The sequence below is a fragment of the Aquarana catesbeiana genome, linkage group LG02, assembly GCF_042186555.1.
Source record: "Aquarana catesbeiana isolate 2022-GZ linkage group LG02, ASM4218655v1, whole genome shotgun sequence".
In the NCBI taxonomy this organism is placed as follows: Eukaryota; Metazoa; Chordata; class Amphibia; order Anura; family Ranidae; genus Aquarana; species Aquarana catesbeiana.
Window position 1 is genome coordinate 474,946,408 of NC_133325.1, and position 144,179 is coordinate 475,090,586.

A 144,179-nucleotide genomic window follows, 5' to 3' on the forward strand; every position below is an offset into this window, starting at 1 on the left:
CGATGTGGAAAAAAGTGGTGATGCGGGGTCCTTTGCCGATTCCTTCAACGATTCCCAGAGTGGTCTTCCTGGTTGGTGGATCGGCTGCGCTTGTATGGAGGTTTGGTCGGGCTTCGGGGGTGTTTAGGGGGTCCATATGCATGCTGTGAGGATGACGATGGAGATCCCTCTGTCGCGGCGCTGTGTTCCATTTCGGAGCTTCTGTTGGTTAGGTAGGTTTCCGCCTCTTCAGGTGTATGAAAGGTGAGTTGCTCCCCTTCAGATGTTTGAACGCGGAGGACAGCTGGATAGGCTAGGGAGAATCGGGTTTGAGTGCGGTGCAGAGTGGAACATACCGAGGAGAATGCCTTACGTTGTTTCATTACCTCTATGGAATAGTCCGCGAAAAGCAACAGTTTCGCGCCATCTACCACCAGTGAGCGCGTGCGACGAAATTTTTGCATTATGGCGTTTTTGTCGGCGTAGTTTAAGTATTTTACTATCACATGCCGAGGTTTAGCGCGCGTGTCAGAATATTGACCCATACGGTGCGCTCGTTCAACAGTGCATGGTATGCGGAGGCCAAGTTGCTCTGGGATGGTTTTCGCACAGATGTTTGTGAGGTGGGAAGCTGGGATCGACTCTGGCAAGCCAATGATGCGCAGGTTGTTCCTTCTTGAGCGATTTTCCAAATCGTCCAGCTTATCCCATATGTCCCTATATGAAGCATTGATACGTGCAAGTGCTGCAGATGAGGCTGTGCAGTCATCTTCAATTATAGAAATCCTTTCCTCCACCTGGGTGATGCGCTGGGCCTGAGCCTGGAGTTCTATGTGTAGCTGTTCCAGCCCTCTGTGTACCGCTGCGTCCACAGTGGCTGTTAGTGTTGGCCCCAGTAGTTGAACTACAGCCTGGGCAATGTTGGCAGGGGATGCGGGGTCAGTTTCTGCCATAGCAGGGGCAGGGGGAGGTTGTGGCTGCTGCTGAGGCCGCTCTGGTGTGTCCGGAGCGGCCGCCATCTTGGCTGTGTCAGCCGCTATGTCTCCCGCCGGCGGAGCTGTGGAGGGGGGCGAGGACAGCGCCCGAGCATAGGATCGCTCCACGAAGCGATCCATGTCTGCCTGAGATGGAGCAGAGGCAGTAGGGGTTTCCCCCGGTGCTGTGGCTGGCTTAAATGCCGGGTATGTGAGGAGCTGTGCGGGAGCTGGAGCTGCTCACCTCCTCCTCATGTGGCGCCGGAACCAGAAGTAAGATAACTATCTTTAAATGTATGTTTATTATTTTTTTCTTTGTTTTTTTTTTTTTTTTTTTCTCTTAAACTACGGTCAATATCCTAAAATTAGAATATAGACCATTGCATATATAGTGTAGAAAATTTAAAATACTTTAACCACTTGACCACTGGGCACTTAAACCCCCTTCCTAACCAGACCAATTTTCAGCTTGTGGTGCTCTCACATTTTGAATGACAATTACTCAGTCATGCAACACTGTATCTATATGAAATTTTTGTCCTTTTTTTCACACAAATGGAGCTTTCTTTTGGTGGTATTTAATCACCGCTGGGTTCTTTATTTTTTGTGCCGTAAAAGAAAAAAGACCGAAAAATCTGTAAAAAAATACATTTTTCTTTATTTCTGTTATAATATTTTGCAAATTAGTAATTTTTCTTCATATATTTTGGCCAAAATTTATACCGCTACATATCTTTGGTAAAATTAACCCAAATCGGTGAATATTATTTGGTCTTTGTGAAAGTTATAGAGTCCAAAAGCAATGGTGCGAATATCTGAAAATTGATCACACCTGAAGTACTGACGGCCTATCTAATTTCTTGAGACCCTAACATGCCAGAAAAGTACAAATACCCCCCAAATGACCCCTTTTTGGAAAGAAGACATTCCAAGGTATTTAGAAAGATGCATGGTGAGTTTTTTGAAGTTGTCATTTTTTCCCACAATTCTTTGCAAAATCAAGGTTTTTTTTTTACTTTTTTTTTCCCACAAAATTGTCATATTAGCAGGTTATTTCTCACACACCGCATATGCATAGCACAAATTACACCCCAAAACACATTTTGCTATTACTCCTGAGTACGGCAATACCACATGTGTGAGACTTTTACACAGCGTGGCCACATACAGAGGCCCAACATGCAGGGGAGCACCATCAGACGTTCTGGAGCACCCAGGCCAATTCTGACATTTCTCTCCTACATGTAAAAATCATCATTTATTAGCTAGAAAATTACATAGAACCCCAAAACATTATATATTTTTTTTTAGCAAAGACCCTAGAGAATACAATGGCGGTCGTTGCAACTTTTTATCTCGCACGGTATTTGCGCAGCAATTTTTTAAACGCTTTTTTTTGGCAAAAAAACTGTTTTGTGCTTTACAAAAACCAAAACAGTAAAGTTAGCCTAATGTTTTTGCATAATGTGAAAGATGAAGTTACGCCGAGTAAATAGATACCCAACATGTCACCTTTCAAAATTGCACGCGCTTGTGGAATGGCGCCAAACTTTGCTACTCAAAAATCCCCATAGGCGACGCTTTAAAATTTTTTACTGGTTACATGTTTTGAGTTACAGAGGAGGTCTAGGGCCAAAATTATTGCTCTTGCTCTACCGATCGCAGCGATACCTCACATGTGTGGTTTGAACACCGTTTTCATATGTGGGCAGGACTTACGTATGCGTTCGCTTATGCATGCGAGCACACAGGGACAGGGGCGCTTTAAAAATTTTTTTTTTTTTTTATTGTTCATTTTACTTTATTTATTTTAGTTTGATGCTTTTTTCCAAAAAAAAAAAATTTTGACCACTTTTATTCCTATTACAAGGAATATAAACATCCTTGTAATAGGAATATGGCATGACAGGTCCTCTTTACAGTGAGATATGGGGTCAATAAGACCCCACATCTCACCTCTAGGCTGGGAAGCCTGAAATAAAAAAAAAAAAAAAACGATCCTGGCTTCGATCGTAGCGGTGAGTCGGTAGAAGCGTGGGAGGGGGGGACATCCCCTCTCGCCTCCCGTAAGAATGATCAAGCAGTGGAACAGCTGCTATGATCATTCCTATGGTGTAGGGAATCGCCGGCTGAAAAAGCTGATATCTGAATGATGCCTGTAGCTGCACCCATCATTCAGATATCCCTGCACAAAGTCAAGGACATTGTATGACGGCCGGCGGGCGTGAAGTGGTTAAAACGCTTTTTTTTTTTTAACACAAAGTTGTCCATTTATACAATATTTCTACCACATAACATGTACATACCAAAAATGACACCCCAAAATAGACTCTCCTACTCCTCCTGAGTACGGCGATACCACATGTGTGAAACTTCCACAGCCTGGCCACATACAGAGGGCGAGTACAGCTGAGCATGGCTCAGCATGGCAGGGTATGGCGGGGTATTGCAGAGTATGGTGGGGTATTGTGGGGTATGGCGGAGTATGGCGGGGTATGGCGGGGTATGGCGGAGTATGGCGGAGTATGGCGGAGTATGGCGGGGTATGGCGGAGTATGGCGGGGTATGGCGGAGTATGGCGGGGTATGGCGGGGTATGGCGGAGTATGGCGGAGTATGGCGGGGTATTGCAGAGTATGGCGGGGCATGGCAGAGTATGGCGGGGCATGGCAGAGTATGGCGGGGGCATGGCAGAGTATGGCGGGGGCATGGCAGAGTTTGGCGGGGGCATGGCAGAGTTTGGCGGGGGCATTGCAGAGTATTGCACAGCATTGGAGAGTATTGTGGGGGTATTGCAGAGTATTGCACAGCATTGCAGAGTATTGCACAGCATTGCAGAGTATTGTGGGGGCATTGCAGAGTATTGCACAGCATTGCAGAGTATTGTGGGGGCATTGCAGAGTATTGCACAGCATTGCAGAGTATTGTGGGGGCATTGCAGAGTATTGCACAGCATTGCAGAGTATTGTGGGGGTATTGCAGAGTATTGCACAGCATTGCAGAGTATTGTGGGGGTATTGCAGAGTATTGCACAGCATTGCAGAGTATTGTGGGGGTATTGCAGAGTATTGCACAGCATTGCAGAGTAGTGAGAGATGGCTGAGCATGGATGGATGGATGGCTGGATGTCTCTGTACAGCGCTGTGAGCACTACACATCCAGCCCACAGCGCTGCAGACATCCATCCATCCCCCTCCCCGCTCACTGTGTACCGATCGGTACACAGGAGGGGAGGAGAGGAACCGGCGTCATCAGGGGGCGCGCGAGAGGGGAATTCCGGGAGGTTATCCAACCGCCCTGCAGCCGTCATTCGGCTATGGGCCGGTTGGTAAGTGGTTAATCCTCCTCAAAAGATACTTACAGATGGTCTAAAAGGTATTTCTAATTTTAAGTATGACCACAAGATTTAATTGATTTACTTATTATAGTTCTCAATCTTTAGTTGATTTTTAGTTTAATATTAGGAATTCTAATATGCTGTTAATATCATAGGAGTTTTCACTCCAAACCCTTCAGGTCGACCTATTGTTTTACCCTTATTACTAGTTTAGGGACCCATTAATCCTATTCTTTCCTCCAGTTCCCTTCTTCATTATTACAGCCTGATACACACTTTACCATGGGATCTTGAAAATGCTTAGTAACATTCTCAAATTTCCCACTTCCCTGGTTTTCCCCTCGTTAATTTTGTTGGATCCCGTTTCCAAAATGTATCCTAGATTGTGTGGTGTATTGTTAGGAACAGCTTGGTCATGTTCTCATTGGAAGGCTCTTCTCCCAGGTACGGGAGATCCGTGTGCCCTATTCTGCCTCCCTCATTCTTCCACTTATAATATGTGGAAGTCTGACGGTTGCACTTTTTTCCCTGAGGGGGATCTCTATCCCTTCTCACGGGAAGTCTCTGTACATTTCTTTATAATATCTTATATAAGATATTCTTTAACCGCTTCTGTTTTCTTTCTCTTTCTCACCTCAGCATTTATTTATATTTTCCTCCTCTTCTCACTCTTCAAGTCCACATGGATTGACCCATTTAACCGGAACAACACGCTATTTGGTAAGTCTCACTTCTCCATTCGGTTACCATGGCACCACAAAACATTCTATCCCTGAATGTTCAGGGAATAAATTTACCCCAGAAACGAACCAAGGCTTTTCGTACATTTCATGCCCAAAAGGCTCACATAGTTTGTTTACAAGAAACACGCTTCACAAAAAATTCTACTCCTAAATTTATGTCCCATTTTTATCCACAAATTTTTACAGCCTCGGCTACCTCTAAACAAAGAGGTACCCTCATAGCCTTTCATCGTTCTACTCCATTTATTCTCCAATCTCAAATTATTGACCCAGAAGGATGCTACATAATTCTTACAGGACAATTAATGGATAAACCAGTTACTGTCATCTCATACTATGCGCCTAACAAAAAAACAAACCCGTTCTTATCACACTTACTACAAGTTGTAAATGATCATAAAATAGGAACAGTTATTTTGTGTGGAGACTCCAATCAGGTCCTCCTTCCATTTCTGGATGAATCCCCTTACACTCCATCCAATAAAACATTCAAAATGTCTTTTTCCCAATTGTTATCCAAATATAACTTAGTAGACACATGGAGCGAGTGTAATCCCACAAAACGTAAATACACATATTACTCTCATCCCCATCAAACTTCAACATGGATTGATTATATATTCCTAACAATTGGCATGATTCCAGAAATACTTACAGCCAACATAATTCCTATCCCATGGTCTGACCATAACGCAGTACTCACTTCAATTAATTCTACTATACCCAAAGGCCATGACCCCACGTGGTATCTCCCAGATATTATGCTCAAACACTCAAACCACCGTCAAATCATCGAACAAACCCTAAAAGAATATATACCATTTAATACCAGCCTAGAAATAACTACATTAACATCGCCCATCACAAAATCTCAATTAGATAAAACCCGTACTGCATTTGACTTATTTTTAACTGAGTCAGTCGAAAAATCTTTTAAACGCTCTAAATACAACTATTTTATGAAATCCAATAAACCGGGTACTTACTTAGCACGTACACTTAACTCAATAAACAAACCCTTTGAACCAATTCGCTTAAAATTAGCGAAAGACATATACACAAGTAACCCTATCAAAATTGTCCAGAAATTCCACTCCCACTTAACCTCATTATATTCATCTTCTAACAATTTTGACTCAAACTCAGCAGATGCTTTCTTTTCTAGCATAAAATTACCAGAGCTTTCCCTAAATCAAAAGAATCTACTAGAAGAAAGCATCTCTCCAGAAGATGACTCTAATACCATTAAAGAACTAAAGATAAATAAGAGACCTTGTCCGGATGGTTACTCTGCCTTATATTATAGAACTTTTATAGATACCCTATCACCTATGTTAGCTGATGCTTTTAATGCGTTACTAGAGGGAAAATCTTTTAGACAAGAATCACTAACTGCCATAGTTTGCATGATCCGCAAACCTCTCACTGATGACACCTCTTGCACAAATTACCGTCCAATATCCCTTTTGAATCTTGATATCAAAATTCTAGCAAAAATTTTAGCAAAAAGACTAAACAAGATCATAGGCAATCTAATCCACAGGGACCAAGTAGGCTTCATGCTAACACGCCAAGCTGGCGACAATGTACGTCGAGCAGTTTTATTAGCGCAAATAGCTAAAGCACGCCATATTCCTTCTTGTTTCATTTCACTCGATATAAAAAAGGCCTTTGATTCTGTATCATGGCCTTATCTACGCTACACATTACAAAAATGGGGTTTTAGACCCCACTTTTTGACATGGATTGAAGCACTTTACAACAAACCCAAAGCATATATCAAATATGCGGGTTACAAATCTAATTCTTTTAATATAGAGAGGGGAACACGCCAAGGATGTCCACTTTCCCCTCTCTTATTTGCCCTCCTAATAGAACCTTTAGCTCAACAAATTCGATCAGACCCGACTATCACTGGTATAGAAACTGCTGGATACCAACACAAATTATGTTTATTTGCAGATGACATTTTACTATTTCTGTCATCTCCACAAATTTCTGGACCCAATCTCCTGCCCATTCTCAATAATTTTGCGATGATTTCAGGTCTCTCAATAAATCCTAAAAAATCCATAACCCTGGATATATCTCTCTCCAAAGTGGAATTGGACTCGGTAAAACATGCACTTCCATTTATTTGGGCTGAAAGGTCAATTCCCTATCTAGGAATTCACTTAACAGCCTCTCACCATGACTTCTTCTCAGCAAACTACCCCCCAATCCTGAAACAGATTACAAAACTCCTACAGCAATGGACACATCTTCCATTATCATGGATAGGCAAAATTAACGCAGTAAGAATGACAATTCTGCCAAAACTGCTTTACTTATTTAGAGTTTTGCCAATCTCAATCCTTCCTCACTATTTAAGAATAATACAAAAAAGATCAACAACTTTTATTTGAGGCTCTATCAAACCCCGCATATCTTTACACACATTACACCTACCAAAACTCAAGGGAGGCCTTGGCTTTCCGGACTTTGCAAACTATTACACAGCAGCACACATTGCCAGCCTCTCTAAATACCATTCAACACAAGAAATACCCTTATGGGTAATAATAGAAGCTTCAGAATGCGACCCACTCTCTATTTCAAATCTATTATGGCTCCACTTCAAAGATCGGAAGAATCTTCGTAATCCTATCACCAAATACTTTCTATCCTTATGGGATAAGCTCAAATTTAAACACCAATTACAATCTCCTCATAACCCTCTTTTATCCTTCCTCAAAAACCCTGCTTTTTATCCAGCATGGGTCTCCCCTAAATCATTCAAAGCCTGGACCTCTTTAGACATTACTCGGCTAAATAAACTGATTTCTTCCACATCCTTCCTCACCTTTCCTACCCTCTGCGATACCTATAAGCTACCACACTCCGAACTATTTAGATACCTTCAAATTAAAAATTTCTATTCACCTTTGGTAAGCACAAATACCATGTCCCAAATCACTAATTTTGAATCAGCATGCCTAAAAGACCCCCACTCAAGAGGTATGATTTCTTCCATATATTCACAAATTTCAACGAATCCTGGCCTCGAAAAACCACCTTATACCCGGAAATGGGAGGAGGACTTGGAAAAATCGTTGGATATGGCTGATTGGTCTAAAATCTGGACTGCAACTAAATCTTCTTCACCAAACATTCTGGCAATAGAAACTAACTATAAGGTTCTAACTCGTTTGTACCTTGTACCCTCCAGGTTGGCCAAATTTGAGCCAACCCAAGCAGCTCAATGCTTTCGGGGCTGTTCAGATCCAGGCACTCATATGCATATATGGTGGTCTTGTCCGACGGTACAAACATTTTGGGTAAAAATATTTGAAATTGCCTCCAGAATGTTTGAACTAAAATTGCAACCAGATCCTGTCATAACCTTACTCAATTTAAAACCAGATTGTCTCACACATAATTAATTTAACCACTTGACGACCGCCTCACGCCGATGTACGTCGGCAAGGTGGCACGGACAGGCAAAATCACGTACATGTACGTGATTTGCCTTCCGCGGGTGGGGGGTCCGATCGGACCCCCCCCGGTGCCCGAGGCGGTCGTCTTTTGTCCCACGGCGATCGGAGGTGAGGGGGAGGCCATCCGTTCGTGCCCCCCCCCTCGCAATCGCCGCCGGCCAATCGAATCATTCCTTTGCTGCTGTATGCTAAACAGCAGCAAAGGAAATGATGTCATCTCTCCTCGGCTCGGTAATTTCCGTTCCGGCCCGAGGAGAGAAGACAGGTATGTGAGTGCACAACACTACACACACACAGTAGAACATGCCAGGCACACAAAACACCCCGATCCCCCCCCGATCACCCCCCGATCCCCCCCAATCACCCCCCCGTCACAAACTGACACCAGCAGTTTTTTTTTTCTGATTACTGCATTGGTGTCAGTTTGTGACAGTTACAGTGTTGGGACAGTTAGTATTAGCCCCCTGTAGGTCTAGGATACCCCCCAAACCCCCCCTTATAAAGTTTTAACCCCTTGATCACCCCCTGTCACCAGTGTCGCTAAGCGATCATTTTTCTGATCGCTGTATTAGTGTCACTGGTGACGTTAGTTAGGGACCTAAATATTTAGGTTCGCCGTCAGCGTTTTATAGCGACAGGGACCCCCATATACTACCGAATAAATGTTTTAACCCCTTGATGGCCCCCTAGTTAACCCTTTCACCACTGATCACCGTATAACTGTTGCGGGTGACGCTGGATAGTTTGTTTATTTTTTATAGTGTCAGGGCACCCGCCGTTTATTACCGAATAAAGGTTTAGCCCCCTGATCGCCCGGCGGTGATATGCGTCGCCCCAGGCAGCATCAGATTAGCGCCAGTACCGCTAACACCCACGCACGCAGCATACGCCTCCCTTAGTGGTATAGTATCTGATCGGATCAATATTTGATCCGATCAGATCTATACTAGCGTCCCCAGCAGTTTAGGGTTCCCAGATACCTGCTAGCACCTGCGTTTTGCCCCTCCGCCCAGCCCACCCAAGTGCAGTATCGATCGATCACTGTCACTTACAAAACACTAAACGCATAACTGCAGCATTCGCAGAGTCAGGCCTGATCCCTGCGATCGCTAACAGTTTTTTTGGTAGCATTTTGGTGAACTGGCAAGCACCAGCACCAGGGAGCGTCAGGTTAGCGCCAGTAGCGCTAACACCCACGCACGCACCGTCCAGCTCCCTTAGTGGTATAGTATCTGAATGGATCAATATCTGATCCGATCAGATCTATACTAGCGTCCCCAGCAGTTTAGGATTCCCAAAAACGCAGTGTTAGCGGGATCAGCCCAGATACCTGCTAGCACCTGCGTTTTGCCGCTCTGCCCGGCCCAGCCCAGCCCACCCAAGTGCAGTATCGATCGATCACTGACACTTACAAAACACTAAATGCATAACTGCAGCATTCGCAGAGTCAGGCCTGATCCCTGCGATCGCTAACAGTTTTTTTGGTAGTATTGTGGTGAACTGGCAAGCACCAGCCCCAAGCAGCGTCAGATTAGCGCCAGTACCGCTAACACCCACACACGCAGCATACGCCTCCCTTAGTGGTATAGGGGGTCATTTACTATAGCGCTATGGCTACGGCAATTTAGCGCGAATTAGCGCTAATAACGCTAATTCGCGCTAAAACGGTATTCACTATAGCGCTGGTGAGAAAATACTCCCAAAATCGAATTTACTATAGCTCCCTGAAACTAAATAGAGCCCAAACCCTTACTCTGCTAAAACCTAGAGAATTGCACATGGAAATAATGTTTAGAGCATAATATAATTGCCTAAATGGTACTGAAATATGCGGTATATTATTTAAAGATTATCTGCTTTTAAACTGTGTGAAAAAGTGATTTCTACACTGAAATATCTTTAAAAGTCTGAAAAGTTAAAAATTCCCCGTTTTGGACAACTAGGTGCCAACACAACTGAGCATGGTCAGACCTGAAAATAACTCTCATTTTAACTCAAGTGTCTTTTTTACCTGGAGGTATAGTAAATACCAAAATGAGAGCTAATTAGAGAGCATTTTTTGGGAGTTAAAATCTGCTCTAATTTAGTCCAAATGAAGTTTCAGTCATTGATTCTAATGGAACAATTCTAACTTTCACAAAAAAACCTTTTAATGTTGAGATGAAATGTATCTTTCTGTGAAATAAATTTTCCTTTGCAACATTGTTGCTTCTACTTAAAATATTTTGATTTTAAGAATGCTACAATGTGGAATGTTTTGATGTTTTGGTAAAATATATTTTTCTCTGTCACTTTCACTTGTTATTCTTCATCTGACAACAATCTTTACCCCAAACTCACACAGGTGTCTTTACAATCCACAAACAATACCATTGCTGATGAAAATTTAAAATGAATCACAATTTTTTGTGCTTTTTATTATTTCCAAATATTCATAATTTGAGCCCAAAAAATGTGATATGTGTACCAACATCAGAAATCAAAATGTCATTCCCAAAAATTTGAGGGTAATATTCTACTCCCACCCACAAAAAAACACCAAATATCACAGAATAAATCAAGAAGAATAACTCTTGAGTAATGTAATTCCATCACCTGTATGTCCATAGAAATGCAGTATTTATGTGTTTTTATGTGTGTTTATGTGTGTTATGAGATGTTGGTTCAATTCCCCAACATGCTAATACTTATGTTGAAGTTTATATGTTCTCCCTATGTGGGTTTCTCACCACAATCTAAAGACATGCTGGCATCTTATTTGTCTCCTGTCGAAATAGGTTCTAATGTAAGAACATTAATTTTGGACTTTATATTGGAAGCTCATTGCAGCCAGGGACTGATGTTAATGTTTATTAGCACTAATCATGCCCAGGGACTTGGACATTTCAAATTTTAGGGTTTACACTGCACAGGTACATATGCTTAGAAAACTGTTGCTTTGTTTATGTGGATGCAAATGGACTTTGGTCTTTGTCCTGTAGTTGGAGATTTGATGCACATAGCCAAGGGCTAACAGAGTTGCGAACACTATTATGTGTTCCTGCCCATCAGGTGCAATCACTTTAGACATACATGAAGAGACAGATTGAAAGATACTGGTGGGCGTGTACTTCTATTGGGTGTGTCAGTGTGCTAACGATACAACCTCTCTTATATAAAGGCCTGCAGTAGGGGGTTTGTTTGGCCTGAGAAGGTCAGGTTTTTTTTGCTGTGATTTGTAGGGGAGAAGGAATGATATTGGGAGATTTGATGAAATTCTTGTGCATTTTTTCAATCAAAAGTGGGTTTATGTGGCCATGCTGTCAATGTTGTGTGTGTATTGTTCCTGTCTGATCATGCAAACATCGTTCGGAAGCATCTGCTGACCTACTTTTTTTTTTTTTTTTATCTTGTTTAATTGTGTACACCGAAATGCAGCTTCCAGCAGAACATGGTCACCAATGTATGCATGTGTGGATTGTGGGCTGGTGGTGGGTGTTTTGAATAAGTCTTTTGTAATATTATGTGGGAATGCTTTGTAAGAATGACTGATAAGTATGTTTCTATAATCTTGCAGATAACAATGTAATGTGTTGCCCATTATACACAGAAATTAAAGCTGTGTCCACTCTAAGGTTTTGTCTAATTTTAGATTGTAAGCTCCTATGAGCAGGGCCCTTAAAATCCCATTGCTAAATGTAGCACCATATATCCTGTCCAAAATTTTTTGAAGCTAGTAAATGAATGTAATTTTTTGTTTTTCTGTTGGTATAATAAAAGTACATTACTGAGCCTTGTTGTGGAGTTTTGGTTTTTTTTTTTTTTTTCTTCTCTTTAGTTTGTGGGTGGTGGTTTTGGGAAAGTGCAATCTCTTATTTTATTTCAATATGTATTTGTGCACCAAACAACTAATCTCTTTGCCCTGGTTCACATTGATGCTACTTTGAAATCGCGCTACTTCACTTGAAGTAGCACGATTTCAAAGTAGCAAGGTCAGCGTGATTTTAGGTGCTACTTGATAGACATCCGTGTGGCTTCATACACAAATGTCTATGGAAGTCGCACCAGAAATCGGCAAAAGTAGTGCAGGAACTACTTTAGCAAATTGGTGCGGTGCCACAAAAAAAAGTTGCATCGATTGGAACAGTGCCATTGCTGCCAATAGTCATGCGATTTGATCTCTCAAATTGCATGACAAATTGCTCCAATGTAAACCTAGGCTTCTGCACACCTGCAAGTAAATGATAAAGGTAGAATCTTTATATATAACAGCTGTGGAGAATTGCAGGTAATGAATTCAGCTGGTGGATAGGCAGTGTTTGTGTCAGCTTTAGTTCACATTGGTGCGATTTGACATGTCAAAGCGGTGACAATTGCACTGTTTTAATTGGTGTGACTTTGGGGTGCAATTTGTATTGATATCAGTGCAGAAACCTGCACAGATGTCTCTGAAATTGCCCCTGCAGTCGGGACTGACATGCGGGAATGAAAGTGTGTGATTTCAGCTGAACGATTTCCTCCTGCTGCTAACCCAGGGACACCATTTCTTATCGAACGCCTTTAAATATCATAAGTAGAAATACAAATTTGCATATCTGCAAATAAACAAAAATAATAAAATTCGAATAGTGGTTGCGATCAAATATTTGCAGCAGCGATCAAAAGAGTGTAGTTTCGCCTTCTGACCCAGAAATAAGTCATTGTAATCACCCAAAAGTCCCTGTGCTGGTCAAGATCTCCATTTAGGTGGACATGGCGAGGTCCCTCTTTAGCAAAGAGGAGGTGCGGCTCATTTTCCGGATAAGGGTAAGATATGTACTTGTGCTTAATCAATGCGGGGTGGATTTGGTAGTTAGATTTGGTGTGGGTGGGGTTCATTGATTTGTTTGGCATCCCCACACATTTGCTTCTGGCCCATGTGCACACATCACTTCCTGCATTTGTTCTGCTGATGTAAATGCAAGTATAAATGAGAGCTCCTTTCTATTAAAATATATATGACTTGTTTCACAGTTGGGCGACTTTGGACTTCCGAGTTGCTTGACAAGTTGTACCCCCATGATTCTTAATGAGAACTAGGGATGGGCCGAACATCCCCCCTGTTCGGTTCACAGCAGAACATGTGAACAGACAAATAAATTAAATTTGTGCGAACACCATTAAAACGGCTTCCCGCCCGCCGTACGCCAAATGATGTCCTCGGCTTTGAGTGGGGATATCTGAGTGATGCCTGTAGCTACAGACATCATCCAGATATCGTCTTTTAGAGCCTGCGAATCTGCACACCATAAGAATGATCATAGTGGCTGTTCCACTGCTTGATCATTCTAACAGGAGGCGAGAGGGGACGTCCCCCCCCTCCTGCCACCCTCCGGTGCTTGTACCGACTTACCGCTACGATCGGTGAGTCGGTCACAGGATCTGCTAGCCCCGGATGTTTAGCATAGAGATTTCTGGTGGACCAGATGGTCGCCGGAATCTCTATGATCGTTCGGAGGCCGGGCGTGATGTTATGACGTCACGCCCGGCCTCTGTATTGAAAAAAAAACGGCGCCGCTTCGGCTGGGAAGCAGAGATCGTTTTTTGTTTTTTTTTTATTTCAGGCTTCTAAGCCTAGAGGTGAGATGTGGGGTCTTATTTACCCCACATCTCACTGTAAAGAGCACCTGTCATGCTTATTCCTATTACAAGGGATGTTTACATTCCTTGTAATAGAAACAAAAGTGATCAAAAAAATTTTTTTTGGAAAAAAAGTGTCAAGCTAAAATAAAAAATGTAAAATTAACAATAAAAAAAAACTTTTAAAGTGCCCCTGTCCCTGTGAGCTCGCATGCAGAAGCGAACGCATACATAAGTCCCGCCCACGTATGAAAATGTTGTTCAAACCACATATGTGAGGTGTCGCCGCGAACGTTAGAGCGAGAGCAATAATTTTGGTCCTGGACCTCCTCTGTAACTCAACATGTAACCAGTAAAAATTTTTAAAGCGTCGCCTAAGGGGATTTTCAAATAGCGAAGTTTGGCGCCATTTCACGAGCGTGTGCAATTTTAAAGAGTGACATGTTGTGTATCTATTTACTTGGCGTAACTTCATCTTTCACATTATGCAAAAACATTGGGCTAACTTTCTTGTTTTTTTTTTAAAGCCCAAAACAGTTTTTTTCCCCAAAAAAACGCATTCGAAAAATTGCTGCGCAAATACCGTGCTAGATAAAAAGTTGCAATGACCGCCATTGTATTCTCTAGGGTCTCTGCTAAATTTGGGGGTTCTATGTAATTTTCTAGCCAAAAAATTATGATTTTTACATGTAAGAGAGAAATGTCAGAATTGGCCTGGTAGGCAAGTGGTTAAAGTCTATGGGACACGAACATGAATAATCAAAAGTGCTAATTTTAAAGGCTTATATGCATGGTATTGTCATAAAAAGTGTTTGGGGACCTGGGTCCTGCCCCAGAGAACATGTATCAATGCAAAAAAGTTTTAAAAATGGCTGTTTTTTCAGGAGCAGTGATTTTAATAATGCTTAAAGTGAAACAATAAAAGTGTAATATTCCTTTAAATTTCATACCTGGGGGGTGTCTATAGTATGCCTGTAAAGGGGCGCATGTTTCCCGTGTTTAGTACAGTCTGACAGCAAAATGACATTTCAAAGGAAAAAAGTCATTTAAAACTATTCGCGGCTATACTGAATCGCCGGTGTCTTGCCGAGAAAGTTCCCTCGGCGGATAAGGTCCCCCCTGTACTGCGCAAGTGCTGCGCTTGTGCAGTACCAACGACTAGCAGCCGCCGAAAATAGCCAAAGATGAAAATCTTCAATCATCTGTACACGGCGCCTGCGCCCTGGGTCCAGGCTGAAGCCCCACCATCCAAGTGGACCTAGAGGGGGAATAAAAAAGTGCCGAGCGAAGCGAGCCCGCGGGGACCCTCTTACAGGCGCCGTGTACAGCTGATTTCTTCTCTATTTCACTTCGGCTATTTCCGCCGGCTCCTACTGTGCAGGCGCTGCGCCTGCGCAGTAGAGGGGGGTCCTTATTCGCCGAGAGGAACTTTCTCGGCAGAACACCGGCCCGACAATACACATAAAAGTTCATTGATAAAAACGGCATGGGAATTCCCCACAGGGGAACCCCGAACCAAAATTTAAAAAAAAATGACGTGGGGGTCCCCCTAAATTCCATACCAGGCCCTTCAGGTCTGGTATGGATATTAAGGGGAACCCTGGCCAAAATTTAAAAAAAAAATTGGCGTGGGGTCCCCCTCAAAATCTATACCAGACCCTTCAGGTCTGGTATGGATTTTAAGGGGAACCCCGCGCCAAAATTAAAAAAAAAAATGGCGTGGGGTACCCCCAAAAATCCATACCAGACCCTTATCCGAGCACGCAACCTGGCAGGCCGCAGGAAAAGAGGGGGGGACGAGAGAGCGCCCCCCCCTCCTGAACCTTACCAGGCCACATGCCCTCAACAATGGGAGGGTGCTTTGGGGGTAGCCCCCCAAAGCACCTTGTCCCCATGTTGATGAGGACAAGGGCCTCATCCCCACAACCCTGGCCCGGTGGTTGTGGGGGTCTGCGGGCGGGGGGCTTATCGGAATCTGGAAGCCCCCTTTAACAAGGGGACCCCCAGATCCCTGCTCTCCCCCCATGTGTGAAATGGTAAGGGGATACAAAAGTACCCCTACCATTTCACCAAAAAAATGTCAAAAATGTTAAAAATGACAAGAGACAGTTTTTGACAATTCCTTTATTTAAATGCTTCTTCTTTCTTCTATTTTCTTTCTTCTATCTTCCTTCGGTTTCTTCCTCCATCTTCTTGTTCTTCTTGTTCTTCTGGTTCTTCTTGTTCTTCTGGTTCTTCATCCAGTCTTCTCGTCCGGCATCTTCCTCAGCGGCGCCGTCTTCACTTCATCTTCTTTCCTCGGGCCGCTCCGCATCCACGATTGGATGGGAGGCTCCCACTGTGTGACGCTTCTCCTCTTCTGACAGTTCTTAAATAACAGAGGGCGGGTGACCTTGCCCCCCTCTGACGCAGGGCGGGTGACCCCGCCCCCCTCTGACGCACGGGGACTTCCCTGTGGCATTCCCCGTGACATCAGAGGGGGGCGGGGTCACCCGCCCTGCATCAGAGGGGGCGGGGTCACCCGCCCTCCGTTATTTAAGAACTGTCAGAAGAGGAGAAGCGTCACACAGCGGGAGCCTCCCATCCAATCGTGGATGCGGAGCGGCCCGAGGAAAGAAGATGAAGTGAAGACGGCGCCGCTGAGGAAGATGCCGGACGAGAAGACCGGATGAAGAACCAGAAGAACAAGAAGAACCAGAAGAACAAGAAGAACCAGAAGAAGAAGAAAATGGAGGAAGAAACCGAAGGAAGATAGATGAAAGAAGATAGAAAATAGAAGAAAGAAGAAGCATTTAAATAAAGGAATTGTCAAAAACTGTCTCTTGTCATTTTTAACATTTTTGACATTTTTTTGGTGAAATGGTAGGGGTACTTTTGTATCCCCTTACCATTTCACACAGGGGGGAGGGCCGGGATCTGGGGGTCCCCTTGTTAAAGGGGGCTTCCAGATTCCGATAAGCCCCCCGCCCGCAGACCCCCACAACCACCGGGCCAGGGTTGTGGGGATGAGGCCCTTGTCCTCATCAACATGGGGACAAGGCGCTTTGGGGGGCTACCCCCAAAGCACCCTCCCAATGTTGAGGGCATGTGGCCTGGTACGGTTCAGGAGGGGGGGCGCTCTCTCGTCCCCCCCTCTTTTCCTGCGGCCTGCCAGGTTGCGTGCTCGGATAAGGGTCTGGTATCGATTTTTGGGGATACCCCACGCCATTTTTTTTTTAAATTTTGGCGCGGGGTTCCCCTTAATATCCATACCAGACCTGAAGGGCCTGGTATGGAATTTAGGGGGACCCCCACGTCATTTTTTTTTAAATTTTGGTTCGGGGTTCCCCTTTGGGGAATTCCCATGCAGTTTTTATCAATGAACTTTTATGTGTATTGTGGAGCCGGCAATTCAGTATAGCCGCGAGTAGTTTTAAATAACTTTTTTTCCTTTCAAATGTCATTTTGCTGTCAGATTGTTCTAAACACGGGAAACATGCGCCCCTTTACAGGCATACTATAGACACCCCCCAGGTACGAAATTTAAAGGAATATTACACTTTTATTGTTTCACTCAAAGCATTATTAAAATCACTGCTCCCGAAAAAACGGCCGTTTTTAAAAAAAATTTTGGCATTGATCCATGTCCCCTGGGGCAGAACCCGGGTCTCCAAACACTTTTTATGGCAAAGAACTTGCATATAAGCCTTCAGTGAGAACTTTGGATTTTGCAGGTTCGAGCCCCACTGACTTCCACTATTCCAGCATATGTGATCTGACAGGCATTATTGCCGCAATAGCGCTGCTTTCCATTTGCATTAGTGCTGACTTTCTGAGAGTTGAAGTCTTCCTGGCCTTTTTTGAGAGTTATTTTTTGGTACTGCAGGAGAATTTTTTGGCGCTATAGTAAATGACCCCCCTAGAATCTGAACGGATCAATATCTGATCCGATCAGATCTATACTGGCGTCCCCAGCAGTTTAGGGTTCCCAAAAACGCAGTGTTAGCGGGATCAGCCCAGATACCTGCTAGCACCTGCATTTTGCCCCTCCGCCCGGCCCAGCCCACCCAAGTGCAGTATCGATCGATCACTGTCACTTACAAAACACTTAACACATAACTGCAGCGTTCGCAGAGTCAGGCCTGATCCCTGCGATTGCTAACAGTTTTTTTGGTAGCTTTTTATTGAACTGGCAAGCGACAGCGGCCTAGTACACCCCAGTCGTAGTCAAACCAGCACTGCAGTAACACTTGGTGACGTGGCGAGTCCCATAAGTGCAGTTCAAGCTGGTGAGGTGGCAAGCACAAGTAGTGTTGCGCTGCCACCAAGAAGACAAACACAGGCCCGTCGTGCCCATAATGCCCTTCCTGCTGCATTCGCCAATCCTAATTGGGAACCCACCGCTTCTGCAGCGCCCATACTTCTCCCATTCACATCCCCAACCAAATGCAGTCGGCTGCATGAGAGGCATTTTCTTTATGTCCTCCCGAGTACCCCTACCCAACGAACCCCCCCAAAAAAGATGTTGTGTCTGCAGCAAGTGCGGATATAGGCGTGACACCCGCTATTATTGTCCCTCCTGTCCTGACAATCCTGGCCTTTGCATTGGTGAATGTTTTGAACGCTACCATTCACTAGTTGAGTATTAGCGTAGGGTACAGCATTGCACAGACTAGGCACACTTTCACAGGGTCTCCCAAGATGCCATCGCATTTTGAGAGACCCGAACCTGGAACCGGTTACCGTTATAAAAGTTAGTTACAAAAAAAGTGTAAAAAAAAAAATATATATATAATAAAAAAAAATAGTTATCGTTTCTTTTTCCAAATAACATTTTATTGTTATATTTGTATTACAAGATTACATAGTATATACCATCGTTCAAAACCGTACACGTTATTAAAACATTCAATACAAAAAAAAAAAGAAAGAGGGGGGAGAAGGGAAGAAGGGTAAAGAAGGGGGGAGGGGGGAGGTGGTTATTACATTGATTTGTTTACTTGTTCAAGGTGGGTCCTCCCGACAGTGCCACAGCTCCCATACTTTATTATGTGCTTCCAGCCTGTCCTGTATTCTGGCCGTCATCTTTTCCATCAACTCCACATCTTTAATCCTAGCGTATAGGGCTTCAGGAGTGGGGGGGGAGGTTTTTTTCCAATTTAGGGCGATAAGGCAGCGTGCCGCTGTGAGAATATGACGCATTAATTTTTTGTATGTCTTAGGGATTTTTAGTTGTAGGAGTCCTAGAAGAAAGAACTTGGGAGTCATGGGAACCTGAACCTCCAAAAGATCGGTCAGCAATTGGTGGACCTCAGTCCAATAGGGGGTAATCAATGGACAGCTCCAGTATATGTGAAGGAGTGTTCCCCTTTCTTTCTGACATCGCCAGCAGCGGTCGGAACTGGAGGGGTATATGGCGTGGAGGGTGTCTGGAGTCATATACCAGTATAGGAGGATTTTATAAGTATTCTCCTTGTATAGGGTACAAAGGGAGCTTTTTGCCGCCTGGGTCCATATCGTCCGCCACTGCTCCATGGGAAGTTCCTCCTCGAGGACCCTTTCCCACCTGATCATGTAAGCATGCTTACCTTTAGTTTCTAATGGGTAGGCATTTATTATTTTGTAAATATCAGAGATTAGGCCCTTCTGGGCTGTGCCTCCCATAATCAGGTTTTCGAAAGGCGTTGGAGGAGAGAACTGTAGGTCAGACGCTATGGACAGGGCATAATGGCGTATTTGCAGGTAGCTGTAGAAGGCCTGACGTGGAAGGTCATATTTGGTTTGAAGATCAGAGTAGGGCAATAGTCTGCGGGTTCTAGGGTCTACTATGTGTCCGTAGTGGAAAAGGTTCCGCGACGACCACGGGTGAGACATCTGGCGAGTAAGGCTGTCTGGAATTTTGGGGTTATAGATGAAGGATGTTAGGACCGATTTTTCTGAGGACAATTCATGTACATTTGATAATTTGTACCACAGTCGGCGAAGATGGGACACGGCTCCCAGTAAGCGCTCGGGGGGGACTTCCGCCCTTGCGTTCCATAGTAGGTTATTAGGGTGGGTCGGGGCTAACCATATTTTTTCAATCTCTGTCCACCTATTATAGGACCGTTGAGTAAACCAGGAGGCTATAGCTCGTAGTTGGGTGGCTTGATAGTATTTAATGAGGTTGGGGAACGCGAGACCTCCATCTGAGCGTGCCGCCATCATTACCGACCGAGGAACCCGATGTCTTTTGTAGTTCCAGGTAAATTTAAAAAGGTCAGATTGTAGTTTAGTCAGGTGGCTGTGGGGGACAGGGATGGGTAGAGTTTGGAAAAGGTAGAGCAGTTTCGGGAGGATTGTCATCTTAATCGACGCGATCCGACCTAGTAGGGAGATGTGATGTTTTTTCCATGATGTTAGCAGGGCTCTGATGGAGCGGTATATGGGGGGAAAGTTTTCCTGATATAAAGTGTTAAATTTTGTAGTGATGTGTACCCCTAGGTATTTCAAGGAAGTGATTTTCCAGTGATATGTGAAGTTTGCTTTCAGGTGTGTTGTTTCCGTGTCCGAGATGTTGATTGGAAGGGCCTCTGATTTAGAGGTATTAATTTTATAGCCCGACAGGGCTCCATATTTGTCCAGTTCTGCGTGTAAATTTGGCAGGGAGACTCTGGGTTGGGTCAGGGTAAGGATCACGTCGTCTGCGAACAACGAGATCTTGAACTCCCGCCCCCTAACAGAGATCCCCCGAATATCCTGATTACCTCGGATAGAGGCCGCCAAGGGTTCGACACATAATGCAAATAGCAGGGGTGACAATGGGCATCCCTGTCGGGTGCCGTTTGTTATCGAAAAAGCTGGAGAGATGGCAAAGGGAGTTCTGACCTGTGAAGAGGGATTCGTATAGAGATGTTTAATGGCTCTCAGGAATGGTCCCCGAAATCCCACGTGTTGTAGTGTGGCGAACAGGAAGGGCCACCCAAGTCGGTCAAAGGCCTTTTCGGCATCTAGGCTGAGTAGCAGAGCTGCCGTTTTCTCCCTATTCGCCACATCCACCAAATCAATCACCTTCCTGGTGTTGTCTCCTGCCTGCCTAAGGGGGACAAAGCCCACTTGGTCCTTGTGAATTAGGGATGGGAGGATCATGTTCAACCGGATTGATAGTAGTTTAGTGAAAATTTTTAGGTCTGAGTTCAGCAGGGCAATAGGTCTATAGTTGGCACATAGGGTAGGGTCTTTTTCTGGTTTAGGGATCAGAGTGATAAATGAGCGCTGCATGTCTGACGGGATGGGGGAATCTCGGTAGAATGCATTAAAGAGTTTGCACATATGTGGTAAGAGGATGGGGAGAACTGCTTTGTAGTATTCGTAGGGTAGTCCGTCTGGTCCGGGGGCCTTGCGTGACGGGAGAGTCTTTATAGTCTGTTCTATTTCCTCTTCAGTGATTGGCATGTTTAAAGTTGTCAGGTCAGAATTTTGGAGCTGTGGGACTCCACTCTCCGCCAAATAGCGCTGCATTCGGTGGAGAAGGTCTGGAGGGGCGGGATTACTAGGGATATTAGGATTATTGTAAAGGTCCTGATAGTAGTTCGCAAAGGTATCAGCGATGTCCTTGGGGTGGGATAGTAGGGAGCCTGATTTAGTCTTAATTTGGTGTGGTGTGGATATGTGAGAGTTATCGCGTAGTTTTTTCGCTAGTAAGGAGTGTGCTTTGTTGCCTTTATCATAGTATAACTGTCTTAGTCTGAGGATGGCTTTTTCTACCCGCCCCATTGCCAAATCGCTCAATGTTGTTCGCAGTTTTACAACTTTTTTAAGAAGGGTTAGAGTTGGTGACCGTTGTAGTTGGTTTTCTAAAGCCCTAAGTTCTTTTTCGGTTTGAAGTTTTGTGGCCATGGCATCTTTTTTCATAGCAGAGGACAGTGCCATGCATCTGCCTCGGATCACGGCCTTGTGGGCTTCCCATAGTGTAGATGTAGATATGTCAGGGGTGTTGTTCTCTGCAAAATAGTGGGTGAGAGTGGATATTAATTCTGTTTTCGATGGGATATGCTGGAGGAGGAATGTATTTAGTTTCCAATTGTATGGCCTATAGGCGGTGGAACCTAGTTCTAATTTAAGTGATATAGGTGCATGATCAGACCATGAGATCGGTAGTATCTTTGCTTCTTTTGTGTGTCTAAGCGCAGTATTATTTAAGAAGAAGTAGTCGATGCGTGAGTGTATTTGGTGGGGGGCTGAGTAGAACGTGTATTGCCGGTCGCCAGGGTGGAGAGCCCTCCAGGCATCGAAGAGAGCATAGCGTCTAGAGAGTCTGCGGAAGAGCTTCGAGTCCCGTAGGGCACGAGCCGGTATTGCCCTGGGGCCCACCACCTGACGATCCGCAGTTGTTGAGTGAGTTAGATTAAAATCGCCCCCCACTACTAGTATCTCATGTTCAGATTTAAAGAGTCGGGTAAATACTTTAGTCAGGAAGTTATATTGTTTAATATTGGGGGTATAGAGGGTGCAGAGAGTAAGTGCCTGTTTTTGCCACTGTCCTTGAAGGATGACAAAGTGGCCATGTGGATCGCTATATTGCGCCGTACATTTAAAGGGGGATCCATTTTTAATGAGGATGGCGACCCCTGCCCGTTTATGTGGACCTGAAGAGTGATATATTTGGGAGAAATGCTTGGAAGCGAATGAAAATGAGCCCCCTTTATCAAAGTGTGTTTCTTGGACAAAAACAATATCTGCTCCAGATTGTTTAAATTCCCTCATCGCCAGATGTCTCTTTTTATCAGAATTTAGGCCGTGTACATTTAAAGATAGGATCTTAGCCATAGTGTTAGTCTGGGGTGGGTAGTTGTCTTACCTGATGTGGAGAGGATGTTCAGAAGGCGGTGGGTTGGCTGTGCACATGCCCCGAGGGAGGAGCCAGGTGGATTCCACGGGTTATCCGTTGAGTCATACAATGGTGGATAAGTGGGATGGGGGAAGACGGGTAGAGAGGGGGGGGGAAAGGGAGAGAGAAGAAGAAAGAAAAACATGTGATTAGTACAAATCATACGAGGATAAATTCGGTCCATTATCAAACGACCTCGAGAGGCAGAAAGGCCTAGGTCAATACGGGATTCCAAGGATCCTCCCAGCTGCGGCCCAGAGGGACCCGTCGGGTGGATGCAAGGAAGCCCTAATTTGGTCATAGAAAACACGAATTGTAAAATAACTGCAACTGCTATCAGCTAACCAAAAAGGGGGGTGGTCAAAAGTGATATCTCCTACTCTCTCGAATCTCCGCGGAGATGTGCCCATAATGTGAACTAAAATGTAAACTGAGGGCGCAACAGGGGGGGGACTAAGTAAACTATAATGTCCAGGGCAAATTCACCAGTATTGTCTGGCGATCAATAAAGGCCATTGGAAGGCATCCTGAAGATGCTGTCGGTACATCTGAAGTCAGCCATTTCCGTGCTTGGTACTCTTGCGTGAGGCATCTTTGTTTCGGGATCTGTTGGATGAGGAAACTTTCTGCCAAGTTGCGGGTGGTGCGGGTAGGTTGGTGATCAGGTCCCATTCTGGGAGACGGGGGACGGATATTCCCACTGTGTTGCAGAAGGCTTGTAGGTCCTCAGGATAACGTAGAACCGCAGATTTGCCTTGGTTTTTGGCTGTAAGGCTGAAGGGGAAACCCCAGCGATAAGGGATATTTTCTTCTTGTAAAATGCGTAGTAGTGGTTGAAGGAGTCTTCGCTTCTGTAATGTGATCAGTTGTCGTTTCATTGTTCTCTCTCTCTCTATTCTCTCTCTCTATTGTTCTGCTCTTTTTTACTGTATTCTATTCTGCAATGTTTTATTGTTATTATGTTTTATCATGTTTGCTTTTCAGGTATGCAATTTTTCCTTGTCAAAAGAAGTTTATTGAGTATACAATGTTATAAAGATACATAAAGTAAGTTTACAAGGATCTATAAAGTAAGCTCATTGTTTTACAGTAGGGTTTATATAGGTAAATATCATTAAATTTCAAATATTAAACATTGGGTTCACGTAAACCTAAATTAAAGATATATATAATTTCCTTAGTTACTTTTGTAGGTATTTAAATGATTTATACCTACTATACATATTGTTTACAAGTAGAGTGTATATAGGTCAAATAAATTCTGATAATGAGCTTTAATCGTAAGGTGGAGAAAAGGAAAGAGAAAGAAGAAAAAGGGTTGAAAGGTAGAGGTATGGTCCACAAGGTTGTCCCGCTCGTCAGTTTATTATTCTTTTTAGTTCTCTTTGAAGCCTTAGAATGGGTGTCTCTGTAAGTCATTTAATCTGTTACCATGGCAACAGGACAGAGTCATTGAAGTTTGACAGGAACTGTTGTTTTATCCAAGGATGCCAAAGTTTTTCAAATTTTGGAATTTGATTTTGATCGATGGCTACCATCTTAGCATGGGACATTGTATTATTCATTCTGTGAATTGTTTCTGCTAGTACCAATGTAGGAGATTTCCATGCCTTGGCCACTGTTTGTTTTGCAGCCGTTATTAGTTGGATCATTAGTTTGAATTGAGAGAGTGTTAACCATTCCGGTTTTAGATTAAGTAAAGTTAAATATGGATCTGGTTGTATTATTTTTTTAAATATTTTAGATGCAATCACGAAGACTTCCTTCCAGAAGGTTTGGATTACTGGGCACGTCCACCATATGTGTAAATATGTGCCTATTTCTGGGCATCCTCGAAAACAAAGAGCTGAGGTATTAGGTGAATATTTTGCCACTCTAGCGGGTACAAGGTACCAGCGAGTTAGGACTTTATAATTTGTCTCCAGTGCTAAGATGTTGGGTGAAGAGGACTTAGATGTGAGCCATATGTTAGACCAGTCCGTGTCTTCTAAAGTTCGTCCCAGGTCCTCCTCCCACCTCTGAACGTAAGAGGGTCTATTAAGATTTGCTACTCCATATAATTGATTATAAAGTGATGAAATTGTACCTTTAGCAAATGGATCTTTTGTACAGATTGATTCAAAAATGGATAATTGGGATAATGGTGTATCCCCCTTTAGGAATGGTGTATAGAAATTTTTGATTTGGAGATATCTAAATATCTCAGAGTTTGGTAGATCATATTTTTCTCTAAGCGATGGGAATGAAAGGAATGATTTAGATGCTATGAAGTCATTTAGTGTCTGAATGCCTGATGTTGTCCAAGCTTTAAAAGAATTTGGGTAGATCCATGCCGGATAAAAGGCCGGATTTCTGATAAAAGAAAGGAGAGGATTGTGTGGAGATTGTAACTGATATTTGGTTTTTAGTTTATCCCAGAGAGATAAGAAGTGTTTAGTTATGGGATTATGAATTTTAAAGCGGTCTTTAGGATCAAGCCATAATAAGTTTGATATTAATAGAGGGTCATTTTCTGAAGCCTCTATAAATACCCATAATGGGATTTCCTGTTTTGCATGGTATTTGGACAGACTGGCCAAATGTGCTGCTCTGTAGTAGTTAGTAAAATTAGGGTATCCCAGGCCTCCTTTATTTTTGGGAAGATGTAGTGTGTGTATAGGTATACGTGGTTTAGAAGAGCCCCATATAAACGAAGTTGCTCTTTTTTGTACTATTCTCAAAAAATAGGAAGGAATTGGAATAGGGAGGACTCTGAATAGATAAAGCAATTTGGGTAGAATAGTCATTTTGATTGCATTAATCTTCCCCATCCAGGATAAAGGAAGTTGCGACCATTGTTTTATTAGATTTGTGATCTGTCTTAATACAGGAGGATAATTGGTTGAGAATAAGTCAGAATGAGATGCTGTTAAATGAATTCCAAGATATGGGATTGATTTTTCTGCCCATGTAAATGGGAGTGCAGTCCTAGCCGGGATCAATTCCATGTTTGTGAGTGAAATATTAAGCACTAGGCATTTCTTAGGATTAATCATAAGGCCGGATAGGGCTGCAAATCCATCAAGAGCTGGTATTAAGTTAGGACCAGAGACCTGTGGTGATGATAGAAAAAGTAATATATCGTCTGCAAATATACATAATTTGTGTGTAATACCTCCTACTTCAATGCCAGTTATAGTTTGGTTTGTTCTGATGTATTGGGCCATGGGTTCGAGTATAAGGGCAAATAATAAGGGAGATAATGGGCAACCCTGTCGGGTACCTCTTTCGATATTAAAGGCTTCAGATTTGTATCCAGCATATTTTATATAGGCTTTGGGTTTATTATATAATGCTTTGATCCATGTTAAAAAGTGGGGTCCAAAACCCCATTTTTGTAATGAATATTGCATATATTGCCAGGATACTGTGTCAAATGCCCTCTTAATATCGAGAGATAGAAAACATAAAGGGATTTTCCGTTTTTTAGCAATATGTGCCAATAACACTGCCCTGCGTATATTATCGCCTGCCTGTCTATTTGGCATGAAGCCTACTTGATCTCTATGTATTAATTTTCCTATAATGCTATTGAGGCGTTTTGCTATTATTTTTGCTAATAATTTAATATCGAGGTTTAACAGAGAGATAGGCCGATAATTCACACAGGAAGTATCATCAGAAAGGGGTTTTGGGATCATACAAACAATTGCCATTAGTGTTTCTTGCCGAAAAGAATGTCCATCTAGAAGTTTGTTAAAAGTTTTAGTGAGAATGGGAGAGAGTATTTCTGAGAATGTTTTATAGTATAAAGCCGAGTAGCCGTCTGGGCCTGGTCTTTTGTTAAGTTTTAGGTCTTTTATGGCGTTAGCAACTTCATCTATAGTTATAGGCTCATCCAAACTGCTTTTTTGATTCTGAGATAACTCAGGTAAGGTTATTTTTGAGAAGAAGGATTCAGCCTCTGTAGGATTAAATTCATTGTTTGTCTTGTATAAAGTTGCGAGATGTGAGTGAAATTTATGGACTATTTTAACTGGATTACAAGTGTAAACATTTTTTGATAATTTCAAACGTATTGGTTTGAAAGATTTGTTAGTTGAATTTAATGCCCGAGCCAAATATGTACCTGGTTTGTTTGTATTCATGTAGAAATTGTGTTTGGAGCGTTTGAGGGATTTATCAACTGACTCAGTGAGAAATAGATCGTATTCCAATCTAGATTTTTCCAGATGAGATTTTGTACTCTGAGATGGATTATCTTGAAATGATATGTAGGCTGCATTAAAATTGAGTTCTAGTTTTTTTGCTAGATTTTTGCGTTCCCGTTTAAATAGTGCCATTTGTCTTTGTATTGTACCACGCAAGACAGGCTTATGAGCTTCCCACAGTGTTATTGGGGAGATGTCTGTTGTATTATTAATTGATATGTATTCCTTTAAAGCTTGTTCAATGGCCATCTGATGTAGTGGGTGTTTGAGCATTATGTCCGGTAAGTACCACGTTGGGTCATGCGCTTTTGGTATGGCTGAGGCTATAGTAGTGTATACTGCATTATGGTCAGACCAAGGAATCGGAATTATATCTGATGCAATAATTTCTGGTATCATTCCTATTGTTAGAAAAATATGATCTATTCTGGTGAAGGTTTGATGAGGGTGCGAGAAATAAGTGAATTTCTTTTTCATTGGGTTACTTTCTCTCCATTAATCTACCAGATTGTATTTGGAAAGAAGTTGAGAAAAAGGTAATCTAGAGGTTATTTTGGATGGTGTAAAAGGTGATTTATCTAGAAATGGGAGGAGGACCTGGTTCGAATCCCCACACATTATCACTGTTCCTATTTTGTGTGTATTAATCACTTGTAATATATGTGAGAGGAATGGTGTAGGTTGTTTGTTAGGAGCGTAGTAGGAAATCACCGTGATTGCTGTATCCATTATATAACCCATGAGTATCAGGTATCTACCTTCTGGGTCTTTAATTTCTGATGATAAGGTGAATGGTGTGGATCGGTGAAATGCAATTAGAGTTCCCCTTTGCTTGGTACAGGCAGAAGCCATGTAAATTTGTTGATAAAAAGGAGAAATATATTTTGGAGTAGAATCTTTGGTGAAGTGTGTTTCTTGGAGGCATACTATGTGAGCCTTCTTGTTATGGAAAGTACGGAAGGCTTTGGTCCTTTTTTGAGGGACATTTATTCCCTGAACATTCAGGGAAAGTATATTCAGTGGTGCCATGGCAATAGATCAAATAGTTTTGACTTACTTTTTGTTATGCAGAGCTGACTGTGCAGATCAACCTGTGTGGACTGAAGAGATGAATAGATAGAAAAGAAACCAGTGAATTCTGGAGTAAAGAGTAAACAAAAAACATATGAGATTAGTTGATACATTGTATAAATTATTTTTTGCAAGTAATCACAATTTACCCGTGAAAGAGAATAAATATCTCTCTCAGGGGAATAAGTGCCTTCGTCACACTCCCACATAATATGGTTGGGAGAATGAGGAGGGCTAATGGGGGTATACGGATCTTCCGCTTACAGGAGAGAAGTGCTATGTCAAAAGACATCAAAATGATGTTTCATTAATTGGAGTGCAGAATATAGTTTTTGTTGAAATTATTTATTCCAGGGTGGTTGTATATGGTTAGTCTTGCCCTAGGCTAAATAATTCAGTTAGAAAGGTACTGTTAATAACTTTGGTATTGATGAAGATAGTTTGAATTATTTTGGGATTTTAACCCTTTTAGAGTAAATAATTACATATTTTATTCATATGTAACTGTTTAGATATGTTAACTCATAAAATTGAGGTTGTATTGCTTCAGATTAGAATAAACAAAAACATAATTCTAGGAACTAGTTAGGTAATAATATATTTGTTTTAAGAAAAGAAAGAAAAAGCTTCCATTACTTCTGGATTATTGAACATATTTGTCCTAAAAAGTAATAAATCTATTATTATTACCTGATAATATATAACTGAACAAGAATTTCCTTATTTCACTTATATATTCAAAGGCTATATGAATCAGAAGTAATAAGAAATATAACTGGAATGTAACATGATCCCACACAGTGTGTGACTATCAGAATGCAGTTACATTCAGTTATAAATACAGGTTTTTTATAGAGAACCATCTCTTAGTATAATAAATGAAGAGATATCAGGAATTAGGATGTCAGTCCATTGAATCTTCTTGGTCCATGGATGATGTGGCATAACGGCCTCTTTTGTGAGAATGATGATTCCCATTTTGTTCTGAAATTTTCTGAGTGCTGCCTGAAGGTGAAGATGATGCCATTTTTCTGCGTGTGGGAGTGTTGCTGCTTGTGGGTTCTGTCAGATTTAATTTTAAAAGGGTTTGTTGTAGTTCATCTGCTGATCTGCTTCTGTAAATTGTACCTTGGTAGTTAAATCTGACTGAAAAGGGGAAGCCCCATTGATACATAATGTTGTGGCGTTGCAGTTCCATTAGTTGGGGTTTCATGGATCGTCTTTTAGTAATAGTAAGTTGGGATAGGTCAGCAAAAATTTGATAATTGTGTCCATGAAAATTAAGTTCCTTTTTTTCTCTTGCAGCAATTAGTATTTGTTCTTTCGTTCTGTAATAATGACATTTTGTGATTATATCACGTGGGGGTCCATCTTTCTTTTTGGCTGTGAGGGCTCTGTGTACTCTGTCCAGTTCTAAACGTTCAATAGGGATATCTGGCTTTAGTTCTTGTAATAGAGCAGTAATAGTAGATTGCAGGTCTGTCACAGTTTCAGGTATTCCCCTTATGCGCAAGTTTGAACGTCTGGCTCTATTTTCGTAATCTTCGAGCTTAGTTTGAAGTATTAAATTCTCTTCTTTTAATTGTTCCAATTCTGTTATATTTTCTTGGGTTGTAATTTCAATTTCATCCATTTTTATTTCTAAGGCTGCGGTGCGGTTTCCCAGCTCTCTTATTTCTTTGGTTAGGCTTTTTGTTATTTGGTCTGAGGTTTGTTTTAAAGCCTTATGAAGCATCTTTTCAAATTGTAATAATATTACTGGGGATACTGAGGAGGCTTGTGGAGAAGTTTGTGAGAGGATTTGTTCTGTATCTGACTCAAATGGAGAGTCTTGCTGTGACATTTTCTGTCTGTGAGAGCGCCCTGATGCTGTATCTTGTGAGGTGACTGGAGCTGCTTCAGCTGCAGTGAGTGCCTGTGAGCTCTTTGTGAGGTGATTTTTATTTCTGCCACGGTTTCCTCCCAGTACCATATTTCCTGCCCAAACTTTCACAGTTTGTTCCCAGGGGCAAAAAGGTTCAAATGGATACCTTTTGAGTCTGCAGGCTCCGCTTTGTCCTTCTCTTCTCTCCTCAGCGGTGTGGAGCTCTAACAATGCATGTCTGCTCCGCTAGGCTCCGCCTCCTGCCCCCCCAGGTATGCAATTTTTTATACTTTACCGTTTACTGTGCTTTGTTTTTAACCATTTTTTTGTCTTCAGGTACGCCATTCACGACTTTGAATGGTTATACCAGAATGATGCCTGCAGGTTTAGGTATCATCTTGGTATCATTCTTTTCAGCCAGTGGTCGGCTTTCATGTAAAAGCAATCCTAGCGGCTAATTAGCCTCTAGACTGCTTTTACAAGCCGTGGGAGGGAATGCCCCCCCCCACCGTCTTCCGTGTTTTTCTCTGGCTCTCCTGTCTCAACAGGGAACCTGAGAATGCAGCCGGTGATTCAGCCAGCTGACCATAGAGCTGATCAGAGACCAGAGTGGCTCCAAACATCTCTATGGCCTAAGAAACCGGAAGCTACGAGCATTTTATGACTTAGATTTCGCCGGATGTAAATAGCGCCATTGGGAAATTGGGGAAGCATTTTATCACACCGATCTTGGTGTCGTCAGATGCTTTGAGGGCAGAGGAGAGATCTAGGGTCTAATAGACCTCAATTTTTTCAAAAAAGAGTACCTGTCACTACCTATTGCTATCATAGGGGATATTTACATTCCCCGAGATAACAATAAAAATGATTAAAAAAAAAATGAAAGGAACAGTTTAAAAATAAGATAAAAAAGCAAAAAAATAATAAAGAAAAAAAAAAAAAAAAGCACCCCTGTCGCCCCCTGCTCTCGCGCTAAGGCGAACGCAAGCGGCGGTCTGTCGTCAAACGTAAACAGCAATTGCACCATGCATGTGAGGTATCGCCACGAAGGTCAGATCGAGGGCAGTAATTTTTGCAGTAGACCTCCTCTGTAAATCTAAAGTGGTAACCTGTAAAGGCTTTTAAAGGCTTTTAAAAATGTATTTATTTTGTTGCCACTGCACAATTGTGCGCAATTTTAAAGCATGTCATGTTTGGTATCCATGTACTCGGCCTAAGATCATCTTTTTTATTTCATCAAACATTTGGGCAATATAGTGTGTTTTAGTGCATTAAAATTTAAAAAAGTGTGTTTTTTCCCAAAAAAATGCGTTTGAAAAATCGCTGCACAAATACTGTGTGAAAAAAAAAAATGAAACACCCACCATTTTAATCTGTAGGGCATTTGCTTTAAAAAAATATATAATGTTTGGGGGTTCAAAGTAATTTTTTTGCAAAAAAAAAAAATAACTTTTTCATGTAAACAATGAGTGTCAGAAAGGGCTTTGTCTTCAAGTGGTTAGAAGAGTGAGTGATGTGTGACATAAGCTTCTAAATGTTGTGCATAAAATGCCAGGACAGTTCAAATCCCCCCCAAATGACCCCATTTTGGAAAGTAGACACCCCAAGCTATTTGCTGAGAGGCATGTCGAGTCCATGGAATATTTTATATTGCGACACAAGTTGCGGGAAAGAGACAAATTGTTTTTTTTTTTTTTTTGCACAAAGTTGTCACTAAATGATATATTGCTCAAACATTCAAACATGCCATGGGAATATGTGAAATTACACCCCAAAATACATTCTGCTGCTTCTCCTGAGTACGGGTATACCACATGTGTGAGACTTTTTGGGAGCCTAGCCGCGGGACCCCGAAAACCAAGCACCGCCTTCAGGCTTTCTAAGGGCGTGAATTTTTGATTTCACTCTTCACTGCCTATCACAGTTTCGGAGGCCATGGAAAGCCCAGGTGGCACAAAACCCCCCCAAATGACCCCATTTTGGAAAGTAGACACCCAAAGCTATTTGCTGAGAGGTGTAGTGAGTATTTTGCAGACCTCACTTTTTGTCACAAAGTTTTGAAAATTGAAAAAAGAAAAAAAAAAATGTTTTTTCTTGTCTTTCTTCATTTTCAAAAACAAATGAGAGCTGCAAAGTACTCACCATGCCTCTCAGCAAATAGCTTGGGGTGTCTACTTTCCAAAATGGGGTCATTTGGGGGGGTTTTGTGCCACCTGGGCATTCCATGGCCTCCGAAACTGTGATAGGCAGTGAAGAGTGAAATCAAAAATTTTCACCCTTAGAAATCCTGAAGGCGGTGATTGGATTTCGGGGCCCCCGTACGCGGCTAGGCTCCCAAAAAGTCCCACACATGTGGTATCCCCATACTCAGGAGAAGCAGCTAAATGTATTTTGGCGTGCAATTCCACATATGCCCATGGCCAGTGTGAGCAATATATCCTTTAGTGACAACTTTGTGCAAAAAAAAAAAAAAAAAAGTGTCACTTTCCCGCAACTTGTGTCAAAATATAAAATATTCCATGGACTCAATATGCCTCTCAGCAAATAGCTTGGGGTGTCTACTTTCCAAAATGGGGTCATTTGGGGGGGGGTTTGTGCCACCTGGGCATTCCATGGCCTCCGAAACTGTGATAGGCAGTGAAGAGTGAAATCAAAAATTTACACCCTTAGAAATCCTGAAGGCGGTGCTTGGTTTTCGGGGCCCCGTACGCGGCTAAGCTCCCAAAAAGTCCCACACATGTGGTATCCCCATACTCAGGAGAAGCAGCTGAATGTATTTTGGGGTGCAATTCCACATAAACCCATGGCCTGTGTGAGCAATATATCATTTAGTGACAACTTTTTGTAAATATTTTTTTTTTTTTTTTTGTCATTATTCAATCACTTGGGACAAAAAAAACAAATATTCAATGGGTTCAACATGCCTCTCAGCAATTTCCTTGGGGTGTCTACTTTCCAAAATGGGGTCATTTGGGGGGTTTTGTACTGCCCTGCCATTTTAGCACCTCAAGAAATGACATAGGCAGTCATAAACTAAAAGCTGTGTAAATTACAGAAAATGTACCCTAGTTTGTAGACGCTATAACTTTTGCGCAAACCAATAAATATACGCTTATTGACATTTTTTTTACCAAAGACATGTGGCCGAATACATTTTGGCCTAAATGTATGACTAAAATTTAGTTTATTGGATTTTTTTTATAACAAAAAGTAGAAAATATCTTTTTTTTTCAAAATTTTCGGTCTTTTTCCGTTTATAGCGCAAAAAATAAAAACTGCAGAGGTGATCAAATACCATCCAACGAAAGCTCTATTTGTGGGAAGAAAAGGACGCAAATTTCATTTGGGTACAGCATTGCATGACCGCGCAATTAGCAGTTAAAGCAACGCAGTGCCAAATTGGAAAAAGACCTCTGGTCCTTAGGCAGCATAATGGTCCGGGGCTCAAGTGGTTAAACTCTTTACTCAACTCCTCACTGCTGCAAAACAGACGATTGCAAAGGCATGGAGGTCTGCCAACTTGGAAATACCCGAGACCAAACACAGATTAAACACTTTCATGTCACATGCCAAAATGCTGGCAATAGAAAGAGACCAAATTCCTATATTTGAAAAAACTTGGAACCCTTGGATTAAGTATCATTTATCGCCAATATTTGATAATTCAATTCTTAAACCGTGGTAGCTAAGGAAACTCTTCACCCCATTATTATAATAATATAGCGTTCTTAATATCAACAAAATCATGCCATGTTACCTGGATCAATCCTGTGGACTCTTTCTCTTCTATTTCTATCTTTCCTACTATTCTTTCCTTTCCTCTTTCTTACATCTTAAACTCATTTTTACTATATTTTACCCATGTAATGATTTAATAAAACAATATCTCCTAAGCTCTGGTCCAACAAATAAGACAATTTATTTTAACATAAAATCTCCTTCATTTCCTTGGTCAGACAGTAACCAATTGTTAACTGGAAGATATTGTATTGATTACCTGGTTGTAATGAATTAATAAGCCAATGAGTTGTACCATTTATCATTTCTGTCATATTATATTATTAGTACTTATTAGTACTTATACAATTGTAATTGTATTAAACTTTTATGCTCAACTATTAAAAACTGACAAGGAAAAAAAAAGAAAAAAAGAAAAAATCAAGAATAGGAACACAGGACAACTACTTACTTTTTTGCAGCACTCTCCTGATCCTTCTGTACTGCTCATTAGGGATGAGCCGAACACCCCCCCCCCCCTGTTCGGTTAGCACCAGAACATGCGAACAGGAAAAAAGTTTGTTCGAACACGCGAACACCTTTAAAGGCTATGGGACATGAACATGAATAATCAAAAGTGCTAATTTTAAAGGCTTATATGCAAGTTATTGTCATAAAAAGTGTTTGGGGACCTGGGTCCTGCCTCAGAGGACATGGATCAATGCAAAAAAAAAGTTTTAAAAACGGCCATTTTTTCAGGAGCAGTGATTTTAATAATGCTTAAAGTCAAACAATAAAAGTGTTTCGTAGCTGGGGGGTGTCTATAGTATGCCTGTAAAGGGGCGCATGTTTCCCGTGTTTAGAACAGTCTGACAGCAAAATAACATTTCAAAGGAAAAAAGTCATTTAAAACTACTCGCGGCTATTGCATTGCCGGTCCAACAATACACATAAAAGTTCATTGATAAAAACGGCATGGGAATTCCCCACAGGGGAGCCCCGGCCAAAATTAAAAAAAAAAAAATGACGTGGGGGTCCCCCTAAATTCCATACCAGACCCTTCAGGTCTGGTATGAATTTTAAGGGGAACCCCACACCAAAATAAAAAAAAAAAAAACGGCGTGGAGTCCCCCCAAAAATCCATACCAGACCCTTATCCGTGCACGCAACCTGGCAGGCCGCAGGAAAAGAGGGGGGACGAGAGAGCGGCCCCCCCTTCTGAACCGTACCAGGCCTGACTTGACGGGACTTCCCTGTGATGTCATGGGGAATGCCACAGGGAAGTCCCGTCACGTCCCGTGCGTCAGAGGGGGGCGGGGTCACCGGGTAGACGCGTCATACAGCGGGAGCCTCCCACCATGCCAGCATGGATGCGGAGTGGCCCGGAGAAGAAGATGAAGAAGAGAAGAAGAGAAGAAGATGAAGAAGAGAAGAAGAGAAGAAGAGAAGAAGATGAAGAAGAGAAGAAGATGAAGAGAAGAGCAGGAGCCTCCCCCCATGCCATGGGTGCGGAGCGGCCCGAGGAGAAGAAGATAGAAGACGCCGCGGAGGAGATGCTGGACGAGGACACCGGAGGAAGAACCAGAAGAGCCAGAAGAACCAGAAGAAGAAGATGAAGGAAGATAGAAGAAAGAAGAAAGAAGAAGCATTTAAATAAAGGAATTGTCAAAAACTGTCATTTTTAACATTTTTGACAGTTTTTGTCCCCTTGTTAAAGGGGGCTTCCAGATTCCGATAAGCCCCCTGCCTGCAGACCCCCACAACCACTGGCCAGGGTTGTGGGGATGAGGCCCTTGTCCTCATCAACATGGGGACAAGGTGATTTGGGGGGCTACCCCAAAGCACCCTCCCAATGTTGAGGGCATGTGGCCTGGTATGGTTCAGGAGGGGGGCTGCTCTCTCGTCCCCCCCTCTTTTCCTGCGGCCTGCCAGGTTGCGTGATCGGATAAGGGTCTGGTATGGATTTTTGGGGGGACCCCATGCCGTTTTTTTTTTTTAATTTTGGCGCGGGGTTCCCCTTAAAATCCATACCAGACCTGAAGGGCCTGGTATGGAATTTAGGGGGACCCCCACGTCATTTTTTTAAAAATTTTGGTTCGGGGTTCCCCTGTGGGGAATTCCCATGCCGTTTTTATCAATGAACTTCTATGTGTATTGTCGGACCAGCAATGCAATAGCCGCAAGTTGTTTTAGATGACTTTTTTCCTTTGAAATGTCATTTTGCTGTCAGACTGTTCTAAACACGGGAAACATGCGCCCCTTTACAGGAATATTATAGACACCCCCCAGCTACGAAATTTAAAGGGATATTACACTTTTATTGGTTGACTTTAAGCATTATTAAAATCACTGCTCCTGAAAAAACGGCCGTTTTTAAAACTTTTTTTTGCATTGATCCATGTCCCCTGGGGCAGGACCCAGGTTCCCAAACACTTTTTATGACAATAACTTGCATATAAGCCTTTAAAATTAGCACTTTTGATTTCTCCCATAGACTTTTAAAGGGTGTTCCGCGGCATTCGAATTTGCCGCGAACACCCCAAATTGTTCTCTGTTCGGCGAACTTGCGAACAGCCAATGTTCGAGTTGAACATGAGTTTGACTCGAACTCGAAGCTCATCCCTACTGCTCATGCTCCCTTAATTTGAGGTCCGACCACCACTTCCTGAGTTGATCCTTGAATCATCGTACCCCAAAATTTCTGTGCAGACTCTTGACTACTTTCGCCATGATCTTGGCCTTTCTGACATTGGGGTTGGGGTAAGGTCCATACTTCCCACCATAGTCGGCCCTCTTCAGTATGTCGACCATCTCCAACATTTCCCCAAAGGACATATTTGAGGCCTTAAATCGTCTCCTCCAGGATCGGGAAGTTTCTGGCACCGGGCTTTCCTCCTCGTCCTCGTTGCTGTAATTAGCATGCACCTGCTGTGTCTCTGCCATGTGCTCTTCCCCCACTGCGCCAAACGAGAAAGGGCGGGGAATAGACTAGAAAGAACGTCAGGGGCGGGCGGAGTTTCATGCATGCGCAGTGTGTATAAAGCGTAACACGCGTGCGTCTTACGTACGATCTGTGAGCAGAGGAAGGAATATCTGAAGCGCCGATCATGATAACGAAGGTAACATTTAAACTTGGGCCTATACTGCTTAAAAAATTGAGGCCTATATTGGGAGAAGATTAGGAGACTTTAGCCTGACCTTAGGGTTTATCTTGTGTTGTGTCTTGCAGATAAAATGGATGGCTTCAATGACCACAATTTCCTCCCCTGTTAATAGACAAATACAGGGAGCTGCCCTGTCTGTGGCAGGTGAAACACCCCCAGTACGACAATAAACAAAAGAGGCAGGCAGTGCTGGAGAAACTGCTGGAGTTGGTGAAGCCAGTGGTCCCCATTGCAACCATTCCCTATTTAAAAGCCAAAATTGGTGGCCTGAGGAGCACTTATCTTAGGGAGCGCAAGAAGGTCATGTATTCCCAGAGATCAGGAGCTGCAACAGATGATGTTTATGTCCCCAGGCTGTGGTACTATGAGAGACTGCGATTTCTGTCAGACCAGACTGAAGTCAGGGAATCCCTCTTGACTCTTCCTTCCACTCTTCCTTCCACCCTATCTTCCACCCCAGCTGAGGCTTCCGATGTCCAACTTGGGACTTCCAGCCAGGAAGAAGTGGAGGAGCCCAGCTGGAGCCAGGTATAGCATTCTTCTACAGATTTCTGGTCAATAAATAAATTAGATTTCCTAGATGTTATTATTGATTACTAATTGCTGATTTAATAAAGTGTTTTACATATCAATAGATATGGGCTCAGAATGATAGTATGTTATATTTGTTAACATTCAATTTGCAACAGTCATGAGATGAAAATTAATAAAACTATGTCTCTTTTTCATATACAGGAAGACCTCAGCCAGGAGGAGGCTGTGGAATGTGGCACACAGGAGGAGGCTGTGGAATGTGGCAGCCAGGAGGAGGCGGGGTTAGTGGCAGCCAAGAGGAGGCGGGGCTAAGTGGCAGCCAGGAGAAGGCCGGGCCCAGTAGGAGCCTGACAGAATCGCAGGTCCCTCTCCTCCACCTTCCAAACAAAAGACCCAGGAAGGGGAGTAACGTGCAGGATTCAGCACTCAGGCTGTTTCAGGAGGCTTCTGCGTCCCTCAGAGCCTTCCCCACTCCTGAAGAGGCCTTTGCCTGCATGGCTGCCACAAAACTGCAGGGCATGCAAGAGGGTCAACGCCTCATGTGTGAGGACATTCTTTATAAAGCCTTAACTAAGGGGGTGAGGGGCGAAATCACACCCAATACCCACCTGTGTGAGTTGGACCATCCTCCTCCTCCTGCCACAACTCCACCACCAGAGCCACAGCGTGGAAGGAAGCATGGAAGGAAGACCAGAGAGTGATGACCTGGGTTCAGTCTGGTCTGACAAAAGATGCAGGCTCTTATATGACCACAACCTGGGGACATGTATGTCATCTGCTGCTGTTCATGATTCTCTTGGACTTCTGGACCAGACTGCACTCCCTTATATATGGACTCCTCAGGCCACCAATTTTGGCAGGAAATAATTTATGTGTGCCCTGGGGGCCAAAGGCTTCACCAATTTCGGATGTTTCTCCAGCGTTGCCTCCCTCTTTGTTTGGTTCGGATCCCTTAATAAAGGTTTTATGGTTTCAATTATACTCGCCTATGTGTGTTTTCCTTCAAAGAGGACAGTTTGTTTGTAAGGAGGTAGGTACATTTCAAAAATACAATGTGAAATTAACAAGGGACACCAACACCAAGTAATCTCCTTGAGATTAAATAATACAAGATAATAATGGTGTTGTGGTAACTTGACACACAAAATACACCCAAAAATAATCGGGAGTAAAAACAAAAACATAAAAAAAAATCAGGCTTGAAAAAAAATACAAAACAAAAAAAATAACATATATATCTTTTTTGTCAGATGTGACAAATCAAAATATATTGTTGAAATCATGCTAAATAATAAAGAAAGAAGTTTGTGATAACTCTGTGTGAATATGAGCAGCAAAACTATTTCATTCTTCTCGCATTATAAAGAAAAACAGAGTGCGCTGCATTAAACTATTTAAAACATTGCAGCCTGACGAAAGCGATATATCCATTCCGAACGCTAAGTTTACCAGACCGAGCAGTTCTGTCTCGGAATTTCTTCTGAGCATGCGTGGCACTTTGTGCGTCGGAATTGTCCACACACGGTCGTAATTGACGCGATCAGATTTTGTTGTCGGAAAATCTGATGGAAAAAGTCCGATGGAGCCCACACGCGGTCGGAATTTCCGACAACAAGCTCCGATTGCACATTTTCCGTCGGAAAATCCGACCGTGTGTACAGGGCATAAGGATAGTGACGTCCCATCACTGCCATCTTGCTACACCCCACACTCGTCCACACTAAGGATACATTAAGAAGGGAGAAAGCGGACATGTAACACCCACCGAAGTTTTGAATTTTACGCGTATTTATAACAGTAAAGTCAGTTTATATAGTGAAATACAGTACTTAGAACTTCGTCTGACTGCTTAGATGTTGAATTTTAAAAGCAGCGAACTTCTGTCAGATTAGCAAACCTGTGAGATGAGCAGGGCTGATGCTGCTTTTAAAATTCAAGATCTAAGTAATCAGACGGAGTTGTAAGTCCTGTATTTCACTATATAAACTGACCTTACTGTTATAAATACATGTAAAATGCAAAACTCGGGTGGTGCTTTCCCCCTTATTAGTGTATCCTTAGTGTGGATGAGTGTGGGGTGTAGCAAGATGGCAGTGATGGGACGTCACTTCCGTAGCAAACTGCGATGGGCCGCAAAATATGTCGTTACACCGGCCAGAGGGGTGATGACGTCAGCGCGCAGCTCACCGTCGCTGCCAGGTGTACCAAGGTGGCCGCCGCTCCGGAGCTAGGCCGAAGCCGCGGCCTGTCCTAAGGCCGAGTCAGCGGAGCGCTCCGCGGATCACGCGGTGTGCCGATCCGAACAGGTTGACCCGTTCAGATCATGGATCATTGACGATCCGTTGCACCACTACTTACAAGTTAAAATCCATATTTTTTGCTTGAAAATTATTTAGAAACCCCCAAACATTATATTTATATTTTTTTTAGCAGAGACCCTAGAGAATAAAATGGTGATTGTTGCAATATTTTTTGTCACACGGTATTTGCACAGCGGCCTTTTAAACACTTTTTTTTTTTGGGACACTATCATGAATTAAAAAAAAACAAACAGTAAACTCTAACCTGGTAACTGTTACATTTTTTTAAAGCGTCGCCTATAGAGATTTTTTTGGTACAAAGCGTGATATGTTACATATCTATTTACTCAGCGTTACATCATCTTTACATCATCTTTCACGTTATATAAAAAAATTGGGCTATCTGTGTTTTTTTCGTTCATGAAACAAAAAAATTTGTTTGAAAAATTGCTGCGCAAATACCATGTAACATAAAAAGTTGCAATGACCACCATTTTATTTCCTAGGGTGTCTGCTAAAACAATATATATAATGTTTTGGGGTTCAGAGTAATTTTCTAGCAAAAAAAGTGTCAGAACTGGCCTGGGTGGCAAGGGATTAACCGCTTGCCGACCAGCTGCCACAGTTGTACTGCGGCAACATGGCTCGGCTGCACGAATCGCTGTCATGTTACGTCGGTAACATAGATGGCCACTAGGGGGCTTGTGCATGCCGCCTGAGGCACGCGCGCCCCCTGCTCAACCACGGAGCAAATGCTAGTGCCCGGCGGTCACGATCACCGCCTGGCTCCCGCAATCGCTCGGGACACACGGAGAGCCAGGATCTGTGCCAGGATCTCTGAGGGGAGAACAGACAGATTGTTCATACAGAGTATGAACAGCAATCTGTCATCTCCCCTGCACAGTCCCATCCCCCCCTTCAGTTAGAACACACACTATGACACACTTAACCCCTTCACTGCCCCCTAGTGGTTAACCCCTTCACTGCCAGTGACATTTTTACAGTAATCAATGCAATTTTATTGCATTGATCGCTGTAAAAATGCCAATGGTTCCAAAAATGTGTCAAAATTGTCCGACGTGTCCACCATAATGTCGCAGTCCCGATAAAAATCGCAGATCGCCGCCATTACTAGTAAAAAATAATAAAAAATAATTTAAAAAATAATAAAAAAGCCATAAAACTATCCCCTATTTTGTAGATGCTATAACTTTTGCGTAAACCAATCAATATACGCTTATTGTGATTTTTTTTTACCAAAAATATGTAGAAGAATATATATCAGCTTAAACTGAGGAAAAAAATGTTTTTTTATATATTTTTGGGGGATATTTATTATAGCAGAAAGTAAAAAATATTGCGTTTTTTTCAAAATTGTCACTCTTTTTTGTTTATAGCGCAAAAAATAAAAACCGCAGAGGCGATCAAGTACCACCAAGATAAAGCTCTATTTGTGGGAAAAAAAGGACGTCAATTTTGTTTGGGTGCAACGTCACACGACCGCGCAATTTCTCAGTTAAAGCAACGCTGTGCCGAATTGCAAAAAGTGCTCTGGTCAGGAAGGGGCTAAATCCTTCCGGGGCTTAAGTGGTTAATTACCATAAGTAATATAAAAATAATTATTATATATTGTTTTTAAGCTAATTTACTATATTTTCAAAGACTGTACTCAAGCAGGTGGCTTAATGGACAAATTACTGAAGTTTGAAGTTAACTTATAACTAACATATAACTTATAACTTATATAAGTTATAAACCAGTAATTTCACAGTAAATAGATAAATAGATAAATAATAAATTATTATGTTATAACATATAGCAGCTTTTTAATTGGACAGCTGGTGCTAATGGTACTTTACCATTGGTCCAAGACTCCAAGCTGTTCATTAAGCTCAGTGCTTTTGACAATAAGTGAGGAGAGGCACTGTGAGCGCATCCTCTTAGTCTGCTGCAAACAGAGTGTGCCAGCTTGTATTTAAACTGGCCGCTCTTTATGTAGCTTCTGACAGGCTGCGCAAGCAGCCCCATATCTCCGGAAACATAAGTCGTAGGAGCCCCAAATTTTGACTCTGTGACCTCAGGTCGTCAAGCTACGACCCTTGAAGCTCGATTCTTTTTTTAATGTTCATGGCAGGTAAGGCTCTGCCTCACCTGCCTCCGCTGACTGCATGTCCCTGCAGTACACATGCTAAAAATCTTTATGATTGGGTAGAGATGAATCCTTTTATCCTCACTGTGCAAATTCTGGTTTGCAGAAGCAGCAATGAACTCAGCAAATAATCCTCTAAACATAACTCTGAACCTCGGTGAAGTATATAGGAATGGAATCTCTTTTTTATGGCCTATTTCAAGGTCAATATGCAAGCTTTTGTAAAAAAAAAAAAAAAAAAGCATGGGTATTTTTATTTACAGTATTATTATATTATATTATAATATATATTATATTATTATATTATTATATGGGTATTATATTTTGGCACTGCCATGTATCAATACAAAAAACATTTTTTAAATATTGTATATACCATAAATACCAGAGAAAGTCTTCTAATGTGAGTCAAAGGGTAGAAGTAAAATACACATATTCTTTACCTACATCCCCCTGAAGATTTTTGTTTTTAATTTTTCACACACATTTTAAATTTTTTCTACAAAACTACTTAAAAACCAGAGAACATATATTTTTTGAACACAGAGGCCCTGTGAAATTAAAAGATACTAGTTACAATTTTTAATATCTCAAAATATTTTCACAGCTCTTTATCCAATCTAGATTTTCATGAAAAATACTTTAATATTATTTTTAGTGCACACAAATACAATTTAATTCCCCCACTCTTTCTTTTGTATAAAATAATGTCAAGGCATAAAACTGCATGTGCCCGCAAAATGGCAAAACATTATGGCATCCAAAATAATCAATATGTGACACTTTACATACCTTTACAGCTCATAAATTTAGAGTTAACCATAAATGGAGGGACCTAGAATTATTTCTTCTACTCCATCATGCACAGCAATACCTAATGTGTGATACACAATATTTATGTACATATGCAAGCCCTACATTTGCATTAGTACCGTATGTGTGTGGGTAACAGGGGTGCTTTTAATTTTTGTTTGTGATTTTATTTGCTTTATTTTATATATATGTATATATATATATATATATATATATATATATATATATATATATATATTACATTTTATAAAGTTTTTTAAAAATTTTACTTAAAAGAGAAGTGTGGGGTTCTAAAAAAATTAAACATCTGTGCCCATCTTTATGATGCCATCATCAGTCCGATGCTGCAGCTGCCCCTCGCTGACGCTAAGCCTGAGAAATGAGTGACCACAAAACCACTGATAGCTCGGTTCTTGATCTTTTCTGAGCAGAGAGAGGTGACTCTGCTCTGTGCCCCCAGTGCCCACTGGAGCACAGGGCTGTGGAGGTGGCTGGCTCATGCTACAGCATGCTAAGCGGCTGAGCCAGCTGCTGGTCAGGCATCTGGGTGGCCCCCTACATTGTCAGGATCCTTCCAGAGTCTGGAGTGGGTCCCTAAAAGCTGTTGTTGGATGATTTCTGATCACAGTGCAAAAGTAAGTGCACTCCTGTGACCCAGAAGAGAAGCATAACCGAAAAAGCATTGGCCATACTTCTTTAACTTTATTGATATCACAAGGAGGCCAACAAGCCCTTCATGTGATAACATTGGGCAGGGGACAGGTACTCTTTGTCAAGGCATCAGGGTTTGTTGGACCTCGAATAGCTCCCCCACTCACTGTGCTAAATCTGCTGTTTATCTACCTTCAGGTGGGATTTTTACAGCTGAGAACTTGGAAATGCTTAGAAATTAGCTTTTTCAGGTTCACACTTACTCAGAGGAGATTGGGGAATGGATTGTGCTCATTATCCTAACACTGTTGTGGCCCTGGGCTCCCATGAGAAGTGGGAGAGCCCAGAAACCAGTGGGGGGGTCAAGCAGAGGGTGACACCCATGAGTCACGAAAACATTTTGGGCAATTATACAGCTTCCCAGATCACTTTTACAGAAGAGCATTGAGCCTGGCTGCTCTTTAGACTCTGGATGGGGAGGGTAAAGGTTCACTTTAATGTACCTTCTCCATATCTGCTAACCAAGCCTGCTCAGGGGAAGAAATGAATGAACAAGATGAAATATCCCAGCTGTTCACTATTGTTTTCAAACATGAAGGGCCAACACTTGCAATGTTCCAGTTCCCCATTTTTTTAAGCACAAACATGCAAATTTACTAAAGGTATGTTTTTACAAGGATCATTTACAAGAATGATCACTTGCTAACCACTTCATGCTTGTCCAGCCTCCATCAAATGTCACTAGCACCCTTTAATTGGTTAGAAGACATAATCACATGTGTACAACAATTCTTGTTATAGAAAGAGGAATGAGTCAAGTGTCCGTAGTCATCACTGACTATGAATGACACAAAGCACAATTAAATCAGAAGTTACATTTTAGCATTTGCAGAATAATTGATCGTTTTGGCTTCTGCAACATGATAAGTTCATCAAATTAAGCAAATTAACTTCATATGGAGGCAAACAAATCACTACACAGCCTTTCCATATGCTGTTGTTATTAAGGACCTCATCACCAAACGCTGCTACTATTTAGAGAGTTGCAATATTGAGCTCCATATTATCCTTGGTGCAAAACAATTCATCATGTATCATATAGTAAAATATTCTACTGTGCCTTACATTTCCTGTCATTATTGAATTATGAGTGTTGAATTTATATATTTTTAATAAACCACTTCCTTTTTAAACGGTATCACGCTATGTCAGCCCCCTTTTTCTATTACATGATACCCTTCCTGTGACAAAAGGTTCCATGCTCCCGAGACTCCTGGAGCCTCCAGCTAACATCTCATGACCGTCTAAGGCTGATCAACTGACGGAGTTCCAGGATCTGCTGTCCCCCATTGGGTGGTTTGAATCCAACAAGCCTTGTTGACTTGGTTGGTATATGCCCCGCCAAGTCAATATTATATGGTAAGCCTCCTCCCTCTTTCACGGTGGTGGTGTTTCCTTCCATTTTTTCACTCCAAGGTTCCCAGGAATGCCAGGAACTTCTCACATGTGTATTGGATCACAAACCTAATTGGACTGTATTTCATCATTTCGTTCAACTTGGACATTTGTGTGTAGTGCAGTCACTATATTAGCACATTGCTTAATATCCATTCACATCTATTATGTTAGAGTTTGTGTCATTTTGTCACATATATGTTTGAATCACATACAAATTTTCCCTTTTTTTTGCAATCATAGTGCTGCACTTATTTATTTTCTACGATTGCACACAATGATCTCGCACTTGTGAAATGAGTTTCTTCTTCCACAACATCCACATCACCTAAAATAAAAAAAACACACCATGTATTATAAATATGCAGGCATACATCTATTACCTGAAGCAGTGGTCTCAGACACTCACCTATTGTGGTCACTATTTCAGCCACGTCATGAACCTCTCCTCCCTCCACATCCTCAGGTTCTGGTGTGGTGACTTCCCCTTCTTTAGTAGGTTGGGGGTCCCTGGTGTCCTCTGATGTCCCAAGTCTTTTCTCCCCTATGCGAATAAAAAAAAGTATACTTTGCACACAGATATTTGAGGCAAGAAATAGGAATATGAAACATTACTAGAAGTGTCGTACAATTGTCTGTTTTGGCAGAGTTCCAAGCTGAAGACATGCTTTTTTCCCTTTATTCTAGCTGGAATACTTACCTTTTTTGGTAGTTTCCCAAATGGAGACACCCCCAGTATCCACTGGAGCACCTGTGTGGGACACCCTAAAAAGGGTTTTCTTGTGTCCCACACTAGTGCTCCTGCGTCCAGATGTGTAAACAGCTGCTGAGTGTCCTCTCCTCCACTGAATCAAGTTTGCATTGTAGTTTTATTGTAGATTTCATTGTAGTTACAAACCCGTCTAGACAACAAACTTCTTTTAAGACAAATAGGCCTGAACAAATGTAGTTAACCTGCACCTTCAAAATACATCGTATTAGTGAGGGAACAAATGATGTTTACTATGAACATTTACTGTGCCCACGAACCTGAAACTTGCAATTTTAAACGCCATTTTAAACTGTACAACAGTAAAGAAAAGCACATGGAGCAGCATGAAAGTAATAATAATAATAATAATAATAGGAACACACGACAAAATACTTACTCTTTTGCAGCACTCTCTTGATTCTTCTGTACTGATCCTGCTCCCTCAATTTGAGGACTGACCATCGTTTCCTCAATTGATCCTTGGATCGTCGTACCCCAAAAATCTTCTGCAGATCTTTCACAACCTTAGTCATGATTTTGGCCTTTCTCACATTTGGGTTGCTGTACGGTCCATATTTTCCATCATAGTCGGCTCTCTTCAAGATGTCCACCATCTCTACCATCTCACCAAAGGACTTTTTTGACGCTTTAAATCTCCTGGATCGTGACGTTTGTGGCTCCGGGCTTTCGTCGTTGCTGCTCTCCTCTGCATGCACCTGCTCTGTCTCCGCCATGTGCTCTCTCACTGCGCTGAAAGAGAAGGGGCAGGGAATATACTAGAAAGAAAGTCAGGGGCGGGCGGAGTTTCACGCATGCGCAGTCTATATAAAGCGTAACACACGTGCATCGTACGTATGATCTGTGAGTGGAGGACGGAGTAGCGTAAGCGCCGACTGTGCTAACGAAGGTACCATTTTAACTTGGGGCATCAGTGGCCTATACTGCTTAAAGATTGAGGCCTATATGGGGACAAGATTGGGAGAGTTTAGCCTGACATTAGGGTTTGTCTTGTGTTGTGTCTTGCAGAGAAAATGGATAGATTCAACGATCATGACTTCCTCCCTAGCTTCATTGATAAATACAGGGAGCTGCCCTATCTGTGGCAGGTGAAACACCCTTTTTAAAATAATAAAATAAAGAGGAAGGCAGCACTGGATTAATTGCTGGAATTGGTGAAGCTGGTGATTCCAACGGCAACCATCCCCTATTTGAAGTGCAAAATTGGTGGCCTGAGGAGCACATATAATAGGAAGCACAAGAAGGTCCAGGATTCCATGAGATCAGGAGCGGAAAATTTGAGATCCAGCTCTCAAATATCTGTTGTCGGAAATTCCGACTGGAAATGTCCGATGGAGCCTACACACTGTTGGAACTTCCAACAACAAGCTCACGTCGAACATTTGTTGTCGGAAATTCTGATCGTGTGTACGCGGCATAACACTTTAGTACTGGCCTCAGGTCAAAATATAGAAAAAGCAATCATTGGGTTTGATCTGCTATGGAAACAATTAAGCCAACTGTACCTTTGTTCACTTCAAACACTCATATCACTTGCAGAGGAGATGTTAAATCCATGTTTGATTATGCAAGCATAGATTTAGTGGTGTCATTAAAAACAGAACATACAGAATTAATATTCTTTAAATTCAGCTATACAATACCTGTTTTCCTAGCTTTTACCAGCAATGTAAACATTATGAATAGGGATGAGCTCGATGTTCGGGTCAAACATAAGTTTGACTCCAACATCGTGTGTTCGCCCTTTTGAAAATTAGAGTGCCGCGGAACTCCCCATGATGTACTGTGAGATTGCAGTGGATTGCTATATCATGATTGGCCAAAGCATGCACCTGACCTGCATGCTTTGGCTAATCACAGTGTGCTCTGCAGAGAGAGCCATAATTGGCCAAAAGAAGGGTGCCTATGGCCAATCATGGCTCAGGGGGACTAAGTCCACGCGCCACACTATATAAGGCTGCTTACAGAGCGGCCGTGTGTAGTGTTGGCGTGGACAGAGAGCTAGCTTGAGTTAAGCAGGCAGGTTATTCAGTTAGTGGCAGTGTATTTGATATAGATATATATACTCTGCATTCAGTGTAGCCTAAATCTACAAATCTACAGTGCATTCGGCATTGTATTGTTTCTAATACACTTAAGACAGTGTATTAATATACAGTATCTCACAAAATTGAGTACTCCGTCACATTTTTGTAAATATTTTATTCCATCTTTTTTTTTTTTAACAATAAGTTTATTGAAGTTTTCACAGGGTATCAGTACAGAAAGTTGCGATAATTAGCAAACTACATTGCTTAGTGAGTAATATAACAGACAATGCAAGCTGCAACAGATGTAGTAACGAATACATAACCATTTAGAGTTAAAGTTCGATGAGTAATGGTGCTACCTCCAATCCCTGGCACCCCAAACTGGGCACTCACTGTGCCATGGGACTAGAGGCGACACCATCAATCACCAACCTGTCAAGATTCAAATATGTTGTAAAATCTGTAACATCCTAGATCTGCAAAACTTAAAATTGAGGAGCAAAGGTAACCTGTAAACCTACTTGTTATAAGCACATTATGCATTTATGAGTCCCGTTCTGAGGAGCACCTGGTTGAGGTACACCTATGCGGAGGAGTGGTTTAGTATGAGGGCCCCTATATTATGCGCGTGTTAGATGGGGGTTGTAGCAACCTGTGGGGATAAAGATTAGTAATACCAGAGAGTTCCCATATTATGAAGAGGAAATAATAAATGTAGTGTCGTACTCCTTGGGTCAATGATCCATGGTTCCCAGTTGAGGCGAAAGGTTGCGGTAGACAGGTTGGCCTTGGCGAAGGAGGCTTCCATTTGGAAGTGATTTTTCAGCAGAGCGATGAGATCCAATCCGGAGGGCGTTTGTGACGCTTTCCATTTTCTTGCTAGAGCTAAACGAGCTGCAATTAGGATGTGAGTTGCCAATACTCTGACATTTTTGGGCCAATTGGGGATGTTAAGACCCAGAAGAAGGTCCAGCGGGGATATCGGCAAAGGGATTTTGCATAGCTTTGAGATGAGGGCAGAGACTTCTTTCCAGTAATTGTGGATGTTAGGGCAGTCCCACCATATGTGCCGCAGGGTGCCTTTTCTCGTACAGTTTCTCCAGCATTGAGAGGAGGTAGTTGGGTAGATATTTGCCAATCTGGCTGGGGTGAAGTACCACTTATGGAACAGTTTTTGTGTTGATTCCCAATGAGAGATACATCACGAAGCTCGAAGAGGAAGGGTCAAGGCTTTGTGCCATAATGGGGGCTTTGGTGGAGAGTCTGTGAAGGTGGACCAGAAGTTGATGGACGAAGAGGTGTGATCTTCGGAGGATGTTGTCAACAATTTATATACCCATGCAATGCCTTTAACTGCTGGATTAGGGGTGTTGTAAAATTTCAAAATGGCATCTAGTAGGAAGTCACATTCTGTGATAGTCAGTGTGGAGAGGAGAGATCGGAGCCGCATATATAAAAAAGAAGTGTTGGCAGGCAGGTCAAATGTTTGTTGTAGTTGAGAGAATGGGTGGGGTCCTGAAGTGGAGAGGAGTTGTCCCAGGTTGGTGACTCCATTTTGTATCCATGTCTTGAGGGGTAAGTTAGGAGAGATCAGTTCCAGTGCTTGGATGTGAAGTTTGGAGAGAATAGATTTGGGTATGCCATTGAATTTCTGTGCAATGGCCGACCACACTCGTAACGCTGCAGTTACAGAATGTAGGAAGTTACGATGTGGTTTCAAGGTGAGTAGCACAGCCGTTAGGGTGTGTTTCTGACTTGCAGTAAGAGCTACGGTTTCAATTTGTGCCCATGTCTTGGTTGAGGTGGGCGACCGCCATTCACGTAATTGATCCAGTATAACTGCTTTGTAGTATGCTTGGACATTGGGGGATCCCATCCCTCCATTTTGTACAGGCGATAAAAGAATGTCTTTTTTGAGCCTGGGTTGTTTATGTTGCCAAATGTGTGCATTGATCATTCCTTGTAACTGCACCAATTATGTGGGTAGCAAAGGTAAAGGGAGTGTGTGAAAAATATACAAAATATGTGGCATTAGATACATTTTAGCTTGAGCTAGTCTACCAGCCCAAGAAACAGTATAATTACACATATCTTTGGAGATGCGCAGAAGCTTTTCTTGTATAGTTTAGTAGTTTAGTTGAAGTAGTGACTTACTTGGGAAGGTTAGTTAGATTCCTAAGTATGGGAGCGATGAGTTCTTGGACCAAGCAAAAGGTGTGTTTGTCGAGATGTGGCGTGAAGTTTGAGGGTCTATCCCTAGGTCCAGCATGGTGGATTTGCTGTGGTTTATTTTATAAAGAGAGACTGAGCTAAACTGTTCCAGTGTTTTTTGGACACTGGGAAGGGAGGATTGGGGATTTGTGAGGGTGATAATAACATCATCTGCGTAGAGACGCAGTGTTCAACATCTCCTACTTTGATGCCCGAAATTGCTGGTGTGAATCTGATGATTTGTGCAAGTGGTTCCATCACCATGGCAAAAATCAAGGGGGAAAGTGGGCACCCTTGCCTTGTGCCATTAGTGATGAAGAAGGGGTCTGATGTTATTCCTGATGTCCAGACTCTGGCGCTGGGGGAGGAGTAAAGGTTGAGTATAGCCTTGAGGATGTTCCCTGTCAGTCCAAACTTGTACATGACTTTTTCCATGTTGTTCCAATGCACCCTGTCAAACTCCTTCTCTGCATCCAGTGAAAGGAAGAGAGAAGGCGTTTGACTGTGTTCTACACATTGAATCAAATCGATGAGGCATCTAGTGCCATTGGAGGCCTTTCTGCCGGGTACAGATCCGACTTGGTCAGGATCTATTATGAGGGGGATCATTTTGGATAAGCGTTGAGCCAGTAGTTTGGCATAGTTTGGTGTCAGTGTTCAAGAGTGAGATTGGGCGGTAATTGGCTGTATTATCAGGGGGTTTGCCTGGTTTTGGTATGGTGACAATTAGAGCTTCTAATGCTTCCATTGGGATTCTGCCTGTAAGGGTATACTGGTTAAATGTGGTGCATAGGTGTGGGGTGATCAAGTCAGAGAAGTGTTTATAGTATTCGTTTGGGAATCCATCGGGGCCTGGGGCCTTGTGGAGGGGTAATTGTTTGATGGCTGTTGGAATTTCCTCGGGGGAGAAGGGCATAGAAATGGAGTCTAGTTGCTCGGTGGATATTGAGGGAAGGTGAATAGAGGAGAGAGACGCATCTATATCTTCTATTTTAGGCTTGATTTCTTGGTCAAAGTCATTAAGATTGTAGAGTTTGGCATAAAATGCACTGAACTCATTCGCTATATCTAGAGGATTATGAACTTTTTTACCTTGGGAGTTGGATAGAAATTGTATCTTGTTGGCTCGGTGTTTTTGTAATCGTCTGGCTAGGAACGCACCTGATTTGTTAGCTGAGGAGTAATATTGAAGCCTAAGGCGTTTTATATAATAATCAAATTTCTTGTGTAGGTGCTTACTGAGTACATATCTTAGATTTTTGAGGTCTAGGGAAAGTTTGGTCGATGGTGTTTGTTTATTGGCATGTTCTAATGCTCTGATCTGTTGTAGCAATTTTTCCGTGGTGGCCGCATGTTGCTTTTTGGCTTGTGATCCGTATTTAATAAGGAGGCCCCGTGAGAACGTTTTATGCGCATGCCAAACAATAGATTGGTCAGCAAGAGAATGCACATTGTTATCAAAGTAGGTCTCAATCTCGGATCGAAGCTCAGCCTCAAAGGATGCGTTGGTAAGGAGGGATGTGTTTAGTCACCAAATGTTATGATGTGTAGTCCTTTTGCATTTGAATAATGTGATGGATATGGGCGCGTGGTCAGACCACGTGATTGTACCTATGCGAGCTTCAGTGATAGATTGGAGGAGAAGTTTATCTGTGAGGAACATATCGATCCGAGAGTAAGACTGCTGGGGGCTGGAGAAGAAGGTGTAATCTCGCTCCATATCATGGGTACATCTCCATGGGTCATAAAGATCTTCCTTGTGTAGATGAGAGGACAAGGTGGAGGGCCTACGTTTAGTTGGGTTAGATGTGTCTAGGGAAATGTCAACAATTTTGTTGAAGTCTCCACACAATATCACTGGGTTGGATCTATACGGGGCCAATTTGGAGATCAGTGTGTTGTAAAATTTCTTTTGGCCAGTGTTAGGGGGATAGAGATTTACTAGGGTGAGACGTTGGTTCTCAATAGTTGCAGAGAAAATCAGGTACCTACCGTCTTCATCAGTCTACAAGTGATGTGGCTGAAAGGAGATAGAGAAGCTAATCGCTATCATTACTCCCCTTTTTTTGGTGGGGGCACTGGCAAAAAAGCAGTGTGGGTAACGCTTGTGCGAGGATTTTGGGGAACTATCTTTGTCGAAATGCGTTTCTTGTACGCAAAATACGTCAGCGTGATGGGACAGTGCCTCTTTCCAGAGGAAGTTGCGCTTGAAGGGGGAGTTTAGGCCTTTAACATTTAAGGAGGTGATTTTGACAGCCATGATAGTGGGGAGTGACCTGGGATGACGATGAAAGGGGCGAGATTCCACACACCCTATGTCCACCCCAACTACATATGAGGTAAATAATAGAGTATGTAAGTATACAGAGTATGTTTGCTATATACAAATCTATACTGGAGAAACCTGTTGAAGCTACATGGGACTGTCAGAGGTATTACAGTGCGATAGTAGGCAATTCAATCGATAAGTAGAACAGATATTCGGTCAGAACAAGTAAATAATAAGAGAAAAAAATATAGTTAAGAACAGAAAATCAACAACTATAACAACTATATCAGTGTACATGGCACACTATAACCTGAGGGAGTGGATTTGTCTCTATGACTGCGCCCGTCTGGGATCCCGACAGGCCCGAAGGCCTTCTTGTTGTTAAAGGCATTGCCTGGATCATGTATCCGGTTCCGGGATGGCGGAGGACGCGAGTGGGAACCCCTGATTTTGGTTTAGTTGGCAGCTATGGGAAGAAATTCCCAATTGGTCAATTTTTTATATCCATCTTTGGGAGTGAGAATGGGAATTATCTGTTGCTGGTACGTTACCAGTAGCTTGGTAGGGAAACCCCACTTATATGCGATTTTCTTTTCCTGTAACACGGAGGTTACGGGGGTGAATGCTCTTCTCATCTCCATTGTGGCTTTGGAGAGGTCACTAAACATGAGGACATTCGTGTACGGTGCTGGAAGCAGTTTAGTGATTTTGGCCATTTGTAGTATCTGTTCCTTAACATGAAAGTAGTGCACTCTAGCTAGTATGTCCCTGGGAACGTCAGGGGGAAGGTGTGCTGACTTAGTGATTCTGTGCACTCTATCGATCGTGATGTCTTGTGCGTTTAACCGAGGCAGTAGGCTTGAGAACATCTGTTGAAGGTAGGGAGTGATTTCATTCGGTTTAACAGATTCGGGAACACCTCTGAATTTTATATTTTTCCTTCTGGAACGGTCTTCGAAATCTGCTAATTTCAGCTTTATGTGGTGTATTTCAGACGCATGATGGTCATGTGTGTCTAGCAGATCGTTATGGGCCCTGGCGTGATCATGCATGCTCTCCTCTAGTACCTTCGTTCTCCCCTCAAGGTGGTCTACCCTGTCGTGTATCTGAGAGACAGAAATTTGCAGCTCTCTGTGCAGGTCTCTTTGCAGGGTAGGAGCATGACTTTAAGCATAGACTCTGTCACAGGGTTGTCTGATGCAGGGATGGCCGCTAGAGCTGGGGTATGTGCTGTGTCAAGGTCCCTGTCAGCCCACTGAAGCTTTTTATATTGTGGCTCCTTGCTGGGGGAGATGGCTGGGGAAAATGCCAGTCTCTTACCTCTGTCTGCGCTGTGCTGAGAGGATGAGATGTCAGGCGATGGCAGAGTATCCATTTCCTCCCTGTGAGTGTTTTCAGGTGGCTGGAACATAAGATCGTCCTGAAGGGGAGCTGCCAGCTGTGCCTCAGAGTGTACAGAGCGGGACGTTCCTGAGGTATTGGGCTGCCATCTTGGGCCTCGTTCATGGCTGCAGGGGGATAGTAATCCGTGAGGTGGCGAGGTGCTGGCGGCTTATTCCGCCTTCTAGACATGCCCAGGATGGTCCAGATATCATTCCCCCTCCGTGTGGCCAGAATGGGGGTTGGATCGTTGCATGTGGTCGCTTCAGAGCCTGTCAGCGGCGTGGAGCTCAGACTTCAAGCCTCCATCATGGTCCGCAGCAGGCCATGCCCCCAATTTTATTCTATCTTTTCATGTGACAACACTGAAGAAATTACACTTTGCTACAATGTAAAGTAGTGAGTGTACAGCTTGTATAACAGTGTAAATTTGCTGTCCCCTCAAAATAACTCAACACACAGCCATTAATGTCTAAACCGCTGGCAACAAAAGTGAGTACACCCCTAAGTGAAAATGTCCAAATTGGGCCCAATTAGCCATTTTCCTTCCCCAATGTCATGTGACTCATTAGTGTTACAAGGTCTCAGGTGTGAATGGGGAGCAGGTATGTTAAATTTGGTGTTATCGCTCTCACTCTCTCATACTGGTCACTGGAAGTACAACATCGCACCTCATGGCAAAGAACTCTCTGACAATCTGAAAAAAAAGAATTGTTGCTCTACATAAAGATGGCCTAGACTATAAGAAGATTGCCAAGGCCCTGAAACTGAGCTGCAGCACGGTGGCCAAGACTATATAGCGATTTAACAGGACAGGTTCCACTCAGAACAGGCCTCGCCATGGTCGACCAAAGAAGTTGAGTGCACGTACTTAGCATCATATCCAGAGGTTGTGTTTGGGAAATAGACGTATGAATGCTGCCAGCATTGCTGCAGAGGTTAAATTGGTCTGCATGGCTGTCGTCCCAGAAGGAAGCCTCTTCTAAAGATGATGCACAAGAGAGCCCACAAACAGTTTGCTGAAGACAAGCAAACTAAGGACATGGATTTCTGGAACCATGTCCTGTGGTCTGATGAGACCAAAATAAACTTATTTAGTTCAGATGGTGTCAAGCGTGTGTGACAGCAACAGGTGATGAGTACAAAGACAAGTGTGTCTTGCCTACAGTCAAGCATGGTGGTGGGAGTGTCATGGTCTGGGGCTGCATGAGTGCTGCCGGCACTGAGGCGCTACAGTTCATTGAGGGAACCATGAATGCCAACATGTACTGTGACATACTGAAGCCAAGCATGATCCCCTCCTTTCGGAGACTGGGCCGCAGGGCAGTATTCCAACATGATAATGACCCCAAACACACCTCCAAGACGACCACTGCCTTGCTAAAGAAGCTGAGGTGAAGGTGAAGGACTGGCCAAGCATGTCTTCAGACCTAAACCCTATTGAGCATCTGTGGGGCATCCTCAAACGGAAGGTGGAGGAACGCAAGGTCTCTAACATCCACCAGCTACGTGATGTCTTCCTGGAGGAGTAGAAGAGGACTCCAGTTGCAACCTGTGAAGCTCTGGTGAACTCCATGCCCAAAAGGGTTAGGACAGTGCCGGAAAATAATGGTGGCCACAGAAAATATTGACACTTTGGGCCCAATTTGGACATTTTCACTGTACTCACTTTTGTTGCCAGCGGTTTAGACATTATTGGCTGTATGTTGAGTTATTTTGAGGGGACAGCAAATTTACACTGTTATACAAGCTGTACACTCACTACTTTACATTGTAGCAAAGTGTAATTTCTTTAGTGTTGTCACATGAAAAGATAGAATAAAATATTTACAAAAATGTGAGGGGTGTACTCACTTTTGTGAGATACAGTATATATACCCTGGTATATATTCCCTGGTTTACTGTTTGAAACACACCTCAGGCGGTGCATTCCATGGTGTACTGTTTCTTTTATTGTGTACTGTTTCTTATACACTTCAGGCAGCGTATTAATATATATATATATATATATATATACTCTGCATCTAGTAGTGTAGCCTATATCTACAGTACATTTGGTCCTATTTGGTCCCTATGAAAAACCTAATTTGCGCATAGGTGTGCCTAGCCTACATATGAAAGCACAGTTTGCCCATAACCATCAGGCTGAACTGAGAAAATTTAAGAGATTTCTCTTTACACTATTTCAATCTGGAAGGGGTAATCACATTGTATATTGTGTCCAGTCATGCCGTTCAGCTTTCCCCCACCAGAATACACACCAGATAGTTAGTTACAGCAGGGCTTAACGATACAGTCCTCAACAATTCACAGGGCATAGGTTGCAGGCTTGCAATCACAAGGGCAACGTTTAACCGGACAGAGGTTCACACGCTAGCGCAACCACAAGGGGCAACAGTTCAAATCGAGATCAATTGTAGCGCTAGAAAACACATATGCAAATGAACACTGTGCACATAAAAGTAATGTCCCAATCGTGACGTGTTGTTGTGAAAAAAAGGAAACAGTCCGCAGTGGGTATATGTGATCCATATGGCAGTGGGCTCAACTTTTCAACGGTCAGTACAGATGTCATCAAGATAAACGGAAAGATGGAATACGCTTACCGGACAAGTTGGATTCTACTGCCAGGAGCATAGAATCAATAGGGCTTTATGCCACCAAGGGCAAAGGTGTGGAGTGGTGGAGGCAAGGGTAGAGCCTCTGCTGGGCCAGGGTATCCCTCTTGGTCCACTGGAACAGGATCCGAATGGTTCCCAAACAAACGAGTAATGTCTCAATTCATCGGAACATGTGAAGAAAAGAGGGATGCTTCCACATGGTGTAATTCAGGGGGTTTTTATTGAAAAACCACAATAAATGGAACATAAATGTGATCACGGGTAAAAAGCAGTGTATGGGGTAATAAAAACGCCCTATGCGTTTCGATCCAAAAGATCTTCAACAGGGGCATATGGGACCCTCATAACACTGCCTATATTTATAAAATAATGTATGCAATCAAACAAAATACAAGACCAATGGGCTATCAACAATTAAACAAGAATGAATCCTATTGGACTAGGGAGAGGGTCATCTGATGGAGTGTGACCCACCTTCTCCTAACAACCAATCCAACTATCTGTAGCAAAATATGTGTATAACACTCTGCCACTTGAGACAGGCATTCCCACCTAAATCCATTGTGATTGGTAGGGCTCTCCATAGGAGTCAACATGCTAGGAACCCGGAACTGGAACAGGACTCCCGCATGTGACGCCGAAACCCGGAAGTGTACGGAGCGCACGTGGAGGTTGCCAAGCAACCATGAGAGCTGCGTCCGGAAAGCCCGCGAACACAAACCACGTGTTCGCGCGGCTGTCACGTGACGCCCAATTACCTTCCCCTATGACGCACAACGTTTACATGTGGGCGGTATGTATGGGTCACCAAGCAACCCTAACGCAGTGACAGAGAGGACCACAACACAGTGGGCGTGTCCGCACTGCAATCACCTGACTCTCTATGAGTATCTTACATGACTGTGGACGCAAATGGAGCACATCCACGTAGTGAGAGAGATAATTTACCTACGGGAAACAAACTTAAAAGCAAAAATACAATCCGGTTTACAAATAAGGGGAACAAAAGGCTCATAATAATAACGGCCAATTCTATATATCAATATATCTAAAAAATATATAAAGTGTGTAATGAAATGGGAAGGGTTACAGTCTGGCATGTAATAATCCATCCTGGCTGGAATTATAAATAAAGGTGAATGGATGTAAAATATGATAGTGTACCTGAAAAATGAATAATGGTGGAAAACAAAAACAAAAATGTGTCTCACATAATTAAGAGATATTAATGGGATCAAGACCTAATAGCAAGGGTGCAAACAAGGGCAAGGATGGAATAAATGTATCGAAATATTAGGAAAGGTTGATGAATGAGTTTGAATCCCACTCTACGTTGAGGCCGAACGGGAAATATGATCTGAGCTCATGTATCCAGTAAGTTTCTAGCCTGGATACCCCACGTAGGCGAGACTCCCCCCGCCAATGAGGGACAAACTTGTCAATCACTTGAAATATACTTCCCGTGGGGTCCCTATTGTGATGGAATAAGTAGTGTCGGGGTACTGTATGCTTGTCTTTGCCACCTTTGATACCCGCAATATGTTCATTGACACGTGTGGTGAATGTTCTGATGGTCCTACCCACATATTGTTTCTTGCAGGGGCAAGTAATCAAATATACCACATATTGGGTGGCACAGGTGGCAAATTCTTTCATGTGGTAGATGCGCGAGGTAATGGTAGAACTAAAGGTGTCAATTTTACGTCCTGTTAGGGTGTTATGTGCACATACGTTACATCTGCGACATTGATAAAAACCTTGGCATTGTTGGAAAAAAGAAACTTTCTTTGGAGGGTCTATAATGTTGGGGGCAATTTGTCCTTGTATGGAGCGAGCATCTCTGAAAATAATTCCCGCATTCTCAGGTAGCTCAGGGCCCAAAAGTCGGTCGCTCTTAAGAACTTTCCAATGTTTTCTAAAGATGGCTTTGATTTCTTTAAACTGAGTAGAGTATGTGGTGAAAAAGGACCATTTGGCTCTGGAATCAGAAGTATTGGTAGGGCATTCTACCAAGGTAGAGTTCCTATCTATCTGTGAAACTCTATTAATCTCTGCGTCTAGATCTTCTGCCCTATAACCTTTAGCCACAAATCTCTCTTTTAGTGTATGGGATTGAGCGTAATAGTCAGATATTTTTGAGCAATTAGGACGCAGTCGCAAAAATTGACTGCGCGGAACAGATCGTAGCCACTGGGCATGGTGGCAACTGTCGGACGGGATGTAACCGTTTCAATCTGTGGGTTTAAAGTAGGTCTTAAACTCCAGATGTTGATCCACCACCACGATTTCTAAATCCAAAAAATGGATGGAGCTCAAACTAGCTTCATAGCTGAGGGAAATCCCATGATCATTAGCGTTCAAAGTTCCCATAAATTCATCCAAAGTGTCACGGTTTCCTTGCCATAGGAGGAGGATGTCGTCAATATACCTGACCCAAAGAACTAGTTCTGGTCTCTGGTGGGCATAGACGACATCCTCCTCCCATTGGGCCATGAAAAGGTTGGCCAGACTGGGGGCAAATTTAGCCCCCATGGCCACACCCTTTTGTTGTACATAGAACTGGTTCTGAAACCAGAAATAGTTGTGGCCCATGGCAAAACGCAGAAGCTGCATGATGAAATTGCGCTGCAATACTGGCAGAGTGTTGTTCGCGGACAAATATTTTTCAACTGCATTAAACCCTAGATGGTGTGGTATGCATGTATATAAGGCAGCTACATCTGCTGTAACCAAAAAAGTGCCTTCTTCAAGCCTTACTTGTTCTAAACGTTGAATAACATCCCTAGTATCTTTGAGGTGAGATGGAGTCATTCGAACCAATGGTTGGAGAAAAAAATCGACATATCTCCCTATCCTGGAGGTGACCGAGTCGATCCCGCTGACAATAGGTCTGCCAGGGGGATCGACTGGGTCCTTGTGGACTTTAGGGAGATAATAAATTGCGGGAATCCACAGAACAAGGGGCACTAAGTAGTTTTTCTCCTTTTTATCGAGAATCCCCAGAGAATACCCCTCATTAACTAATTCGACCAGTTGGCGTTTAAATTTGTGGGTGGGGTTAAAATTTATGGGGTATAGGTATCTCGATCTTGGAGAATCCTAGGGCATTTCTCTGATGTAGTCTTCCTTGTTGAGGACTACAATACCCCCACCCTTATCCGAGGGTCTTATGACAAGATCTTTCCTATCACAGAGCTCTTGAAGTCCTGCTTTAATTAAGGGGTCCATATGGGTCTTCCTTTTATGTTTGGGAAGTTTGTCTAAATCTTGTAAGACTAGACTCTTGAACACTTGGAGAGACGGGGCCAAATTCCCCGGAGGATTGAATAGGGAGGGATTGGTTAAACCGGAATGTATATAATCATTATTAGTGGAGCTATGATTGGTTGTGGAAGGAATAGAGGGTTGATTCAAAAAATGTCTGTGTATATTTAATTTCCTAGTAAATTTTAGTACATCGATGAATGTACCAAATTTATTTAAGGATCTTGGGGGGACAAACTTGAGTCCCTTGTCTAGAACCGATTTCTCGGCATCTGTCAAGTGGACAGTGCTGAGATTAAAAATCCCCACCCCTCTCAGACTCTTTTCCTTTTTGCTTCTAGCCTTCCACCCCCCTCTGGTCCCTCGTTTCCTTCTTGGTACCCAGAGTGGTTTTCTATGGGCCTCTGAAAACCCAATGCTTGTTCGAAATTTAAGCCTCTTTGGTTGTAATTGTATGGAGACCTATTGTATACATCTACTTCCCTGTCATATTGAGGGTAAGCCTCATGGTGCTCCTGTAAGGGAAAATAGCGATTTTGAGTGGGTATCTGGGCCTCATAGGGATAATCACGACTTTGTGATCTGGATCTTTGGTTATCCTCCCAGTTACGCCAATTATATGGTGAGGACCCGGGAGCTCCACGATAAGGTGGATCACCGGGGTGTCCCCGTGAGTGGCCTCTACCTCGATTCCTTGGTCCTCCGCCTCTATGATTGGAAGGCGGATAGAAGGGGAGTAGTGGACGTGGGGGGGCTTTTCTGGGACCAGGATTCTTAGAGGTATTGTATTTAGGGTCCAGGGGACGTCTCGGGGTTTGATGAGGTTGCCCCGAGGTTCCTCCTGTGTTTGGTGGTGGCTCATACACCAATCTCCTATCTAGATTGGTTTTTATTGGATGTTGGGTCTCCACAGGAAGAGACTGGTTTTCCGAAGGGGCGGAAGAGGCCATTTTTTTTGCCAATTAAAAACCATGTGTGTACTGTAGTCAGAAAAATCCCTATTGTATTTCTTTTGTTTTTTATTTCTCTGATCTTTCTCCTCCTTCTCCAAGTGGTTTTTTTAGAGTGGAGGAAAGAGAAATGTATTCATCCGTGGTCTTGTGTACGGAGAGTTTATCTTTGAGATCTTTAATTTCTTGATCAATCAGAGATAACTTCGTCCATTTTCTTTTAATTAAAAAATCTAAAAGTTGGATCCCTACACATGTGAACGATGTTGTGCGTCATAGGAGAAGGTAATTGGGCGTCACGTGACGGCCGCACGAACACGTGGTTTGTGTTCGCGGGCTTTCCGGACGCAGCGCGCATGGTTGCTTGGCAACCTCCACGTGCGCTCCGTACACATCTGGGTTTCAGCGTCACATGCGGGAGTCCCGTTCCACTTCCGGGCTCCTAGCATGTTGACTCCTATGGAGAGCCCTACCAATCACAATGGCTTTAGGTGGGAATGCCTGTCTCAAGTGGCAGAGTGTTATACACATATTTTGCTACAGATAGTTGGATTGGTCGTTAGGAGAAGATGGGTCACACTCCATCAGATGGCCCTCTCCCTAGTCCAATAGGATTCATTCTTGTTTAATTGTTGATAGCCCATTGGTCTTGTATTTTGTTTGATTGCATACATTATTTTATAAATATAGGCAGTGTTATGAGGGTCCCATATGCCCCTGTTGAAGATCTTTTGGATCGAAACGCGTAGGGCGTTTTTATTACCCCATACACTGCTTTTTACCCGTGATCACATTTTATGTTCCATTTATTGTGGTTTTTCAATAAAAACCCCCTGAATTACACCATGTGGAAGCATCCCTCTTTTCTTCACATGTTCCGATGAATTGAGACATTAGTCGTTTGTTTGGGAACCATTCGGATCCTGTTCCAGCGGACCAAGAGGGATACCCTGGCCCAGCAGAGGCTCTACCCTTGCCTCCACCACTCCACACCTTTGCCCTTGGTGGCATAAAGCCCTACTGATTCTATGCTCCTGGCAGTAGAATCCAACTTGTCCGGTAAGCGTATTCCATCTTTCCGTTTATCTTGATGACATCTGTACTGACCGTTGAAAAGTTGAACCCCTACGGATCACATATACCCACTGCGGACTGTTTCCTTTTTTTCACAACAACACGTCACGATTGGGACATTACTTTTATGTGCACAGTGTTCATTTGCATATGTGTTTTCTAGCGCTACAATTGATCTCGATTCTAGCTTTACATTTTTGTCACATGGTTTGTAGCAGCTCATATATATATGTTTTTTAGGGTAGCACATTAATCATCCCCCTTTTGGTGCAACAGTTCAAAGGCTGGCAGGCCCATAGGCAACAGTTCATAGGGCAGTCATCATTTCCAGGGCTTGAGTAACATGGCAGCAGGGTAGATTACTCACACTGGTGACTTCAGACAATTACAGATGGTCATGAAACAGGCGGAGGATCAGAGAAGGCACTGGTGTCCCCAGGGTCAGAGGAGGCAAATGGGATAGGTCCTGGGCATCTGGATGCAGCTCAGCAGTGACCAACTAATCTATCTTGCATAGAATCAGGTTTCCAGCTGTTTGCTTCTTTGTGCTATGTTGGTAACATATTCTTATCCTTGAGTTGTCAGTCTCTCCATCAAGAGGAAGTATCATGCTGTTGAGGTTAGTTTCCCCAAACATCTTTAATCATTGTCTCTTAATCCTAGACCATCATACAAAAATGGTTAAACTAGCAGGAGCTGCTATTTGTAGTACAGTATATACAAAGACAACAACACATGAGCAGTAGCGCCACGTCAAGGATTCAAACCTTGCTACTGTCCATTCACACAACATTTTTTCATGCAATCATGCACACTCTAGTCTACACAACACTCATCATTGTATTTTCCAAAAATTGGTGATCGAAGGAATAAAGGAAAAATTTGGATTGCTTAAAACAACATAATTCAAAGTGCATTGCAAGCCCTGATTGGCTGAAGCAGTGAAAGCTTCAGCCAATCAGGGCACATAACACTGTCAGAGTCATGATTGGACACTGTCAACATGACTTTATCCAATCATGGCTCATTCCCGCCCCACAGTATAAAAGTATTCTTTCAATGGCAGCCATTTTCAGTGTGATTTTGGTGTGGAGAGAGATAGAACAGGGCTCTGTTCAGTGCTATCAGTTAGTGTGCTATACTGTGCTATCTTGCTTCATTTGTCAGTGTAGAATATTAGTTTAGTGCCAGTCTAGGGATAGTGTGAGTTTAGTGAGGAGGACCATCATTCAGCTTTGCATAGTGTGCAGCTAGAGTAGGGACAGCTCAGATAGCTTCACTGTAGTGTAGTGAGACCATGTCATTCATACATACATTAGTGTGGAGTAGGGACAGCTCATATAGTTTCAGTGTAGTGTAGTGAGACCATTAGGGATGAGCTTCGTGTTCGAGTCGAACCCATGTTCGACTCGAACATCGGCTGTTCGATCGTTCGCCGAATTGCGAACGTTATGGGCCGTTCGCGCTAAATTCGTGTGGCGCATCACGGCCCATAATTCACTGCGGCATCGCAGTGCATTGCTGGCTGATGATTGGCCAAGCATGCACTATGACCCGCATGCTTGGCCAATCACAGCGCCGTCAGTAGAGAGAGCTGTAATTGGCCAAAGCCAGGGTGGCTTTGGCCAATTATGGCTCAGGGGATTTAGTACACACCCCACACTATATAAGGCCGCCTGCACGGCGGCCCTGTGTAGTGTGTGTTCCGGTGTGCTGAGAGATAGAGAGAGAGAGAGACAGTGTCATTTGATTTGAGTTAGATAGATTAGGCAGAACAGTCAGTCAGTTAGCTGCACTTACAGTGTATTGTGTATATATATGTATCCCAGGTGTTGCATATATATATATACACTGTATTCAGTTTAGCTAGATCCGTTCCTGTTATCTTCTATCTAGACTATTTACATTTAATGCAGTGCGTCCTGCTCACAGTGTTCAGCTAGATCCGTTCCTGTTATCTTCTAGACTATTTACATTTAGTGCAGTGCGTCCTGCTCACAGTGTTCAGCTAGATCCGTTCCTGTTATCTTCTAGACTATTTACATTTAGTGCAGTGCGTCCTGCTCACAGTGTTCAGCTAGATCCGTTCCTGTTAAATTCCTACTGACAGGCAGGCTTGTCTGGTTACAGTATATAAAGCTACCTGAAGAAAATTACAGGTGTTCTATTTGATCCTATTAGTACCACGGTCAGGCAGCTAGACTATTTACATTTAGTACAGTGCGTCCTGCTCACAGTGTTCAGCTAGATCCGTTCCTGTTATCTTCCTACTGACAGGCAGGCTTGTCTGGTTACAGTATATAAAGCTACCTGAAGAAAATTACAGGTGTTCTATTTGATCCTATTAGTACCACGGTCAGGCAGCTAGACTATTTACATTTAGTACAGTGCGTCCTGCTCACAGTGTACAGCTAGATCCGTTCCTGTTATCTTCCTACTGACAGGCAGGCTTGTCTGGTTACAGTATATAAAGCTACCTGAAGAAAATTACAGGTGTTCTATTTGATCCTATTAGTACCACGGTCAGGCAGCTAGACTATTTACATTTAGTACAGTGCGTCCTGCTCACAGTGTTCAGCTAGATCCGTTCCTGTTATCTTCCTACTGACAGGCAGGCTTGTCTGGTTACAGTATATAAAGCTACCTGAAGAAAATTACAGGTGTTCTATTTGATCCTATTAGTACCACGGTCAGGCAGCTAGACTATTTACATTTAGTACAGTGCGTCCTGCTCACAGTGTACAGCTAGATCCGTTCCTGTTATCTTCCTACTGACAGGCAGGCTTGTCTGGTTACTGTATATAAAGCTACCTGAAGAAAATTACAGGTGTTCTATTTGATCCTATTAGTACCACGGTCAGGCAGCTAGACTATTTACATTTAGTACAGTGCGTCCTGCTCACAGTGTTCAGCTAGATCCGTTCCTGTTATCTTCCTACTGACAGGCAGGCTTGTCTGGTTACAGTATATAAAGCTACCTGAAGAAAATTACAGGTGTTCTATTTGAACCTATTAGTACCACGGTCAGGCAGCTAGACTATTTACATTTAGTACAGTGCGTCCTGCTCACAGTGTACAGCTAGATCCGTTCCTGTTATCTTCCTACTGACAGGCAGGCTTGTCTGGTTACAGTATATAAAGCTACCTGAAGAAAATTACAGGTGTTCTATTTGATCCTATTAGTACCACGGTCAGGCAGCTAGACTATTTACATTTAGTACAGTGCGTCCTGCTCACAGTGTTCAGCTAGATCCGTTCCTGTTATCTTCCTACTGACAGGCAGGCTTGTCTGGTTACAGTATATAAAGCTACTTGAAGAAAATTACAGGTGTTCTATCCCAGCTTAGTGCAGCTACAGGCCATTAGTATGTCTGGAAGGCCAAGAAGGAGAGGCAGACAGTCACAAGCCAATAAGAGAGGGCAAGCAGGCTCTGTGTCTAGTGCTGGTCGTGGAGACGGTGCATCCTCATCAGCACGTGGCCATGGGACACGCTTGGCCTTTTTTTCGGCAGCTGGCCGTGTTGAGCCGCAACATGCAGAAGACTTGGTCGAGTGGATGACCAAGCCGTCCTCATCCTCCTCATCCTCTCTCACCCATGCCCAGGGTGCTTTGTCTGGCAAAGCAGCGGCCTCTTCCCTCAGCTCAATGTCATCAGTGACTCCTTCCCTAGCTCCACCATGTCCTCATGAGGATTCCCTCGAACTGTTTGACCACAGTGTTGGGTACATGCTCCAGGAGGATGCCCAGCGTTTGGAAGGCTCTGATGACGATACTGAGCTCGATGAAGGCAGTAACATGAGCACGGACAGAGGGGGTGCCCAAGAAGGACAGCAATCTGGCAGTCATGCTCCCCCTGCTGCAGCATACTGCCAGGTTTGCTCCAGTGATGAGGAGGGAGGGGATGATGAGGTCACTGACTCAACGTGGGTGCCTGATAGGAGAGAGGAGGAGGAGGAGGAGGAGGAGGAGGAGGCGGCGGCACATCACCAACGAGGCAGGATGCCCTCCAGGGGCCAGCCTAAGGGCAGCACATTGACTGCATCACACCCCAAAGCTCCACATGTGCAGGGCGCTGCAGTCTCTGCGCGTTATTCAAAAAGTTCTTTGGTGTGGGCCTTTTTTGAGACGAGTGCATCAGATCGCACCGCTGCTATTTGCAACATATGTCTCAAGCGTATCTCGCGTGGCCAAAACATCTCCCGCTTGGGTACCACATGCTTGACCAGACATATGTTGACCTGCCATGCAGTTCGTTGGCAAGCGTATCTAAAAGACCCACACCAAAGAACAAAGAGGATCTCTCCTTGCTCCTCATCAGCTGAGATTTCCAACCCCACTAGACCTTCAGTCCTCTCTGAGACCTGCAGTGAGAGGAATGAAGGTGTAGAATTAGGTGTGTCACAGCCAAGTACTTGTGGGCAATCTGCTTTTGGTACACCGACGTCAGATTGTACCAGGCAAATTTCCCTGCCCCAGCTGCTGCACCGCCGAAAGAAGTTTGCTCCCAGCCATCCACATGCCCAGCGGTTGAATGCTAGCTTGGCAAAATTGCTAGCACTTCAACTGCTGCCTTTTCAGTTGGTAGACTCTGCCCCCTTCCGTGAGTTTGTGGAATGTGCGGTTCCTCAGTGGCAGGTACCCAAACGCCACTTTTTCTCACGGAAGGCGATTCCGGCTCTCTACCGGCATGTGGAAGGCAATGTCCATGCCTCGCTGGACAGGGCGGTCAGCGGTAAGGTGCATATTACCGCTGACTCATGGTCCAGCAGGCATTGACAGGGACGTTACCTAAGTTTCACGGCGCATTGGGTGACTCTGCTGGCAGCTGGGAAGGATGCAGGACAAGGTGCAGTAGTGTTGGAGGTTGTTCCGCCACCACGCCTCCAAAATGCTGATTGTGACACACCTCTCTCCTCCACCCCCTCCTCTTCTTCTTCCTCCATGGCCTCTTCCTCGGAACCAGCGGTGTTCCGTAGGCGTTCAAGGGGCTACGCAAGTACGCAGGCCAAAAGATGCCATGCGGTGCTTGAGCTGGTGTGCTTGGGGGACAGGAGCCACACTGGGGCAGAGGTTTTGTCAGCTCTGCAGGGGCAGGTTCAGAGGTGGTTGACGCCACGCCAACTTAAGGCAGGAATGGTGGTTTGCGACAATGGCACCAACCTCCTCTCTGCCCTCCGACAGGGACAAATGACCCATGTGCCCTGTTTGGCTCACGTCCTTAACTTGGTGGTGCAGCGGTTCTTGGGCAGGTACCCGGGCTTACAGGATGTCCTGAGGCAGGCCAGGAAAGTCTGTGTGCATTTCCGCCGGTCATATAATGCCAGTGCTCGGCTGACGGACCTCCAAAAGGAGTTTAACCTGCCCAAGAACCGCCTAATCTGTGACATGCCCACCAGGTGGAACTCAACGTTGGCCATGCTGCAGCGGCTGCACACGCAGCAGAGGGCCATCAATGAGTACCTGTGCGACTATGGCACCAGGACAGGGTCAGGGGAGCTTGGTTTTTTTTCCCCACGCCAGTGGGCCATGATCAGGGATGCATGCACTGTCCTGTCACCATTCGAGGAGGCCACGAGGATGGTGAGCAGTGACAGTGCATGCATCAGTGACACTGTCCCCCTTGTCCACCTGTTGGAGCACACGCTGAGTGGAATAATGGACAGGGCACTTGAGGCAGAACAGAGGCAGGAAGAGGAGGACTTCCTTAGCTCTCAAGGCCCCCTTTATCCAGACAGTGTTCCTGCGTGCCCGCCGATCACACAGGAAGAGGACGAGGAGGAAGAGGAGGAGGAGGAAGATTGTGTCAGTATGGAGGTGGAGCCTGGCACTCAGCATCAGCAGCAGTCTTTAAGGGATCAGTCCCAAGAAACACATGGACTTGTACGTGGCTGGGAGGAGGTGGCTGCGGACCATGTCGTTCTTAGTGACCCAGAGGACTCCGGACCGAATGCCTCAGCAAACCTACGCTGCATGGCCTCCCTGATCCTGCAAAGCCTGCGTAAGGATCCTCGTATTCGTGGTATCAAGGAGAAGGACCAATACTGGCTGGCAACCCTCCTTGATCCACGTTACAAGGGTAAGGTTGCGGACCTTATCTTGCCATCGCAGAGGGAGCAGAGGATGAAACATCTTCGGGAGGCCTTGCAGAAAGGTCTGTGCAACGCGTTCCCAGAGACTGGGAGGTTACAAACTCCTGTTTCTGGACAACGTGTTGCTGAGGCTTCGGTCAGTCAAAGAAGGAGCGGTGGAGAAGGTGGCCGTCTGACCGATGCGTTCAGACAATTTTTTGGTCCGCAGCCCCAAGGTATGATCGGTTCCAGCAACCATCGCCAGCGTCTGTTTTACATGGTGCAGGAATACCTAGGGGCAAGATCAGACTTGGACACCTTTCCCACCGAAAATCCTCTGGGTTACTGGGTCTTGAGGATGGATCACTGGCCAGAGCTTGCACAGTATGCAATTGAGCTACTGGCCTGTCCTGCATCCAGCGTTCTTTCGGAACGCACATTCAGTGCTGCTGGAGGCGTGGTAACCGATCACAGGGTGCGTCTGTCCACCGACTCGGTCGATCGGCTGACCTTCATAAAAATGAATGAGTCTTGGATCACCACCAGCTACCAAGCACCTGATGCTGATGTAACCGAATAATTTTTTTTGAAATCTCAGATCCCTTCAAAGACTGCCTATGCTGATGCTGAGTGACTATCCCTGAGTAATTATCCTCTTCCTCCTCAATCATCACGCTGATAGCTTGTAAGAACATTTTTGGTTCTGGGCGCCACCACCAGTGCCTAAGGCACAATTTTTCAGCCCCTGTTTAACAGGGGCGTGTAATTACAATTTTTGATGTAATACTTTGCAGCAGGGCTCGTTCCTGCATTCCAACTAGAGTGTCTGTGAGGGGTTGCAGTGTTGTGGCACCAGCACCAGTGCCTAAGGCCCAATTTTTCTGCCCCTGTCTAAAAGGGGCGTGTAATTACAATTTTTGATGCAATACTTTGCAGCAGGGCTCGTTCCTGCGTTCCAACTAGAGTGTCTGTGAGGGGTTGCAGTGTTGTGGCACCAGCACCAGTGCCTAAGGCCCAATTTTTCTGCCCCTGTCTAACAGGGGCGTGTAATTACAATTTTTGATGCAATACTTTGCAGCAGGGCTCGTTCCTGCGTTCCAACTAGAGTGTCTGTGAGGGGTTGCAGTGTTGTGGCACCAGCACCAGTGCCTAAGGCCCAATTTTTCTGCCCCTGTCTAACAGGGGCGTGTAATTACAATTTTTGATGCAATACTTTGCAGCAGGGCTCGTTCCTGCGTTCCAACTAGAGTGTCTGTGAGGGGTTGCAGTGTTGTGGCACCAGCACCAGTGCCTAAGGCCCAATTTTTCTGCCCCTGTCTAACAGGGGCGTGTAATTACAATTTTTGATGCAATACTTTGCAGCAGGGCTCGTTCCTGCGTTCCAACTAGAGTGTCTGTGAGGGGTTGCAGTGTTGTGGCACCAGCACCAGTGCCTAAGGCCCAATTTTTCTGCCCCTGTCTAACAGGGGCGTGTAATTACAATTTTTGAAGCAATACTTTGCAGCAGGGCTCGTTCCTGCGTTCCAACTAGAGTGTCTGTGAGGGGTTGCAGTGTTGTGGCACCAGCACCAGTGCCTAAGGCCTAATTTTTCAGCTCCTGTTCAACAGGGGCATGTAATTACAATTATTGATCTAATATTTCACAGCAGGGCCCTGTGAGGGCTTACAGTGTTGTGGCCACAGCAACACCTAAGGCCCAAATTTCTGCTGAGTATATAGGGCAGGACCCTACTTTCAAACATCTAACTTACAAACGACTCCTACTTGCAAACGGAAGGAGACAACAGGAAGTGAGATGAAATCTACCCCTAGGAAGGGAAATTCTTTCCTGTAAGAGTTAATATGGGAAAACAATTTCTCCTTTCCACTGATGCTTTCCAATCCTTGTTCCACAAAAAAACCCAAATTTTCAAAAAACATTTTTCATTGGGACAAAAAAGTGAGGTGAAATCTTCTGAAGAGGAGGAAAGACAGCAAAACAAATGTCACAGGGGTGATAACCCTTCCCTATGTTTTCCAAAAAGCTTAGAAAAGATTTTTTGGCTGGAGCTAAACACGTTAAAAATGTTCAAAATTACAAACAGATTCTACTTAACAACAAACCTACAGTCCCTGTCTTGTTTGCACCGCCTGTATACTGCTGTTCAGAGTATATAGGGCCTGGTGGCCCCACACCTTTCCTTATTTTAATTTGGGTGCGGGGTTCCCCTTAATATCCATACAAGACCCAAAGGGCCTGGTAATGGACTGGGGGGTACCCATGCCGTTTGTCTCACTGATTTTCATCCATATTGCCATGACCCGACATGACATTAAACCCGCAAGCAGTTTTAAATGAGATTTTTTCCTTTAAAAATGACATTTGGTGCAGGGACTGTTCTAAACATGGGAAACACGCGTCACTTTACAGGCATACTATAGACACCCCCCAGGTACGATATTTAAAGGAATATTTCACTTTTTTTTTTTTTACTTTAAGCATCATTAAAATCACTGCTCCCGAAAAAACGGCCGTTTTTAAAAGTTTTTTTTGCATTGATACATGTCCCCTGGGGTAGGACCCGGGTCCCCAAACCCTTTTTAGGACAATACCATGCAAATTAGCCTTTAAAATGAGCACTTTTGATTTAGAACGTTCGAGTCCCATAGACGTCAATAGGGTTCTAACGTTCGTGCGAACTTTCGGTCCGTTCGCGGGTTCTGGTGCGAACCGAACTGGGGGGTATTCGGCTCATCCCTAGAGACCATGTCAGTAATCTTGACATTAGTGTATAGCTAGAGTAGGGACAGTTCAGATACAGTCAGTGTAGTTGAACACATCTATTTGATTGTGTTATTGCCATTTTAACGCCATTTACTTCTGTGTGCGTTACTGCCATATAGTTTTGTGTGTGTTACTGCCATTTTAATGCCATATCGTTTTGCTTGCGTTACTGCTAGTTTAACGCCATATAGTTTTGTGTGCGTTACTGTCAGTTTAACGCCATATCGTTTCGTGTGCGTTACTGCCAGTTTAACGCCGTATAGTTTTGTGCATTACTGCCAGTTTCACGTCATTTACTTCTGTATGCGTTACTGCCAGTTTAACGCCATATAGTTGTGCGTCCGTTACTGCCAATTTAACGCCTTATAGTTTTGTGCGTTACTGCTAGTTTAACGACATATAGTTCTGTGTGTGTTACTGCCAGTTTAACGCCATATAGTTCTGTGTGCGTTACTGCCAGTTTAACGCCATATAGTTCTGTACGTCACTGTACGTTTGGCGCATTATATCACAGTATATTATAGTGTATCCGTGGAGTGTGTCTGTGTAGCTTGAGTACTCAAATTAAAGTGCACCAAACACCTCTTTACATTGATTAAAGTGCATCTACTTACAGATTTCAACTTCTTCTTTACATTTGCTTATAAGCACCACCCCCTCCATCCCAATAATGTCTGGGATCACAACAATGAGAGGCATGAGGTTCCCTTGGCACTGTAAGGGGGCCAGCAACAAATGTGTCCACAGGCAAAGGTGGACGTGGTGGTCACTCTTCAGGCAGGGCATCATTTCCTCTGTTTAGTGAGTTTGCCCGTGCTATCCAGCCACAGCATGCAGAGGAGGTGATGGACTGGCTTACTAAACCTTCCTCATCCTCCTCATCCTCTGTCATGCAAGCAGAGACAAGTGTGCAGCCCCCTGCAGTTGCCAGAGTGGATAAACCTGCCTCCTTGTCCAAATCTATTCCTGCCATAGCCCCAACATCAGCCTTTGAGGAGTCAGCTGAGTTATTTGACCACAGCGTCAGCCACTTGCTTCTTCATGATGTCCAGCCATTATTGGATTTGGATGTTGATTCTGAGATTGAGGATGACAGGAACATTAGCCTAGAGAGAGGGAGGAACACTGGTAGACAAACTGGCATTCATGTTCCCCAAGCCACAGCGTATTTCTAAGTTGTCTCCAGTGGAAATGATGAAGATGGAGGAGATGGAGATGATGATGATGTCACTGATGTGACTTGGGTGCCAGATAGAGCAGAGGAGGAAACTGAGGGTGAGGCAGCACAACCCCAAGGAGGCCGACATCAAGAAAGAGTAGAGAGCAGCCACCTTATTTCATCACATTCTGCAGCTGTTATCTCCCGGCCCACTCCTCAAAGCTCAGCTGTCTGGGCTTTTCAGCACATCTGCAGCAGATCGCACTGTTGCTATCTGCAAACTGTGTCTCAGGCACATCAAATGTGGAAAAAACACCAACCATTTGGGTATCACATGCCTAACAAGGCATTTAACGTCCAACCACTCAGCCCGTTGGCAAGAGCACCTAAAAACCACACAAAAGGGGCATAAATCTGTCCATCCTCCTCCTCCTTACCTACTTCAGTCTGCCCCTGCTATACTGAGTCATTACCTCTCAGCAGACTTCACTGACAGGGATGATGATATAGCACAGAGTGTACCAGGTCCTAGCAGCACATCTGCCAGCAGCACACCACCAGCTGTAGACTGTAGCTGGCAAATTTCTCTGCCTCATCTGCTGCAGCGGAAAAAAAAATAAAGTCCCTGCCACCCACATGCCACCCACATGCCCAATGTCTAAATGAAAGCTTGTCAAAGCTGTTGGCTCTCCAACTCCTGCCTTTCAGCCTGGTGGATTCTGCCCCCTTCCGTGAATGTGCTGTACCACAATGGCAGGTTCCTAGTTGCTACTACTTTTCACGTAAGGCCCGTTCCATCTCTCTACCATCACATCAAAGGGAATGTTCTGGCATCGTTGAGCAAGGCAGTCAGCCATAAAATCCACCTTACTGCCATGGGCGTCCGCAGAACTTTTTTCAGGGGGGGCATCATTTTAGGGTCACCCATGCACCGCCCCTTTTCGACAATGTCATTATCATATTATCATAGTCAGAGACTGCAGATGTAGTACAGTCCCTAGGATGAGTAATGGATAATGGCCAACAGGCCCTCTTTCCAGACCCAGCGAAACTACAGCAGTGATCCCTCTGGCTGGATGATCGCTCACTCTGGGTTCCCCCGGAGGTGACTCTGGTCAGTAGTGCAGCATGTCTGTACCCTGGTAGTGGCTTAGTCTTTCTCTCCCTGGTGGCGCTGGGCAGCGTGGCTCTCTCTCTCTCTGGTGGCGCTGGGCAGCGTGGCTTTCTCTCTGGCTTCCGCCCAGCACACTCCTCGTTCTTTGTCCTGTAGCACTCACTCCTTCAGCTTTTTTCCAAGCTGTAGTCTCTCAATGTCTCTCTTGATTGAGCTGTAGCCTCCTCCCTGTGGAAAATGGGTCCGCCAATCTTTGGGACTACATGTCCCATGATGTTCTCCTCTCCTAGTCTCCTTTGATTGGTCCTCAGTTATGGCCAGTAGGGAAGGAACGGAGCGGGCAGGAAGCTGGGCGGGGAACCTGGTGAGAGTCACTGTCTCTTCTCCCTGACGGGAGAAAGGGGGCGAGCGGGGGAATCCTCTGACAGCCCGCAGCTCGCCTTTCTCCTGTCACAGTGCCGCCGAGTTCTCTGCTGGACTGAGCAGGGAAAAGAGCCAAAGTCGCACTACACTGATGGGAGGGCTTGACAGCACCTTGATGGTGTCACCCCACTGGCAGGTGGCACCCAGGTGCGGGCTGCCTGCACCTCGATAGCGATGCAACTGCACTGGATTTAAGATCTGATCCCTGATTCCAGGGGGGGGCACTTGACCCCCCTTGCTCCTACCTGCGGACGCCCATGCTTACTGCTGACACGTGGTCCAGCAAGCATGGGCAGGGATGATATATTTCGTTCACAGCACACTGGGTAACGCTACTTGCAACTTGAAAGGATGCAGGACAGGGCTCAGTGCTGCAGCTTGTTGTGCCCTCATGTCTCCATACAGCTGGTGGTGATGATGCCAGACCTGTAAGCTTTACCCCCTCCTCCTTTACCCCCTCCTCCTCCTCTGCCACCTCCATGCCCTCTTCTGCAGAATTGTCCTGCAAACATCAGGCTATTCCATGAGTCAGGTGCCATGCAGTGCTTCAGCTGGTGTGTTTAGGGGACGGGAACCACACCGGAGCAGAGATTCTTGCAGCTCTGCAGGGACAGGCCCAGAGGTGGTTCACACCACGCCAGCTGGAGCCAGGATAGGTGGTGTCCGATAATGGCTCAAACCTCCTGTCAGCCCTTAGACAGGGAATACACAGCCAGTGCTCGGTTGGCTGAAATTCAGCGGGAATTCCACCTGCCCGTGACATGATTTGTGACATGCCCACCAGGTGGAACTCGACTTTGGCAATGCTGCAGTGGCTATACATGCAGGAGAGGACCGTCAACGAGTACCTGTGCCAGTACGGCAGGACGAAGGGATCAGGCCGCCGCTGCTTTTTTTCCCCACACCAATGGCTGATCATTAAGGATGCATGCACTGTATTGTCACCATTTGAGGAGGCCACAAGGATGGTGAGCCGTGACAGTGCATGCATCAGTGACACAATCCCTTTTGTGTTCCTGCTGGAGCAGACTCTGCATGGTATTAATGGATGGGGAATAGTAAATAATCCAATAAATTTCGCGCAATATTAATAAATAATAAATCATAGGACACTTCCAATACACTGATATGTACATGTTTTTAGAAGTACATGCTTCTACTGAAGAGTGGAGGAGATACAGGTGTGCTGGATAATAGACTGTCTGTTTGAGCTTCCAAACCATCACTTCTGATCGGAGCCATATAGAAGGAACGATGGAGAAATATTAATAAAGAAAGTGAGGTTCCCAGTGACCACTGCTACATCTTAAAGCTACAATCACTGAATGCCTGTTTACTACAAATTGGAGGTGAGGGTTCTGTGAGACCATATTAGGAGACACCACCAGCAGGGATTCACATCCATTACACTTTATATGCCAGAATTGAATAGAAGAATTGTTTATAGACTGTTTATATGCTGCTACCCATCTATCTCCTCCAAGAACTTTTCATTCTTATAATCTGCACTTTAATTGAGCACTGAAGCGGACTGTTATTTGCACATTTCTTACATGTTGGCTGTTTTATGATAATATTTATTGCATTGGCTGCACAAATCACTGATTATTAATTATTAATGACCGCAGGAAGTTTTTGTTTTGTTTTCTATTCACTGTATTTTTTAGATTTAACTTATATCACCACTGCAGGAAGTTTTGTTTTTTCATTCACGGATATTGTAGATATAATATTATCACCTAACCAGAAGATAGTGGCGATAGCTATATGCTGCAATATAGAGATCTTTGATCCTTGCAGCAATAGCCTAAGTAACCACTATCCTAATTGTTATAAGTTTGTTTGATTATCTCACAGATTTTACACATATTGATTTATTATTTATTAATATTGCGCAAAATTTATTGGATTATTTACTGTACTAAGTGTTGGTGTGAACACGCTCATTTTGCTGCAATATTGCCACCTCTTTGCTATATGAAATATTCACTTTCAAACAGTCCAGCCACCACCGGTACTTGAATTCCATCATCCAACCAGCGCGAAGGACACTTTTCAGTTTTATTAATGGATGGGGCACTGGATGCAGAGCCTCCCAAGGACCACTTTATCCATTCCTATGTCACAGAATACACAGGAGGAGAGAGGGGAGGAGGATGAGGAGGAGGATTCTGGCACTTTCATAGGCTTTGAAGAAGAGGAAGACATGCGTCAATATGTAAGTGATGGCTTTCCAACCCCAGGACCCTTGGAAGTAGTGCATGGCTGGGAGAAGGAAGTTCCAGATGCTGTCATCCTGAGTGACCCTGAGGAGTTTGCTTCTCAAGCCTTGGCAAATTTGAGGCGCATGGGCAACCTCATGCTTCAAAGCCTGCGAAAGGACCCAAGAATACGTGGCATAAAGGCAAAGGATGATTACTGGTTGGCAACCCTCCTTGACCATGTTATAAGGGGAAGGTCTCAGAACTCATCCCGTTAGCACAGAGAGTGCAGAAGATAAAATCTCGAGGACACGTTAAAGAGGATTTTATTGAACGTTTTTCCTGAATCTAGTAGGTTACAGTGTGGTGGAAAACGTAATTTTGAGTGTTCTGTTGGTCAAGAGAGGAGCGTTGGAGAAGACGTTCACCTAAGTGAGGCATTTCGGAATTTTTTTAGTCCTCTTAGTCCAGGCCAGTCAGCTTCCACATCCCATCGGCAGCATCTGCATCACATGGTGGATGATTACCTCGGGGCCAAAACAGAGGGAGAGCTTTCCAGCTGACGATCCACTGACTTACTGGGTCATGAGAATAGACCACTGGCCAGAACTTGCCCAGTATGCTATTAGGTTGTCAGGCTGCCCTGCATCCAGCATGCTTTCAGAAAGGGCAGTCAGTGCTGCAGGAGGTTCCGTTACAGATCATAGAACACGTCTATCCACAGACTCCATGGAGCGTTTGACTTTTATAAAAATTAATCAGTCCTGGATTAACAGCTATGAAGCTCATGTTTGACAGGTGCATATCATTGCAAATTTTTAGAGTAAGGCCAATTCTTGCTTTCATCAAGAGTACCTCTATAGGGTTACGGTGGGAAGGAACCACCGGCACCCAACGACAAATTTTTCTGCACCCGTTACTTCTATCCAAAGTCAAAGTGACACCAGAATGTATCCAAAAAATCTCTAATCTTGTTCCCAGTGCACTGCATTGTGGCCACATCATTCACACTGGCTCCCCAGCAGCTTGCAGGGAAAATTTCATTTTTTTGGCTTTATAAATGCAATTATTGCTGCAGCATATTCAAGACATGGTACAGGTCTGCCACTTTACAGGTAGACTAAGGGGACCCCCCCCCCAAGTACTATATTGGAGGGATTTTGTTATTTCTTATGCTTTCACTTTAAAAATCAAAAAATCACTGCTCATTTAAAAATGATGTTTTTTACAAACTTTTTTTTTATTGATACATGTCCCCAGGGCAGGACCCAGACCCCTATAACCATTGTATGCCCAATTACTTGCATATAAGCCTTCATTGACACTTTTGATTTTTGACATTCGGGTCTCATTGACTTTAATGGGGTTCGTTATTCGGGTCTGAACTTTCACAGTGTTCGGAATTCTGGTGCGGACCGAACAGGGGTCTGTTCGGCCCATCCCTAGTGTCAAGTGGTAAGAAAATTCAAAAATTAGATTTTCCTCAACATTTAGATGGCTCTCTGAGTCCTATCTATCTTCACATGGTGACAAATGATTCAGGTCTCAGAAGTTAAGGGTAGGGTAACCCAACTTAGGGAGGTTAAATTTGAGGAAAGTCATTTGTTTCATCAAATGGGGAGTCAGTTGTGCACGGTGTAGATTCAGGATGTTCCCAGTAATAGAGAAAACTCTGTCAGTTTGCATGGTGGTTTGAGGACAGGATAGTAGCTGCTGGGCAACCAGGCAAAGAGCAGGCCACACACTTTTCTTACCATCCCAATAGTTCAAAGGGTCCAGTGTAGGAGGCAAAGGTGCTTCATATAGATAGGCCCTGACCATTTCAGAGGCACTGCACTCCTCTCGATTACCTGCTGCTTGACTTACATCCATCAGATTGTCAAGTGCCTCTACCCAACATGCACATGCTGCAATCGGTTGTTTTTGAGTGATGGTGCCAGGCCTTGGAATAGCAGACATGGTAGGTGAATCTTCCAAACTGGCATTAACCGACATACATCTCGGTTGCTGCAAATTACAGACCCTTTCAATCAGTTTTTCTTTCCAGTAGGAGAGTCTGTTGTCTCTTAGTGCCAGTTTACCTTTGATCCTGGGCTCACACAGGGAAGCCAGCATGAGTTCAGGGCTTTTGCGAACACGGTCATTTAGCCGATCTTTTAAGTTGTCTTGTAGAGTTCTGATGAAAGAGGCTACATCGGCATGAAGTGGGCTGCCATAAAGAGGCTCCCTGTTTTCTAGGAACGATCCCATCTTCTCCATGAGATAGGTGAACAAGGGTATGACCTGTCCTAGGCTGGAATTGCTCTGACTCAAGTTTTCCGTCACATTCCAAAAGGGTTTTAGGACAGAAACATCACGTCCCAGTGGGGAATCAATCCCAATGCTGTGGTGGGATGATAGATTATGGATGGCCGTCTTTTGCTCCAAAATGCGTTCAAGCATTTCCAGGGTATTGTTCCACCAGGTGCTGACATCTTGTTTCAGGCGATGTATGGGGAGCCCTGATTGTTCCTCCCTCAACAGTTGACTAGCTCCTACACTGTGGTGGAAATGCAATCTTCCTGCAAAGGTCTACGATTTGAGCAATCTTGTTTTTCTCTACTGGGATTGCACCCTTGACCACTAAATGCAGTATGTGTGCAGAAAAGTGCACATCGACGAAAGATCCATATTGGAGCTTTCACCATGTTGGAACCCCGTATGTCACTATAAATCCAACAGAAACATTGGTGACTGCCCGCTCTCCAAACCAATTGGCCAATATCGATCTATTTGTCCGCAATATGTTGGCAGAGCTGTGTTTATCTTCACGGACTTATGTGTGGAGCAGGAAAGCTTGATAATGCTGCTGGTCTTGCACTGCAGACCTGCTTCCTGTTGAAGTTTAATCTCTTACACTAGTGCCATCACCAACAGGCACAGTGGCCTGCCACCAGTGTGCAGTCAAAGACAGGAAAGCGTGTTGACCGCTGGGAGCTGTCCGCAAACCAGTGGTCATATGATTTGTCAGACCCTTGGCTTTGGCCATTTTTCCTTCAATACTGCAACACATGAACGGTATAGTGCTGGAACAATCTTTCTGCTGAAAATTGTTCGTGCAGGAACAACATATTGTGGAGTAAGGGCATGCATGAGCTGTTTAAATGGCTCCCCTTCAATCATGCGAAAAGAGGCTCCTCCAACAGCAATGAATTGGCCAATTAGGCGGGTGATCTTGTTGGCCTGCTGTTTTGACATGCCCTTGGAACTAAAGCCAACAAAGCTACCTAGGGCAGGCTGATGATGTCCTTGGGAGGATGAGGAGCCTGGTTGGGTCTGCAGTGGAACTACTGCACGTGGTCGGTTTGTCCTACTTGAACCCTCTAAATTGGCTGTGCTCTGAGTAAGTCGTGTGGTTGAGGAGGTACCACCAGTACAGTCAGAGTCCGTAATGCTGCTTCCTGCGCTACCACCTTCTTTTTCTGCCTCTGCCCGCAGTAAAGTAGAGTGGTGGTAATTTTTAAGGTGTAGGTTCATACCAGTATTGGTTAAATGTTCCAACTTTTTCCCCCTACTCACTTGCTTCCCACACAATTTGCACTTTCCAAAGAATCCACCTTCCAATCTGTGAAAGTATTTCCAAACATTGCTGTGGCGCGATGCAGCCCCTTGACCCTGTTTATCTCTAGCATTATTATGGGCTGATGTAGCTGCAGCAGGTAGCACACCAGTGGTGGAAGCTGTTGCCACTACAGTTTCACTTGGTGAACTAGTGCTAATGGCAGGGGCGCTGGGGGGGGTCGGTGTTATCATCACAGGATTTTTCCTCCATACTAACAAAGGGAGAAGGGGAGTTAGCAGCAGATGAAAAAAGTGAACTGCTACCTGTCCTACTCCTCACAGAATATCCCTCTTGCATTTCCTCTAGGTTATACTGTAAGTCTTGTGGGGTAAGAATGTATAATATGTCTGCAGTGGTTGGGGAAAGAGTTGCATCACATTCAAAATCATCATCACCACTAGGGATGAGCTTCAAGTTCGAGTCGAACATATGTTCGACTCGAACATTGGCTGTTCGCAAGTTCGCCGAACAGCGAACAATTTGGGGTGTTCGCGGCAAATTCGAATGCCGCGGAACACCCTTTAAAAGTCTATGGGAGAAATCAAAAGTGCTAATTTTAAAGGCTTATATGCAAGTTATTGTCATAAAAAGTGTTTGGGGACCTGGGTCCTGCCCCAGGGGACATGGATCAATGCAAAAAAAAGTTTTAAAAACGGCCGTTTTTTCAGGAGCAGTGATTTTAATAATGCTTAAAGTCAAACAATAAAAGTGTAATATCCCTTTAAATTTCGTAGCTGGGGGGTGTCTATAGTATGCCTGTAAAGGGGCGCATGTTTCCCGTGTTTAGAACAGTCTGACAGCAAAAACATTTTGAAGGAAAAAACCCATTTAAAACTACTCGCGGCTATTGCATTGCCGACAATACACATAGAAGTTCATTGATAAAAACGGCATGGAAATTCCCCACAGGGGAACCCCGAACCAAAATTAAAAAAAAAAAATGACGTGGGAGTCCCCCTAAATTCCATACCAGGCCCTTCAGATCTGGTATGGATATTAAGGGGAACCCCGGCCAAAATTTAAAAAAAAAATGACGTGGGGTTCCCCCTAAATTCCATACCAGACCCTTCAGGTCTGGTATGGTTTTTAACCACTTGACCACTGGGCACTTAAACCCCCTTAATAACCAGACCAATTTTCAGCTTTTGGTGCTCTCACATTTTGAATGACAATTACTCAGTCATGCAACACTGTATCTATATGAATTTTTTGTCCTTTTTTTCACACAAATAGAGCTTTCTTTTGGTGGTATTTAATCACCGCTGGGTTCTTTATTTTTTGCGCTATAAAAGAAAAAAAAACGAAAAATCTATAAAAAAATAAATTTTTCTTCGTTTCTGTTATAAAATTTTGAAAATTTGTAATTTTTCTTCATATATTTTGGCCAAAATTTATACCGCTACATATCTTTGGTAAAAATAACCCAAATCGGTGTATATTATTTGGTCTTTGTGAAAGTTATAGAGTCCACAAACTATGGTGCCAATAGCTGAAAATTGATCACACCTGAAGTACTGACGGTCTATCTCATTTCTTGAGACCCTAACATGCCAGAAAAGTACAAATACCCCCCAAATGACCCCTTTTTAGAAAGAAGACATTCCAAGGCATTTAGAAAGATGCATGGTGAGTTTTTTGAAGTTGTCATTTTTTCCCACAATTCTTTGCAAAATCAAGTTTTTGTTTTTTTTTTTTTTCACAAAATTATCATATTAGCAGGTTATTTCTCACACACAGCATATGCATACCACAAATTACACCCCAAAACACATTCTGCTATTACTCCTGAGTACGGTGATACCACATGTGTGAGACTTTTACACAATGTGGCCACATACAGAGGCCCAACATGCAGGGGAGCACCTTCAGGCGTTCTGGAGCACCCAGGCCAATTCTGACATTTCTCTCCTACATGTAAAAATCATCATTTATTTGCTAGAAAATTACATAGAACCCCAAAACATTATATATGTTTTTTTAGCAAAGACCCTACAGAATACAATAGCGGTCATTGCAACTTTTTATCTCGCACGATATTTGCGCAGCAATTTTTCGAACGCGTTTTTTTGGAGAAAAAACTGTTTTTTGCTTTAAAAAAAAACAAAACAGTAAGGTTAGCCCAATGTTTTTGCATAATATGAAAGATGAAGTTACGCTGAGTAAATAGATACCTAACATGTCACCTTTCAAAATTGCACACGCTTGTGGAATGGCGCCAAACTTCGCCACTTAAAAATCCCCATAGGCGACGCTTTAAAATGTTTTACTGGTTACAAATTTTGAGTTACAGAGGAGGTCTAGGGCCAAAATTATTGCTCTCGCTCTACCGATCGCAGCGATACCTCACATGTGTGGTTTGAACACCGTTTTCATATGTGGGCGGGACTTACGTATGCGTTCGCTTCTGCATGCGAGCACACGGACAGGGGCGCTTTAAAATTTTTTTCTTTTTTTTTTATTGTTCATTTTACTTTATTTATTTTAGTTTGACACTTTTTTCCAAAAAAAAATTTTTTTTGATCACTTTTATTCCTATTACAAGGAATGTAAACATCCCTTGTAATAGGAATATGGCATGACAGGTCCTCTTTACAGTGAGATATGGGGTCAATAAGACCCCACATCTCACCTCTAGGCTGTGCCTGAAATAAAAAAAAAAAAAAAGATCCTGGCTTCGATCGTAGCGGTCAGTCGGTAGAAGCACCGGAGGGCGGCGGGAGGGAGGGACGTCCCCTCTCGCCTCCCGTAAGAACGATCAAGCAGTGGAACTGCCGCTATGATTGTTCTTATGGTGTAGGGAATCGCCGGCTGAAAAAGCTGATATCTGAATGATGCCTGTAGCTGCACCCATCATTCAGATATCTCCGCACAAAGTCAAGGACGTCGTATGACGGAAGGCGGGCGGGAAGTGGTTAAAACACATTTTTTTTAACACAAAGTTGTCCATTTATACAATATTTCTAACACATAATATGTACATACCAAAAATGACACCCCAAAACAGATTCTCCTACTCCTCCTGAGTATGGCGATACCACATGTGTGAGACTTCCACAGCCTGGCCACATACAGAGGCTGGGTATGGCTGAGCATGGAAGGGTATGGCTGAGCATGGCTGGGTATGGTTGAGCATGGCCGAGTATGGCTGAGCATGGCTGGGTATTGCAGAGTATCGCCAAGTATGACTGGGTATGGCAGAGTATGGCTGGGTATCACCGAGTATTGCAGAGTATGGCTGGGTATTGCAGAGTATGGCTGGGTATGGCAGAGTATTGCGGGTTATGGCAGAGTATTGCAGATTTTTGCGGGGTATTGCAGAGCATGGCTGGGTATGGCTGGGTATGGCAGAGTATTGCGGGTTATGGCAGAGTATTGCAGATTTTTGCGGGGTATTGCAGAGCATGGCTGGGTATGGCAGAGTATGGCAGAGTATGGCTGGATATCACAGAGTATTGCAGAGTATGGCTGGGTATTGCGGGGTATGGCAGAGTAATGCGGGATATTTCAGGGTATTGCAGGGTATGGCAGAGTATTGCGGGGTATTGCAGGGTATGGCAGAGTATTGCGGGGTATTTCAGGGTATGGCAGAGTATTGCGGGGTATTTCGGGGTATTGCAGGGTATGGCAGAGTATTGCGGGGTATTCCAGGGTATGGCAGAGTATTGCGGGGTATTCCAGGGTATGGCAGAGTATTGCGGGGTATTCCAGGGTATGGCAGAGTATTGCGGGGTATTCCAGGGTATGGCAGAGTATTGCGGGGTATTCCATGGTATGGCAGTGTATTGCGGGGTATTCCAGGGTATGGCAGAGTATTGCTGGGTATTCCAGGGTATGGCAGAGTATTGCGGGGTATTCCAGGGTATGGCAGAGTATTGCGGGGTATTCCAGGGTATGGCAGAGTATTGCGGGGTATTCCAGGGTATGGCAGAGTATTGTGGGGTATAGCAGAGTATTGCGGGGTATTCCAGGGTATAGCAGAGTATTTCGGGGTATTCCAGGGTATGGCAGAGTATTGCGGGGTATTCCAGGGTATGGCAGAGTATTGCGGGGTATTCCAGGGTATGGCAGAGTATCATCAAATGACGGCGCGATCACATGGTAAACGGTCGCGATCAGCGGCCATTTACCGGGATCCGTGATGCGCTGGGTCCTCTGGACCCGGCGGTCACGGATGCTCTCGAGTGCGCGCCCTAGGGGGCGCGCGAGAGCAGAATTCTGGGAGGACGTCCCTGGACGCCCTCCCAGAGTTAAGCAACCGCCCTGTAGCCGTCATTTGGCTATGGGCCGGTTGTTAAGTGGTTAAGGGGAACCCCGCGCCAAAAAAAAAGAAAAACGGCGTGGGGTCCCCCCAAAAATTCATACCAGACCCTTATCCGAGCACGCAACCTGGCAGGCCGCAGGAAAAGAGGGGGGGGACGAGAGTGCGCCCCCCCCCTGAACCGTACCAGGCCACATGCCCTTAACATTGGGTGGGTGCTTTGGGGTAGCCATGTTGATGAGGACAAGGGCCTCATCCCCACAACCCTTGGCCGGTGGTTGTGGGGGTCTGTGGGCGGGGGGCTTATCGGAATCTGGAAGACCCCTTTAACAAGGGGACCCCCAGATCCCGGCCCTCCCCCCTGTGTGAAATGGTAAGGGGGTACTACCCCTACCATTTCACAAAAAAAGTGTCAAAAATGTTAAAAATGACAAGAGACAGTTTTTGACAATTCCTTTATTTAAATGCTTCTTCTTTCTTCTATCTTCCTTCATCTTCTTCTGGTTCTTCTGGTTCTTCTGGTTCTTCCTCCGGCGTTCTCGTCCAGCATCATGTTCGTGTCCCATAGACTTTAACGGTGTTCGCGTGTTCGGACGAACTTTTTTCCTGTTCGCATGTTCTGGTGCGAACCGAACAGGGGGGTGTTCGGCTCATCCCTAATCACCACCAAAACCAGTTATTGCTGAAACTTGTTGCATAGAGTCTACCTCAGTAGAACTTTTCTCGTGGGGCAACAAAAAAAGTCTGACTCTCTGTCCCTGCTTCTGTCTCCCTCAATTGCTTCTTTGGGGGGCTGGGCAGTGGCAGTGTCATTGGTGGGGGTGAGTGTAAAAGCAACTCCACTTGTTTAACCACTTGCTTACTGGGCACTTAAACCCCCCCTCCTGCCCAGACCAATTTTCAGCTTTTAGCGCTGTCACTCTTTGAATGACAATTGCGCGGTCATGCAACACTGTACCCAAATGACATTTCTATCATTTTTTTCACACAAATAGAGCTTTCTTTTGGAGGTATTTACTCGCCACTGGGGTTTTTATTTTTTTCTAAATCAACAAAAATATAGAAAATTTTGAAAAAAAATCATGTTTCATAGTTTGTTATAAAATTTTGCAAACAGGTAATTTTTCTCCTTCATTGATATGCGCTGATGAGGCGGCACTGATGGGCACTAATAGGCTGCACTGGTGGGCACTGATAGGCTGCACTGATGGGCACTGATAGGCACAGATAAGGCAGCACTGATAGGCACAGATAAGGCAGCACTGATGGGGACAGATAAGGCGGTACTGATGGGCACAGATAAGGCGACACTGATGGCCACTTATGGGTGGCACTGATGGGCGGCACTGATGGGCACTGATAGGTGTAACTGATAGGTGGCACTGATGGGCACTGGTAGGTGACACTGATGGGCACTGGTATGTGACACTGATGGGCAGCGCTGTTGATGAAGCACTGATTGGTGACATTGAGAGGTGGCATTGTGGGCACTGATAGGTGACACTGTGGGCACTGATGCGTGGCACTGTGGGCACTGGTAGGTGGTGCTGGTGGGCACTGGTAGGCGGCACTGGTGGGCACACATGACTCTTTGGCTGCTCTCCTTGATCGGGACCAATGTCCCTCTGACAGCCGCCGGTGATCGGCTTTTTTTTTCTCCTCACGCTATTAGCGTGAGGAGAAAAAATAGCCGATTACCGGCTCTGTTTACATCACATGGTCAGCTCTCATTGGCTGACAGCTGATCACATGCTAAGGGGTCAGGATCAACCCCTTACTCCGATGTGTGATCCAGCGAGTCTCATAGACTCACTGATCACAGAGTGCACCGCACGCACCCTGCAGGGGACGCCCAGGCCGCTCGAGCGTCAAAAGACGTCCTCCCATCAAAGGAGGTCTGAAACGGTTAATACTAGTTTTCTTGCCTATCCCATAAAAATAAGAAGCCATGACACCTGTAGAAGTAGAAGGAGCTGCACTGGCAGTGGAAGTGGCAGCAGATGTTTGTGGTCTGGCAGAAAAACTAGTAGAACTGGTGGTGGTGGAACTAGCTTTGCTGGTGGCAGTGGTGGTGACACCCACTGTTGTGGACGATATGTTTGTGGCGGCAGAAGTGTCAGCAGTACCTAAGGAAGAGCAAGTAGCAGAGACCTTGCCACTTTTTTTTAGCAAGGTGTCCACCACGATCATGACCACGACCTTTACCTGCCTTCACTTTTCCGTTAGAACCGTACATTGCTGTATATTTAGTTCAAACAGAAAATGGACTGGTGATAGTGATCAGACCTGCAAGCAGACAACAATGTAAAATCAAATGAAAAATAGATAGAAGACATAGAACAATAACAACAAATACTCCAGAGTTGGCATAACTACCTGCACGCAGGTAACAAATTAGGGTATATAGAATCTATAATATAGAATCTATAATAAATAATAAATAACAACACTAGTATCAGTATCACGTTCAACATAACACTAACACAATAGCAGATTAATAGCAAATTAAATGAAAAAGCTAAATTGAACTATAGCTTGTTTCGCTATCTGTTCTGCTGCTGTGCTTATGCTTAATAAATCAGGTTCTTTGTTAATAAACAAACAGACCAGCTAAGATTGACTGTCTGAAATGATTCAGTGTGTGTCTCTCTCTGCTAGCAATCGTAAGTGAAAGTAAGTTGGCTGTACGTGTGTACTTAGTTCTAGCTATTTTACTGCTCCTCCTCTTTGGTTACAATCAGCCAATAACATCCATCGTCATCATCATTTTCTTCCCCCACCCATTCCAGTAGTGAACACTAACAGCTCTTTTTTTACTATTGTCTCTATAATGTCAAATCTTTTCTGTCTATGTAGAATAATCTTGGACTAATAAAGTTAGGTTAGGCACAGTCGACCTCAGGCTCGATAGACACAGATCACTATTGTTTGTCACTGTCATGTCGAATCTTCTATCTATATCGAACTGTTGTCGCAACAATACGAAAATATAATGGACACGAAAATAAAGCATTTTTTGATGTCGGATCTTTTGGATTTTGGATTCTGCGCGGTCATTATAGTTTTGTTGAAACGAACACGAAATTCCCCAAAATTTGACAAAAATGCATTAGGACGAAAATGAATTCACTTGTCTACCGTTGTACAGTTTCGAATACAGTGCAGGCGGTATACACAGTACCTAATACAGTGTGTACAGTTTATAATACACGTCAAGCGGTGTATTAATATATATATATATATATATATATATATATATATATATATATATATATATATATATATATATATATATATATATATAGATACACATATATACAGTCTAAAATTATATATATATATATATATATATACATACATATACATACACACACACTCTGCATTTAGTGTAGCCTAGATATACAGTGCATTCGGTGGTGTATAGTTTCTAATACACTTCAGGCGGTGTACACAGTATCTAATACAGTGTGTACAGTTTCTAATATACTTCTGGTGATGTACACAGTATATAATACAGTGCACCTGTTGTACAATTTCTAATACAGTGCAGGCGGTGTACACAGTATCTAATAATGTGTGTACAGTTTCTAATACATTTCTGGTGATGTACACGGTATATAATACAGTGCAGCAGTTGTACAGTTGCTAATACAGTGCAGGCGGTGTACACAGTATCTAATACAGTGTGTACAATTTCTAATACACGTCAGGCGGTGTATATATATATATATATATATATATATATATATATATATATATATATATATATATATATATATATATATATATATATATATATATATATATATATTCTGAATTTAGTGTAGCCTATATATACAGTGCATTCGGTGGTGTATACTCTCTTATACACTTCAGGCAGTGTACACAGTATCTAATACAGTGTGTACAGTTTTTACTACACTTCTGGTGGTTTACACAGTATACAATACAGTGCAGGTGGTGCACACAGTACCTGCTACAGTGCAGATGGTGCACACAATATCTAATACAGTGTGTACAGTTCCTACTACACTTCTGGTGGTGTACATAGTATACAATACAGTACAGCCATTGTACAGTTTCGAATACAGTGCAGGTGGTGTACACAGTATATAGTACAATACAGTGCAGCCATTGTACAATTTCTAATACAGTGCAGGCAGTGTACACAGTATCTAATTATATATATATATATATATATATATATATATATATATATATATATATATATATATATACACACACTCTGCATTCAGTGTACTCTATATATACAGTGCATTCAGTGGTGTATAGTTCCTAATACACTTCAGGCAGTGTACAAGGTATATAATACAGTGCAGTGTGGTGTTACGAAACAAAAAATACATCATGCCCGGAAGGCCACCAAGGAGAGGCAGATGCTCACAGGCCAGTAAAAGAGGGCAAGCAGCCTCTGTGTCTGCAGTCAACAGTGGTGGTCGTGGACATGGTGCATCCTCTGCAGGTGGCCGTGGGGCACACCTGTCCTTATTTTCTGCTGCTGGCCATTTCATTGAGCCACAACATGCAGAAGAGTTGGTGGAGTGGATAACAAAGTCATCCTCATCCTCCTCATCCTCTTCCACCCAGGCTCAGAGTAGTTTGCCTTCCAACGCAGCTGCCTAAGCGGCCTATTCCACCGGCTCCACGCCTCCAAAATGCTAGTGGTGATTCTGCCACAGCTCTCTCCTCCACCCCCTCCTCTTCTTCTTCCTCTATGGCCTCTTCTACAGATTTGTCCTCTGAACCAGCAGTGTTCCGTAAGCGTTTAAGGGGCTATGCAAGCAGTCAGGCTAAAAGATGCCATGCGGTGCTTGAGTTGATCTGCCTAGGAGACAGGAGCCACACTGAGGCAGAGATTCTGTCAGCTCTGCAGGGGCAGAATGCAATCTGCCCACCAACCGCCTCATTTGTGACATGCCCTCCAGGTGGAACTCAACGTTGGCAATGCTGCAGTGGCTGCACACACAGCAGAGGGCCATCAATGAGTACCTGTGCGAGTATGTCACCAGGACAGGGTCAGGGGAGCTTGGCTTCTTTTCGCCACGTCAGTGGCTACTAATCAAGGATGCATGCACTGTCCTGTCACCATTTGAGGAGGCCACAAGGATGGTGATCAGCGACAATGCATGCATCAGTGACACTGTCCCTCCAGTCTTCCTACTGGAGCACACGCTTTGTGGAATCATGGACAGGGCACTTGAGGCAGAACAGCGGGACAAAGAGGAGGACTTCCTTTCCTCTCAAGGCCCCCTTTATCCAGATAGCATTCCTGCGGGCCCACCAAACACACAGGAAGAAGATGAGGAGGATTGTGTCAGCATGGATGTAGAGGCTAACACTCAGCAGCAGTCTTCAAGGGATGGTTTTCAGTCCCCAGAAACCCAAGGAGTTGAACGTGGCTTGGAGGAGGTAGTTACGGATAATGTGATCCAGAGGACTCAAAATCGAATGCCTCTGCAAACTTATGCTGCATGTCCTCCCTGATTCTGCAAAGCCTGCGAAAAGACCCTAGGATTCGTAGTATCAAGGAGAGGGATCACTACTGGCTGGCAACCCTTCTTGATCCACGTTACAAGGGTAAAGTTACAGAACTCATCCTGCCTTCGCAGAAGGAGCAGAGAATGAAACATCTTCAGGAGGCCATGAAGAAAGGTTTGTGTAACGCATTTCCAGACCCTGGGAGGTTACCATTTCCTGGTGCTGAATAATGTGTTGCTGAGCCTTGGTTCAGTCAGAGGAAGAGCGGTAGAGAAGGTGGCCGGCTGACCGATGCCTTCAAACAATTTTTCAGTCCTCAGCGCCAAGGTCTGATCGGTTCAAGCAAACATTGCCAGCGTCTGCATTATATGGTACAGGAATTTCTAGGGGCAAGAGCAGACTTGGAGACCTTTCCAACAGAGCATCTACTGGGTTACTTTGTCTTGGGGATGCATCACTGGCCATAACTTGCTCAATATGCAATTGAGCTACTGGCCTGTCATGCATCCAGCGTGCTTTCTGAATGCACATTCAGTGCTGCTGGAGGGTAACAGATCAAAGAGTGTGCCTGTCCATAGACTCTGTTGATAGGCTCACATTCACAAAAATGAATCAGTCTTGGATCAGCAGCTATCAAGCACCTGATGCTGATGTAACTGATTGAATTTGCTATGGATCTGGGGTCCCTTGAAGACTGCCTATGCTGACTATCTTATTCCTCCTAAATCTTGATGATGCTAGCTTCCAACAATATTTTTAGTTTAGAGCACCACCACCACCACCACCCAAGGCCCAATTTTTCTGCCCCTGTTTAACAGGGGCATGTAATTACAATCTTTGATATAATATTTCATAGCAGGGCCCGTTCCTGCACCCAACAAGAGTAACTGTGAGCGCTTACAGTGATCTGGCACCACCAAAACCAAAGGCACAATTTTTCGGCCCCTGTTTAACAGGGGCATGTATTTAAAATTTTTGATACAATATTTCACAGCAGGGTCCATTCCTGCGCCCAACGAGAGTATCTGTGAGGTGTTACAGTGTTGTGGCACCAACACCACCACCCAAGGCACAATTTTTCTGCCCCTGTTTAACAGGGCCATGTAATTAAAATTTTTGATATAATATTTCACAGCAGGGCCCGTTCCTGCGCCCAACAAGAGTAACTGTGAGGGCTTACAATGTTCTGGCACCAGCAAGACCTAAGGCCCAATTTTTCTGCAGAGTATATAGGGCAGGCCGTATAGTGTATAGACTGCTGTCAGAGTATTTAGTGCCTGGGGGCCTGGGGGACCCCCACCCAATTTTTTTTTGGTATTTTTGGCTCTGGGTTCCCCTTAATATTCATACCAGACCCTAAGGGCCTAGTAATGGACTGGGGGGGGGAGGGAATCCACTCTGTTTTTTTAAATGATTTTTAACTATATTGCCAGGATCCGACAATACATTACAGCCGCGAGCAGTTTTAAATTACATTTTTTCCTTTAGAAATGTCTTTTTGCTGTGGTACTGTTATAAACATAGGAAAGATGCGTTACTTTACAGGCAGACTAAGGAGACCCCCAGGCATGATATTTATAGGCATATTTTATTTTTATTGTTTCACTTTAAGCATTATTAAAATCACTGCTACCGAAAAACGGTTGTTTTTAAAACTTTTTTTTGCATTGATACATGTCCCCTGGGGCAGGACCCAGGTCCCCCGAACACTTTTTATGGCAATAACTTGCATATAAGCCTTTAAAATTAGCACCTTTGATTTTTCACGTTCATGTCCCATAGACTTTAACGGTGTTTTTAACGGTTTAAAATTTTTTGCCTGTTTGCATGTTCTGCTGCAAAACAAACCGGGGGGTGGGGGCGGGGGGCTCATCCCTAATTATGAGTATCACAAGCTATAATCTATAGAACTGTCTAACAGCATATACAGTACCGATTGACTGATGGCTGTTCATAATAACTAATCATAATTAGCCCTGCTGAAAGTCAGACTAGTACAAGATGAATTTTGATGGTTTACTACACTAACAAATTGATATTTAAAGGAAAACATTATTGAGAGAGATTTGGAGGCTGTCATTGCTACTTTCCATTTTGCATATGCTAGCTTTCTAACTGTCCTATTTAGTTGTTGTCTTCATTACTTTTACCTTGAACAAATAAGCAAATGAGGATGTATTTTTTTATTATTATTATATAAGTAATGCATGCTTGGTCCATATCAGTGACTCAAACCTTCTGAACCCAGTAGTCAGTGTACTAGCCAAACATCCAGAATCTTCAGAAGAGAAGTGACAATGGGAGCACCCAATTTTGTTTGTTTTAAGAACTGATTAAAGCGGAGTTCCACCCAAAAGTGGAACTTCCGCTCATCGGATTCCCCCCCCCCTCCGGTGTCACAGTTGGCACCTTTCAGGGGGGAGGGGAGTGCAGATACCTGTCTGCACCCACTTCCGGGAATAGACTCCCATGGGAGTCACGCCCCCTCCCGCACTCCCCCGCTGTCTCCTGGGAAAGACACAGGTCCCAGGAGATAGCGAGGACCATTGAGAAAGCGCAGCGCGACTCGCGTATGCGCAGTAGGGAATCGGGAAGTGAAGCCGCAACGCTTCACTTCCTGATTCCCTCACTGAGAATGGCCGCGGCAGCACCCGAGGATCGAGGGACGGTTCGGTCTCGGGTGCCGACATCGCTGGACCCTGGGACAGGTGAGTGACCTTATTTTAAAAGTCAGCAGCTGCAGTATTTGCAGCTGCTGACATCTAAAATTTTTTTTTTTCGCCGGACTCCCGCTTTAAGGTTGAATTTGAAATAATAAACTACAGTTGAGCTCCACGTGGCTGCAAGTATGAAAAGTTCAATTCCAGCATCAAGTTTTATTTTTCAATAGGCTGCACTCCACCTCCCAGTATTTCTCCATGGTCCAGTGCTGGTGCTCTTTTGAGCTGAATAATAAAAACAGCCCTTTTACACTAGGGACTAGGACTGGGCCTGAGAGAAAATTCTTGTGAAAAATTAAATGATGTTATTAAGAAGCAACCCCCCCACCCTAGTGATTACTTACTGAGACTTATGTAACACTGTATATTTATGGCTCTGTACATGGTAAGAGACAGAAGCAAGAGGCTGATCTCTGTGACTGATGTGTACATTCATCCTAGAGTATAACAGTTACTGTGCAGTCAGCAGGGAAATGATCATGCATTGCGAAGATACCGATTACATGTATTTAAAAAATGTGTAAAGTAGTTATGCAGCAAAAGGTATCAAAACATAAACATGACTTCTGGCCTGACTGTCTTTGTCCCCACATAGTTGTAAAACAACTAATGCTTTGAACACAACTTTACCCATACCAGCTTACTAACTTTGTGATTGTTTTATGCTGAAAAAAATACAAAAGTATTAATATGGTTTTCACTCCAAATTTCTAAATCAAAAAGTACGCCCTCATAGTTTCTCCATTTTTCCTGGACTGGAAACTGTGATTTTATATTTGAAGTGTGTCAGTGGATTTGACAGCATATGTATCAACCTGTCTGTTCAAATATTATTTATAGGTAGAATTTTTAAGCTTTTTTGACATTTATTTTGATTTTGGCCCTCTTGCCAACTTTTAAAGATTTCTATTGGTAATTGGCCATTTCTTTTCCATGCGTGTCAGTTTCCTGTCAAATGACTTGGCAAAATATATTCAGAAGATATACTTTGACGATTTACAAAGAGGCATAATGCAATTTAGCTTACTATTTTGCTTTAAAATATGATACTGTAGCTTGGCGTAAACGAATATTTTCAACAGAGAAGATCAATGACCAACTTTTTGTCAATGGAATAAAAGTATGGAAATAAAATTATTGTTACCAATAGGACACTATAGTTTGAGGGATTTTATAAAATAAATCACTATGCAGTCTTAGGGCTGGTTCACACCACAAAGTGCGTTTTCGATGCATTTTTGATGCGTTTCTGGATGCATTCCAGATGCTTTTTTTCTGTTTCTTTTTTTTACTGTACTGGGGTCTGGTGCATTTTTGATGTGTATTACTGCGTTCCAGTATTGTCCAGTGCAGAAAAAATGCAGCATGTTCTGCATTTTTTTCTGGAAGTGGAAAGCCCTGGAACTGACTACACTGGTGTGAACTATACCAATGGAAACCATAAAACATACTTTCCTTGTGTTTTTGATGCAGAAAAGAAATGCACTGGACTGTGTGCGGTGTGAACTGGCCCTGACTGTAGTCACCCAAGTTAAGCAAACCCCTGCTTTAGATTAATGTTAGTTATTTTGCCCCAATGTCTCTATGTTGCAGACCCTGGCTGAGAAAGAGGGACAAAAATTAAAAAATATTGTGCTGCCCGGATCTACCGCACTATTAGTATACAACTATTTAGATAATAAATATAGTACCGTATTTATCGGCGTATAACACGCACAGGGGTATAACATGCACATTCATTTTAAGAGGGAAGTTTCAGGAAAAAATCTTACATTTCAAATAAGGAACTTTGAAACAAAATAAGGGTCAGTGCCCATCTGCAGGCTCACCAGTGCCATCAATGCAGCCTGATCAATGTCCATCTGCAGCCTCACCATTGCCTTCAATGCAGCAGCCTCACCATTGCCATCAATGCAGCAGCCTCACCATTGCCATCAATGCATCAGCTTCACCAATGCCTTCAATGCAGCAGCCTCACCATTGCCATCAATGCAGCAACTTCACCATTGCCATTAATGCAGCAACTTCACCATTGCCATTAATGCAGCAGCTTCACCAATGCCTTCAATGCAGTAGCCTCACCAATGCCTTCAATGCAGTAGCCTCACCATCAATGCAGTAACCTCACCATTGCCATCAATGCAGCAGCCTCACCAATGCCTTCAATGCAGCAGCCTCACCATTGCCATCAGTGCTGTCTGATCGATGCCCATCTACAGCCTAGAGGGGAAATGGAGGGGGGTGGGACGAGCACCGACAGATTACATACAGTGAAAATCTCCTATGATAGACAGAACAGTGGTCAAATGGCGGCCCAGGAGACGGGACTTCCTATTACAGAGGACTCCAAGTAAACAGGAGATTCTCACTGTATGTAATCTGACGGTGCTCGTCCCGCCCCCCTCCCTGTCCCCTCCGAGGCAGCTAAAATTGAAGTATTGGTGTATAACACGCACACACTATTTGCACCTGATTTTCTTGGTGAAAAAGTGAGTGTTATACGCCAATAAATACAGTAATTACTTCAACCTTTCACCATGTAGTATCAACAACATGGCACAGTCCATGCGACCAGAAAAACTGCATATAAGGAAAAAAGAAAGGACAAGGCCTTCCAAAGGGGTTGCAGTAACTGAACACTATGGTTGCAATACATTTTAAATTTTATTTAGAAAAAACACACTATATCAAATACGACAAAATACCAAAAATAGCAGTCTGAGTATAACCTTCCAAAATATTAAAAAGACAACGTTGTCATTTAAAAAGAGGGATCGCAGCTGCACATACATCCACACAATCAGACATACATACAGCTCAAAGGATGGGAGTTGATTGAAGTATTGTTGATCAATATATTGCATATACTATCGTCCTCCTTCCTAATTAAGCAGTGGTTTGTGGTCATCCCAAACAGGATATATAGCTGTAATTTGATTGAGATGTGGATGCACATGAACAAACAAGTGGGTATAGCATAGGCCGTCCTAGGTCATTAGTACACAAATTCAACTGTGGCACCTAGGATTAGGGGCTCTCATTTGTCTATTAGAGGTACAGGTGGCTTAATTGTAAAGGCTGCAGTGTCCAGTAAGCAAGGCTGCGGGGGAAAAACTTCTTACATATAATACTCATTTAAAAGTTCACTGATCCATCACAAGTAGGTATGGGGAGGAAGGAACACAGCAGGGGGAATTGGTGTTACCAATACCCCTGCTGTGTTCCTCCCTCCCCATACCTACTTGTGATGGATCAGTGAACTTTTAAATGAACTTTGACACACTTCCAAACTCAGCCACAGTGACACCTGTGGTGGGATGACTATTGCACAACATAACTGAACCAGAACTTGCAGCAGACTTGCAGAATGTTTGCAAAGAAAGTTGATCTAAAGTCACGTAATGCGGACTTGCTGCAATTGTGCAACAAACTTGTGAAGCCTGGCAAGTCTAGCAATAGCTTAGCAAGTCATTTTCAAATTTGCAGCTTAATTGCTTGCTATCTGGGAGGAAGATTGGTGGTGTCTGTGGTCAACAGGAGAAAAACATGGCCAACATCATTGGTCAGTGGGAAGAAAAAAATGCCCAGTGGTGGTAGTCAGGAGGAGGAAAAATACTTGGGATAAGTGATCAGTAAAAGAAAAAATAGGCTAGTGTTGGTGCTTGCTGTTCACCCGCTATGATAACCAACCGCAGTGGGGAGACAGCTCTTGTGGCCTTCTGACTCTGATACAAGATTGCAGACCATGTACATAAATCTTCAGTGTGTCTCCCAATAATGTATTCACATAATCCATTTATGGGAACACTTCCTGTACATGGGGTGACTGCGTGAATTTTTCAACTCAAAGAGATGTTTTATGTTATGGCCATTTACTAGAATCTCACCTGTAAGCAGCTTTCCCCCACTGTGCCATTAGGACATGGTCAGGGATTGTTTAATTTGCAGGGAGTGGCCGCCAAGCAGCATCATGAAACCGAATGTTCTTGAGATGTCCTTCTTGCTACTGCATAGATGCTAAGGAGAATAGGTGATTGCATGCTACCTACATAGTGATATAACATAGGTGGAGTTTAAAAGGCAGTATTGGACTTCAGGAGTATAAGCTTCGTTAACCACTTCATTACCCAGCCATAGCCATATGACATCCGTAGATGGGATCTTCCACCCTGGGCAGGCGTCATATGACATCCTCGGCTTTCCACCGCTACTGCGGGCCCCCAGGGGCCAGCAGCGCAGTGATCGGGGACCCGGCGTGTCCCTCGGGACACAGCTGTTCCCTGATGGGGGTAATGAGCGGGTGGTGGAGTTTGAGAAGCATAGTGACTGGCTGTATCCAATCACAGCCGGTCACTATGCAGAGCGGCGTGCACGCCACTCGTGTGCGCCCCCGGGAGTGCTCAGCGCGGCGATCGGGGTTGAGGCTTTTCCCTTTGACAAAGACTAGCTCCGATCAGGTTAAAGAGCCAATGAAATTGTCTCTTTACCATGTGACTGGCTGTGTCCAATCACAGCCAGTCACAAATGTCAACAAACCGCAGTGTAACGGCTGTGGCTGGGTTCTTCTCCTCACACACCAATCCAGTTTGAGGAGATCAGCTAACAGTGAGTTACAGATTACAGTTTATTCTACAGTGTCCAGATTGCCCCCCCAATAAAGAGTACCTGTCACCACAGTACCTGTCACTAGGGATTAGCTGAACACCCCCCTGTTTGGTTCGCACCATAAAATGCGAACAGGCAAAAAATTTGTTCGAACACACAAACACTGTTAAAGTCTATGGGACAAAGAACATGAATAATCAAAAGTGCTAATTTTAAAGGCTTATATGCAAGTTATTGTCATAAAAAGTGACATGGATCAATGCAAAAAAAAAGTTTTTAAAACGGCTGTTTTTTCGGGAGGAGTGATTTTAATAATGCTTAACCACTTGACGACCGCCTCACGCCGATTTACGTCGGCAAAGTGGCACGGACAGGCAAAATCACGTACATATACGTGATTTGCCTTCCGCGGGTGGGGGGTCCGATCGGACCCCCCCCCGGTGCCCGAGGCGGTCGTCTTTTGTCCAGCGGCGATCCGTGATGAGGGGGAGACCATCCGTTCGTGGCCCCCCCCTCGCGATCGCCGCCGGCCAATGAGAACACTCCTTTGCTGCTGTATGCTAAACAGCAGCAAAGGAAGTGATGTCATCTCCCCTCGGGTCGGTATTTTCCGTTCCGGCCCGAGGAGAGAAGACATCTATGTAAGTGCACCAACACTACACAACACAGTAGAACATGCCAGGCACACAAAACACCCCGATCGCCCCCCGATCCCCCCCCAATCACCCCCCCCCCTGTCACAAACTGACACCAGCAGTTTTTTTTTTTTCTGATTACTGCATAGTGTCAGTTTGTGACAGTTACAGTGTTGGGACAGTGAGTATTACCCCCCTTTAGGTCTAGGGTACCCCCCTAACCCCCCCTAATAAAGTTTTAACCCCTTGATCACCCCCTGTCACCAGTGTCACTAAGCGATCATTTTTCTGATCGCTGTATTAGTGTCGCTGGTGACGCTAGTTAGTGAGGTAAATATTTAGGTTCGCCGTCAGCGTTTTATAGCGTCAGGGACCCCCATATACTACCTAATAAATGTTTTAACCCCTTGATTGCCCCCTAGTTAACCCTTTCACCACTGATCACCGTATAACCGTTACGGATGACGCTGGTTAGTTCGTTTATTTTTTATAGTGTCAGGGCACCCGCCGTTTATTACCGAATAAAGGTTTAGCCCCCTGATCGCCCGGCGGTGATATGCGTCGCCCCAGGCAGCGTCAGATTAGCGCCAGTACCGCTAACACCCACGCATGCAGCATACGCCTCCCTTAGTGGTATAGTATCTGATCGGATCAATATCTGATCCGATCAGATCTATACTAGCGTCCCCAGCAGTTTAGGGTTCCCAAAAACGCAGTGTTAGCGGGATCAGCCCAGATACCTGCTAGCACCTGCGTTTTGTGCCTCCGCCCAGCCCACCCAAGTGCAGTATCGATCGATCACTGTCACTTACAAAACACTAAACGCATAACTGCAGCGTTCGCAGAGTCAGGCCTGATCCCTGCGATCGCTAACAGTTTTTTTGGTAGCATTTTGGTGAACTGGCAAGCACCAGCCCCAGGCGTCAGGTTAGCGCCAGTACCGCTAACACCCACGCACGCAGCATACGCCTCCCTTAGTGGTATAGTATCTGAACGGATCAATATCTGATCCGATCAGATCTATACTAGCGTCCCCAGCAGTTTAGGGTTCCCAAAAACGCAGTGTTAGCGGAATCAGCCCAGATACCTGCTAGCACCTGCGTTTTGCCCCTCCGCCCGGCCCAGCCCAGCCCACCCAAGTGCAGTATCGATCGATCACTGACACTTACAAAACACTAAACGCATAACTGCAGCGTTCGCAGAGTCAGGCCTGATCCCTGCGATCGCTAACAGTATTTTTTGTAGCGTTTTGGTGAACTGGCAAGCACCAGCCCCAGGCAGCGTCAGATTAGCGCCAGTACCGCTAACACCCACGCACGCACCGTACACCTCCCTTAGTGGTATAGTATCTGATCGCATCAATATCTGATCCGATCAGATCTATACTAGCGTCACCAGCAGTTTAGGGTTCCCAAAAACGCAGTGTTAGCGGGATCAGCCCAGATACCTGCTAGCACCTGCGTTTTGCCCCTCCGCCCGGCCCAGCCCAGCCCACCCAAGTGCAGTATCGATCGATCACTGACACTTACAAAACACTAAACGCATAACTGCAGCGTTCGCAGAGTCAGGCCTGATCCCTGCGATCGCTAACGTTTTTTGGTAGCGTTTTGGTGAACTGGCAAGCGCCAGCGGCCTAGTACACCCCGGTCGTAGTCAAACCAGCACTGCAGTAACACGTGGTGACGTGGCGAGTCCCATAAGTGCAGTTGAAGCTGGTGAGGTGGCAAGCACAAGTAGTGTCCCGCTGCCACCAAAAAGACAAACACAGGCCCATCGTGCCCATAGTGCCCTTCCTGCTGCATTCGCCAATCCTAATTGGGAACCCACCGCTTCTGCAGCGCCCGTACTTCCCCCATTCACATCCCCAACCAAATGCAGTCGGCTGCATGAGAGGCATTTTTATGTCCTCCCGAGTACCCCTACCCAACGAACCCCCAAAAAAGATGTTGTGTCTGCAGTAAGAGCGCGGATATAGGCGTGACACCCGCTATTATTGTCCCTCCTGTCCTGACAATCCTGGTCTTGCATTGGTGAATGTTTTGAACGCTACCATTCACTAGTTGAGTATTAGCGTAGGGTACAGCATTGCACAGACTAGGCACACTTTCACAGGGTCTCCCAAGATGCCATCGCATTTTGAGAGACCCGAACCTGGAACCGGTTACCGTTATAAAAGTTAGTTACAAAAAAAGTGTAAAAAAAAAAAAAAATATGAAATAAAAAAAAATAGTTGTTGTTTTATTGTTCTCTCTCTCTCTATTCTCTCTCTCTATTGTTCTGCTCTTTTTTACTGTATTCTATTCTGCAATGTTTTATTGTTATTGTTATTGTTATTGTTATTATGTTTTATCATGTTTGTTTTTCAGGTGTGTAATTATTTACACTTTACTGTGCTTTATTGTTAACCATTGTTAACCATTTTTTTGTCTTCAGGTACGCCATTCACGACTTTGAGTGGTTATACCAGAATGATGCCTGCAGGTTTAGGTATCATCTTGGTATCATTCTTTTCAGCCAGCGGTCGGCTTTCATGTAAAAGCAATCCTAGCGGCTAATTAGCCTCTAGACTGCTTTTACAAGCCGTGGGAGGGAATGCCCCCCCCCCCCACCGTCTTCCGTGTTTTTCTCTGGCTCTCCTGTCTCAACAGGGAACCTGAGAATGCAGCCGGTGATTCAGCCAGCTGACCATAGAGCTGATCAGAGACCAGAGTGGCTCCAAACATCTCTATGGCCTAAGAAACCGGAAGCTACGAGTATTTCATGACTTAGATTTCGCCGGATGTAAATAGCGCCATTGGGAAATTGGGGAAGCATTTTATCACACCGATCTTGGTGTGGTCAGATGCTTTGAGGGCAGAGGAGAGATCTAGGGTCTAATAGACCACAATTTTTTCAAAAAAGAGTACCTGTCACTACCTATTGCTATCATAGGGGATATTTACATTCCCCGAGATAACAATAAAAATGATTAAAAAAAAAAATATGAAAGGAACAGTTTAAAAGTAAGATTAAAAAAGCAAAAAAATAATAAAGAAAAAAAAAAAAAAAAAAAAAAAACACCCCTGTCGCCCCCTGCTCTCGCGCTAAGGCGAACGCAAGCGGCGGTCTGTCGTCAAACATAAACAGCAATTGCACCATGCATGTGAGGTATCACCGCGAAGGCCAGATCGAGTGCAGTAATTTTTCCAGTAGACCTCCTCTGTAAATCTAAAGTGGTAACCTGTAAAGGCTTTTGAAGGCTTTTAAACATGTATTTATTTTGTTGCCACTGCACGTTTGTGCGCAATTTTAAAGCATGTCATGTTTGGTATCCATGTACTCGGCCTAAGATCATCTTTTTTATTTCATCAAACATTTGGGCAATATAGCGTGTTTTAGTGCATTAAAATTAAAAAAAGTGTGTTTTTTCCCCAAAAAATGCGTTTGAAAAATCGCTGCGCAATTACTGTGTGAAAAAAAAAAATGAAACACCCACTATTTTAATCTGTAGGGCATTTGCTTTAAAAAAATATATAATGTTTGGGGGTTCAAAGTAATTTTTTTGCAAAAAAAAAAAACTTTTTCATGTAAACAATAAGTGTCAGAAAGGGCTTTGTCTTCAAGTGGTTAGAAGAGTGGGTGATGTGTGACATAAGCTTCTAAATGTTGTGCATAAAATGCCAGGACAGTTCAAAACCCCCCCAAATGACCCCATTTTGGAAAGTAGACACCCCAAGCTATTTGCTGAGAGGCATGTCGAGTCCATGGAATATTTTATATTGCGACACAAGTTGCGGGAAAGAGACAAATTTTTTTTTTTTTTTTTTTTTGCACAAAGTTGTCACTAAATGATATATTGCTCAAACATGCCATGGAAATATGTGAAATTACACCCCAAAATACATTCTGCTGCTTCTCCTGAGTACGGGGATACCACATGTGTGAGACTTTTTGGGAGCCTAGCCGCGTACGGGACCCCGAAAACCAAGCACCGCCTTCAGGCTTTCTAAGGGCGTGAATTTTTGATTTCACTCTTCACTGCCTATCACAGTTTCGGAGGCCATGGAATGCCCAGGTGGCACAAAACCCCCCCAAATGACCCCATTTTGGAAAGTAGACACCCCAAGCTATTTGCTGAGAGGTATAGTGAGTATTTTGCAGACCTCACTTTTTGTCACAAAGTTTTGAAAATTGAAAAAAGAAAAAAAAAAATGTTTTTTCTTGTCTTTCTTCATTTTCAAAAACAAATGAGAGCTGCAAAATACTCACCATGCCTTTCAGCAAATAGCTTGGGGTGTCTACTTTCCAAAATGGGGTCATTTGGGGGGGTTTTGTGTCACCTGGGCATTCCATGGCCTCCGAAACTGTGATAGGCAGTAAAGAGTGAAATCAAAAATTTTCACCCTTAGAAATCCTGAAGGCAGTGATTGGTTTTCGGGGTCCAGTACGCGGCTAGGCTCCCAAAAAGTCCCACACATGTGGTATCCCCATACTCAGGAGAAGCAGCTAAATGTATTTTGGGGTGCAATTCCACATATGCCCATGGCCTGTGTGAGCAATATATCATTTAGTGACAACTTTATGAAAAAAAAAAAAAAAAAAAAAAAAAAAGTGTCACTTTCCCGCAACTTGTGTCAAAATATAAAATATTCCATGGACTCAATATGCCTCTCAGCAAATAGCTTGGGGTGTCTACTTTCCAAAATGGGGTCATTTTGGGGGGTTTTGTGCCACCTGGGCATTCCATGGCCTCCGAAACTGTGATAGGCAGTGAAGAGTGAAAGCAAAAATTTACACCCTTAGAAATCCTGAAGGCGGTGATTGGTTTTCGGGGCCCCGTACGCGGCTAGGCTCCCAAAAAGTCCCACACATGTGGTATCCCCATACTCAGGAGAAGCAGCTAAATGTATTTTGGGGTGCAATTCCACATAGGCCCATGGCCTGTGTGAGCAATATATCATTTAGTGACGACTTTTTGTAAATATTTTTTTTTTTGTCATTTTTCAATCACTTGGGACAAAAAAAATAAATATTCAATGGGTTCAACATGCCTCTCAGCAATTTCCTTGGGGTGTCTACTTTCCAAAATGGGGTCATTTGGGGGGGTTTTGTACTGCCCTGCCATTTTAGCACCTCAAGAAATGACATAGGCAGTCATAAACTAAAAGCTGTGTAAATTCCAGAAAATGTACCCTAGTTTGTAGACGCTATAACTTTTGCGCAAACCAATAAATATACGCTTATTGACATTTTTTTTACCAAAGACATGTGGCCGAATACATTTTGGCCTAAATGTATGACTAAAATTGAGTTTATTGGATTTTTTTTATAACAAAAAGTAGAAAATATCATTTTTTTTCAAAATTTTCGGTCTTTTTCCGTTTATAGCGCAAAAAATAAAAACCGCAGAGGTGATCAAATACCATCAAAAGAAAGCTCTATTTGTGGGAAGAAAAGGACGCAAATTTCGTTTGGGTACAGCATTGCATGACCGCGCAATTAGCAGTTAAAGCGACGCAGTGCCAAATTGGAAAAAGACCTCTGGTCCTTAGGCAGCATAATGGTCCGGGGCTCAAGTGGTTAAAGTGAAACAATAAAAGTGTAATATTCCTTTAAATTTTGTACCTGGGGGGTGTCTATAGTATGCCTGTAAAGGGGCGCATGTTTCCCGTGTTTAGAACAGTCTGACAGCAAAATGACATTTCAAAGGAAAAAAGTCATTTAAAACTACTCGCGACTATTAATGAATTGCCGGTCCGACAATACACATAAAAGTTCATTGATAAAAACGGCATGGGAATTCCCCACAGGGGAACCCCGAACCAAAATTTAAAAAAAAAATGACGTGGGTGGTCCCCCTAAATGCCATACCAGGCCCCTCAGGTCTGATATGGATATTAAGGGGAACCCCGGCCAAAATTAAAAAAAAAAAATGGCTTGGGGTCCCCCTCAATATCTATACCAGACCCTTCAGGTCTGGTATGGATTTTAAGGGGAACCCCACGCCAAATTTTTTTAAAAAAATGGCGTGGGGTCCCCCCAAAAATCCATACCAGACCCTTATCCGAGCACGCAACCTGGCAGGCTGCAGGAAAAGAGGGGGGACAAGAGAGTGCCCCCCCCCAAACTGTACCAGGCCACATGCCCTCAACATTGGGAGGGTGCTTTGGGGTAGCCCCCCAAAACACCTTGTCCCCATGTTGATGAGGACAAGGGCCTCATCCCCACAACCCTTGGCCGGTGGTTGTGGGGGTCTGTGGGCGGGGGGCTTATCGGAATCTGGAAGACCCCTTTAACAAGGGGACCCCCAGATCCCGGCCCTCCCCCCTGTGTGAAATGGTAAGGGGGTACTACCCCTACCATTTCACAAAAAAAGTGTCAAAAATGTTAAAAATGACAAGAGACAGTTTTTGACAATTCCTTTATTTAAATGCTTCTTCTTTCTTCTATCTTCTTTCTTCTATCTTCTGAGAGGGGTAGAGAAGGAAGCGCCACCTGAGTGTAGTATTAACAAATGATGTTTAATGACACCAGGTAAAAACACACTTACAGGATAAAAACATATAAGGCTCATATAAGGCATAAGGCTCATCTGTATAGGTATGTGGTCCTCGGTGTTCCCTCTGATCCTGTGGGGATGATGCTGCAGGGATGCTGGGCTGCAGAAGGTGGATTACCAGCCAGGAGCTCCTTCTGTGGCCATCAGGAAGAGACTAGGGGCTGGCGTGGAGCGCACGTGGAGCGTGCATAACGTCACAGGTCGTCTGTCTGCTTCTGGGTTCGGTATCCAGGGGAGGGATCGTCCAGGGAGGAGGGCTAGCAGGGAGGTTGAGAGAAGGCTACGCGCTCGGAGCCACTGCTCCTTCAATAGGCCTATACCAATGACAATGACAATACCATGCATATAAGCCTTTAAAATTAGCACTTTTGATTTCTCCCATAGGCTTTTAAAGGGTGTTCAGCGGCTTTCGAATTTGCAGCGAATACCCCAAATTGTTCGCTGTTCGGAGAACTGGCGAACAGCTGATGTTTGAGTCGAACATGAGTTTGACTCGAACTCGAAGCTCATCCCTACCTGTCACAGGAGTACCTGTCACCAAAATACCTGTCACCACAGTATCCGTCACAGGAGTACCTGTCACCACAGTACCTGTCATCGGAGTACCTGTCACCAGAGTACCTGTCACCCCAGTATCCGTCACAGGAGTACCTGTCACCACAGTACCTGTCATCGGAGTACCTGTCACCAGAGTACCTGTCACCAGAGTAACCGCCATCAGAGTACCTGTCACCACAGTACATGTCACAGAAGTACCTGTCACCACAGTACCTGTCACAGGAGTACCTGTCACCAGATTACTCGCCATCAGAGTACCCGCCATCAGAGTACCTGTCACCAGAGTAACCATCAGAGTACCCGTCACCAGGAGTACCCGCCACTAGAGTACCTGCCATCCATCCATCCCGTCTGAGTACCTGTCCCGTGATCCCATCAGGAGTACCTTTCTGCAGCCATTTACTACCAAGGTGCAGCCCATTAGTCCCTGATGTTCAGCCCATTAGTTCCTGACATGCAGCCCATCAGTGTCACCCGTCATAGAGCCACTATGTGCAGAAAGGTATACACGCCAGAAGAGGCATATCAAATTCTGAGTCTAACCGATGAGAGCAACGGGGAGCTCTCACCACCCAGTTCTGATTTCGATTCTGGTTCGGAATATGAGCCCCATCAGGATCTGAATCGGAGGAGGAAGCAGCAGTCCGTCCAAAAAGAAGATGGTCTGAACACCAGGCAGCTACCAGCAGTGCCAAGGGCGCTAGACCCAGTACAAGTGCTGCTAGACCCCAGGAGGAAAGGCCCAGTACAAGTGCGGGAATTGCACGCCAAAGAGTTAGGGCCCAAACCCAGCTTCCAGATGCCTTGGCAAACCCATTGTGGTTGCCTTCTAGCACAGGGTCAGCCACGATCCCCCCTTTCACAGCACAGCCAGGTGTGCAAGTCAACACAGAAGGTTTTTCCGAAATTGATTTTTTAAATGTATTTTTCACGGACGAATTAGTTCAAGGCATCGTGTACCAAACCAATCTTTTTGCCCAACAATTCATTGAAAATAACCCCAGCTCAAGCTAAGTCCGCCCTTTTGAATGGAGAGCCCTAATAGTGGAGGAGCTTAAATCGTTTCCAGGTCCTGATATGAAATTATAATGCGCTTCCTGCATTTCAACAATAATTCACAGTGCCCCCCCCAAATCACCCAGACTCAGATAAATTATATAAAATTCGGCCCTAATTGATTTTTTCTCCAAGAGGTTTGCCGAAATGTATATCCCTGACAAGAACATCTCTGTGGATGAATCCCTAGTCCATTTCACAGGCTGGTTGGGAATCAAGCAGTATATCCCCAGTAACAGGGCGAGGTACGGGTTGAAGCTCAACAAGCTCTGTGAAAGCTCCACCGGAAATGTGCACTCATTCCGCGTGTATGAAGGCAAAGACTCCCAGCTCCAGCCCCCTGAGTGTCCACCGTACATGGGAAAAATTGTCTGGGAGTTGGCATTCCCACTCCTCCAAAAGGGGTATCACATTTACATGGACAATTACTATACCAGCTTGCCACTTTTCCACCACCTATACCTGAAAAATACTTTGGCCTATGATGCAGCAAGGAAAAAACAGAAAGGGCTTCCCACAGAATCTAGTCACCACAACGCTACAAAGGGGGGAAGCGACAAGCTTGAGGAATGAGGAAGTGTTGGCTGTGAAGTGGAGGGATAGGAAAGATGTGTACATCATGTCCACCATCCATGATGACACCATGGTGGAACTTTGCAGAAGACACGGTCCCGTTCGAAAGCCTTCCTGTATCCTCGAGTACAATAAATTCATGGGGAGGGTGGATTTAAATGATCAAATGTTGCAGTCCTATTTATCAACACGAAAATCCCTGTTCTGGTTTAAAAAAGTCGCAGTTTACTTTTTTCATTTGGCCACGCATAATTCTTCATCATTTATCAAAAATCGACAGAAACACCCAACACCTTCCTAAAGTTTATTGAAGACATTGTCACTGCCCTTATATATCAACAAGTATCCCCCCCAGAAAGCATTCGCTCTGATTGTGTCAGCAGACTACATGAGCGCCATTTTCCTGACCATATTCCACCATCAGGATCCGGAAGACGAAGCGAAAAAAATGTCGGGTGTGCACCAAAAGAGGAGTAACGAAAGACACCAGTTTCCATTGTCCCCAATGTCCCTCCCAACCTGGCCTTTGCATTGGAGAATGCTTCAGACACTATCACACTCTTGTAAACTATTAGCCCATATTTCCCCGTTTTCAACTTCTGTCCTGATGCCTCAACCAACCATATCATTGCCTTCCATGTGAACCGATCCTGGCCTGTTTATCGACTACGCCTCTGCCTGCCATCTGCTTTGTTTATCCGCCATGTTTCTGCCTTTCACGTGACCTGACCCTGGACTATCGACTATGCCTCTGCCTACCATCTATTTCTGCCTTTTACCTGCACTGACATCGGCCTGTTGATCATGTTTTGGCCCGCCCCTTGTACTGATCTTTCACCCTGCTACACAGGGGTCTCACATATGTGAGGGGCTCCAGAATAGTGTTCTGAGTTGAGAAAAACAGTTTTTGGTTTTCTGTGTTCCCAGAACAGGGTCTGGTTGTCCGGAGGCTTCAAAGAGATTTGGGTGGGAGAAGCCTCTACCCCATCCCCATTCTTTCCTGACCGATGCCCTAAGCTTGATGGTCCTGCCTGCTCCCTGGACAAATACTTTGGCTGTGCTGACCATATTTCTGCCTGTACTAGCTAGTATTCCTGCCTGCTGCCTGTTTTGCTGTCGCTGTCCACATTCCTGCCTGCTGCCTGGACCGATGCTCTCCTCTGTGAACCACTGCACTACTAAAATCGCAGGTAATCTTTTCTGTACCCTTTGCTCAGCAGAATGTATTTTGGTTTGTAATTGGTATGTACAGTACATGCTATGTGTTAGAAATATGAAGGGCCTTCAACAATGTTATAGGTTGGCAGGAACTTATGTGTGTAATTTATGCTCCTAGAACACCTGATGGTGCTACTTAGATGTTGGGCTTCTGTATGTGGCCAGGCTATTTAAAAGTCTCACACATGTTGTATTGCCATACTCAGGAGGAGTAGCAGAATGTATTTTTGGGTGTCATTTTTGCTATGTACATGCTGTGTGTTGGAAATATCTTATAAATGGACAACTTTGTGTAAAAAAAAAAATGTGTTATCAATTTTTTCCACATTTTCCAAAAACTTCTGGAAAAAAAATGAACCATTCAAAAGACACATTATGCCTCATAGATTATACGTTGGGGTGTTAGCTTTCCAAAATGGGGTCATTTTGTTGGCGTTTCCATTGACCTGGTGCTCCAGGGCCTTCAAAAGTGTGATAGGTTGTCATCAAATGAGATGTGCAATGTATACTCGTAGAATGCTTGGAGGTGCTACTTGGATGTTGGACCTCTGTATGTGGCCAGGCTGTGTAAATGTCTCACACATGTGGTATCGCTATACTCAGGAGGAGTAGCAGAATGTATTTTCAGGTGACATTGCAAGTATGCATGTGCTGTGTGAGAGAAATAACTTGGAATGTCTGCTTTCCAAAAAGGGCTCATTTGGGGGGTATTTGTACTTTCCTAGCTTGTTAGGGTCTCAAGAAATGAGATAGCCCTTCAGTACATCAGGTGTTATCAATTTTCAATGATTTGCATCATAGCTTGTAGACTCTATAACTTTCACAGAAACCAAATAATATACACTAATTTGGGTTATTTTTACTAAAGATATGTAGCAATATACATTTTGTCCCAAATTTATGAAGAAAAATGACTTATTTGCAAAATGTTACAATAGAAACTAAAAAAAAGTGTTTTTTTTTTTCAAAATTTTCTCTATTTTTTTGCTTATATTGCAAAAAATAAAAAACCCAGCAGTGGTTAAATACCACCAAAAGAAAGCTCTGTTTGTGAGAAAAAAAATTATAAAAATGTTGTTTGGGTACAGTGTAGCATGACTGAGTAATTGTCATTCAAAGTGTCAGAGCACTCAAAGCTAAAAATTGGTCTAGGCAGGAAGGGTGTATAAATGTCCTGTATTGAAGTGGTCAATAGTACATGTCAAGTGGTGGGTGGAGTTCATGAGGCAGAGTCTCACTGCCTATCAACAGAGACAGGCAGCAGGATTTAATAATAATAATATTATTATTATTTATGCAAAACAATCCCCACGCTGTGAGGTACCGACTCCAAAAAATTAAACAGCTAAAAATGTGAAAAAAGAAAACAAAAAAAAAAACATGGATCACAATTAATCACAATTGTGCATATAAAATGAATCAATTATTATTGTTTCACTGCTGCCACTATCAAAAATGTAAATTAAAAAGTGTCAACGTGCAAATTATTTCACTTCATAGTAGCGCTGTGGTATATAAATAAAAATATAAATATATAGAACATCACACTGTATCGCCACAGAATTCATAAATGGCCATTTATATGTGAGAAAAGAAGAAAGAATGCCTCCAATGTTACAGTAACCAAGTCAGTAAAATGTATGGCCACTCATACATTTAAAACAAAGTTTGCGCATATCAAAGTGTTGGGGTCAGGTATCACCTAGATTGGTGATAGACTGGAAAGTCTCACTACCTCTGGACATCACAGATCCAGACATCACGGATCTCTTTCGGGTCCGGTCCTGCATCACCTCCGGTCGGCGCATAATCACGGCCCAATGCATTTCATCACAGGGAGTGGTTACACAGTGCCACAACCTGGCTTATATATCCTCCCTCTCTTCAGGGTTACGCAATAGCCATCCAGATACTCAGCCTTCACCGAGTGTCCACACTATGCTAATCCTTTCTTAATGCAGCTGTTGTCTGCTTGTGCAGTTAACCCATAAATTACTGAAAATGATTCATTACCCAAAGTTACAGCCACAACGCACTCTCTCTATAATATATAAAATATTTGAAATATATCATCTTTATTGCTCCAGAATTATATAATGTACATGTAAAAAAGATGTATAGGGGAATATATCCACACACTAGGGAAGGATACATTAAGCACTCCAAAATTCATACGTTCAAATATTGCACAATATTACATTAAAGCCTCGTTTGAATAAAGTGCCTCTATACACGTCTGGCATAAAAAAAAACACACAAACATTTTATTATTATACAGGATTTATATAGCGCCAACAGTTTCCACAGCGCTTTACAACATCAGAGCAGCACTTTACAACATGAGCGTGATTATTTTGGGTTTCATGGGACACTGGGATTTCCCCCATATTGTAGGGTGGTCCTTCTAACTTAGGACATGTTGGGAAGTTTGCCTTCACATGACCAGATGAAAAAAAGGCTCTAAAGAGAACTGAGGTGCAGAATCTACGAAACCCTCTTATGATTTCCAATGTACCACTGAAGAGATGATGGAATTTGCTGTGAACGGCTCCCAGGTTGTAGCCTTTGGATACCCCTAGACTGGGTGAACCTGGCAGCAAGGAGGTAAAGTATATATTCAAGAGAAGAGTTTTGGTCAGACAAACAAGAGGTTAGGGTTGGCTGTAAACAGGGACACCCATAAAAACAGACAGAGGTTGCAGGCAGCAGAAGGCATGAATCGTGGCCAAAGGCAAGCTAAGTTGTCAACAAGAGACAGAAACAGAATTAGGAGTTCAGGTTTTGCTCAGGCATCTTGCTGGTGTGGGCACTTCCTTATATACTACCTAAATGAAGCGTAGCCAAAGCTCTTTTGACCCTTCTTCTCCTGGGGATCACAGGAGTGCACTTCGTTCTGCACTCCTGTGACTTGTATTGAGCTGACAGCCAGATAAAGCCTACTGTCGGCTGACATTCCTCAGCTGGTCCTGACTCTGGAGAGATCCTGACTTTAAAGTCAAGATCAATTCAGATGCCTGGACTGGCAGCTGGCTCATCATCTCAGCGAGCCACTGAGAGCCTGAGTCAGCCACTCCCACCCCTGCACAACCTGACATTCCAGTGAGCACTGGAGGGGAAGAGCAGGGGCTCAGTGAAGACCAAGAACCGATCAATCAGCGGTCTTTGATTGCTCAGCTCTCGGTGTAGAGGTAGTAGGGGACAGATGCAGCATCTGATCAATGCTGCATCCACCTAGGTGAGCATAATTTTTTTCTAATCCCAAACTTCTCTATGAAGAAGTAGTGTAGACGCATACCTGTGGAATTCACAAGGGCAGGTATAAACTTAAACCATTAGATGTCACAAGTCTGTGGAACAGTCAAGATTGAAGCCTGTAAATACTATGTAGGTGTGCAGCAGGATTTGAATCAACAATGGGAATTATGACACTACAGTTGATTTTGCTTTTAAAGTCTCTTGCATCAGCCAGGAAAACCCAGCAAGAGGCTAATGTTGAAAGAATAATTCAAACAGGAAGTGAGAGGAAATCTCTGCAAATTAAGGGAATTCCTTGGGGACCCAGAGATCACCAGAATTAGTGTCCCTACTGGAAGATTTCCCCTCTATTAGTTTTCTGGGGACAGCCTACTTTCACTTTCAATAATAGTAAACAGGACAAATAGAGAGGGTAGGTCTCCTTATTGGGGGCACAGTCAGGAATACAAATTTACAGGTGTTCTAATGCCTCTCTACTCTGTCCAAAGCTTGCCTTTAGTTTTACTTCAAGGTTTTTTGGAACTGCCTTGACTCCTATGATGTGTCATTCAGCATTTGACAAACTCACCCAGGTGTTCCTATCAGGTATGTAAGAAAGTGACATTTCTATAAATCATAGCTTTGGATACATGATTTTCTCCATAAAATGTAATAGCTTATATATACTTAAAGTGACTATTTCTTTCTTATAGACATGGAATAGAGGATTTAGTCTTAGCTGCCGATACCTTTAAGTTTTTCCAAAGACAGCTGCAGAGAAAAGAGCTTAGAGCACCCACAGAAAGATTTTTATCATAATATAACGACTTTTTAGTGTCTGAAAACCGTACCCATGCATTTCTTTGACTCATTTAGGATAATCCCCATTCTTTTCAATGCTGAGCTAATTCAGCTCGGTAGCGCGTAAAGTGCTGCATGTCAGAGCTGCTGTCTAACATCAGCCTTCACATTTTTCAGCAGACAATTATCTCAGCCACAACAGTATAGAATGTCATTATAGTATGTGTTATTATCTGTGGATTAGTGACTTCTTACAATGATTATTTTGTTGCTTTTAAAGATGTCTATTGACCAATACATGTTGTTTGTATAATACTATTAAACCGCACCACGGGAATGTGCGCGCAGTTCCCATGGACTCGTTGTCCACCGGTGGCCCGTGATCGTGGCACGGAGAGGCAGAATGGGGAGATGTAAAAAAGGCATTTCCCTGTTCTGCCTAGCAACATGACAGGGATCTACTGCTCCCAGTGATCGGGAGCAGTGATCTCTGTCATGTTCTAGTGAGCTCATCCCCCCTACAGTTAGAACACACTGAGGGAACACACTTAACCCCCTAATTGCCCCCTAGTGTTTAACCCCTTCCCTGCCAGTGACATTTACACAGTAATCAGTGCATTTTTATAGCACCGATCGCTGTATAAATGCCAGTGGTCCCAAAATAGTGTCAAAAGTGCAGATCGCCGCCATTACTAATGTCAATAATCGATCCCCTATTTTGTAGACACGATAACTTTTGCGCAAACCAATCAATAAACGCGTATTGCAATTTTTTTTACCAAAAATATGTAGAAGAATACATGTTGGCCTAAACTGTTTTTTTATATTTTTTAGGGGATATTTATTATAGCAAAAAGTAAAAAATATTGCTTTTTTCAAAATTGTCAGTCTTTTTTTTTTTTATAGCGCAAAAAATAAAAAACGCAGAGTTGATCAAATATCACCAAAAGAAAGCTCTATTTGTGTGAAAAAAAGGACCTCAACTTTGTTTGGGTACAGCGTCACACAACCGCGTAATTGTCAGTTAAAGCGATGCAGTGCCGTATCGCAAAAAAGGGCTTGGTCAGGAAGGGGATAAATCCTTCTGGGGCTGATGTGGTTAAAAGTAACTCTGTTGCCGCTAAAAAAAAAAAATGTAAAAAGTTTTTTTTATGAAACCACTATGCATCATCATAAACAACTGCCATGGTTTTTATTTTTTAATTTGAGCGTATGTTCCATCAAATATGTTTAGTTTTGCATAAAGTGAGAAAGGATAAGCACTTCATACATCAGGATTTTTCTGCCAATCGGGGGCTCCATTAATGAGATATCTCTACACTTACTGTCTCATGTTGACAACAGGAAGTGAAAAAAATCTCCAGTTACACTTTAACCACTTCAGCCCCAGAAGGATATGCCCCCTTCATGACCAGGCCATTTTTTGCGATACGGCATTTTAACTGACGATTGCAGGGCCATGCAACGCTCTACCCAAACAAAATTGACGTCCTTTTTTCCCACAAATTGAGATTTCCTTTGGTGGTATTTGATTACCTCTGTGTTTTTTATTTTTTGCGCTATAAACAAACAAAGAGCAACAATATTGAAAAAAATACTTTTTTTTTACTTTTTGCTGTAATGCATATCCAAACAAAATATATAAAAAAACAAATTTATTCATCAGTTTTGGCCGATATATATTCTTCTACATATTTTTGGTAAAAAAAAAGCGCAATAGGCGTATATTGATTGGTTTGCGCAAAAGTTATCGAGTCTACAAACTATGGGACAGATTTAGGGACTTTTATTTATTTATTGTTTTTACTAGTAATGGCGGCGATCTGCGATTTTTAGCGGGACAAATCTGACCCAAAATGACACTTTTTGGGGACCAGTGACAATATTACATTGATCAGAGATATACAAATGCACTGATCAATGTAAAAATGGCAGAGAAGGGGTTAACACTAGGGGGCGATCAAGGGATTAAGTGTGTTCCCTCAGCATTTTCTAACTATAGGGGGAATGGGCTCACTGGGACATGACAGAGATCACTGTTTCCGATCACTGGGAACAGTATAGTAGTTGTGCTTGCCCTAGTCATTTATAACCATACCCCCAAATGCTTACAATAAATAAACAGTGATTTGTAAATTACATTACTCCTCAAATCCAATAAAGTGCATTAATCATCAAATCCAATAAACACAAATGAACATTTGATGTTTATGTGTTTATAATAGTCCATCAATTGTGCTCTTCTTATAATATCCCCCGTGCTGTGTATCCAAAATGCTATCGTTTGTTGTGATGAACCACCACCTTCCAAAAAAGCAGCTAACCAGAAAGCAGAAATTTAGGCGCCTATATGTGTATCTTAACACCCAGTTTGGTCTTGGTTCCATCAAGTACAGAGTGGGATCCCCAAATTTCTCCAGTGTGATACTTGTGTAAACAATAACATGGCCATCATTGTGCAAACTCCTTAAATAAACCTTTTAATATAACAATTAAAAATTGCTCACTCACATGTAAAATGTGCCTCAGACTGGCACTAAGTCTGTCCAGCATTCACAGTAATGACCTGCAATGTCCGCTCTGCATACAAGGAGCTGGCGTGTGGTCCAAGCCTCAATCTGAGTGTAGCTAGTGGGCAGTAAAACTCAGTCTCAGCTAGGTAAGTATGATTAAAAAAAAAAAAAAATATCCCATACTTCTCTTTTAAAGTTTGCTTGTTGCATGCCATGCTAATGTAGGAATCTGCTGCCCTCTACTGTCTGAGTTTGTAAATAACCATGTTGCTTAATATCAGAGTAAATATATATCAGCATTTCCTGTCTCTGTGAGGATGGGTTGAAAACCCCAGAGGAAGGAAGTAGAGAGAGATGGTTTGGGAGCTGTTAGAGGAGCTGTTGCTGAAGAAGGGATTACTAGGCAAGTTTCTCTATGTTTATTAGTTTAGTTTATTAGTGGTTGTCTATATCTTTTTGTTTTCTTGGTGTATAAGTGTATTTATAAAATATACACAATATTACCAAAAGTATTGTGATGCCTGCCTTTAAACGCACACAAGCTTTAATGGCATCCCAGTCTTAGTCCATAGGGCTCAATATTGAGTTGGCCCACCCTTTGCCGATATAACAGCTTAAACTCTTCTAGGAAAGTTGTCCACAAGGTTTAAGAGTGTGTCTATGGGAATGTTTGACCATTCTTCCAGAAGTGCATTTGTGAGGTCAGGCACTGATGTGGACGATAACAAAGCAAAAAATAGTCGTACACTGGAAGTCCAAAATCTTGCTTGAATATATTCTTTATTGTCAAAGATTTGCCAGACAAATGCAGGGATTGCTGTTAACGCGTTTCACAAACGTGTAGCTTGCTTGTTGGAGAGATGTAAACCCGCAGTCCGGAGAGCCCTCGGGGGAGGGAGGGCTCTCTGGACTGGGGGTTTACATCTCTCCATGAAAGTGTTTACTGCATGGATTATCTGTTTTACAGGTCATTCTTTGGGATGCCATAGATGGATCAGTGGGGTCCCACTTTGTTGGGTATTCCTATTAGACCTATTTATAGGGGATCTAGGGATTTTTTATTGCCTTTTTGTATCTTGCTCTTTTATAGCTAATAAAATTGTGTAGTTTAATTCTTTAGGATGTGTTTTTCATCATTTGTTTTTTCTTATTTTGGTTCAGTAATTTGATTACACCCCCCAATATACATTCAATGAGTGCTACCCTTTGCTTAATATTTAATATAGGCAGGATTCCCATCTCCCTCTTTTTTGTCTACACCCAAAAAACACCTGTTACAGGTAGCACCATATGCAAAAAAGGGAACATTTCAACTGACACGTATAAAAACATTACATTATATATATATATATATATATATATATATATATATATATATACATACATATATACATATATATATATATACATACATACATACATATATATATATATATATATATATATATATATATATATATATATATATATACACACACACACAAACACCAACAAAAAAAAAAAAAGGCCAACAAAAATAAAGATAAAATATCATGCCTGGGGTATTGCCCAAGTACCAGCTGTTATACCATTACCCAAACACCACCTTACATTATTTAAATAATTTAAGTCAGACAACTTCTTTGGGTTTAAATGGCCATAGCAGCCCTTTATTACAATAAACCCACCATAAAAAACACTTTATTACATAATAAAAAACGGTAATAAACAGAAAACCATACCATAATCTGACTGAATGTAACTGCATAGGATTTTTGAAGGCACCCTTGACTGATCAAACTAGCTATATCTGGCACCACCTTGCCTTTCCACGGCCCCCACCTGTAACTTACACCAGCTCTGGGACAAATGTTTGGCAAATTCACCAGCCAATATAGCCAACTATTACTTCCGCCCTTCTTAGGGTAGGTTCACCCATACCAGAGATTGGTCCAACCCATCGTTCTCCAAAGAATTTAACCAACCACGCCTTCAAAAACCTTATGACCTCTGCCATAGATGCCCAGCGTGAAAACCTTACGCCTGGGTGGCCCCCACACCCGCAGGGCTCGCTGAACACCGTCATGCGGGCCCAAAAACCAAAGATTAAGCCCCACTGCACTCAAATGAACCCCGCCCCCTCTCAAGAACAACCAAGGTTCTTACTCCAATTCCCGATGATGGATCACCAAACCTCCGTTACGGACAAAGAATTTTGCCACCGCCTTAAAAACTTTTCTCCTGGCTTTATTAACCCACTCCACGGACACTGCTAAACGCCAGGATGTCCTCGCCACCATATCCGACCACACCACAACGGTGTCTGGAAAATGGGACCACAAACTCAGGAAATCATACTTGATATCCCTGCACAATTTCCGGGAGGCCCTGAACTCCAGATCATTACGTCCCGCGTGCAGCCGGAGCACTTCCGGTGACCTATCAAGCCTGGCATAAGTGATGCACTTCACCATAACATGCCCGGGACCCCAGTCCAACTGATTCAAACCTGGCCCTTGGGAAAACCCAACTGCCGACCCACGGGCCTAACCTCAGCCCTTTTTGCCCCCCAAAACACATAAGAATGGCCTAGGATCCACACCACACATTCTGAACCTGAAAAACAAGACAAAAACATAAAACCAACACGAACCCCCGTGAAAAAACCCCAAACAACATAGACCCAACGACACTGACACTTAAAGACAAAACCAAAACACAGACACAACAAACATAAAGAAGGATGAACACTGCAACCCAGCCCTGACGCAGGCTGGGAGAACTACTACCTGAACCCCAACAACCACTGCAACAGGTGGGGCTGCACGTACAACCTGAAACGATGAGACTACCAGCGCCCCAGCTGACGCACCAGCTTGTCCTAGTGGGCCGCCTCAGTGGCCACACTTATTCTACACGAATGAGAGGAATAGTCCCGTGTAGCGAAGCCCGCTGCCAGACGACTCTTCTTAAAAACTGACCCTTGGACAAGACAGACAAATTGGAACCTGGACAAGGCAAACCCATCCCGATGTTTCAGGAAAGGCCCGGGCACCATCCCCCTAAGCTCGAACCACTCCCAAACCGCCCTCACCAGGCATGCAGGCAAGCCCTGGACAACTCCCAAAGTAACCTACGTACCCTTACCACTTTTGTCAGTTTTCGACCTGTTGATGAAAAGCAAAACCACATCACCCTGGTGTCCCACATATGGCCACGTCCAACCCACCACGTTGTGATCTGCACACCAGCTCACCAATCCCTCAAAGCCCCAAAAAGCCAATATAAACACCATCCTAAAAAGTGCAGCCTCGTAAGCAGATAAGCTTACGTGTCCAGACTACCCATGAGGGCGCCTAGCATGTGGAAGGAGTCCAAAAATCCTGCTTGCCTTTCCCTGTCTGCAGCCCTTCAGAACCCACTTCACTAATGCATGTTTTGTGACATCCCCGACCCCTGACATATGAAACCAACAGGCTAACCTGGCCATTTTTAGACCCGACTTGGAGATAGATACCTTGTCCTACACGTTCCTGGCAATGAACTCAAGCACCAAGCATAGCCGATCGTCATCGCTAAAACACCCGCCCGCCCCACGCACCAGCGCCTGCCACTCCTCCCAGACCTTATCGTAAGCACTTCAAGTGGCCGTGCACACTGAAACCCGAAACAGACCCGCTACTTTGTGATGTCCCTTAAGTGGTCCGAATAAGGCATCCCGTGCTGTTCCGCACCCGGCCAACATTCGGAATCTGTCCCACTCCAAGCGAGACAACGCCTCAGCAACACTGTTGGTCACACCCAGCACATGCACTGCACAATCATAACAATTCAGACACAAACACTGAAGCACCAAATACCTCAGGAAGCGCACCACCGGGGGGAGAAGACGCCAAAAGTTTGTTAATAGCCTGCAATACCCCCAGATTGTCGCAGTGAAAAACTAACCCGCTTAGTCCTGAAAGCCCGTTGCCACATTTCCACTGCCAGCACTATGGGAAACAACTCCAATATCACTAGGTTGCCCAGCAAGTCCGCCTGGCGCCAAAAGTCGGGCCATCTGCCCGCACTCCGCAGCCCCCCAAAATTCGCCCTATATCCAACCGCCCTAGCCGTATCCGTAGACAGCTCCAAGTCGCAATCTGACACCATCCCCTCCATCCACAAGGGCCGCCTGTTATACTGCTCCAAGAATAGCTGCCACACCTGCAAGTCGTCCTTGTATGCATAATCAAACACACATAATGGTGCGGTGCCCTGACCCCGGATGTGGCATTGGCCAACCACCTGCAGAAAATCCTACCCTAGGGCATGATGCGGCATGCAAAATTCAGCTTGCCCAGCAGGGACTGCAGGGAACGCAACTGAATCTTCTCGCTGCTGAGGGCAACGGACACCGCAGCCCGCAGGTCCGCCACTTTATCAAGAGGGAGCTGGCATACATCATCACAGCGCCTATCACGATCTCCAGGAATTTTGAGCATGGCGACCGTTCCTTCAGTCTTCTCATTCGCCAATGGCACACCAAACAACTCAAAGACGGACTGCAAACAGCCAAACAGATTATGGCACACCCCGCTCACCGAAGGGCCGATCACTAAGAAATCGTCCAGGTAATGAATTATGGAATGCGAGCCTAACACGTCCTTCACTACCCATTCCAAGAACGAGCTGAACGCTTCGAACCATGAACAGGAAACAGAACATCCCATGGGCAAGCAGAGATCCACAAAATACTAACCCTCCCATACGCAGCCCAACAATCGGAAGCTACGAGGATGCACCCTCCCATATGCAGCCCAACAATCGGAAGCTACGAGGATGCACCGGAAGAAGGCAGAAAGCCGACCGATGGTGGAGCCTCGCGGACTATAAATTAGTGTGGACAGGCGGAACGCTGGCCAAGGTGCAAGGGATCACAAAACCCTCAGAAAAACCCTGTAAAAGAAGACGCGCCGCTGCCTGATCAGGATACCCACTTAGAAAGCGAGCCAACTTTTCCACCTTCACTGGAGTCCTCCCTCTTGCCAGCCCCACCGCACTTACTTTTTCTTTGTTTGAAGCACTTTTGAGTGGATGAGAACCCCCGCAGCTGGAGCATTCATGGGGAAAGCAACAGAATCCCCCGAATCCGCAGGTCCCCTCGTTAAATTGCCACAGAACCCCTTACGTCCGAATATTAAATAATTGAAGCCAATTACCAAACGTCATAGGAATAAGCGGATAACGCCATTTTCCCTTCTCCTCTTTCTTGCTCTCGTCCGGCATTGACCTTATCCAGGTTGAATTTTCCAGGGGTAAGAGGGAGAATATTTCTACGTACTCACCCTTCCAAATCCTGTCTCGCATTTTTTGGTTTCAAATGAGCTCTCAGCAGTCCCTCAAAGTACACGTAGACTTTGCATATTGCCGCATCCGCTAATCGCACACCACCCTCATCCCCCATCGCTTTTTTGCTCTCGTCAGCCCTCTTGTCCTGCGCAGTCAGTGGTGCCTCTGCGGGAGTAACCGCCACCTCGTGCTGCCCTGCCCCTGCCGGAGGGGACGACGATGCCTGTACCCCGCCATCCTGCCCCGAAGAGCCCAATGGCGATCCCAGGCTGGCCACAGCCCCAGATTGTGCCACAGGAGCTTGCACAGTCGTTCATGCTGCCGCCGGGGAAACCATACCCGCAGGAACTGCTCCCGCTTCACAATGGGCCAGCACCTCATTGAAACCGGCTATAAATGCTTGGAAGAAGCTGGTCACAATGCCACCCGCAGCTGCCGCCACCGGCACTACCTGCTGAGGTACCCCTGTAACTGAGCCCCCCCCATAGACTGACTCTGCACTGTACCGGAGCCTCCCCCCAAGGCTGACTCTGTACTGTCACAGAGCCCCTAGAGACTGACCCTGCATTATAACCAACGGATTGTGTACTTCACCCCCCAAACTGCCACTAGACACATTCCAAGGCACAATAGACAAGACAGAAAAACACACATGGATTGTACTCACCAGGCTGCCCAGACACCGCAGCCATTTTTCTGGATCCCAGCAGCCGATCATGTGGCCCATGGACAGGGCCGTCCTCAGCGTCCACTTCTCCTTCCTCGGATGAGGTCAGTTCTCCCTCTGACCGAACGACATTCTCCTGCAGTGTGCGGCCTCCCAATCTTCCTCCCGGCGACTGGCGCAGGACGATTACTTCATTCGCGGCCGCCGCTCTGTCCTCCCGTTCGTACCTCCTCCCCTGCTGCGCTCTCTGCCCTTGCCGACCTGACAGGAGCGGTGAGCTGGTCCCACTGAGCAGAAGGCACGGCGATGGCACCGCCACGATCCCCTCCGCTTCTCCTGCTGGCAGTCCCGGCCGCCCCAAGCATCCGGCCGGCACTAGGTGATCACTCTCTCCCTCGCAGGGCCACTCCCGCGGCGGGCAGAGGAGCCGCCAATACGGCCGCATGGTCCCGCAAGTCCGTAGAAGGGGGGTGGGAGCGAGCGGATGACCCGCGCTTCCCCCCCCCCCGGGGCATGCCTATGAAGGGGATTCCTCCCAGCCCCGCCAGCCAATGGAGAAGGCGTTCACTTGGCCGCCAAAGCTGAAGGGTCCCCTCGTGGTGAGAAACCCTGCGGGGTCATTTCAAGGCTCAGGCGCACAGGAGGCCTTGACCCGACCCCGGCAATAATCCAGAAAGCTGTGCGCAAAGCCATTGCGGCCCATTGGCAATCACAGCCGCGCTAATGTTCGCCAGCATACACTCGAGATCCTCCATCCCAAATTCCCAAAACCTGCCTGACGTGGAGAATCTTGTCGGTTGCTGTCCTATAGTCCAAGTGATACTAAAAGAAAGTCGCCCAGCTAGCAAGCCCTTAGGACCACCCTGTCCACACCCTGCCCCACCCTAATATCCTCCAATGGGGTAATGTTAATCATTATCCCTCCCTACTTATTATTCCTCCTATTAACTGACCTTATTTTTCAAACTCCCACCTTATTATAGCCTTTCTGTACAAACCCCATCATGTAGGCCCTATGCTTATGCTGCGCCTGAGCTCCTGGCCTATACCATAAATCAAATTATATGAGATTAAATAAAGAGAAAAAACGAAAAAATTGAAGTAAACAAAATAATGATGATAAAAATTGATGCAATATACTATAAAGTTTTCTCTGCACAGAAAAAAAAAATTCACGTTGATTCTATAAACATGCCTAAATATATATTAGAAATAAAAAACATATGTTTTCAAGTTTAAAATATGTAATAAACTGAAGTGTAAAATATTCAATTATTTTTTAGGAAGTACCCTCTAAAAAAAAATCAATATAAATCAGTATATATCAAAAACAAGAAACACCGGAGAATCGGTTACATTTATACCATACTTTTAGAAAAAACAAAAAAAATCTACATAGGGCAGAAAAATAGAGAGAAAAAATGAAAGGGAGAATTCAATTATGAAAATGTGTAATGTCCCATTCATAAGTCATTCCATAGGGTATTCACAGGGCTGGTGCAAGGATTTTTTACACCCTAGGCGAAACCCCATTTTGCCGCCCCCCCCCCAGCCTCACCCGTGACTCCTAGTAACAGCGCCCATCAAATGCATCCTACCAGTGCCCCTCAAATACAGCCTACCAGCACTAAATGCAACCTCACCAACACCGATCAAATGCAACCTGACCAGCACCGATCAAATGCAGCCTCACCAGCACCGATCAAATGCAGCCTCACCAGCGATCAAATGCAACCTCACCAGCAACGATCAAATGCAACCTCACCAGCAACAATCAAATGCAACCTCATCAGCAATGATCAAATGCAACCTCACCAGCATACATTTTACAAACATTATGCAATTTCAGTAACAGTGAAAACTTTTACTTACCATGTGAGGATCGGACTGGGGCTCACCTCTGCAGCTGCATATTAGTCTCTCTGCATCTGACGACGTGACTCTGCCGCTGCCAGTGCAAGGAACAAACAATTTTAAATGCTGCCAGCCTCAAATACAGGCAGGCGCCTCCTGTCACCTAGCCCGGAACGCCACCAGAGTCTCCACTGATGCCTGCCATTGTTCAAGAAAAAAAAAAAAAATTGTTCAAGGCAAGGCTAGGAGGGAGAGCGACCCGGGGGGGGGGGGGGGCGTGTGCGGCAGTGGGCAGAGAGGCAGAGAGCTGACTGGCTGTAGCAGGTAATCAAAGACTGGTGGTGACAAACAACATGACAGTGACAGTGCACAGTGGGAGACACAGACAGACAGGTCACTGGCAGTCTGGCACTGATGATCAGAGGCGCGCAGCGCAGGGGATGTCTCCTAATCTTTGTCCATTTGATTCAGTTGGGGCACTGTCACAGGCAGCACGCCCGCCGCCGCTGCACCTCTGAAACTGTATGGAGGGCCTCAGGAGCAGCTGCCTGTTGTGTTGGGCTGGCTGCAGAGAGAGGGAAGAGGGTCACCAGTGGCCGGGCGCCCTAGGCGGAAGTGCACCCTAGGCAGCTGCCTATTCCGCCTAGTGATAGCAGCCCTGGGTATTCATGTCTTAAAATAGAATATCCAGAACACCTCTCTTTTACATAGGAGTTTGAAAATGTCCCCTCCTCTCTACGGTATTTGTAATTTCTACACAATCTGTATTCCCACAGTGGAATTGCTGCCACTGTGGTACTGATTGAAGTGTCAGGTGACATTGACAAATTTTTCTCTATGCTGTACAAATGTTCTTGAAACCTGTCTCTGAGTCTCCTAGTGGTAGGTCCAATATACTGCACATTACAAGATGTACATGTAACAATATATATGATGTACCGTGTGTTACAATTAACAAAAGATTTAATCTGGTGCGTCTTTCCAAAAAAAAAAAAAAGAACGCACCATGTCACCCTTAATGATGTGCCTGCAACATGAGCATCCTGTGGCTCCACATCCATAGTTGCCCTTAAAATGCAACCACGTAGTGGACCTGATTGTGGCAGGATCAAAAAGGCTAGGAGACAAAGAATTTCCCAGAGTCGGTGCACGTCTAGAAATAAAATGTATTCCATCCTTGAGCAGACCTGCGCAGATCTTATCTTCAAAGAGGATAGGTAGATAACATTGCACAATATTTTTAATATTGGGGAAATTCTTTGCTGAAGGATGTACTGAAAGTGGATCTCTGTTTGTTAAATGATTTTTTCTTTTCAACACTTTCTCTTCATCCTGACTTATTTAGAAGTTCTGTCCTATTTTTAGAGTTGGCAATAGCACAGGCTCTATCAAGCATGTATTTAGGGTATCCCTGTTGTAGAAAACGAGAATATAAAACATTTACTTCTCTGTCATAGGCCTGTTGGTCACTACATATTCTAAGTATCCTTAAAAGCTGACCAACAGGGAAACCCCTGACAGTGTGTCGAGGATGGCCTGAATGAGCCATGAGCAAGGTATTTCCAGACATGGGTTTTCTGAACAAACCAGTATGGATGTTCGTATCAGACCCAAAAAGATGTACGTCCAGAAAATGAATTTCCTTTTTGTCACATTGTCCCGTGAAGTGTAGACCTCTGTTATTACTGTTAAGGTATGAAAAAAATTGTCCACTGATGTGGATGAGAAGGCCTGGCTCGCAGTTTCCACTTAAATTCATCCCAAAGGTGTTCTTTCAGGTGTAGGTCAGGACTCTGTACAGTCCAGTCAAGTTCCTCTACCCCAAACTCACTCAGCCATGTCTCTATGGATCTTGCTTTGTGCACTGGTGCGCAGTCATGTTGGAACAGGAAGAGGCCATCCCCAATCTGTTCCCACAAAGATGGGAGCATGAAATTGTCCAAAATGTCTTGGTATGCTGACGCATTAAGAGTTTCCTTCACTGGGACTAAGGGGCCAAGCTAAACCCCTGAAAATAACCCCACACCATAATCCCCCCTCCACCAAATGATTTGGACCAGTGCATAAAGCCAAGTTCATAAAGACATGGATGAGCGAGTTTGGGATGGAGAAACTTGACAGTCCTGACCTTAACCCGATAGAACATCTTTTGGATAATTTCGAGCAGAGACTGTGAGCAAGGCCTTCTCGTCCACATCAGTGCCTGACCTCACAAATGTGCTTTTTGCATGAGGTTCCCTCTTAAAATCCAGTCTGGTCCCGCTTAATTAAAGTCAGGTATTGAATTTCAGGGGGGCATGCGTTTTTTTTTTCTCTTTTTTTAATGGGGTCCCTTTTAAAGTACATATCAGACATAAAGGGTCTAGTATAAATTACTTGGGGGGGCCTCACACACGCACACTATCTGACTTCACCTCAATGCGTTTCATCACAGAGATGAAATATACACTGAGCAAAAGTATAAATTGTGTTTGCCCCTATTTATCTCAACTCAAAGATCTACGACTTTTTCTATGTACACAAAAGGCCTATTTCTCTCAAATATTGTTCACAAATCAGTCTAAATCTGTGTTAGTGAGTACTTCTCCTTTGCTGAGATAATCCATCCACCTCACAGGTATGGCATATCCGGATACTGATTAGACAGCATGATTATTGCACAGGTGTGCCTTAGGCTGGCTACAATAAAAGGCCACTCTAAAATGTGTAGTTTAATCACACAGCACAATGCCACAGGTGTCGCAAGTTTTATGGAAGTGTGCAATTGGCATGCTGACTGCAGGAATGTCCACCAGAGCTGTTGCCCTTGAATTGAATGTTAATTTCTCTACCATAAGCCATCTCCAAAGGTGTTTCAGAGAATTTGGCAGTACATCCAATTGGCCTCACAACCACAGATCACGTGTAACCAGACCAGCCCAGGACCTTCACATCTAGCATCTTCACCTCCAAGATCGTCTGAGACCAGCCACTCGGACAGCTGCTGCAACAATCGGTTTGCATAACCAAAGAATTTCTGCAAAAACTGTCAGAAACTGTCTCAGGGAAGCTCGTCTGCATGCTCGTCGTCCTCATTGGGGTCTTGACCTGACTGCAGATCGTAGTCGTAACCGACTTGATTGGGCAAATGCTCACATTCGATGGCGTCTGGCACTTTGGAGAGGGGTTCTCTTCACAGATGAATCCCAGTTTTCACTGTACAGGGCAGATGACAGACAGCTTGTATGGTGTTGTGTGGGTGAGTGGTTTGTTGATGTCAACGTTGTGGATCGAGTGGCCCATGGTGGCGGTGGGGTTATGGTATTGGCAGGTGTATGCTATGGACAATGAACACAGGTACATTTTATTGATGGCATTTTGAATGCACAGAGATGCTGTGACGAGAACCTGAGGCCCACTGTTGTGCCATTCATCCATGACCATCACCTCATGTTGCAGCATGATAATACATGGTCCCATGTTGCACGGATTTGTACACAATTCCTGGAAGCTGAAAACATCCAAGTTCTTGCATGGCCAGCATACTCACCGGACATTGAGCATGTTTGGGATGCTCTGGATCGGCGTATACGGCAGTGTGTTCCAGTTCCTGCCAATATCCAGCAACTTTTGCACAGCCATCGAAGAGGAATGGACCAACATTCCACAGGCCACAATCAAAAAATTGATCAACTCTATGCAAAGGAAATGTGCTGCACTGCGCGAGGAAAATGGTTGTCACACCAGATACTGACTGGTTTTCGGAACCCCCCGACCCCCCCGCCCCCCCCCCCCCCCAATACAGTAAGACTGCACATTTTAGAGTGGATTTTTATTGTAGCCAGCCTAAGGCACACCTGTGCAATAATCATGCTGTCTAATCAGCATCTTGATATGCCACACCTGTGAGGTGGATGGATTATCTTGGCAAAGAAGAAGTGCTCACTAACACAGATTTAGACAGATTTGTGAACAATATTTGAGAGAAATAGGCCTTTTGTGTACATAGAAAAAGTCATAGATCTTTAAGTTCAGCTCATGATAAATAGGGGCAAATACAAAAGTGTTGCATTTATCATTTTGCTCAGTGTATATATATACAGTATCTCACAAAAGTGAGTACACTCCTCACATTTTTGTAAATATTTTATTATATCTTTTCATGTGACAACACTGAAGAAATTACACTTTGCTACAATGTAAAGTAGTGAGTGTACAGCTTGTATAACAGTGTAAATTTGCTGTCCCCTCAAAATAACTCAACATTCGTTTCTAAGCCGCTGGCAACGAAAGTGAGTACACCCTTAGGTGAAAATGTCCAAATTGAGCCCAATTAGCCATTTTTCCTCCCCGATGTCATGTAATTCGTTAGTGTTACAAGATCTCTGGTGTGAATGGGGAGCAGGTGTTTTAAATTTGGTGTTATTGCTCTCACTCTCTCATACTGTACACTGGAAGTTCAACATGGCACCTCATGGCAAAGAACTCTCTAAGAATCTGAAAAAAAGAATGGTTGCTCTACATAAAGATGGCCTAGGCTATAAGAAGATTGCCAAGACCCTGAACCTGAGCTGCAGCACAGTGGCCAATACCATATTGCGGTTTAACATGACAGGTTCCACTCAGAACAGGCTTCTCCATGGTCGACCAAAGAAGTTGCGTGCACATGCTCAGCGTCATGTCCAGAGGTTACTGTATCTTTGGGAAATAGACTCATGAGTGCTGCCACCATTGCTGCAGAGGTTGAAGGGGTGGGGGGTCAGCCTGTCAGTGCTCAGACCATACGCCGCACACTGCATCAAATTGGTCTGCATGGCTGTCATCTCAGAAGGAAGCTTCTTCTAAAGATGATGCACAAGAAAGCCCGCAAACAGTTTGCTGAAGACAAGCAGACTAAGGACATTGATTACTGGAACCATGTCCTGTAGTCTGATGAGACTAAGATAAATGCATTTGGTTCAGATGGTGTCAACCGTGTGTGGTGGCAACCATGTGAGGAGTACAAAGACAAGTGTGTCTTGCCTACAGTCAAGCTCAAGATCTGGGGCTTGCCTGAATGCTGCCGGCACTGGGGAGCTACAGTTCATTGAGGGAACCATGAATGCCAACATGTACTGTGACATATTGAAGCAGAGCATGATCCCCTCCTTCCAGAGACTGGGCCGAAGGGGTGGGGGGTCAGCCTGTCAAACAGTTTGCTGAAGACACGCAGACTAAGGACATGGGTTACTGAAACCATGTCCTGTGGTCTGATGAGATCAAGATAAACTTATTTGGTTCAGATGGTGTCAAGCGTGTGTGGCGGCAACCAGGTGAGAAGTACAAAGACAAGTATGTCTTGCCTACAGTCACAGATGGTGGTGGGAGTGTCATGGTCTGGGGCTGCATGAGTGCTGCCGGCACTGGGGAGCTACAGTTCATTGAGGGAACCATGAATGTCAACATGCACTGTGGCATACTGAAGCCAAGCATGATCCCCTCCCTTCGGAGACTGGGCCACAGGGCAGTATTCCAAGATAAAGACCCCAAACACACATCCAAGACGACCACTGCCTTGCTAAAGCTGAGGGTAAAAGTGATGGACTGGCCAAGCATCTCTCCAGACCTAAACCCTATTGAGCATCTGTGGGGCATCCTCAAACTAAGGTGGAAGAGCGCAAGGTCTCTAACATCCACCAGCTCCATGATGTTGTCATGGAGGAGTGGAAGAGGACACCAGTGGCAACCTGTGAAGCTCCGGTGAACTCCATGCCCAAGAGGGTTAAGGCAGTGCTGGAAAATAATAGTGGCCACACAAAATATTGACACTTTGGGCCCAATTTGGACATTTTCACTTCGGGGTGTGTTCACTTTTGTTGCCAGCGGTTTAGACAGTATTGGCTGTGTGTTGAGTTATTTTGAGGGTCAGCAAATTTACACTGTTACACAAGCTGTACACTCACTACTTTACATGATCAAAGTGTAATTTCTTCAGTGTTGTCACATGAAAAGATATAGTAAAATATTTACAAAAATGTGAGTAGTGTATTCACTTTTGTGAGATACTATTAATATAGAAAGGAGCACACAAATACAAAGGATCACACACACTGTTAGTTCATCCTCTTGCAAAAGTAATCTCTGTGATGAAACACGTTGAGTTGGATCAGATAGTGTGTGTGAAAGTCAGCTAACAGAGCCGCATCCTGGGAGAGTTCAGATACACAGCACCCCCGGCTATGTCTTTAATGAGTTTAACTACTTGCCGACCAGCCGCCGTCATTGTACTGAGGCAGGTCGGCTCTTTCCCGCGAATCGCCGTCATTGTACGTCAGCTCGGGAACTCTAGTTCGTGGCCAGCGGGGAGCCAATCAGCAGGTGGGGCGGACTCAATGTCCCCCGGCCACCCACGATTGTTCCCCGCAGTGACAGAATGGGGATCTGCCTGTGTAAACAAGGCAAATTTCCGTTCTGACAGGGGAGATCACACAGATCCTGTCTTTCTGCTATGCGAGAAGATGGATCTGTGTGTTTCCCCAGGAAACCCATCCCCCATACAGTTAGGACACACCCGTGTGTATGTGTGTTCTAACTGCATGGGGGATGGGCTGCCTGGGGAAACACACAGATCCATCTTCCCCCACATATTTAACCCCTTGATTGCCCCTGTTAATCGCTTCCCTGCCAGTGTCATTAGTACAGTAACAGTGCATATTTTTAGCACTGATTACTGTAATAATTGTCACTGGTTCTCAAAAAAGTGTCAAAAATGTCTGTCCGACGCAATGTCGAAGTCCCACAAAAAATCACAGATCACTGCCATTACTAGTAAAAAAAAAAAATAATAATAAAAATAGCATTTATATAAATAAAAATTGCCACAAGTTGCGGGAAAATGACAAACTTTTTTTTTTTTTTGCACAAAGTTGTCAATAAATGATATATTGTTCAAACATGGCATGGGTATATGTGAAATTACACCCCAAAATACATTCTCCTTAGTATGGGGATACCACATGTGTGGGACTTTTTGGCAGTCTAATTGCATACATGACTTCGAAAACCAAGCACCGCCTTCAGGCTTTCTACGGGTGTACATTTTTGATTTAACTCCTCACTGCCTATTACAGTTTCGGAGGCCATGAAACACCCTGATAGCACAACCCCCCCAAAGACCACATTTTTGCAAGTAGACACCCCAAGCTATTTTCTAAGAGATATGTTGAGTATTTTACAGATCTCGCTATTGGAATAAATATACAGACACTTTTTTATACCAGCGTCTGGCCTTACGGGCAATTAGGTACGGTGCCAACAACTGATCATTGAGGTCAACCCCTCCCATATTAAGGTTGTATTCGTGGACACAGAGGGGTTTCTCCACAACACCAGTCACCGTTTGAATTTGGACCGTTGTGTCTGTGTGAAGAGAGGACAGAACAAAAACATTCTTATTATCCCTTCACTTCACAGCGAGCAAATTTTTACATCTCAGGCAGGCTCTCTCCCCCAGCCTAAGACAGGAACCTACAAGCAGCTGGGGTAAGCCCCGGCAATTAGATCGCACGGTGCTACATGCACCAATTCCATGATCAAACAAGTGACTAAAAAGTGGCACGCTTGTGTAATACTTGTCCACATAAAAGTGGTTCCCCTTTCCGAATAAGGGTGACACCAAGTCCCACACAATCTTACCAGCGCTCCCTATGTAGTCTGGGCAGTTTTCTGGCTCTACGTAACTATCTCTTCCCTCGTAAACCATAAAACTATATGTATAGCCTGTTGCCCTGTCACAGAGCCTATACATCTTGACCCCATATCTGGCACGCTTGCTGGGAAGATACTGTTTGAATGACAAGCGGCCAGAAAACGTAATCAGGGACTTATTAACACAGACAACTTGATTGGGAGTAAACAAGGCTGCAAACTGCTGGTTGAAGTAGTTTACAAGGGGCCAAATTTTGTAGAGCCGATTGTATTCAGGGTTACCCTGAGGACGACAGAGTTCATCGACATAGAAATGCATGAACCGCAAGATCTGCTCGTATCATGTCATGGTCATGGAGACAGAGAACATGGGCATATGGTGAATTGGGTCAGTGGACCAATATGACCGCAACTCACTTTTTTTAGTTATGCCCATGAGGAGGGACAGGCCCAGAAAGGTCTTAAATTCGGAGACCGTAATGGGTCTCCAATCTCTGGCAAGGGTCAACTGGGGATTAGGGGCGATGAATTGAACAGCATACAAATTGCTTTTGTCCACAATAGATCTATAGAGATCTTTGGTAAAGAATAGCGAATAAAAATCAAGTGACGTAAAATCAACTGTTTCCACCTGAATTCCGGGTTGGCCAGTGAATGGGGGAAGTACGGGTGCTGCAGAAGTGGTGATCTCCCAATTCGTATTGGCAAATGCAGCAGGAAGGGCACTATGGGCTTGACAGGTCTGGCTTTGTCTTCTTGGTGGCTGCGGGACACTAATTGTGCTTGCCACCTCACCAGCTTGAACTGCACTTATGGGACTCACCATGTCACCAAGTGTTACTGCAGTGCTGGATGTATGACCAGGATGTACTAGGCCGCTGGTGCTTGCCAGTTCACCAGAAAGATGAGCGGCACTAGTACTGGCTCTCTGCTCTATACAAGAGCCCTGCAGTTCTTGCATCTCAACAATAGCAGAAGAACAGGGTCGGGTACACCTGACCTTGGCAGGGACCACAACTCTGTCGTCAGAACTATCTGTCAGGGTGCCGCTGCTGTTTGCAGGTTCGTATTCTGAGCCTGAATCTGACAGATGGGCGAGTTCCTCTTCACTCTCATCTGTCATGGTCAGAAATGTGTAGGCCTCTTCACTAGTGTACCTTCGATTGGACATTTTGGCCTCTAAATTTACTGGTACAACTAGTGAGACTCACAGGTAAAAAGAGCTCCTGACTGTCAGCGACTGCATCAAAAAAACTGTTAGTGTTTGCAGGGATTGGGCCTGACTAGTGATTTGTAAGTGACAGTGATCGATTGATTCTGCACTTGGGTGGGGTGGGCTGGGCTGGGCGGAGAGGCTAAACGCAGGTGCTGGCAGTTATCTGGGCTGATCCCGCTAACGCTGCAGTTTTGGAAACCCTAAACTACTGGGGACACTAATATAGTTCTCATCAGATCCGTTCAGACACTATACTACTAAGGGAGGTGTATGGTGCATGCGTGGGTGTTAGTGCTACTGGCACTAATCTGATGCTGCCTGGGGAGACGCAGACCCTAACTGAAGCTAAAACCACCGGGTGATCAGGATGTTAAACCTTTTATTAGGTAATGTACGGCGGGTGCTCTGACACTATAAAAAAATAACTAACCAGCGTCACTCATGACATTAATATGGTGATCACTGGTGACAGGGGGTGATCAAGGGGTTAAACCTTTATTAGGGGGGTTTAGTGGGGTCCCTAGACCTATCTGGGCCTACTACTAAGTACCCTAACGCTGATTAGTGTCACAAATGACACCAGTACATTGATCAAAGGAAAATATGAACACTGTACTGGGTGACACAGTGACAGAGAGTGAAGGGGGGGCGATCAGGGGGGTGATCGGGGGGTGAAATGTGGGCCTACGTGTACTGTGTGAGTGTAGTGTTGGTGCAACGCACGTTTGGATGACCTCTCTCCTCTCTCTGGAACGGAAAAGAATTCCAGAGAGGGAGATGACATCACTTCCCTTGCCTGTGTTTACACTTACAGGCAGGGGAAGCATTTTCATTCATCAAAACCGATCAGCAGGTCCAGGCCAGAAATCATTGGCCTGGGCCTGGAGACTGATCGGTTCTGAAACTAATCTGATCGTCGCGGCAGCCTAGGGGGTGCGTAAGGTAACGTCGTTTCGCCCACCAGTTCCAGCTGGTCGGGAACCGGTTATGGTCACCTGCATACAGCCATTTGCCTGTTGTTCTTGTATGCTTGTTTCATGGCAGTCACCTCACACCACAGCTGTCAGATGCTGTTACTTTACAAAAAGTGAGGCTCATTCTTCTTGTAAACAACAATCAGCCCAATTTGCTAAAAGAAATAGGCCATTCACTTTTCAAGGGAATGTTTCCCTAATTTAGCGAATGTGGTAAAAATTCACTTTGCAAAGAATACTCAATCATATACAATGAAAATGAAAAACAAAACAATGCTAGTTTTACTTGCACATGATTAAATGATGGAAGTCAGCAGTGATTCACCTCATTTACTAGGCAAGGGGAAAATTCCATTGTGCTGTGAACAGCCTATGTGCCTGAATCAACATCAAGAAAATTTGTAATGAGAAAGATGAGGGAATTGCCAATGCTGACTTCTTTCTGAAGATGCTTGTGCTGCCCCAACAGGGCATAGAATTTATATATATTGTTTTCCTAACCATTTTCTATGGACTTTTATGTTTAGTTTACATACTGCCATCTAGTGACCCTTTGTGGTAAAGCACTTGTCTCTCAAGTTTAATTTTTCCTTATGTTATGACACTTCCTTTGAATGTAATGCTCCACCCTTCTTCCTGTGTTTTATACTTCCTGTGTCATGGATGCAGCAGCAAGCCACATGTAGCAGGACACATGTATTCTGCATAAGTAAGCTACAGACAGTATCATCTTTTGATCGCACAATACCACAACCTGTTCATCTGTTTGTATCCTGTCAACTGTTGTAATCTGATGTTCAGAATAAAGCATCTGTGGATGGAAATCGGTATTGGCGAGTTCAAGATATCTGATGAGGATCGTCCTCAGTGATTATATCTGCTTATACAGGCCAGGCATAGAGGTCTCACAAGGGATAAATCGTTTCACAACAATCTAAGTCAGAATAGTCAAAAGATGTATAGAATTCCCACAGCCTGCTGTGTGTACCTGATCTGCAATCAAGCTCAGTGCCATCCACTGTCTTGTGAAAGCACGTGGTCGCACAAGCTTACTGCACCTCATGTGAATGTTAAAAACTGTTTCTCTGCATGGAACTGTGTTACCTCACCAGTCTAAGCTGCTGTTCGTCTTCTTAAAGAGACAGTACCATTTTTTGCAAAAAAAGGGAAAAATGTTTACACAGGACTCTGAGCACCCTTTTGTGGCTGAACCTACGCAGATTCATCATGCTTCTGAACCCACAGATGTACAGGGAGCAGATTCTGCAGATATTGCCGATCAGAGTGTAAGACCCAAACGTACAATAAAACTGACACAGAAACTCAGAAAACTATGAAGCCACTAGAGATGAGTTCTCCAGCAATCTGTCAGACTTATGGGACAATAAATATATACATTAAAAAATGTAGAGCATAATGTATGTGTAAGTGATAGAAAAAAATTAATTATTTAAAATTTGTGCTTCAAAGAAAAAATTATTAAAAGAACATCAGCCTGATGGCCTGTGCTGAACATAAAGTCAATAATAAATAAACAATAATGTCCAGGTAGGTGAGTAGACTCCGAAGTCTGGTGGTGTTCAGATGATTGTCTCAAATTGAACTTCATAACAACCGGACCATAACAAAGAGATGAGGCAATGGTAGAAAGGATGGTATGTAGAAAAACTCTTACCAGATCCCGTGGATTCCCATGTCAGCGACAGGGAATCGCATGAGCAGTGTGCCACTCAGGGCGTGGAAAGCGACGTCCACTCACTGGAATCCTCTAGGCTGAAATCTGCTTGGATCTCCGGGGGCCACCAGGCAGAACAGAACAGAGACTCTATAGATCGCTTATCTGCAGCGTACGAACGCTACCAGTGGCTGTTTGCAAAATACACAGCTTTCTTGCAGGACTGTAATATAGAGGACTCCTCAGCAGAACTGACCTAAGCTGTTGCATTAAACCAACAAAGGGATCTCTTAGTGCAAAAGGCCCAGCGTAAGGCAGAACCCCGCATTGCTCAACTGCAGGAGACCAGATCTCACAGATCCACATCAACCAAGCACACTACACGTTCTTTTAGATCCTCTTGCTCCAGAAGTTCAACATTAAGCAACAAGCTAATAAAGGCCCGTGCAAGTCTGGAAGATAATAAAGTGCGAAGCCTCTTCAAGTGTACAACACAAGTGCATCTATGCAGCAAACCGCATCACCTCTTGCTGACAACAAGGTGACTTCCAGTGACAAGCCGCAACTCAAGTCATAGCCAGCACAAGCCTTAGGGACTACACCACAGTTAAACGCTCATGCAACATCATTTCATCCTGGTAAACCTCACCCTACTTCACCAGAGAATTTTCACACCCGAGGGGTTCCACAAGTTACTTTGGCACTGAAGAGTGAGAGATCAGACTTAAATGACTTTGCCAGATATATGGTACACCGTGAGCTCATTAACACTACCCTCTCAAGGTTTGATGACTGTCCAGAGAGCTACAGGGCCTGGAGATCAACCTTCAAAGCTGCCATTGCTGATCTCAACCTTAATACCAAGGAGGAACTTGATTTGCTCATAAAGTGGCTGGGGCCGGAATCTGCAGATCGTGTTAAAAGACTGAGAACAGTGCACGTTGACCACCCAGATGCAGGTCTTGTTGCTGCATGGGCAAGACTTGAGCAAGCCTATGGTAGCTCTGAAGCCATAGAAAGCGCTCTATTCAAGAGACTGCAAAACTTCCCAAAAATAGGGAACAAAGACTACCGCAAGCTCCAAGATCTGAGTGATCTTCTCATGGAGCTGCAGTTGGCAAAGACAGACCCACATCTACCTGGACTAAGCTTCCTGGACACTGCTCATGGTGTCAATCCAGTGGTGTCTAAACTGCCATATGGCCTGCAAGAGAAATGGGCACAACAGGGCTCAAGGTACAAAAGAGACTATAACGTATCTTTTCCTCCATTCGCATATTTTTGCAGGTTCATCAGCATTCAAGCCTGGACAAGAAACGATCCCAGCTTCATTGAACCCAACTTACCTGCTTAATCATCATCATCTTCATCAAGGTATGATAACATAGCAGCTAAACGCAGAGACTTTAATAGAGCAATATCTGTTAAAAGGACAGACATCTCACCACCCGTATCCTCTCCTGCTCACCAGAGCGATTCGGGTGACAGAGATAAATACCCTAACCGTCAGTGCCCTATTCGCAAGAAGCCTCACCCCCTAAAGAAATGTCGTCGGCTTAGGGCAAAGACGTTACAAGAGCGCAGGGAGAATCTTCAGAAACTTGGAATATGCTACAGGTGCTGTGCTTGTTATGGACATTTTGCTAAAGACTGTAAAGTTGTCATCAAGTGCACAGAATGCAGTAGCGACAGACATGTTACAGCTATGCATCCGGGTCCACCTTCAGACAATTCACAGCAGCCTCCTACCTCCAGCCCTGTCTCAAGTCATGGCGGGGAGCAACAAGGTCATGCTCCAGCCACAGCTAACGTTTCTTCTTCATGCACAGAAGTCTGTGGAGAAGGCTTAGATAACAAATGCTGTGTAAAGATATGCCTAGTCAAGATATACCCAAAGGGTCAACCTGAGGAAGCTATTAGGATGTATGCCATAATAGATGAACAGAGCAACAGATCCTTGGTCAAGCCTAAATTCTTTGAGATCTTTGGTATAGAGGGACACGCATCACCGTATACTCTCAGAACCTGTTCTGGTCGTGAAGAGACCTTCGGCAGAAGGGCCGATGGGTTCATGGTCTCTCATATCAATAAGGGAGAGGGCATACCCCTACCAACATTAGTCAAGTGTGACCAGATACCAGATGAAAGGGAAGAAATTCCTACTCCAGAGGCTGCATATCACCATCCTCACTTGAGGCACCTTGTTAATGAAATTCCTGCAATGGACATGAATGCTGAAATCTTGATCTTGCTAGGAAGAGACATTCTCACAAGTACGCAAGCAGTGCAATGGACCTGATGATGCCCCTTACGCACAAAAACTTGACCTAGGCATGGTAATCGTGGGCAATGTATGCTTGGATAGTATGCGTACGTCACCCGAGATCCACTCCTTCAAAACGTACATGTTAGGAAATAGACGTGCATCCCACTTCAAATAGTGCCCTCGCCATTATGAAGTAAAAGAGAAGCCTCTTGACATCATCCAAGTACCTGATGTCACTCCTAACCTTTGTGATGACAACCTAGGTACCACAGTGTTTTGTACTACAAGCAATGACAACAAAATAGCCTTGTCAGTCAAAGACAGAGAGTTCATCAACATAATGGACAAAGAGTTCTTCCAGGATGAGTCTAACATCTGGGTTGCATCATTACCTCTTCGTGCTGCAAGGGTTAAACTCCCAATCGTGAACAGGCTCTATCCAAATTCAACTCACTTCAACGAACACTAAAGAACAGGCCTGAAATGAAGGACCATTTCATCACCTTTATGAAAAGGATCTTTGACAATGATCATGCCCTAGGGCAGTGTCTGCAAGTGTCTTCGCAAATTCTCCTTGGTTAACAGGGCCTGAATTCCTGCTGGATGATCCAGAAGAAACCACAGCTGATGTCTTCAGTCTTCTAGAACCTGACAAGGATCCAGAGATTCGTCCTGAAGTTAAAACCCTCGTCACCAGAACTGAACAAAGATTCGCCTTGGGCTGTCAACGCTTTGAACGTTTCTCCAAGTGGTGAAGGCTTGTACGCACCATCGCAAGGTTAGTTCATATTGCAGATTGCTTCCACACAAAGCCCACAGATGCTCACTGTCAAGGTTGGCACATGTGCCAAAAGTTTCTTTCTGCAAAAGACATTGCTGAAGGTGAACTGATCATAATACGAAGTGTACAACAGAGTGTCTTTGGCTCAGAAATTAAATGTATCCATGACAAGAGGGACATTGCAAAAAACAGCCCAATTGCCAACCTAAATCCATTCATTGACAATCATGGTATGTTAAGGGTTGGTGGATGTTTAAACAAGGCTGAGTTGAGTGAGCAAGAACAGAATCCTCTCATTATACCTGCTCGCCATCACATCACTACTTTGCTCATACGGCACTACCATGAAGGGGTTAAGCACCAAGGTAGACACTTCACAGAGGGTGCCATAAGAGCTGCAGGCCTTTGGATTATAGGAGCAAAAAGACAGATCACAGCTACACTACACAGCTGTGTTCAGTGCTGCAAACTGAGAGGGAAATACCAGCAAAAGCAAATGTCCGATTTGCCAGCTGACAGGTTAAGTACTGACCCACCTTTCACTCATGTTGGTCTGGATGTCTTTGGGCCATGGATGGTAACAGCCCGCAGAACTCGAGGTGACCAAGCAAATAGCAAACGATGGGCAGTGCTGTTCACTTGCATGAGTGTGCGTGCAGTACACATTGAAGTAATAGAATCTATGGATGCTTCAAGTTTTATCAATGCTCTAAGACGATTCCTAGCCATCAGAGGACCAGTCAAGACACTAAGATCTGACTGTGGAACTAATTTCATTGGAGCCAGTCGAGAGCTACAGCTCAACTCTAGGCCAATCCAAGACCTGTTAGCTGAAAAAGGCTGTACATGGATTTTCAATCCTCCTCATTCTTCCCACATGGGTGGCTCATGGGAGAGAATGATAGGTATCACATGTAAAATATTGGATTCTATGCTTATGGACTTTAATTCCACAAGACTTACCCACGAGATTCTGACTACCTTCCTGGCAGAGGCATCTGCCATAATCAATTCAAGACCACTTGTTCCAGTGTCCAAAGATCCAGAGACCCCAACTATCCTTACTCCAGCTACTCTTCTTACCCAGAAGCTTGGGTCTGTTCCTGTTCCACTTGGAAACTTCAAAGCAGGAAACCTTTGCTATGACCAGTGGATGGGAGTACAACACCTCGCCAACTGCTGCTGGAATCGTTGGAAGATGGAGTATCTTTCTACTCTGCAAGGACGCAGGAAACGGCAACGCCTGAATCCTAACATGCATGTTCGAGATCTTGTTCTGCTTAAGGACCAGAAAGCTGAAAGAATCGAATGGCCCATGGGACTTATTGTAAAGAGCGTTCCTAGTGATGACGGTAAGGTACGCAAGGTGCAGGTGAAGGTTTCAAGACAAGGGACTGTAAAGACCTTCATCAGACCTATCACGGAACTTATTCTGCTCTTACCCTTTGGAGAATGAACTTGTTTGCCTACGCTGCTGGATCCTACCTGTGACTTCAAGAAGAAAAAGTATCTTGAACTTTAGTGACACTTCTTGATGCCTTATTGCAGTTGTTGTTTTTGCATTATATGCATGCTCTTTATTAGGGATGAGCTTCGAGTTCGAGTCGAACTCATGTTCTACTCTAACATTGGCTGTTCGCAAGTTCGCCGAACAGCGAACAATTTGGGGTGTTCGCGGCAAATTCGAATGCCGCGGAACACCCTTTAAAAGTCTATGGGAGAAATCAAAAGTGCTCATTTTAAAGGCTTATATGCAAGTTATTGTCATAAAAAGTGTTTGGGGACCTGGGTCCTGCCCCAGGGGACATGGATCAATGCAAAAAAAAGTTTTAAAAACGGACGTTTTTTCAGGAACAGTGATTTTATTAATGCTTAAAGTCAAACAATAAAAGTGTAATATCCCTTTAAATTTCGTACCTGGGGGGTGTCTATAGTATGCCTGTAAAGGGGCGCATGTTTCCTGTGTTTAGAACAGTCTGACAGCAAAATGACATTTGGAAGGAAAAAACTCATTTAAAACTACCCGCGGCTATTGCATTGCCGACAATACACATAGAAGTTCATTGATAAAAACGGCATGGGAATTCCCCACAGGGCAACCCCGAACCAAAATAAAAAAAAAAAAAAATGATGTGGGGGTCCCCCTAAATTCCATACAAGGCCCTTCAGGTCTGGTATGGATATTAAGGGGAACCCCAGCCAAAATTTAAAAAAAAAATTGACGTGGGGTTCCCCCTAAATTCCATACCAGACCCTTCAGGTCTGGTATGGATTTTAAGGGGAACCCCGCGCCAAAAAAAAAAAAAAAAACGGCGTGGGGTCCCCCCAAAAATCCATACCAGACCCTTATCCGAGCACGCAACCTGGCAGGCCGCAGGAAAAGAGGGGGGGACGAGAGTGCGGCCCCCCCCCCTCCTGAACCGTACCAGGCCACATGCCCTCAACATTGGGAGGGTGCTTTGGGGTAGCCCCCCAAAACACCTTGTCCCCATGTTGATGAAGACAAGGGCCTCATCCCCACAACCCTGGCCGGTGGTTGTGGGGGTCTGCGGGCGGGGGGCTTATCGGAATCTGGAAGCCCCCTTTAACAAGGGGACCCCCAGATCCCGGCCCCCCCCCTGTGTGAAATGGTAAGGGGGTACTTACCCCTACCATTTCACTAAAAAACTGTCAAAAATGTTAAAAATGACAAGAGACAGTTTTTGACAATTCCTTTATTTAAATGCTTCTTCTTTCTTCCTTCATCTTCTTCTGGTTCTTCTGGCTCTTCTGGTTCTTCCTCCGGCGTTCTCGTCCAGCATCTTCTCCGCGGCGTCTTCTATCTTCTTCTCCTCGGGCCGCTCCGCACCCATGGCATGAGGGGGGAGGCTCCCGCTCTTCTCTTCATCTTCTTCTCTTCTTCATCTTCTTCTTCATCTTCTTCTTCTTCTTCTCTTCTTCCTTCTTCTCTTCTTCATGTCTTCTCCGGGCCGCTCCGCAGCCATGCTGTGGCATGGAGGGAGGCTCCCGCTGTGTGACGGCGTCTCTTCGTCTGACGGTTCTTAAATAACGGGGGGCGGGGCCATCCGGTGACCCCGCCCCCCTCTGACGCACGGTGACTTGAGGGACTTCCCTGTGACGTCACGGGGAATGCCACAGGGAAGTCCCGTCATGTCACCGTGCGTCAGAGGGGGGCGGGGTCACCGGGTGGCCCCGCCCACCGTTATTTAAGAACCGTCAGACGAAGAGACGCCGTCACACAGCGGGAGCCTCCCTCCATGCCACAGCATGGCTGCGGAGCGGCCCGGAGAAGACATGAAGAAGAGAAGAAGGAAGAAGAGAAGAAGAAGAAGAAGATGAAGAAGAAGATGAAGAAGAGAAGAAGATGAAGAGAAGAGCGGGAGCCTCCCCCCTCATGCCATGGGTGCGGAGCGGCCCGAGGAGAAGAAGATAGAAGACGCCGCGGAGAAGATGCTGGACGAGAACGCCGGAGGAAGAACCAGAAGAGCCAGAAGAACCAGAAGAAGAAGAAGATGAAGGAAGAAAGAAGAAGCATTTAAATAAAGGAATTGTCAAAAACTGTCTCTTGTCATTTTTAACATTTTTGACAGTTTTTTAGTGAAATGGTAGGGGTAAGTACCCCCTTACCATTTCACACAGGGGGGGGCCGGGATCTGGGGGTCCCCTTGTTAAAGGGGGCTTCCAGATTCCGATAAGCCCCCCGCCCGCAGACCCCCACAACCACCGGCCAGGGTTGTGGGGATGAGGCCCTTGTCTTCATCAACATGGGGACAAGGTGTTTTGGGGGGCTACCCCAAAGCACCCTCCCAATGTTGAGGGCATGTGGCCTGGTATGGTTCAGGAGTGGGGGGGGCCGCACTCTCGTCCCCCCCTCTTTTCCTGCGGCCTGCCAGGTTGCGTGCTCGGATAAGGGTCTGGTATGGATTTTTAGGGGGACCCCACGCCGTTTTTTTTTTTTAAATTTTGGCTGGGGTTCCCCTTAATATCCATACCAGACCTGAAGGGCCTTGTATGGAATTTAGGGGGACTCCCACATCATTTTTTTTTTTTAATTTTGGTTCGGGGTTGCCCTGTGGGGAATTCCCATGCCGTTTTTATCAATGAACTTCTATGTGTATTGTCGGCAATGCAATAGCCGCGGTAGTTTTAAATGTGTTTTTTCCTTCAAAATGTCACTTTGCTGTCAGACTGTTCTAAACACGGGAAACATGCGCCCCTTTACAGGCATACTATAGACACCCCCCAGGTATGAAATTTAAAGGGATATTACACTTTTATTGTTTGACTTTAAGCATTATTAAAATCACTGCTCCTGAAAAAACGGCCGTTTTTAAAACTTTTTTTTGCATTGATCCATGTCCCCTGGGGCAGGACCCAGGTCCCCAAACACTTTTATTGACAATAACTTGCATATTAGCCTTTAAAATTAGCACTTTTGATTATTCATGTTCGTGTCCCATAGACTTTAACGGCGTTCGCGTGTTCGAACGAATTTTTTTCCTGTTCGCATGTTCTGGTGCGAACCGAACAGGGGGGTGTTCGGCTCATCCCTACTCTTTATGTCTTCCAGGTCTTAGAAGACCATAGAATTTATATATATTGTTTTCCTAATCATTTTCCAAGGACTTTTATGTTTCGTTTACATGCTGCCATCTAGTGACCCTTTGTGGTAATGCACTTGTCTCTCAAGTTTATTTTTTCCTTATGTTATGACACACTTCCTTTGAATGTAATACTCCACCCTTTTTCCTGTGTTTTATACTTCCTGTGTCATGGATGCAGCAGCAAGCCACATGTAGCAGGACACATGTATTCTGCATAAGTAAGCTACAGACAGTATCATCTTTTGACCGCACAATACCACAACCTGTTCATCTGTTTGTATCCTGTCATCTGCTGTAATCTGATGTTCAGAATAAAGCATCTGTGCATGGAAATCGGTATTGGTGAGTTCAAGCTATCTGATGAGGATTGTTCTCAGTGATTATATCTGCTTATACAGACCAGGCATAGAGGTCTCACAAGGGATAAATCATTTCACAACAATCGGAGTCAGAATAATGCTGGTTGCCAAGCCATCTCTAACTTTAACATTTGAAAACACTATGAGGTTGATTTACTAAAACTGGAGAGTGCAAAATCTGGTGCAGCTGTGCATGGTAGCCAAACAGCTTCTAACTTCAGCTTGTTCAATTAAGGTTTCACAAAAAAAATGGAAGCTGGTTTCTATTCAGAGCTGCACCAGATTTTGGACTCTCCAGTCTTAGTAAATCAACCCCTATACATTTTTTCATGTACCTGGTAGAGGCCCAACTGACAAGAGGGCTTCCCTTACACCTCCTGGGAGGCTGCTGTAGGAATTTGCAGGTGCCAGATCCTGAAGCATGATCAATCAAGCAGAAGTTAACAACAGAGGTACAGATTCAGAAACCAGAGGCAGAATCAGAAGCCAGACCAAGGTCAAGATCAGACAAGCAAAACTGGTAACAAAACAATCCAGGATCAATAAGGGAAGATCAAGATCAAGCAGAGTCAAAGAGTAAGCCAGATCAGGGTTGGGATACGGGAACAAAACTAGTCACTGATTACAGAAGTTGATGACCACTCTGCGATTCTTCTAACCTCAGTAAAACCTTAAACTGGCTATTGAGCGCAAAAACGCCAGTGCCACCAATGTGCATGGTCTCAAAGGTGATCTTTCAGATGGTTATGCGCAGTCGCATACATAATCTTCCTGACAGAGCCACTGACCCTGGATAAAAGATACAGTACAGAAAAGTCAAAATTACGCTAGAATAGCAGTGGGGGGTGGGACATGAAATGTCCCTGTCCACCACATATGGGATGCTGGCAGACAATTTTTACAGTTAAACCAGTTTTTGTCAGTTTTTTTACTTACCTATGATTGGCTTATGATGGTCATCAACAGTCCTGGCACAAGCAGGCATCTATAAAAAGATAAAAAATGTGTCATTAGCAGTGCAGTCGGCGCGGATTTGAAGAAAGAGCCACGGCTGTAACATGGAGTCTTTGTTGCGACAAGTAATGGAGTGGGCTGGATCAGATGACGGCGAAGGATGGCTGCGGCTGTGTCTCTCTCTCTCTTCCTCCTCTGTCATCATCATCATCGTCCATGGCTTCCCCACAGACTGCTTCAGTGTCTCAGCCGCCTCCATTCATCCTCGGCCCTCCTTTTGCGGTCCTTCCACCTCTGTCACCAGATCTTCCTGCTGATGAGGCAGCCTCTTCCTCCCGTTGGGAACCTCCCATTGACCCCGTGACGGGGTCAATGGGATTGCTGGGGACGTCTTGGCTATTCTCCGGTCTCTAAAGATGGCGCATGTGAAGAACATCCTACGGCTGTAACTAAGAGGACCTGCAAGAGGCCACGCAGGTTCAAATCCCCATCCAAGCATAGAGATTCTGGACAAGGAAGGAAGAAAATATTACAAATAGGGATGAGCCGAACACCCCCCTGTTCGGTTTGCACCAGAACATGCGAACAGGAAAAAAGTTCGTTCGAACACGCGAACACCATTAAAGTCTATGGGACACGAACATGAATAATCAAAAGTGCTAATTTTAAAGGCTAATATGCAAGTTATTGTCATAAAAAGTGTTTGGGGACCTGGGTCCTGCCCCAGGGGACATGGATCAATGCAAAAAAAAGTTTTAAAAACGGCCGTTTTTTCAGGAGCAGTGATTTTAATAATGCTTAAAGTCAAACAATAAAAGTGTAATATCCCTTTAAATTTCGTACCTGGGGGGTGTCTATAGTATGCCTGTAAAGGGGCGCATATTTCTTGTGTTTAGAACAGTCTGACAGCAAAATGACATTTTGAAGGAAAAAACTCATTTAAAACTACCCGCGGCTATTGCATTGCCGACAATACACATAGAAGTTCATTGATAAAAATGGCATGGGAATTCCCCAAAGGGGAACCCCGAACCAAAATTAAAAAAAAAAAATGACGTGGGAGTCCCCCTAAATTCCATACCAGGCCCTTCAGGTCTGGTATGGATATTAAGGGGAACCCCGGACAAAAATTTAAAAAAAAAATGACGTGGGGTTTCCCCTAAATTCCATACCAGACCCTTCAGGTCTGGTATGGATTTTAAGGGGAACCCCGCGCCAAAAAAAAAAAAAAAATGGCGTGGGGTCCCCCCAAAAATCCATATCAGACCCTTATCCGAGCACGCAACCTGGCAGGCCGCAGGAAAAGAGGGGGGGACAAGAGTGCGGCCCCCCCTCCTGAACCGTACCAGGCCACATGCCCTCAACATTGGGAGGGTGCTTTGGGGTAGCCCAACAAAACACCTTGTCCCCATGTTGATGAGGACAAGGGCCTCATCCCCACAACCCTGGCCGGTGGTTGTGGGGGTCTGCGGGCGGGGGGCTTATTGGAATCTGGAAGCCCACTTTAACAAGGGGACCCCCAGATCCCGGCCCCCCCCCTGTGTGAAATGGTAAAGGGGTACTTACCCCTACCATTTCACTAAAAAACTGTCAAAAATGTTAAAAATGACAAGAGACAGTTTTTGACAATTCCTTTATTTAAATACTTCTTCTTTCTTCTATCTTCCTTCATCTTCTGGTTCTTCTGGTTCTTCTGCCTCTTCTGGTTCTTCCTCCGGCGTTCTCGTCCAGCATCTCCTCCGCGGCGTCTTCTATCTTCTTCTCCTCGGGCCGCTCCGCACCCATGGCATGGGGGGGAGGCTCCCGCTCTTCTCTTCATCTTCTTCTCTTCTTCTTTTCTTCTCTTCTTCTCTTCTTCATTTTCTTCTCCGGGCCGCTCCGCACCCATGCTGGCATGGAGGGAGGCTCCCGCTGTGTGACGGCGCTCCTCGTCTGACAGTTCTTAAATAACGGGGGGCGGGGCCACCCGGTGACCCCGCCCCCCTCTGACGCACGGGACATGACGGGACTTCCCTGTGGCATTCCCCGTGACGTCACAGGGAAGTCCCGTCAAGTCACCGTGCGTCAGAGGGGGGTGGGGTCACCGAGTGGCCCCGCCCCCCGTTATTTAAGAACCGTCAGACGAGGAGCGCCGTCACACAGCGGGAGCCTCCCTCCATGCCAGCATGGGTGCGGAGCGGCCCGGAGAAGAAAATGAAGAAGAGAAGAAGAGAAGAAGAAAAGAAGAAGAGAAGAGCGGGAGCCTCCCCCCCATGCCATGGGTGCGGAGCGGCCCGAGGAGAAGAAGACAGAAGACGCCGCGGAGGGGATGCTGGACGAGAACGCCGGAGGAAGAGCCAGAAGAGCCAGAAGAACCAGAAGAACCAGAAGATGAAGGAAGATAGAAGAAAGAAGAAGTATTTAAATAAAGGAATTGTCAAAAACTGTCTCTTGTCATTTTTAAAATTTTTGACAGTTTTTTTGTGAAATGGTAGGGGTAAGTACCCCCTTACCATTTCACACAGGGGGGGCCGGGATCTGGGGGTCCCCTTGTTAAAGGGGGCTTCCAGATTCCGATAAGCCCCCCACCCACAGACCCCCACAACCACCGGCCAGGGTTGTGGGGATGAGGCCCTTGTCCTCATTAACATGGGGACAAGGTGTTTTGGGGGGCTACCCCAAAGCACCCTCCCAATGTTGAGGGCATGTGGCCTGGTACGGTTCAGGAGGGGGGGGCCGCACTCTCGTCCCCCCCTCTTTTCCTGCGGCCTGCCAGGTTGCGTGCTCGGATAAGGGTCTGGTATGGATCTTTGGGGGGACCCCACGCCGTTTTTTTTGTTTTTTTTTTGGCGCGGGGTTCCCCTTAAAATCCATACCAGACCTGAAGGGTCTGGTATGGAATTTAG